Source organism: Eleutherodactylus coqui, chromosome 6 (assembly GCF_035609145.1).
Source record: "Eleutherodactylus coqui strain aEleCoq1 chromosome 6, aEleCoq1.hap1, whole genome shotgun sequence".
NCBI classification, from domain to species: domain Eukaryota; kingdom Metazoa; phylum Chordata; class Amphibia; order Anura; family Eleutherodactylidae; genus Eleutherodactylus; species Eleutherodactylus coqui.
This window is the reverse complement of record NC_089842.1, coordinates 6,073,301-6,217,479: the sequence shown is the minus strand read 5'-3', so window position 1 is coordinate 6,217,479 and position 144,179 is coordinate 6,073,301. Positions and strand designations below refer to the sequence as shown.

The following is a 144,179-nucleotide window of genomic DNA, read 5'->3' as shown; positions in this document are numbered from 1 at the left end:
CCTGTAAATGACTTTCCTAGCTGGTTCGTACTTACCGTTCCAGCGTTTCAGCAACTTATAAAAGTTTCCCCAAGATGGCCGCCGGCTCTTTTCCCGTCGCTCGCTGCAGCCCGACGTGCGCGCTCCCGAGACGCTGCCAGCTGTGTCTCCATGGCAACCAGACGCCCCGCAGCCGCCGACCGGACCCACCGCAGCCGCCGACCAGTCACCCACCGCCAGGCAGCAGGTAACCGGCGCAGCCCCCCCCCCCCCCCCATCACAGCGGCAGCCCCCCCGGCGCAGCGACAGCCCCCCCCGGCCCAGCGCTAGTTCCCCTGGCCTAGCGACAGCCCCCCCCCGGCCCAGCGCTAGTTCCCCCGGCCTAGCGACAGCCCCCCCCGGCCCAGCGCTAGTTCCCCCGGCCTAGCGACAGCCCCCCCCGGCCCAGCGCTAGTTCCCCCAGCGCAGCGACAGCCCCTCCCGGCCCAGCGCTAGTTCCCCCGGCGCAGCGACAGCCCCCCCCCATCGCAGCGGCAGCCCCCCCCGGCCCATCACTTACCAGGACAGCTGGACGGCGGGACAGCTGGGCGGCTTCTCCGGACAGCTCGGCAGCTCTGCACCTTCCTCTAACAGAGGAAGGTACAGAATGGCCGCTCCAGCGCGCTCCCGAGCAGTGACAGCTCGTCTGCGCATGTGCAGAAGAGCTGTAGCGGGGAGCACACTGAAGCGGCTCGTGCTGAAAGGAGAAGACCGGACTGCGCAAGCGCGTCTATAAAAGCAAGCTGCCGGCGAATTTAGACGGAACCATGGAGACGAGGACGCTAGCAACGGAGCAGGTAAGTGGAATAACTTCTGTATGGCTCATAATTAATGCACGATGTATATTACAAAGTGCATTAATATGGCCATACAGAAGTGTATACCCCACTTTGTTTCGCGAGACCACCCCTTTAAGACTTCAAATCACAGTTTGTAAAAGGAAACCAGAGCTCCCAAAGAAAAAAACAAGAGAAAATGTTGTTGTCCTACTAGGATTAAAGCTAAAGATATCTACAAAAGTTGGCATATTGTCACTTAAAGGTGTTCTGCGGGGGCGTGGTTACCTGGCGGACATCTAACTGAGATATTCAGAGGAGTGCCTGGTTACCCCCCATCATCCTGCTAATTCCCAAGGTTTACACTATTCCTACCTACCTTGGCTGAACATTTTGACGGGTGACTCGCCCTGCTTGGAGGTTCTGGATCGGTACGACGGCCCACTCACCAGTGGGAGCCAAAGACTTTCCTGGCTGCCTCCTCCGGTGTGCTCTCCACCTGGGATCTGCTGATTCGAGGTCCCCCAATAAGTGCTGCCTGCCCTCTCCAGCTTTAGCGGATGTCTGCACAAGTGCCTGGAGCCCTTACCCAGGTGTGCAGCTCTTCGCGGAGGTTCTTCGGTGGCTCTGGGGGAGGCCCCAGCCCTCACGGCGGCCAATTTAGATTTGCCACATAAGCAGCAGACGGAGCACTCTATGGCCTATGAGTCCCAGCCTAGGTGGACTATTACCAGAGGCCCCAACCTCCTGCACTAACATACTGCTGTGTTCTTCACGATTTCCTGGAGCATATTTACCTACCACCTCTCAGTTTTTACCTACTACAGGCAGCCACTAGCCAGTGTGCACTGCCCATCATGCTACCTATACAATAGTGGTCCTGGAGCTCTGACTATATGACCCCCTGCTCTGGCTACTTTGGAGTGCCACACACTTACTGGGTGTATCTGTCCTTGGCAGGGACTAGACTACACAGTGGGAATGATACTCCGTTCAGATACTCTTTTTGCTACACCCAGCATATTGGGGGTCTGCCTCCACACTGTTCCTCATCCCCTGGAATATATGAAAAGGGTCACGGTCTCATTTTAATAACTGTTATCAGGGCCCAGCCCTACTTTTTTAGGACCTTTGTCCTCAAGGTCTGCATTATTTTTCTGCAAAGAGGATGATCCTGGTCTCTTCCTGGAATGGTCTGAGCAATTCTGGAAACAGGTTTGATACCAACCAACTCAAGAGACTGATGACCAAAAACGTTATGTAAGAATTGGCTTATATTTCCATTGTACTGATACTTTACGCCTGCAGTGTTACAACAGAGAAGACGTCCTTCCTGCCACTACATGATCACTTTCAGTTAGCTCAACAGCATCTGCTATACATGGAATCCTTATTACGCCTGCATAGCCATAAACTACTACTGCCACTGGGTGGTCCTATCCTTGTTAACCATTTACTGTTCACTCCAACCGGATATGTATGCAGTGAATGTAATGACATAATGCCTTATGTGCATTATGTCTGGGCGCTATGTCTAGGCATTATGCTCCACCCCAACGGTGACATGTGATATTTTGACGAATATCCCTCTCTCCCCTTTTCCCTCCACAATACAATACTAAACACCCTCCAACAATTCCCATACGCAAAGGGATGCCAAAATACAGGAAACATAAAACATGGAACTCTTCCCAGACCATCACAGATCTATTCCATATACAATCCTCCCCGAATATGATAAACTCAGACCCAAGCCCCTCTCCTCCACTCTCCAAACATGGAGATGCACCTCCCGATACACGGCTCCATTCATCTCACCCGCAGAGTATCAACACTATAGAACTCTATGAAAATATCTAACAGCTGTTCAAACAAGAACTTCAGTCGGCTGAGTCCGAGCCGGGCCAAAGAATCAACGAAATGGAAAATCAAACAGATGAAATCGTGAATGTGCGAGATGAAGATAAGACCAGGACTGGGGATCCTGAAGCAAAAAAATCACACAACTTAGAATTAGATTAAAACCCAAAATTAGAAGATCTGGAAAATCGCTCTGAATTGGCTAACTTGTGAATACAAGGCCTACCTGAATGTATTACTGCACTTAAAGATGCAGCTCTGAATATCTTTCAAGCCTTCCTTATTCAGGCCACCCTGGAATCTTTTGTATTGATTGCATTCACCAATCCCTGACTAAGCTGTGCAACACAAACCTCCCCATTGTCCTCAAGCTCCACTACCCTGAGCCTAGGGACATGATCCTAGTACTGCAAGGAACTTCTCATCTCTCCCGGGAACAAAGACAGGCTTTCAACTCATTGTGGTTATAGCCCCTCCACACTAGAACACAGCCGGCCGCCACGACCAGTTACCCTGGCCCTACAGCGAGCTCGGAACTAGTACCGATGGGGCTTCCCCTTCTCGCTCTCTTCAGGTGGAGGCTCGAGAGCACTCTGTCTGCTCCTTATTGAAGGGTCAGGAGATCCTGAGATCTGCCAACATCACCATGGAGCCACCATCTGAGCGCCTCGGCTCCTCTTCAGTAACATCCAGTAAGATTACGAGAGAATTGTCGGCAGGGTTAGCTCTTCTCTGGGTTAGCTCTTCTCTCCCCGTTACCATGTCTCGTGTTTTGGGTCATAATGTAAAAGGATTTAATTCCCCACAAAAGCGAAGGAATATGAAAGATATAAACCTGACATAATTTGTACTCAAGAATCACACGTCACACCCAACCGCCACCCCAAGTCTTCTAACTCACGCCTTCATTCCACCGACTGCTCTATCTTGTTGTTTTTCAAAAAGCAGAGGAGTTTCAATATCGCTCCACAATTCATTTTCCCAACATGTTACGTATCACAGATGATCGAGGCGGCTGCTCAACACTATTAGGAGAACTCTGTGACGATGAGATTGGTTTAGTCACCATGTGTCTCCAAGGAGTCTCCTATTACTTTCTTCCTCACAATATGCGATATTCTCATTACTCAAGATTACCCCCGGCTGGTGAGGAGTCTTTACCTATAATCCCTTAGTTGGCTCTACGGCCGCTACTTCATAACTTAGGGACAAAAAACAGATACAATCACTAAACTATGTCTTACTTCCTCTTTAGCTGACACTTGGAGGGAAGTCAACCCTCTAACAAAGGCACCACTGCGGCTCGGATTCTCACGGTCTCATACTATTATTGACCTATTCCCTTCCTGTGGTTTGTGCCTGGTCAGATCATGTATCCTCAGAAATCATATTCTATCCCCCAGCCAGGATCCGGTACACTTGGGGACTTGGTGAAGGGTCACTCGCTAATCCTGATATTGGCACCACTGTCAGAGAGAAGCTAGGGGAGCATTTTCATATGAATGAATCTCATTCGACATCAGTAGATGTTCGCTGGTTAACGCACAAACCCAACAAAGTAGTGGAATTGGAATCTGCTTATGCGGCACCCATCATTATACCTGTAGAAAACAGTTAGAGATACCACACTAGCACTGAATACTATATTAACGCGTAACGCTGAGAAGGATGCAGAGATTTTCTGTACAACCCTGGACCAGCATCTGAGAAGGGGGCGGAGTGTGGCTAAAGTGTAGTGTCTGCAGTGAGGTCAGCTAAAGTGTAGTGTCTGCAGTGAGGATAGCTAAAGTGGATTGTCTGTAATGAGCTCAGCTAAAGTGTAGTGTCTGCAGTGAGGTCAGCTAAAGTGTAGTGTCTGCAGTGAGGTCAGCTAAAGTGCAGTGTCTGCAGTGAGGATAGCTAAAGTGCAGTGTCTGTAGTGAGCTCAGCTAAAGTGTAGTGTCTGCAGTGAGGATAGCTAAAGTGTAGTGTCTGTAATGAGCTCAGCTAAAGTGTAGTGTCTGCAGTGAGGTCAGCTAAAGTGTAGTGTCTGCAGTGAGGACAGCTAAAGTGTAGTGGCTACAGTGAGGACAGCTAAAGTGTAGTGTCTGCAGTGAGGTCAGATAAAGTTTAGTGTCTGCAGTGAGGACAGCTAAAGGGTAGTGTCTGCAGTGAGGACAGCTAAAGTGTAGTGTCTGCAGTGAGGACAGCTAAAGTGTAGTGTCTGCAGGGAGGACAGCTAAAGTGTAGTGTCTGCAGTGAGAACAGCTAAAGTTTGGTGTCTGCAGTGAGGACAGCTAAAATGTAGTGTCTGCAGTGAGAACAGCTAAAGTTTGGTGTCTGCAGTGAGAACAGCTAAAGTGTAGTGTCTGCAGTGAGGTCAGCTAAAGTGTAGTGTCTGCAGTGAGAACAACCAAAGTGTAGTGTCTGCAGTGAGAACAACTAAAGTGTAGTGTCTGCAGTGAGAACAACTAAAGTGTAGTGTCTGCAGTGAGAACAACTAAAGTGTAGTGTCTGCAGTGAGAACAACTAAAGTGTAGTGTCTGCAGTGAGAACAACAAAAGTGTAGTGTCTGCAGTGAGAACAACAAAAGTGTAGTGTCTGCAGTGAGAACAACGAAAGTGTATTGTCTGCAGTGAGAACAACGAAAGTGTAGTGTCTGCAGTGAGAACAGCTAAAGTGTAGTGTCTGCAGTGAGGTCAGCTAAAGTGTAGTGTCTGCAGTGAGAACAGCTAAAGTGTAGTGTCTGCAGTGAGAACAGCTAAAGTGTAATGTCTGCAGTGAGGTCAGCTAAAGTGTAGTGTCTGTAGTGAGAACAGCTAAAGTGTAGTGTCTGCAGTGAGAACAGCTAAAGTGTAGTGTCTGCAGTGAGGTAGAGATCAGCATGCACTGAGTCCTATGGGTGAGTATGGGATGATTGCAGAGCCCCACAGGCTAATTAATGCAGCATCCACATGATTAGAGATGGCTGCACCCTGTGTCCTCTACAAGCGGATTAACACAGAGTTGTAAAATCCTCTTAAATAAGGTCGGGCTGTGAAGTACTGGTGCGATGATGGACTGTTGCTTATGTTGGCCTACTGGTCCCCAGATAAGGGAGAAAGGACTTTTGGGCTCTTGTACCCGGTGACGGGACTTTACTTTAGTCGGCCTGTATGCAGCCTTGTACCTGTTGTGCTTGTTGCACCGTTACAATAAAGTTGAACTGTTATTCCTGGCATAGAGGCGGTCTGATAACGGTGTCAGTTATTACTGATAGATGGGAACGGCCGCATTGGCCCCGTGTCTATTTCAGAGGTCTGGTCACAGCCCAACCAGATTGATCCTGGCCCCGGCTGAGACACCTCATGATCCCATTACCCACCACAGTCGATCAGAGCATTGTGACATCGTATTGGGTAAACCGGTATGCAAACCAATGCTGTACTCAACCCTCTCCGGCGGCCCCGGGGGACTCCAGCCTGATCCCCGGCACCATGTTACATAACAGCACCTCTGCAGACCAACCGACTGCGACTCTCCTGCTGAATCAGCGGCATTTAGGAGGCACCCTACACTTCATCCAGAATGGAGAAGTACTGCTGTACAGCAATGTGGCCGGTCTCAGGACTGCGTGGCAGATGCTTCCCTTGTGACCCCTGCTGTCAGATGGCCAGAAGTAAACACGTCCGCTGAGATGTCCCTTATCTGTAAAGGTTCATTTCCGGCAGATTTATAGAAATGAAGCGACAATCTCTTTACCCCAATGACATTGGAGAGATCCGCTCTCTGACAGAGGCAGCAAACTTTAACTTGACATTTAACCCATCATGTGCAGATGTGGCCGAGTCTAACTGGGCTGCCTTGAGCCTTTAAAAAGTTCTCTAATTGCAAAGCTACGGATAGCGCAGATAAACCGCGGCGAAGAATGTTATCGGAATGCATTAACCCTTTAATGATGCGGCCCTTTTTTTTCATTTTTGGTTTTTCCTCCTCACTTTCAAAAAATCTTAACATTTTACTTTTCCATCCACACAGCTGTCGGAGGGCTTGTTGTTTTTGTGGGATGAGTTGTTTTTCAGTGACACCAATAATATATCACATAATGTACCGGAAAACCTTTAAAGAGTGAAAAGGTGAAAAAAAACACTAAATATTCTTTTAGAGGTTCTTGTTTGTTTCTGCGGCGCCCACATTGCAGCTGACATCATACCTTACACCGCGGGGCGGTACCATTATGGCGATACCAAATTCATATAGTTTTTTTTGCTGTACTACTTTAACCACCATAAGTTTTTTCGTTTTCCGCCCCTGTGGTCGTCTGAGGGCTGTTTTTTTTGCGAGACTTTCTCAGTTTCTGTTGGCCACTATTTTGGAGTTCATGTGACTTTTTGATTGCTTTTTATGGTGTGACCAAAAATGCGCCACTCTGGTGTTGTTTATTTATTTTTTCTGACAATGTTCATGGCGCGGGGGGAATAACACGTTGCTTCCATAGATCGTTCTTTGACGGATTGCAGCAATACCAAATGTGCTTTTTATTTATTTATGTTTTAATGTGGGGTAAGGTTTTTTTTAACTTTTTAAATTTTTTCCTATAATTAAAAAACAACTTTTTTAACTTATTTTTACTTGTGATAGTTTGATCCCTCATACAGTATACCGTAATACCATAGTCTTATATTATACCGCCGTTCAGTCTATGAAGGTGTGCCACAGGCTGACCTTCATAGGCCTTTATTCATGGCTGTTCTGGGGGCTTTAACAAGGCCCCTGGCTGCCATGGCAACTGAACGGGCATCCTCAACCTGAACGAACTGGGCATTAAGAGGGTTAACAGCCGTGACCAGCATTAGCGCCGATTGCAGCAGCAGCTGCAGGCGGATGTCACAGACGGCCGGCACCCGCCTTGTATGTGTTGTTATTGAACCGCATGTAAAAATAATTTTAAAAAGTAAGGCCAGAGTTGCTATTTTTCTTTTGTTCACTTCCCAAAAAACGCAAACAAATGCCACCAAAAGTCCTGTGTACCTCAAAATTAGACCAAAAAAAAATTACAACTCTTCCCCTGAAAACAAGTTCTCACAGAGCTCCATTGCTGGGAAAAAAAATGTTGTGGGTCTTAGAATGCGGCGATGCACAAAAAAATAAATAAAAAAACAAACAAACAAAGTGGTTGACCGCGCCGATCAGATAAGGACGCTATCAGGCTATTTTTACCAAATGGTGAACGCTGTAAAAACAAACCTCAAAAGAACAAAAGGTGGAATTTCTGTTTTTTTTTAATCTCATGGACCCCGAAGTACAACTCATCCCACCAATAACGAGCCCTCATACGGCTAACGACAAGTTACGGCTCTTACAGTGCGACAGTGAAAATCGCCTGGACCCTAATGGAACAAAATAGGCCGGTCACTGAGGGGTTAATGGTGCAGGAGGAAGGAGAGATATGACACAGGTGCTACAAACGAGAAGATCGCGCCCAATGAGATCAGCGGTCCCGTAAGGGTGCGGGTCTGCGCGATTCCTGCAGCTCTCTACAGTCGATGTCATCCATTCCGCGCCTCCAGACAGAAAGCGTTTCATATAACTGTAGAACGTGGAAATAAAGGAGCTGAAGTGTAACTTAGAGACATTTTGTTCCGGCTGCTCCGCGGCGTCAGTCAGCGGCGTCTCCAGCGCGTTCTGCTGCATTAAACTTCAAAGTTGTGTTTCCAGTTAAAGTTCCAAAAAGAAGAATTAACGAAACCCCGACGTACCGATCAGGTGCGCCATTGTATCCTGGACTGAAGCTGGGAACGGTCAGGAGAAATAGGAACTACAATCGTTTGAATGACGCGATCTACAGATCTGTTACAAGACGGTAATATGACGCTACCTCGTATCCTCTCGCCTGCGCACTGACAGCCGGCTGCTCAAGGACAGAAGTCCAGGGGTTGGGAAACACGGTGAGAGAGTAAGACAAGCCCTGGCACAGAGGGACGGTCAGCGGCTGGCAGGGGTTCTCTGCGGAGACAAAGAGGAAGGAAGTGGTTACCCGAAAAATGCCTCAAAGCTGCAATATAGGACATACACTGAATGGCCTTTTATTAGACCCCTCGGTCCTTTATTAGCCCCCCCCCCCCCCCCCCGCCGTCTCACAATTGGCGCCCCCTGTATGGTAATTATCCCTGTGACCTCGGAGTGCGGCATAAAATCACATGACAAGTTTTCTGTGGATCAGTTTCAGTGTGAATCCACATTAGATGGGAAAATCCAGCGATCGGAGCGACTTCCAACGAGGCCGGTCATCGGTGCTAGACTAGACGGGGGCTCACTGCCAACCGCAGGGGGGTTTCTCATGTAATGGTGTGGAGAGTATACAAAGAATGGCGCGATTGAGGGAAACATCCAGCGGAAGGGGATCCTGTGGAAACAACTCATCACTGAAAGGGGTCGGAGGAGGATGTCAGGAATCGTTCTGACCAACAGGCTGCACAGTCAGCTGAATACAATGCTGGAGCTCCAACTAACGTGTCCGAACGCACAACTCGCCGTTCCTCCACACAGATGGGCTATAACAGCGGGCAACAAGTTCCAGCTCCATTGTCTCTAAGAGAAACAGAAAGACTCCAGCGGGCAAAAGAGCGCAAAACTTGTATCACTGAGCAGCGGAAAAACATCTCCTGGTCAGATGGGTCCAGATTTCTGTTGCTGATGGGAGGGCAGAATTTGGTGCAAGCAGCATGAATCGCTGACTCCTTCCTGTCAGCCGGTCAGAACATGTCAGCACCGCCATCTAATCTGCAGGGACTACAAGAAGTTACCTGTCCGCAGGGGCCGATATTCCTGCAGGAGGATTTCATCACCAAGTGGAATCTACACCACGACAAATTGCTACTGTTCTGAGGGCCACAGAAGTCTACTAGATGGGGGTCTAATAAAACGGTCACTCAGTCTAGATGACACTCAGATTACAGGGTATTAACACTTTTGCAGTCATTATTGCTCAATTAAAAAAAAGCAATTTTAATAATATCCTTATTAAACATTTTGCACCATTTAAGTATATTTTGTGCTGCTATGTAGACATTCGCGTAGACATGGGTCATCTTTGAATGGCTGTGATTGGTTAATCCAGCACCGGCTTTCATTGGCTGACACGGCGCTGGATTAACCAATCAGAGCATTAGCTTGCTGGAGGCGGGGTATTCAAGTCCCACTTCCAGCAAGAACTGCTCTGTTGGTGTGAAGCACTGCAAGCCATGGCGAGGGACCTGAACGCCGGCTGCTAGGTAAGTATTAGACACCTCCTGAGCCAGCCCCCCATAAATAGGACACAGGTTGACTTGTAACCTGAAGAAACAGGCAAAAAAATGCATCTTATACACGGAACAATACGGCGGGTATTAGGAAAAACTTTTTGATAGTGAGGGTGATCAATGAGTGGAACAGGTTACCACGGGAGGAGGAGAGTTCTCCTTCAATGGAAGTCTTCAAACAAAGGACAATTATCTGTCTGGGATGATTTAGTGATCCTGCACTGAGCAGGGGGTTGGACTCGATGACCCCGGAGGTCCCTTCCAACTCTATCATTCTAGCATTCTATGATCACAGCGGAGGAGCATTCAGTCAGCAGAGTAGAGGGGCAGTCAGCAGAGTAGAGGAGGAGTTAGTCAGCAGAGCAAAGGTGCAGCCAGCAGAGTAGAGGAACAGTCAGTCAGCAGAGTAGAGGAGCAGTCAGTAGAGCAGAGGAGCAGACAGTCAGTTGAGTAGAGGACCAGACAGTCAGCAGAGCAGAGGAGCAGTCAGTAGAGCAGAGCAGAGGAGCAGACAGTCAGCAGAGGAGCAGTCAGTCAGCAGAGCAGGAGTAGTCAGTCAGCAGAGTGGAGGAGCAGTCAGTCAGCAGAGCAGAGGAGCAACCAGTCAGCAGAGCAGAGGAGCAATCAGTCAGCAGAGCAGAGCAGCAATCAGTCAGCAGAGCAGAGCAGCAATCAGTCAGCAGAGCAGAGGAGCAATCAGTCAGCAGAGCAGAGGAGCAGTCAGTCAGCAGAGCAGAGGAGCAGTCAGTCAGCAGAGCAGAGGAGCAGTCAGTCAGCAGAGCAGAGGAGCAGTCAGTCAGCAGAGCAGAGGAGCAATCAGTCAGCAGAGCAGAGGAGCAGTCAGTCATCAGAGTAGAGGAACAGTCAGTCAGCGGAGCAGTCAGTCAGCAGAGGAGCAGTCAGTCAGCAGAGTAGAGGAGCAGTCAGTCAGCAGAGCAGAAGAGCAGTCAGCAGAGCAGAGGAGCAATCAGTCAGCAGAGCAGAGATGCAGTCAATCAGCAGAGCAGAGATGCAGTCAGTCAGCAGAGCAGAGGAGCAGTCAGTCAGCAGAGCAGAGGAGCAGTCAGTCAGCAGAGGAAAGGAGCAGTCAGTCAGCAGAGCAGAGGAGCAGTCAGTCAGCAGAATGGAAGAGCAGTCAGTCAGCAGAATGGAAGAGCAGTCAGTCAGCAGAATGGAAGAGCAGTCAGCAGAGCAGAGGAACAGTCAGCAGAACGGAAGAGCAGTCAGCAGAGCAGAGGAGCAGTCAGCAGAGCGGAGAAGCAGTTAGCAGAACGTAAGAGAAGTCCGCAGAGTAGAGGGGCAGTCAGCAGAACAGAAGAGCAGTCAGCAGAGCAGAGGAACAGTCAGCAGAATGGAAGAGCAGTCAGCAGAGCAGAGGAGCAGTCAGCAGAGCGGAGAAGCAGTCAGCAGAACGGAGGAGAAGTCAGCAGAACGGAGGAGAAGTCAGCAGAACGGAAGAGCAGTCAGCAGAACGGAAGAGCAGTCAGCAGAACGGAAGAGCAGTTAGCAGAACGGAAGAGCAGTCAGCAGAACGGAAGAGCAGTCAGCAGAACGGAAGAGCAGTCAGCAGAGCAGAAGAGCAGTCAGCAGAGCAGAGGAGCAGTCAGCAGAGCGGAGAAGCAGTCAGCAGAGCAGAAAAGCAGTCAGCAGAGCAGAAAAGCAGTCAGCAGAACAGAAGAGAAGTCAGCAGAGTGGAGGAGCAGTCAGCAGAACGGAGGAGATGTCAGCAGAGCGGAGAAGCAGTCAGCAGAACGGAGGAGAAGTCAGTAGAACGGAAGAGCAGTCAGCAGAACGGAAGAGCAGTCAGCAGAACAGAAGAGCAGTCAGCAGAGCAGAGGAGCAGTCAGCAGAGCGGAGAAGCAGTCAGCAGAGCAGAAAAGCAGTCAGCAGAGCAGAAAAGCAGTCAGCAGAACGGAAGAGAAGTCAGCAGAGTGGAGGAGCAGTCAGCAGAACGGAAGATAAGTCAGCAGAGTGGAGGAGCAGTCATCAGAGCAGAGGAACACTCAGTGGGGACTAAATACACAGAGGGAAAGAACAAGTATGACGTGCACTTGTGTCTTTCCTTCTTAGCCTCCACATGTTGTTATCAGCAGAGGAAGAGAATGCACCTTGGCTACTAGCACTGGCCACCGAGTTGAACAAAAAGGGACTGAGATTCCCCCGGGTGCTGGAGAAGGTGGCAGCAGCATCAGGCAGTTCATCACTGGGTGCTCCTGTGTGTGATCTCCCCCGATCCCTCTGCTGGGGGTCCTCCACTCCCTGCTACTATCTCTAATACTGAGTGACGAGGACATCAGGAGCCGGTGCTGTCAGTATGTCATTAGCAGCATTGCAAGCTGTGATGTACAATGCAGGTGTTATCATACGGATGGGACATTGCTAATAACTATTATTACCTGGTTCGGGGTCCGGCACCACCAGACAGCCCTCCTCATCTCTTCCATCTACACAGTCCAGCCATCCATCACAGGCCCACTGTAATGGCAGACACTTCCCGTCATCGCACCTCAATTCTGCGGAGCCGCATTCATCTGAGAAAAGAAAACTGATGACACCGAGACAACAGTTGTATGTGAATGGTATTCTACATGACCCCCCCCCCCCCATGAATGAAGGGCCCCGCCACACAATGGGCCACTGATTTACTGCTTGGTTTTTGGGACAGTATTCTGCGCTACATTTCCCAGCATGCAGAGACCTGAGAACAAGTTCATGGTAGAATGGGTTGATTGGTCTTAAAACATAAGTACACCCAACCTGCACCCCAGGACATAAGATGGGCTCATAGCAAAAAATAATCATCATCTTTATCTCTATGGGGCCAACATATTCTGCACGATGAATAGAGAAAATCATTATTATATATAGCATTAAGCTAATAATGGGGGTGAGGGTCCTGCTGACAAGAGCTTACAGTCTATTAAGTGGGGCACAGAGGTAATAATGCTTGTTCTGTGTAATGGCCGGTGTAGCAGGCCAGGTCAACCCTTTGGGCTGGCGAGACAGTGAGGTAGACCTGATGGTATGTTATGAGTGGCTCTACTGCCTCTTGCAGGTGTATCCAAAGCTGCGGCCTACCCAACCTTGCTTGGGGCCCCGTATTAACAACTGTGTCAATCAGTCCGTTACTTGTCACGTGACGCCAGTGCCTCTTCCCAGGTGAGCCTTCACCCGTATCAAATAAAGAGTCCACAGTTAAAGGATAGCTTTAAACCGGAAGTACACGGTTTTCTTTACTCACAATTTCGACTTTGATTTTCCAAGTGCAAAACACTTTGTCAGTCTTTAGGTAAAACCCTCCTGGAACATTATCTCTCCCTTCATTCAGACATCATCAATCTCAGTTATCTCATGAACATTCTCAGCAGGTACACTCCTGACACGAAGAGGAACACCTACAGCTCACTGTTCCATTGCTTGTTCTGTCTTCCCTTTGACTGCTACGGCACTCTCAGTAAACTCTTGCCTTACGCTTAACTTGTCCCTTGACCCAGTAGATTAGCAGCGAACGTGCAATCATGGCCACCAACTCCTCAAGCAGGATCCCAACCCTTAGCTTCAGTCCCCGGAGGGGATGTATCCCATGGCAAATGAGATAGGCCCAGGGCTCTGCCCAGGCAGAAGCCTCACACTCACACGTCCTCCTCCACCGACTACATCTCTACTCTCCTCACTCTCTAGACTCTGCCTCCTAGCTTGTCTACCCCTCCCATCACGCCTAACACAAGAAGTTAGAGGAGACAGACTTACCACCACCAAGATTGTTAGCACCAACACAGAACATAGACTAACAAATATACGTACAAAGTTGCAAAAAACAGACTACATGAGATGGGCACACACCACTCCAAGATACCCCACTCTGAGCCAATACATCGGCCATCTTATATATATATATATATATATATTGGGTAGTATGCATAAAGCTGTACGGCCAGCTCATCATGTACAGATATGGGGTGTGTGAGGGGATACAGAGATCAGGTTCTCAGAGAGAATGTAGAAGAGGGAGAAACAGAGTACAGATAGATTAGGGGATAGATTAGGACTGCAGTAACTGGCACAGGATGGAGACATCAGTATAATGACTGATACAGGAGTAGAGGCATCGGTGTAGTGACTGGCACAGGGTGGAGGCATCAGTGTAGGAACTGACGCAGGGTGGAGACATCAGAGTAGGGACTGGCACAGGGTGGACACATCAAGGTAGAGACATCGGTGTACAGACTGGCACAGGGTGGAGACATCGGTGCAAGGATTAGCACAGGATGGAGGCATCAGTGTAGTGACTGGCATAGCGTAGAGGCATCAGTGCAGAGACTTGTACAGGGTAGATACATAAGTGTAAGGACTGGCACAGAGTGGAGGCATCAGTGTAGGGACTGGCACACGGTGGAGGCATCGGTGTAGGGACTGGCACACGGTGGAGGCATCGGTGTCAAGAATTGATCAAGGCAGCAATAGGAGTTTCCAGAGTAAGAAAAGGTTGGATTCTGGAGATGTTTGAGGAGCAGGTGACATGAGCGAGCAAATGATGGAATTTAGAGAGTGAAGGAACGATGGAAGCGTATGTATCCCAAGATTGCGGGCGTGCTACCTAATCTAACGTAAAGACTCATTGACCCGACACCCCGGCTGTTATATGAGAAGTCACTTACTTTCTGTGGCATTGAAAGCTTTATATGTAGCATAGAATCCAATGTCTGATATTTCTTCATCTGCTACAAACAAAACAGTCATTTGTGCTCCAGAGGAAGTGAGGGGAGGTGGGATGTCAGACCCACAGAACCTAAAAAATATTAGAGTGCAGATTTAAAAGTCAATTGTTACAAAGACCCCCAGTGATCAGCTATAATCTGTGGGAGACGTTAGCAAGTCTTCAGTTTCCCTGCAGCTCCCCCACAGGGGAAACAAAGCATTACACTGGGTCCTCCAGAGTGAGAGATGATTTTTGTAGCTGCTCTTTGAAGTCATTGCTCCTACCCCAAATTTAGTGCAAGGCTAGGGCTGCACTGTGACTTTTGGCCTATTAGGAATTTCGCACCCAAAAATCTCCGTGTAGCCCTGCAACCTCCCACCCACACTGAAGTGAATGGGGTCGACTCAGAGTTTGCCATAAATGCAGATTGCAAAAAGTCTAACCTCGATGGATTTTTTGCGACCTGTGACCTACAGGACACATTGTGAACTGCACTGTGGCCCATTTTACTTCAGTACAAGTTTGAAGTTCCAGTAGTTTTTTGGTTGTGCAACTCCTGTCGCGGCTGAAGTCTCTATGTTCCCCTAGCTTTACAATGTGCTGGAAGGTTCCCCATTGCTGTTCGGCATTTTATTTACCTGCCCATTAAACTGGCAATCCCCAGTCCAGCGCTGTCATGGACCTCCACGTAGTCGTACGTGCATCCCTTTTCCGATTCCAGGCTGAAATTATGGAACTGAATTTGAATGATTAGTCCATCGGGGACAGAGATCAGCCATCGACAGATGGTTTTTCCGGGGTAGCGGTCCGGGTGATTGGGTGAGAAGAGGGATCCCTGCATACTGCTTAGTGAGCCCCCGCAATCTGAAACCATAAACAGTGTTATTCCGTGATCATACTGTCCCCCTGTATACATGTGCATTCATATGTAATGAGGGTGGCGCTACGTGGGGGTTGTTATTTTATATAGTTCCCAATTACATTTGCACATGACCAAATGGATGCTACAATGTATTTTCTCCAACATGTGGGCTGTATTCCCACGGAAAATCATACTAAAAGCCCATTTACACGGAGCGATGATCCCTCAAATTTCGGAGTAAAGCTATCTTTTGCGCAATAATCGTTGCGTCTAAATGCGCTGCCATCGTGCACTTTTCAGGCACTGCTCCTTGATTGTTTAATTGTGGTCTTATCAGGACCGCAGGATGAGTTCTCTGTGGGTTGTGCTGATAGCATTGTTTCAGCTACTTAACCTGCCGGAGAACAATGGAGCTGAAAGCAGATAAGAGCCCTCAGGCTATTAACTGCATTCAGCTAAAGGCTTCATCTGCACGCTAATAAGCTACTAAGTAGCTACTTAATAGTTTATGCAAATTGATCGCTCAAACCCGTCACTCAAACTGTCGTTTGAGCGATTTTTGAGCGATCATCGCTTCGTGTAAATGGGCCATAAGGCTCAGGCTCCAAGGTGACTTTTGATCATCAATGAAAAAAATGAATTAACCCCTTAAGGACCAGGCTGTTCTGTACCTTAAGGACCAAACACTTTTTAGCGATTTTACCCATGTGGCGGTTTTACTGCTCTATTTTTTTTCCTTTAGCTACCAAAATTATTTTTGCTGCGTTTTTTTTTTCTGTGACACATAGGACTATTTTTTTTTTATATCTTTTTCACTGACTTTTTTTCCCGTTTTTTAGTTTTATTGGGGGTAAGAAGCTAAAAAAAATCATTTTTTTTAACATTTATAATTTTTTTTAAAATTATTTTTATATTTACACTAAAATAAAGTTTGGGAGCGGGTTCCTCTATTTGTTTCGGACGTTTTGATATATAGTATGTATGGTTTTGGTTTACAGGGCGCACACGGCGACGGTTTTTGTTGGCGTCTGCTTTGTGTTATTCTCTTTCTTATGTATATATTGTTGTTTTATTGTTATTTTGTCTTATTGATGTATGGAATTGTGTTTTTTACTATCTGTGTCCCCCATGATGTCATACAAGACCTCTGGGGGACATTCACATATTTTTTTTTCTTTATTTGACACTTTCCGACTGTACCTGGGGCATCCATAGGAGCCCTAGTTACAGGGGAAAGCAACCTCTGTGGTGACATTAGTCACCTGCAGAGCTGCCAGGGTCTAGTCTGATCCTCCAGCTCTGCAGTAGCAGGGAATCCCAGGAGGTCACATGACCCCCCGAGGCTCCCATAGTGAAAATACATGTTACTTTCACTTTCCCCATGTGTATCGGGGAAGCAGAAGGCAGGAAGGGTTAAAAACCCCTCCTGCCTTCTGCTCCGGGTTATCAGCTGTCACTAACAGCTGATAACCCGTTCCTTAAAGCACCGCCGTAATTTTACTATCGGTGGTGCTCTAAGCCCAGGACCAGCCGCCGAAAATTTACTGTGGCTGGTCCTAAACGGGTTAAAAGTGATCCAAAAGTTGCATTTGCCCCAAAATGGTACTAATAAAAACTACAGGTCACCCCATAAAAAACAGCCTTCACACAGCTGAATTGACTGAAATCTAAAAGATTCGGGGGGTCAGACGATGGCAACAGAGAGCAAATATTTTTTAAGGTGTTTTTTTAAGTAGTACTACAAATTTGGTATGATTGTAACCACCCGCCCCGCAGAATGAAGAGAACGCCATTCTTACTGCACAGTGAACACCACAAAAACAGAACCCCCTTAAAAAACTCAGAGTGGCATTTTTTTTCCATTTTGCTTCATTCTGAAATGTTTAAACTCTTTCTCATACATTATAAAGTACTTTAAATGGTACCAATGAAAAATACACATCGGAGGGCAAGTAAAGGAGCTATGAGTTATTGGAAGTGGAAAGGAAACATGCAAATGACAAAAACAAAAAGGGGGAAGGGCGTAAACAACATGTAAACTTTACTGGATGTATCGATCATGAGATAATAGAGCCTCTAACAAACTTCAAGCCGCAGTGAGGATGGACACATGTGGAGATCTCTGAGCCGGACTGAAGAGGTTTGAGTGCTCCACATGGAGCCCCTACATTCTGGAAATACATGAGACCGCAGACTGCGCCAATGACGGTTTCCCTTATAGATCTATAATCAACACATCATATTGACTGAATTCTCCCTTCAGCCAGTTCTTGTCCTGACCGCCTCTGACATCCCAGTTCCTGGACACTAGTGAGGAGTGAACTTTTCAAAACTTCTGTTCTGCCGATTCGTGAATTTGGGCAAAATGGTCAGTCTGAATTAGTTTGAACTGAACTCCAGTTTCACCAATACCCCTGAACTGGTGTAGAACACGATCTGGGAGTGTATCAGGTACTTCTGAGCTGTGTTTAAGGCAAAGTTAATGAAAATGAAGAGTAAGAAGAATTGTTCCTTCTTCTTCTTTTCCCTTCTTTTAAAGAAGAAAAAGGCTAGGAAGAAAAAGCAGAGAAAGAAAAAGAAGAAGAAAAAGAGGAGAAAGAAAAAGAAAAAGAGGGGGAAGAAGAAGAAGAGAAAGAGGAAAAAGAAGAAGAAAAAGAGGAGAAAGAAGAAAAGGAGAAAAAGGAGGAAGAGGACGAAGACAAGAGGAGAAAGCAGAAGAAAGAGAAAAAGAAGAGAAAGAAGAAGATGAGGTGGAAAAAGAAGAGAAAGAACAAAAGAAAGAAGTGAAGGAAAGAAGGAGAAGGAGGAGGAGGAGGAGAAAGAGGAGAAAGAGGAGAAGGAGGTTTGGGCAAGAAAACTTGTTCAGGTTTGAGTTAATGCTGAACCAAACTTTGCTAAAGTTTTACCCGAAGATGTTTTTACTGTTTTGGTTCACTCCACACTGGTAGTCCCCGTAGATGTCCCATCACTTACTGACATTGTCATCTCTGGAGCACATTATATTTTCAGACACTTGTCCGTGGTTATCATCACATACTGTATAAGGCCTTCAGATAATTTATGATGGCGTTACGTCCGGCAGACATACCCCAGTGCCTCTGGCTGCAGTTCGCTTCATCTTTCCGGTCAGCACAATCTGGAATTCCATCACACAAGGAAGGAAGCAAGAGACAGCGTCTTCCATCACATAAGAACTCGTCCCAAGAACAGCTCCCTGCCGAAAGAGAAGATCCCTGAAGGTGGACAACCTATAAATCTTTACAAGCAGGACGCAGACTTACCTACCCTGAGTGGCTTCCACCATTCGATATTTAGCCAGAAAGCCCGTGCCACCGGTGTGATCATCAGATACAAACTGAACCTGCAACCAACTGGAGCTGGAAATAAAAGTGGTGGGAGCCACGGAACCGCAGAATCTGCAATCATAGCAGGGGGCATCACCGGTAACATCATCTATAGACCATCATCTCCTGATAAAAGCCGCGCATTGAGAATTCTACCTGCGTGACGTATTTTCATCTCTAAGCTCCAACCAATCAAAGAGGCAAAATCCATAATGTCCCACATCTAAGACCGTGACCTTCAGCTGGACAAGCCGTCCCTCACCTGCCTCCAGCATCCAGGAACAGCGACAATTTGCGGGGTAGCGGAAGGGGTAATTTGGAGAACTCAGTGATCCTTCGGAGTCCCTCAGAAGTCCACCGCATGCTGGAGGAGGACATAAGAGAAGGGCATGAAGACTCAAAATGATGATTACCGTTACATTGTGATGACAAGCAGCGCTGCATAGACATGCCTTACCTCTGTCCGTTACAGATCACTTTTGCAGGAGGTTCCCATTGCAACCACCAATTGACTGACATGTACTGATTCCCCTTTCATTAACCCCTTAGCGACATCCGCCATCTTTGGTGAATATGTGTGGCCATTCTATTAGGAGCCAAGCCTGCTCCATACACAATGGGTGTTGGATGTCTATGACAGCTGGCATCTGACCACAGCAGCCATGAATGTAGATAATGCTGCTTATGGCTGTTAACCCTTTAAGTATTGCTGTCAATTCTGACAGTGACATTTTAATGGCCTAAAGGCCCTCTTAGGATGCCATTTAGGTGTTGTGGCAGCTTGGAGTCTTGTGAAAGTCTCCAGGACTGCCATGTATAACTGCCTAGTAAGACGTACCTGTGGCCTGTGGCACGGCTTAATAGGATCCCTGTGGAAATACAATATACTACAAACTGTCAAACAATCGCAAGTTCAAGTCCTGTGTGGGGGATGAAAAAAATAAGTAAAAAAAGCTTTACTCAAAAAAATTAATAATATTAAAGGTTTAAAAAAAATCCAACATTTTTAAATAAAAAAGGAAAAAAAAAACATCTTTGCTATCACTGCGGTCATCAACATCTGATCTATTACAATGAAACATAATTTATCCTGTAAGGCGAACGCAGTCTGAAAAGGAAAACGTAACGCCAGGTTTGTACTTTTCTTGGACATCCCGTCCCCAAGAAAAAAATGGAATAGAAAGCGATGATTGTATGTGCCCCAAATTGGACCAATAGAAACCACAGGTCATTCTGCAAAAAGCGAGCCACGCGCTGCCACATTGGTGGGAAAAGAAAAAAATCATGATGGTCAGAAGATGGCGGCCAAAAAACTAAAATATTCTATATTTTAAACATATTTTATTCTAAAAAGTAATGCACCCCCCCCCTCCCCGCACCGACCTGCAGAATAACATATTCATGTCATTTTTTTACGCAGTGTATTTGCCATAAATCCCCCCCCCCCTCTGCCTCCCAAAGAAACCGAGCAATTACTTCATTTCACTCCACTTAGAAATCGTAAAAGGTTTTTCAGTACATTATATAGTAGCGCTGAAAAATATAACTTGGCCTGCAAAAAACAACCCTCTGACAACGACGTCACCAGAAGAAATGTGAGGCGGGGGGGGGGGGGGGCACATGGGTGTGAGGGTATATGTATATATTGCCATATGATTTTTATGCTTTTATACCTGTATGCAAGTTCTATTCAAAGCTAAAATGAGAAAAACTTCATCTGTCGCCTTACATCAGATATTCCAAAGGTTTGCAAGGCTGAGAGAGATGTGTCCAGAAATTCAGAGATGATACAGAACCGGACACGAAGGCCGCATGCTTGGCTGTTTTCCCAGAAGCGCCGTATCTAGATAACGACTGTTTAACTACGTATATAACTTTCACTGTCTCAGGCGTAAATGCGGACTTCACATATATGGTTATGCGGTGGATTTGAGCCAATGAGACCATTACCCATTCCTAGTGACGTGACCAAAGGGTATAAGACCCCATGTAATCTGTAATAAAGTGCGCAGTTATGTCCTCGTGTGAGGAACTATACCAGACCTCTGTGTGTGGTGTCTCTTCTTTACCGCCGGCAGCGGGGCATTGGGGTGGGCCTGATTGGTGCTGTCTGCAGAAATTTCCCTGACAGATGGCGCATCCAATGTGGGGCGGTAAAACCGGAGCCGTGCAGCGCAGTCCACCCGGATCCACGCCACAGGGAAGCCGTCCTGCTGCAAACCGAGCCTGATCAACTCACAGAACTCCAGGGAAGACCGGCATATATTTATGTTGTGTTTTACACTGAGAGTCTTGCAGCAGGAGGGACTATCTGTGTTTTGTGACCGGTTGGGTTAAGAGTTTTACACGGTAACTCGTGGGCTTCGGGTTTGCCGTCACGGACCACTGACCGTGATAAGCGCTCCAATCACCCATCCAGGGACTAGTCACTAGTTTATTTGTTGCTGAAGTCCATAGTGTTTTAACGATAGTGGAGATTGTTTGTTGTATCTGCAGAATTTTTTTTCTCTTTCTTTTCATTTAGTCTCATAAGAGAAGGGACCCTCGGTTGTTTTGCTCTATATATGGGGATAACAATTTGATTTCAGAGGGATGTATTCTGTGAGACTGGTTCCATAGGAGAAGGGACCCTTGGTTGTTTTGCCATATATAAGGGGCTGACAATTTGGTTTAAGGAGGATACATTCTATGGAGCGTGTTATTATTATTGTGATTCTAATATGCGTAAGACCTTATTAAAGAAGACGGAGCCCCTCAAGGGCTGTCGTCGAGCGGATGAATTGGTGGAGGAGAGACAAGGGTCCCAATTTGTAAAATGTAAGAAAACTCTTATGAAAATGTGTAACAAGGACCCGTATGGTAGATTACAGCATGGTGACTGGGAGGAGGTCTTTAGGACCAAGAAGGGCGCCTTGAAAGACAAAGGTTTACTAGAAAGTGCTGAATTGAGGAGCAGAGAGACAGTCAGAGAAAGTTATGTATGTACACATTATTTGTTTAAGAAAGTATCCGTAAGTGAAATGTTGGAAAGTACAGTAAGTGATCAAGAGGGTGTCGGGAGAGTGTCTACTGAAGATTACATTGGCAGTTAGGTAGGGAGAGAAATAAAGGGAACAAGCAAAGTCGAGAGGAAAGTTACAAAGCATGTGATTTGTTGGCAGAGAGAGAGAGGAAAAGGTGTATAATACTAGGTGGATAGATATAGATGTATGTGTGTGTGTATATATGTACAAATGGTTAACTGAGCTCGCTTCTAGTGGGAGAAGGATTGTTTACTTGAAGCTGCAGTGTCTTAGTCTGGCTTCTCAAGGCAGAGAGATAACAGTTATTTTGCAAAGGTGGGGGCTTTCAGACTTCACTCTAAGCTCAGGGTCATAGACAGAGAAGGAAAGACAAGGGGGGCTGAAAGATACCCACGCATTCTAAAATATATCAGCGTTTAATATAGCATATAATAGCTTCAGTAAATAAGAAAGATAGAATGTCTCAGTCACTCAGCAAACTTTCTCACATAATTTGTCAAAAATAGCGCTCATTCACAATCTCATCCCAATAGAATCATGTACTTTATAACATTGTAGCACTCACCTCAATGCTTTTCAACTGCTGTATGTTTGTTTGTCAAACTATTTTTTTTTCTCCTGTGCATCTGTATGTACTGGTACACCTTCAAATGAGGGGGGTTGACGGGGCAGACTTGAGCGCATGGATCGATGAGAGTTAATGACCTGTGTTCAGGCTGTCATGAATGTAAAATGTGTGGTGCAGATATTGACTGAGGATAAAAGTCCCCCCCCCCCCATGCATAAGACTTTACTTGTTTGTGATGTGGATGGGCAGACTATAAAGTTTAAATGAAGGTGTGAAGATAGACGCAAGCGGCCAGTATCGAGGGGGTGGAGCTAGATGATGTAAAAGTACATAAGGGATCATCCCTCTCTTGTCAACAAAGGAGGGGGTGAGAATATTGAGCGGCCAGTAAAAGTTTTTTTTCCCCACACATTTGATAAGACATTGCAGGCAGGATCAGATTAATAATGAATTTTCTTAAAGGATATCACATTTCAAATGTTAATAGATGTTTGTAGATTATTCTGCCCTGATGTAACTCATGTCTCTGTTATTGGTGTTGACATCTTACAGGCCTTATCTGCATCCATCAAATTTTTTCCCCCAATGTTGTACTACCTTGAACCCGGCTACTGTTCTTCCAATTGAGTACCCTGGTTCAAAGGGGGGGGGAGGAGAAGGCATAGGTGATCTAGGTATTGCAGATCAGCTATTTTTAAATTTTTTGTAGCAAGATTCTGATCTATTTGAAATAGAATATCAGCATGATTGTCTAGCATTGATGCAACAAGAAAATTTAAGTTTTAAAAGGTTACTGAAGCCCTTGTTAACAATGCATATTTTGAGTTGTTTTTTATAGATGTTACAAAGGTGATGGACGACTCCACACTGGATATGCAGTGGTCACACAACAAGATGTCCTAAAAGCAGAATGCCTCCGCATGTCTCAGCACAAGAAGCAGAACTGAAGGCCCTCACTAAGGCGAGTAGAGTGGCAGAAGGTAAGACGGCAAACATTTACACTGACTCCTGGTATGCATTTGGCATAGCTCATGATTACGGCCCAATGTGGAAGGCCAGACAGTTTTTTACCTCAGCAGGACAGCCAATTAAGAATGGTGCAGTGGTGCAGAGTCTCACGGAGGCCCTACTTCTACCTGAAAAAGTGGAGAGCTCACACCAATTCCTACACCGGAGAAACAAGAGGCAACGCCATCACAGACCACACAGCAAAGGCAGCGGCCCTCAAGCCGTGGAAGAAAAGAAGAATTTAACAATAACTTTGGACATTGATAAAAAACTTTGGACTTTGATAAAAACTTTGGACTTTGATATGCTAAGGACTTTACAGTTACAAGCCAGCAAGGAAGAAAATGAAAAATGGACTAAAAAGGGACGGCGTATGTCAACAGAACTTGCCTACCACGGTCCCTGTGTCCCATGATGGCCCAGCTGATGCACAGAAAGACACACCTAGCAAAGCAGTAATGATGTCGACGCTTGAACGAGGACGGGTGGCTCCTGGGTTTTCTGTAGTTGCTGCATCATTTCTCCAATTTTGCATGATCTTTGCCGTAAAGCAACAGGGCAGAAGTAAAATTTGCCACATAACACTTGCCGGGGCCACTTTACCCATTTCAGGGATTGAACATTGGCTACATTCAGCTCCCACTTGTTGGGAAGTATGACTATGTGCTTGTTGTTGTTGATGTTTTTTCAGGTCGGAGACCTACCCTGTTACCAAAGTAAATAAGCAGGTAACCGCACAGAAGCTCATGAATGAGGTAATCCGCAGATACGGGGTACCGGAAGAGTCAAACAAAGGTACACACTTCACAGGTGAAATAATGCAACACATCATGTCTGCTTTGGGTATATTCCAGGCTTTTCACACATCCTACCATCCGCGGAGTAGTGGGAAAGTAGATACAAAAGGCAATGGAGGAAATGGGCAAATCTTGAATTGAGTGTCTTCCATTAGTTCTTTCCCAGGAGGGTACATGCCACAGTAGCTGAGCTTGGGGAATGATTCTCTTGTTAATTGTGTCATAGGCCTCTCCAAAAAATTGTCAATAACGCATTCTGCAGTCTCTGCTTTTCTCCCAGGTCCTACAGCTGAGTGTCACAATCTGAAACCAGGTGACAGGGTCTATGTGAAAAAGTTTGAGAGAGAAACCCGGTTTGAAGGTCCTTACCAGATGTTGCTCACCACCCCAACTGCAGTCAAGCTCGAAGGAAAGCCCACTTGGATCCACACTTCGCACTGAAAAAACTCATGATCCTGCATATCCTTTACATGCTATGGGCAGGGTGGGGGACCTGGGCGGAAGTGACCGCCACACGTTCAGGGGCAGGAAAGGAGGGAAACTGGAACCCCTGGTCCGGAGAATATGAAGGGGAAGTGATATTGTGGTACAATTCTTCTAACACCCATAGCCACACACACCTTTGACTACTGTACACTAGCCCCCTGTTTCATGGATCAGAACAAATTAATACAATCAAATGTACAATATGAAGACTACACTGAGGGTGAGAATCCAACACTGCATCGTGCTAAGAGAGAAGTTGATGCTCCAGGTGGTAGCTTTGATCCACTTGTATACATAGATGCAATAGGAGTGCCAAGGGGGGTGCCAGATGAATTTAATTCTAGAGATCAGGTTAAAGCAGGTTTTGAGTCCTTATTTGCTATTGTCATTGTTAATAATAATGTAGATTGGATGAATTATATCTATTACAATCAGCAGAGGTTTGTAAACTACACCAGAGATGCTTTACAAGGGTTAGCTGACCAGTTAGAGCCCACTGCATCCATGACGTTCCAAAATAGAGTGGCCCTGGATGTGATTTTAGCAGAAAGAGGTGGGGTATGTAACTTCCTGTATGTGTATTATCCCTTTGATCAAAAAGAGTATGAGTAAGGGACTGGACAATGTGACACCAACATTTCCCTGGTTTGAAAAAGATGAAGAGCCAGTTCCGATAATGCCAACCACCATACGTTACCAGAAGAATGGAGAAATGTACTAGTACTGCGCTGCCCCGATCTTCTAAGATGGATTGTCAGTGGACTTCCCATTTGCCTAGGGAGAGTGCAGAAGACCTTAGGTTCCGGGGAGGGCACACTCTGCAGGGTGTTAACTTGTACAGATAGAGGGTATGGATGCCTGGAAATGAGCCCAGGGAATCCATGGCCTCCTTCTGAGGTGAGGTAGGGATCCCCCCCTCCTAGGAGTAGGGACTTACGGGCAGTGGGGAAACCCTGACGCAAGGGAGAGGCGACCGAGGAAGAGTGCAAGGCCTGGTGCTTGATCTCCATATTAAGTTTTTAGGGGGGTTTGTGAGGGTATATGTATATATTGCCATATGTTTTTTATGCTTTTATACCTATATGCAAGTTCTATTCAAAGCTAAAATGAGAAAAACTTATATGGCGCCTTACATCAGATATTCCAAAAGTTTGCAAGGCTGAGAGAGATGTGCCCAGAGATTCAGAGATGATACAGAACCGGATACGAAGGCCGCGTGCTTGGCTGTTTTCCCAGAGGCGCCGTATCTAGATAACGACTGTTCAACTACGTACATAACTTTCACTGTCTCAGGCAGAAATCCGGACTTTACATATATGGTTATGCGGTGAATTTGAGCCAATGAGATCATTACCCATTCCTAGTGATGTGACCAAAGGGTATAAGACCCCATGCAATCTGTAATAAAGTGCGCAGTCATGTCCCTGTGTGAGGAACTATACCAGACCCCCGTGTGTGGTGTCTCTTTTTTACCGCCGGCAGTGGGGCATTGGGGTGGGCCCGATTGGTGCTGTACGCAGAATTTCTGTGACATGGGGATGGGCGCCCTTAGCTATCTTGTTGGATATCCTGTGGTGAGCAAGAAGCGATGTCTTATTTTGAATGGAGGGACTAATATTCACTTGGAGTTAACAATCTGGCTTCCTATTCAATGACTGCAAGCAGAGATATTGAAGCTGGTGCCGAATTATATTATAACATAATAAAACTTTTTGTTCTACAAAGACAAAGTAAAATGATGTTGCGATTTTCAGCCCATCTGGACGCCCCGTGTTTGTTCACAGCTTTCTGAGCAATTCCTGGAGATTGTTAGATATTGGTGTCAGCGGCGTGCGCTCCGTTGGGTTGCTCCATGATTACATATCACATTTATGGTAGATCAGGCAACGCATGGCATGTTTACAATTATTAAAACCAATCCTGGGTGTAGATATCGCTGTTACACACTTGTTATGGCTCCCCCTGCGCTATATACAGATGACCTTACTGGGGTCAAGACGGTGGAGCCGCCCAGCTGAAGAGTCTTGGTGGCCATGCCGTAGAAATGGCAATAGATGAGGGCATGTCGTATGCGTGAGACATGCCCGTGCTTGGGATGTTCCTGGCTGCACTGTAATGTTCTCCAACAAGGGTTTGCTCGCTCTCCGTGGAGCATGATGCTTTTTCTCTACTACTCGTTTTCCGGGGCTTTACGGGTTCCAAATCATCTAGACATGCTCACAGGTGGAGAGGTGGTTGGAGACTTGACTGACCTCCCCGAGGACAGGGTACATCATTCCAAGCCAGTCTGAAATCTGCGCATGCACCACTCTCCTCTAGGTCTGTGCATGCACCGCTCTCGCCTAGGTCTGCGCATGCACCGCTCTCCTCTAGGTCTGCGCATGCACCGCTCTCCTCTAGGTCTGCGCATGCACCGCTCTCCTCTAGGTCTGCGCATGCACCGCTCTCCTCTAGGTCTGCGCATGCACCGCTCTCCTCTAGGTCTGCGCATGCACCGCTCTCCTCTAGGTCTGCGCATGCACCGCTCTCCTCTAGGTCTGCGCATGCACCGCTCTCCTCTAGGTCTGCGCATGCACCGCTCTCCTCTAGGTCTGCGCATGCACCGCTCTCCTCTAGGTCTGCGCATGCACCACTCTCCTCTAGGTCTGCGCATGCACCACTCGCCTCTAGGTCTGCGCATGCACCACTCGCCTCTAGGTCTGCGCATGCACCACTTTCCTCTAGGTCTGCGCATGCGCAGTGAAGCTGGGTGTACATACTTGCCCTGGCTTCATGCGTGAGAAGTTGCTAGTCTGTCAGTTCTGACAGGTCTTACGATGCAGGAGGCTGAAGCAAGTCCATCACTGCACCCACTGTGGAACTAGAAGGCTTAACATGTTACATTCTGCCCTAGGGGATCTCAATGAAGCTATATTGAATAGATCCACCGTGACTCCTCTGCTGGTAGCTCCGCCTCATTGACTCCTCTGCTGGTAGCTCCGCCTCCTTGACTCCTGCAATGTAATTATACACGGCACATGCAGCCATTCAACAGCTTATTCTGCTAAATCCTGCTGCTGATTTTACTAACAAGAACACATTTAGGAAAGCAGAAGGAGTTAATGGAACAACTACTAGGGGGGAAAGTACGACTAACTGCTTTCCTTTAAAGGGGTATTCTGGGCACAGACTAACCATAAAATCCAATGTACATCATCACAAGAAGCCATTCTGTGATAGGGTCACTATATCCGCTCTGTCATGTGACCCTCTTCCTAAAAGAGAGAAAAAAACTCCACTTTCTCTGTAATCATGTCCACATTTGCTGCTTCCTCTCTTGTCCGTAACCTCTGACATCCTGTGAGCAGTGCATGATGGGAGGACAGGAGCGGCGGCACAGATCAGAGTGCTGGACGGTCCAGCCTGTCTGCTTCTGCAGCGCTCTCTGGCAACTTGCGAGAGGTTGGTGCTGGTAAGTTGTAGGACCTGAAAGCTGTGGGCGGCCTGCTTGAAGTTGTCGGTTGTGTTTACTGAGGAAGTGATGCATGTAAACACAGCGACAGATCGGCGGCTGCACGAGACGAGGGTCCAGAGCGCCAGATACAAGGTGCAGGATAGCTGTACCACCGAGATTTCAGCATTTTCTGAATTTCCATTTTGTGCCCAGAAATCCCCTTTAAATGAAGCAGTTGTAGCGATGCGGCCGGCGACTTACCGGCAGGGGTCTCCGTGAAGCCTCTGATCACGCTGGTCTCCGGCGCAGTCACTGCACTCTGGTTGGACAATAACACAACTGGTTTCAAGTCGTCGACTTTATATCCTCCTGTGTATAAAGCAAATGTAATGAGTGAAACAATGTATCAAACCAAGGACATAACCCATCGCAACCAATCACATCGCCCTTTCCATCTCCCAGATCCCCACTCCAACGCTCGCCTTCTCGCTTGCTCCAGTTTTTAATTCTCCTCCTGCCCTCGTTATTTCCAGCAGCCGGCTGCATTCATCAACCCAAATGGTCCTTTTACATGGAACGATTAGGCCGGCTCACCGAACGGGTCGGATTCTGCATGTGGAAGGCCCTCCGCGGATTCCGCCTGTGAGCCTGACCGGTGACCCTGCGTACGGCGCTATACTGTATTGTGTATGCCAACAGGGACACGCGGGCGGCCAGCACAGTCAATGTTTCTGTTTCTTTGTATTTTCCGCCCCGCCCCTTAGCAGCGCCCGTACCCGCAGCCCGTATGCAGTGTTAATAGGATAGGCTGCGGGTCAGACGCCTCCACTGACAGCAACGCAGGCCGTCCGCATGGATTCCACAGTGAGATAGAGCATGCTACGATTTTTCTTCTGCTCGTTTAATACGCCATTCGTATCGGCAAGTGTGAAGGGAAATTCATAAATCCACGCCTTTCAATGCATTTTACTGCAGGACATTTGCATGGACGCCGATCGGGGAATCTGCAACTCAAATCCAGTCGTGTGACACCGGCCTTACTGCTCAAGAAATCGTTGGATCGCGTGAATTTGAATGATAATCTTCAGTGTAAACGATTGGATGACAAATGATAATTAGTTCGTCATCCATGTTTTGCGCTCACAAGGTTTACGTGTAAACAGCGATCGTTCATTCGCATCCCCTGAACAACTAACAATTCAGTGAACGAGCGAATAACGAAAAGATGCAAACGATTATCTCCGTGTAAACCGAACGCTTCTTCATGCTAATGACTCATTCGCTCGTTCTCTCATACAAACGCGTTTTGTTGCGTGTAGCAGGGCCCTTACAATGTATCGGCCGCTGACATTCCGGAAGTGACTTTGCTCCTCATATAAATGTATTTACTTCTTGCAGCTTCTTATGGACTCCACCGCTGGACGGCGCGGTGATAAGCTGGGAGGGAAGCGGTCATCACGTTTCTACAATACAATCTACACTGTCCCTTTAACCGTGCTGCTAATGAGATTTCCTTACCGCTAATTAGTTCTGTAATCCGTGTCCGGTACCTTTACATTCTGCTATCGATGGTTACCCGCGCTGCATTAAAATGGGTTGAAAAGAATCAGATTCCTCCCTGCGCCGCACCGGCCGCCCCTATTCTTGATTGGCAAGCATGCTGATATCCTGTGCTTGCTATAGTCCCGCGCAGGCGCCGTAGAACATCCTGTCCACGCTGTGTGCCTCGGCTCTCCCTCACTTGCTGAGAACAGGAGAATGGGAGTAGTAGTTGTCACGGGTGACGCCACCGTTCCTACACACCGGTATGATCCTCGGCGGAAAATAATCACAGACAAACAGTCTTTTAGTACCTCGGGTCCCTAGGAACGGTTAGGGCCCGGTATAAACTGTACTTAACAATTACAAGGCAGTTTAAGTACAGTCTATACAGTGCAGGCAAGACAAAAGGTTTGAGGTCAGGGAGTAAGCTCAGGATGACACCAGTCCTGCAGTCTATGTTATCTGTCAGGTACTGCTCCTGGTAGGGAAGCACTCCAGGGAAGGAAAGGGGGGTAGGGGTCACTCCACTCTGACAGCCCTGGTGTCACGTGGGTGTAACAATTAAGGAGCATACTTCTCTGTGGCGATTCTGGCTCTGGACGTCCGCGTAGGGAAATTACTTAGTACTTACGAAGAAGAGGAATTGGTATACATGCCAATCAAGAACAGGGGTGTGCCGCTGCGGAGCCGAGGGAAAATCTGACTCTTTTCAGCTCATTACAATACAGCACAGAAAAACCTCAAGAGCAGAATGTAGAGGAACCGGGACACGGATTACAGGACCAAACAGCGATAAGGAAATCTCATGAGCAGCGCTGTTAGAGGGCTGGATTACATTGTAGAAACTAGATGACCCGCTCCCTTTAAAGGCGGACTCCCATCTCTGGAATCTTATGCTCCGTTCTCCAGACATTGCAGCTATTGATTCCTTTGTCCTCTGATCGTTTACTGCTTGTTGCCAGGATAAAATAGCAATGGAGGCCGATGCTTGTGCACCTCTATCATCTAGATCTTGGGTCGGGGTCTCAGGAGCGCATGCGCACTGGCTTTTGGCGCGGCCACCAGCTACCGCAGTGCTCTGACAACAAGCAGGGGACAGAGGAATCAATAGCTGCAATGTCTGGAGAACGGAGCATTCTGGAAATAAACATCCTTTGGGCGAGCGCATGGTTTTGCGATTTTGAACACATTGAAATAGGATTCCGGAGATGGAAGTCCCCTTTAAAGGCGTTATTCCATCAGAAACACTTATCTATCCAGAAGATTAGTTATAAATGTCTGATTGCTGAGGCCATCAAGAATCCCGGGAACGGCTCGCCCCAACTTCCTGTGATTCATGGAGTGGTGGTGAGCATCGCCGCTGAGCGCTGTGGTTGGCTCTCTGTGAATGGAGTGGTGGTCACGTATGCCCATCACTGCTCCATTTATCGGGGGGACTCGGGGCGCGCCATTCTCATGATCACACAGTCAGCCCCCCCAACAAGCACACATTTATCTCCGATCCTGTGGATGGAAAGCGACTATTTCTCGGGGCTTTCTGCAGATCTTCAGCTTTGTTCTCTGCACTCATTTCAATGCAATTAGAAGCTGAAGAAGAACTTTCTAGAACATTCTCCTTTCAAAACGGTAACCGCTATTTCTGTAAAATCACACGACAAAAACACGTTTCCCGTATGAGGAAGCTCACATGAATGCGGCGGTTTAGTTTAATTACTGATGGGTGCGGCGAGCTTTTATACGTCGACTCGATGGTTAGAGAATCAGCAGCATTGTCACGGCGGACTCCAACAGCGTACGGCGCAATCAGCCGCAGAACATGAAGCTTCTCACAGTAAACAATAGCGCCAGATGATGTCACGCGTCCCACACATGGGTACTTGGCCGCAGACGGCGCCTTCCCATCTGGATTCGCTGATTGTTTACTAACAGTCATCATTTTGGTTCCAAACATTAAAACACGAGATCTGATGTTCTCTTCTGAGCCGTTGGCTGAACATTCGGGAATTGATGAGTTTGCCGCTTACAATCAAGGCCCTCGGAGCGCGGTGGGGGGGGCATTCACGGATGCTGATACACAAGGTGCCTGATATTCCATCGCTCTATGAGGTGGACAAGAAACAATGTAGCCCCTTGGATAGAAATGTATCGAGTCGCATCTGTGGTTTTAGCATTGAGAACCCGACACATGGGAAATAGGAAGGTTGTGCGGCGCTTGTAGTGCAGTTAACCCCTTAATGACGCCGCCCATTTTTTAAAAAACTTTTGTTTTCTGCTCCCTACTAAAATTATAACGCTGCTCTTTTTCCGTGGCCGTCGCTGTCGGAGGGTTAGTATTGTTTGCGAGACGAGTTGTATTTTTCAGTGGTCCTATTTAATGGAAAAATTGGAATGAAATGGGAAAAAAAATACAGTTTCACCATCTTTTGGAGCTTATTGCTTTTACAGTGTTCACACTGCGAGACAAATGAGCCGAAAACTTTATTCCGCGGGTCGGTACAACGATCACCAAATTACAGCGATACCCAAATTTATAGAGTTGGATTTTGCTGTATCTTTAAAATATATATTTTTTCTGCTACTATAAAGCCTCCTTCCCACGAACGGATTTACGCCGCGTAAATTCGCGGCAAAAATCCGCTGCGTTGCACCCTGCTATTAGGTTCTATTGAACCTAATAGCACAATGCTCACGATGCGTAATTCCACCGCGGAATTACGCACCGCGATTTCTCCCGTCCTCACCCGCAGCATGCTCTATTTTCTGCGGGTGAGGACGGGCTGTACACGCTGATGGCTTCCATTGCAGTCAATGGAAGCCGTCCTTTCACGCTATCTCCCGCTGTAACCAGCGGGAGATAGCGTGAAAAAACGCTTTCCCGCCCACCGCCGCGCGTCATATGACGCCATATGACGCGGCCGGCCGCGTCACGTGACACGGCCGGCCGTGCACGTGACAAGCTCGGTGACGCGGCGGTGGTGGGCGGTGACGGGCGGTGACGCGGCGGCGGTGGGCGGGGAAGCGATTTCACGCTATCTCCCGCAGGTAAGTATAGGGGCTCTGGGGGGCGCCGTGACGGGCTTCACTGCGTAATATTACGCGGCGGAGCCCGTCACACTCGTGGGAAGGAGGCCTAAGGGCGCCCACCCACTGGCGTTTGCGATTTTCGTGCGTGATCCGCGGTGTTTTTCCCGGCATTTTCGCGGCTTTTTCCGTTAATTTCCATTGACATTCATGGGTGCATTAAGAGAAAAATAAGGACACATATGCAACTGACAGTTCCTATGTTAAAAATTGCAACGGACTGAAAAAAAAAACGCCAGTGGACAGGAACACATTCAAAACTAATTGCTCTTGAGAAAAAACGCAAAACGCAAAGGAAAAAAAATCGTCAGTGGGTGGGCGCCCTAAAGGTTGACATTTTCCCGCTGACATCGTTGTGTGAGCAGCACCATATTCCAGTGTCTGACAGTTGTGTGACGTCACGTTTTTTGCAGGATGACCTGTAGTTTCAATTGTTGCCATTTTGGAGTTTATGTGGCTTTTTGATCGCTTTTTATTAAACTTTTTCTTTGAGATGCGGTGACAAAAAAAACCCAACACAATTCTGTGCGTTTTGTTTTCTGATGACGTTCACCATGCAGGATGAAAAAAATGCATTATTACGATAGATTGTACGGAAGCGGCGAGAGCGAATATGTTTCTGTCTTTTGATTGTTAAATCCCTAAGGGGACTTGAACCTGCGATCTATCGTGACATGCCACAGGTAGAACTTGATAGGCATTCATTCATGGCTGCCATGACAACCAAATGGCAGCTTGAAATCTTATGAGGGACCCATTCAAGACCCTGAATGCCAATCAAGAGATTTGAATGCCAATGTGAGAATTGAAACTGGCATTTAAAGCATTAAAAGCCATGATCAGCGTGAATGCTGGTCGTGGCTGTTGCCAGCGGGTGTCTGCTGTTAAAGATTGTACGTCTTTTTGGATGAAGGGGTTAAAGGGGTTGTCCCGCGGCAGCAAGTGGGTCTATACACTTCTGTATGGCCATATTAATGCACTTTGTAATATACATCGTGCATTAATTATGAGCCATACAGAAGTTATTCACTTACCTGCTCCGTTGCTAGCGTCCTCGTTTCCATGGAGGCCGTCTAATTTTCGGCGTCTAATGGCCAAATTAGACGCGCTTGCGCAGTCCGGGTCTTCTTCTTTCCTCAATGGGGCCGCTCGTGCTGGATGCCGGCTCCGTGTAGCTCCGCCCCGTCACGTGCCGATTCCAGCCAATCAGGAGGCTGGAATCGGCAATGGACCACACAGAAGCCCTGCGGTCCACCGAGAGAGAAGATCCCGGCGGCCATCTTCAGCAGGTAAGTAAGAAGTCACCGGAGCGCGGGGATTCAGGTAAGCACTCTCCGGTGTTCTTTTTTAACCCCTGCATCGGGGTTGTCTCGCGCCGAACGGGGGGGGGTGGAAAAAAAAACAAAACCCGTTTCGGCGCGGGACAACCCCTTTAAGTTACAGTGCTTAAGAGGAACCCAGTAGGTACCAAGAAAAGTTCATAATTAGAGATGAGCGAACGTACTCGTCCGAGCTTGATACTCGTTCGAGTATTAGCGTGTTCGAGATGCTCGTTACTCGTAACGAGTACCACGCGATGTTCGGGTTACTTTCACTTTCATCTCTGAGACGTTAGCGCGCTTTTCTGGCCAATTGAAAGACAGGGAAGGCATTACAACTTCCCCCTGCGACGTTCAAGCCCTATACCACCCCCCTGCAATGAGTGGCTGGCGAGATCAGGTGTCACCCGAGTATATAAATCGGCCCCTCCCGCGGCTCGCCTCAGATGCACTCTGACAGAGATCAGGGAAAGTGCTGTTGGTGCTGGAGCTGCTATAGGGAGAGTGTTAGGAGTTATTTTAGGCTTCAAGAACCCCAACGGTCCTTCTTAGGGCCACATCTAACCGTGTGCAGTACTGTGGAGGCTGCTTTTTGCAGTGTTGCACTTTTTTTTTTTGGTATATCGGCCGTGCAGAGCATTGCGCCCTGCAGTAATAGTCCAGGGACAGAAGTGTGGAGGCAGGGACAGAAGACATATATTATTGATTGAATATACGCAGTGGTCCTTTTCCAAAAAATATTGGCAAAAAATTTATTTGGCCTGCCTGTCACTGTGCTCAGTGTTCTGGGTCCGTGTCTGCTGGGGGTAGTAGTTCTCCAAATTCATACGCAGCCAGCTAAGTGTTACAGCAGGCGTGCACCAAATTATTTCCTGGGGTTCTGTAAACGAAGTCAGCCTCCAACCACAGGCCAATAAGCGGCACATTTAATTACAGCGTTCTGTTTCTGCACTACTGCTAATACACCATGCTGAGGGGTAGGGGTAGGCCTAGAGGACGTGGACGCGGGCGAGGACGCGGAGGCCCAAGTCAGGGTGTGGGCACAGGCCGAGCCAGTGCGGTGGCCAGGGGTAGAGGCAGGGCCAGACCGAATAATCCACCAACTGGTTCCCAAAGCGCCCCCTCGCGCCATGCCACCCTGCAGGGGTCAAGGTGCTCTGAGGTGTGGCAGTTTTTCACAGAGACGCCTGACGACCGACGAACAGTGGTGTGCAAGCTTTGTCGCGCCAAGATCAGCTGGGGAGGCACCACCACCAGCATGCGCAGGCATATGATGGCCAAGCACCCCACAAGGTGGGACGATGCCCGTTCACCGCCTCCGGTTTGCACCACTGCCTCTCCCCCTGTGCCCCAACCTGCCACTGAGATCCAACCCCCCTCTGAGGACACAGGCAGTACCGTCTCCTGGCCTGCACCCACACCCTCACCTCCGCTGTCCTCGGCCCCATCCAGCAATGTCTCTCAGCGTAGCGTCCAGACGTCGCTAGCGCCACTGTTTGAGCGCAAGAGCAAGTACGACGCCACGCACCCGCACGCTCAAGCGTTAAACGTGCACATTGCAAAATTTATCAGCCTGGAGATGCTGCCGTATAGGGTTGTGGAAACGGAGGCTTTCAAAAGCATGATGGCGGTGGCGGCCCCGCGCTACTCAGTTCCCAGTCGCCACTACTTTTCCCGATGTGCCGTCCCAGCCCTGCACGACCACGTCTCCCACAACATTGTACGCGCCCTCACCAACGCGGTTACTGCCAAGGTCCACTTAACAACGGACACGTGGACAAGCACAGGCGGGCAGGGCCACTATATCTCCCTGACGGCACATTGGGTGAATTTAGTGGAGGCTGGGACAGAGTCAGAGCCTGGGACCGCTCACGTCCTACCCACCCCCCGAATTGCGGGCCCCAGCTCGGTGGTGGTATCTGCGGGGGTGTATGCTTCCTCCACTAAACCACCCTCCTCCTCCTCCTCCTCCTCCTCCGCAACCTCTGTCTCGCAATCAAGATGTGTCAGCAGCAGCACGTTGCCAGCAGTCGGTGTCGCGCGGCACGGCAGCACAGCGGTGGGCAAGCGTCAGCAGGCCGTGCTGAAACTACTCAGCTTAGGAGATAAGAGGCACACGGCCCACGAACTGCTGCAGGGTCTGACAGAGCAGACCGACCACTGGCTTGCGCCGCTGAGCCTCCAACCGGGCATGGTCGTGTGTGACAACGGCCGTAACCTGATGGCGGCTCTGCAGCTCGGCAGCCTCACGCACGTGCCATGCCTGGCCCACGTCTTTAATTTGGTGGTTCAGCGCTTTCTGAAAAGCTACCCACACTTGTCATACCTGCTCGGAAAGGTGCGCCAGCTCTGCGCACATTTCCGCAAATCCCACACGCACGCTGCCACCCTGAGGACACTGCAACATAGGTTTAATCTGCCAGTGCACCGACTGCTGTGCGACGTGCCCACACGGTGGAACTCTACGCTCCACATGTTGGCCAGGCTCTATGAGCAGCGTAGAGCTATAGTGGAATACCAACTCCAACATGGGCGGCGCAGTGGGAGTCAGCCTCCTCAATTATTTACAGAAGAGTGGGCCTGGTTGGCAGACATCTGCCAGGTCCTTGGAAAATTTGAGGAGTCTACCCAGATGGTGAGCGGCGATGCTGCAATCATTAGCGTCACCATTCCTCTGCTATGCATCTTGAGAAATTCCCTGCAAAGCATAAAGGCAGACGCTTTGCACTCTGAAACGGAGCCGGGGGAAGACAGTATGTCGCTGGATAGTCAGAGCAACCTCATGTCTATATCTCAGCGCGTTGAGGAGGAGGAGGAGGAGGGGGAAGAGACAGCTTGGCCCACTGCTGAGGGTACAGATGCAGCTTGCCTGTCATCCTTTCAGCGTGTATGGCCAGAGGAGGAGGAGGAGGAGGAGGATCCTGAAAGTGATCTTCCGAGTGAGGACAGCCATGTGTTGCGTACAGGTACCCTGGCACACATGGCTGACTTCATGTTAGGATGCCTTTCTCGTGACCCTCGCGTTACACGCATTCTGGCTACTACGGATTACTGGGTGTACACACTGCTCGACCCACGGTATAAGGAGAACCTTTCCACTCTCATTCCCGAAGAGGAAAGGGGTTCGAGAGTGTTGCTATACCACAGGGCGCTGGTGGACAAACTGATGGTAAACTTCCCATCCGACAGCGCTAGTGGCCGAAGGCGCATTTCCGCGGCCCAGGTAGCAGGGGAGGCGCAGAGATCAGGCAGCATGTACAGCGCAGGCAGGGGAACACTCTCTAAGGCCTTTGACAGCTTTATGGCTCCCCAGCAAGACTGTGTCACCGCTCCCCAGTCAAGGCTGAGTTGGCGGGAGCACTGTAAAAGGATGGTGAGGGAGTACGTAGCCGATCGCACGACCGTCCTCCGTGACGCCTCTGCCCCCTACAACTACTGGGTGTCGAAGCTGGACATGTGGCCTGAACTCGCGCTGTATGCCCTGGAGGTGCTTGCTTGTCCTGCGGCTAGCGTCTTGTCAGAGAGTGTGTTTAGTGTGGCTGGGGGAATCATCACGGATAAGCGTACCCGCCTGTCAACCGACAGTGCCGACAGGCTAACACTCATCAAGATGAACAAAGGCTGGATTTCCCCAGACTTCTGTTCTCCACCAGCGGACAGCAGCGATACCTAAGCAATACTTAGGCTGCACCCGCGGATGGAAGCATCGTTCTCTATCACCATCCAAAACGGGGACCTTTTTGCTTCATCAATCTGTGTATAATATTCCTCCTCCTCCTCCTGCTCCTCCTCCTGAAACCTCACATAATCACGCCGAATGGGCAATTTTTCTTAGGCCCACAAGGCTCAGTCATATAATTTTTGTAAACAATGTTTATACGTTTCAATGCTCATTAAAGCGTTGAAACTTGCACCTGAACCAATTTTTATTTTTACTGGGCTGCCTCCAGGCCTAGTTACAAATTAAGCCACATTAACCAAAGCGATTAATGGGTTTCACCTGCCCTCTCGGTTGGGCATGGGCAATTTTTCTCAGGTACATTAGTACTGTTGGTACACCAATTTTTAGGGGCCCTCGCCTACAGTGTAATCCAATTAATTTTTTGCCCACCTGCATTACAGCTGACATAACATCAGCTGTGATGGGCACTGCAATGGGATATTTTTATGTACCGCCGGTGGGTTCCAGGGAGCCACCCATGCCGTGGGTCCACAGGGAATTGTAACTGCATGTGTCCACTTCTAAAGAACCCCAGTCTGACTGGGGCATGCAGTGTGGGCCGAAGCCACCTGCATTAAACATGACATTATTACCTCAGCTGTGATGGGCAATGCAATGGGATATTTTTATGTACCGCCGGTGGCTTCCAGGGAGCCACCCATGCTGTGGGTCCACAGGGAGTTGTAAATGCATCTGTGTCCACTTCTAAAGAACCCCAGTCGGACTGGGGCATGCAGTGTGGGCCGAAGCCCACCTGCATTTCATCTGACGTTAGCTCTGCTGTCCAGGGCACTGCAATGGGATACATTTATGTACAGCGGTGGGTTCCAGGGAGCCACCCATGCTGTGGCTGCACACGGAATTCCCATTGCGGAGTTGTACCTGCCTGTGACTATTTATGAAAAACCCCGGTCTGACTGGGACATGCAGACACCTTGACAGAATGAATAGTGTGTGGCACATAGGTTCCCCATTGCTATGCCCACATGTGCAGCTCCTGATGGCGGTGGCACAGGATTATATTTCTCATTGCTTCTGTACAGCATTGTGGGCTATCGCCCCGCCCCTTTTAAAGAGGGTCGCTGCCTAGCCGTGCCAACCCTCTGCAGTGTGTGCCTGCGGTTCCTCTAGCAGACGCACTTATAAAGAGACATGAGTGTGGCGTGGCATGAGGGCAGCTGAAGGCTGGGCAGGGACACTTTGGTGTGCGCTGTGGACACTGCGTCGTGGGGGGGGGGGGGGGTTGGGCAGCATGTAACCCAGGAGAAGTGGCAGTGGAGTGTCATGCAGGCAGTGATTGTGCTTTGTTGGAGGCAGTGTGGTGCTTAGCTAAGGTATGCCTTGCTAATGAGGGCTTTTCAGAAGTAAAAGTTGTTGGGGGGGGGGGGGGGGGGCCCACTCTTGCCGGTATTGTGGCTTAATAGTGGGACCTGTGAACTTGAGATGCAGCCCAACATGTAGCCCCTCGCCTGCCCTATCCGTTGCTGTGTCGTTCCCATCACATTCTTGAATTGCCCCGATTTTCACAAATGAAAACCTTAGCGAGCATCGGCGATATACAAAAATGCTCGGGTCACCCATTGACTTCAATGGGGTTCGTTACTCGAAACGAACCCTCGAGCATCGCGAAAAGTTCGTCTCGAGTAACGAGCACCCGAGCATTTTGGTGCTCGCTCATCTCTATTCATAATGTCACTTGGTGCCAGTTCACACGGCTGTATTTCCACGGACGGCACAAAGCCCCATTACAGCCTATGGGACTATTCACAGGCACAGTTTCCTACACGTTCATGTGACAATAAAGCACTGTGTTTGCTACTCACGTACTGCGATGTGCAAGGTCCATGGAGATAAGACTCAGATTCAGGTGCAATTCCTGTACAGCCATGTGTATCCCTCCTAGAGGCTGGTTTACACGGGCCGATGATCGCTCAAAGATCGCTCAAATGACAGTCTCAGTGACGGCTTTGAGCGATCATTTTGCATAAAGTATTAAGTAGATACTCAGCTAGTTCAGTACCAATTAGATGTGTAAATGAAGCCTTCCATGAATGCAATTAATAGCCCCAGGCTCTTATCTGCGCTCAGATCCTTTGTTCTCCACGAGTAACACTGCTATCAGCACTCCCCGTGGAGAACTACTGATAAAAGTGAAGGATGATTTTTCGGTTGGACTGAATTTAGCGATCAGCTAGCAGTGTACGAAAAGCGGACGATGGGCGCACATTTACACGCATCGATTATCTCTAAAACGAACGCCGATTAGCGATTTTTTAGCGATCATCGGCTGGTATAAATGGGCCTTTACACATTCAAATCTGCACTGGAAGCTCCACTGGCGCAGATCCAACACGCTATTTCATCTAGGAATTTTTTAGCCAGCATGCCAGAAGCTGGACAGACCCCGTTAGAGTCAATGGGGTCCATCTGACTCCGCTCGGCTCTGGCAGGTGCCGGATGTGGGGGCTCCACTAACTTTGTTGTTCAGCTCCAAGGAGTTAAACAACAGAAGTGCAAGCACAGGTGTGAATGCCCATCAATGGTTATGTCTTACAGGTGAACTATTCTCCACATGTATCTATCGCCCAGTAGCCCAAACCCCTGCAGCACACATCAAGGGCAAAGTAATTGTTATGCTGAAAGTCATATACTCTAGGAAGATAGCAGATATATACAAGGCACATCATAGGACAAGAGTGGGGCACAAGTAACGGCAAATCCTCCAAGTCTGAAAACAAATCTAGGGTATAGGTAGGACTTTTTGGCCATCATGCATTTCTCCCACCCTTACCATAAACACGTATCTTTGGATAGGTAGAGAGTACACGTTTAATGAGAAGGAGGAATAAGCCACTGCCTTGCCCATACATGTGGATGTCTTGGCTGATCCCACTACATTCACAGTATTCAGTCAACTATTATTATAAGTAAATAACTAGGTTTGTAGGGTTCGGCTTTGTTGACACTAGCCTGCAAATTAGCCCATGTTGGCCAAACCAGGCTTTCTACCAAAAGTAAGAGCAACCCATCTATAGATAAGAATCCCCTGACAGCAGCTAATTTGCATACTCTTTCCCATGGCGCACTGCCCAAAATTAAGTCTCCATACACCCACTGTGTCTCTTCAAGGAGAACTAGTATCCGACTGAGGTGTATCTATGGCAGCTCATTCGCCCAACCAGTACTCTGCTATGTACCAATAGGGGCCAAGAACCCCCAAACAACTGTGTATTGTTGGGCTGTTCTTCCTTTTCTATGAGTCTCTCGTTTGTCTGACATGAGATCATTTCCATACGTTTTCCCATGGTAGGGCTCTTCAATGAGAACTATTTACCCCCCTTTCGCTGAGCTGCATCTAAGGCACCTCAACCAGCCAACCAGAACCTGCTTTGTACTCGGGAGGGCAAAAACTCTCTAACAGCTTTCTAAAATGGGTTCAACCTCTTTTTACAAGTCTCTTGTTTAGCTGACATAAGCTAATTTGCATACTTTTCCCATGGTGCATTGCCTGAAAATAAGTCTTCATATACCTGCTGGATCTCCTCAATGAGAACTAATGCCCCCACTGTTCACACCAGCATGTCAGCCTCTGCCTGTTGGGCATATTTTAGGTCCCTTGATGATCATGGAGGCCACTAGTCATCTATTTATTCCTTATATGAAAGATGAAAATCAAAGAACTCATAACTCACTGTTCATCAGAATCCCCATTGTCAGGCTGAAGATCAACACAAAGACCAGAATAATGGCGGTAATGATGAGTATGTGGAGGCGATTCGCCTGAAGTCTTCTGCTCTGTAAAGAAACTAAAGAGAGAAAAACTGATATTGCCTTTTTACTAAGGAAACTCAGCTACTCCCACTATACGAATGTAATGTGCCCGGAGGGCGGGACACGAGCGGAGGATATCCCAGGATTGCTACAACATTTGGATAGATTAAATGTTGCTCTAGAGTCAAATACTCAATATCTTATATGTGGGGCGGGGGAAGGATTCACTGGAATGGGAGTGAGCCGCAGTAAGCCTCAATCAGTTGATCATTGGGGATGCCCATTGGTCTGATGCTAAGGACTAGTGCTAAGTGAACCAAAACAATCCAACTCTGTTTCAGGTCTAACTTAGGTAAAAGTTCTGTTGGTGCCAATCTCCGGCGGTTCATCTCATCTGAACCTGCTCAAATTCTTCTTCTTCCTTCTTTTTTTAACAAAGAAAAAAGACAAAAAAGAATAAAAAAAGGAAGAAAAAGAAGAATAAAAAAGAGAAAAAAAGGAAAAAGGAGGAAGAAAAAGAGCTAAAAAAAGAAGGATTGGAAAAGAACAAGAAAGAAGAAGGAAACGGAAAAAGGAAAAAGAAGAAGAATAATTTTCCTTCAGTTTTTTCCCGTCTTTTTCATTATTCTTTCTTCTCCTTTTTCCCCTCATTACTTTGTCCTATAAGCAGCTCTTTGGTACTTTGATGCCCTTCTGACTGACCGGTGAGTCTTATATGGGGCTTTAATGGCTCAGTGTTACACACCAGTTTTATGGCGATCTGTGAACTACTGCTTGGTTCAAACTAATTCGGACCGAATTCAGTGAACCGCCAGAACCGAACTTTTGAAGTTTGCTTATCACTACTGAGGACAAGTCTTCAATTTTAAAGTCCCAGAAACCTCTTTAAAGTCTTTATTTTGTAACTTTTGCTCATTGTATTCTCCCATCAGAAGGACATGTTTTGATCCCCATGAGTCTGCGGCTCTGGCAGCGGAGGGACACGCCGACAGATGGACTCTGTCATACAATAACAATGACGCTTCTGGAACGTTCCGACAGTCTTGGCAGCTCAATGTCAACTCATATTGGAAGGACTTTAGCCTGATGATTATATCAGTCCGCTTCACCCTGAGAGACAAGCTGCAAGATCTGCTTTGTGGATCATCTCAAATAATGGGAAATGCACCTGCTGACCAACCTCCTCCCCCCCCCCCCCCCGCCCCCTTCCCGACCGCTGTCATGTCTTCTGTATCTTCCTTACTGTTTCCCATTTCCGCTCTACAGTTATGGCTTCCCCTTATTATGGCCCTGACTCATTCAGAGTGATTCGTCGGCTGATTCGCTTTAGTAAAAGTTCTCAAACTCTGTGATCAGATTGTACTTTTTGGGTTTTCCTTACCGGTGCGGACCTGACAGGAATGTGGGACCAAATCTCGATCTGCAGATGATCCTGTTGTTAAGAGCTCAGATCCAGGGTCAAAGACGAGGTTGCAGTACTTCACCTGTCGCAGAGGGAGAAACTCATTGACATCAGGACCGAATGACAAGAAGACAATAAACTCCTCAACATTCAAATTGCAACACCAAGAGGGAAAAGTCGTGGAATTATGGAAATCGCAGGATCAGTAGACCTGTTAATGATATGCAAATGTCAAAAAAACGAAACTCAGTATTAGAAACATCTTTACTTAATTAATGGCTGCTATCAATGAGGTTACTAATGGGGAATATTCCGCCAATCTTCAGGATTTTCTCCTCGCAGCTCTTTTTGTAATTGTTGATCGATGCCATCCCAGATGTGCTTGATGGGTCTGGAGACGCTACAGGCCATGGTAGCACATTTAGGCCAGCCAGACCAATGTCCGGCTATCACAGTGTCTAAGACAACAGCGGGGCTCCTCGCTGGAGAGCACGGGCCTCCATTCCAGCCTCCATTGTCATCTTGCTCTGCACCATAACAGCCTTGGAGAGGGAGGTGTGAAGTCAATGGGACACCAGTTGATGGACGTCTGTCTGGTAGCTCAATGTTGTGTCTTCTGATGGTTTGTGTAGACCCTGTTCAACAGGCTCAGGATGTGACGTTCAGCATCGCTCGCAGTACAGAATCCCTTTGCGCCATTCTTCTAATCTGACAATCCGTACATGCAGAGGTTCGCCCCTCTGCACCACTTGCTGCCATTTAAGTTAGTTGTCGTTCACCCAACCACTGGGACGCACAACCTTAAACAGGGCTGACATCCCGGCTTATGGGGGCAGTGACCGGTCGGAGTGATAAACCAAAGTCTCTCCGTTCAAGGATTCTGTCCCTCACACGACTGTATGCGTAAGTCCTGCGTGAGTCACGCAGCGTTATACTGCTGTGGAGCCAGTGGTGGTCTGACCTATCGCCACGTAGGGCAGCCATATAGTTTTGCGCACGCTGTCATGCTCAGATTTCCTGATGGTTTTTTTGTTTAAATTTCCCACCCTGACGCTTCACAACATTGATGACTATGCATCCATAGGGAACAATGGGTCCTTTTTTGCGCTTGCATATTACGCCATGTATACACGCAAATGGGAGCCAAGCAGTGTAAGGCAATTTATTGGACTGCCCGTCAATTACCGTGTGTCATGTGGCGTAATATGCTATAAACTTACACTTGTGTGCTACAGCCCCAGTCTGCATGGAGACGGCTGGACTGTGATCGAGGAGAGCAGCGGCAGAGTCACTCCCCGGACCTCAGACAAGCCCGGGTCAGCAGTAGCAGCAATTCCTGTGCAGTGCAACCGTAAATAAGGCCGACCTCAATTCAGGCACTGAGATAAGTCGATCAGAAGATAAAACAGTTGCTGCGCTCCAGGGGTGCGGTGTGAGAACATCAATTCATGTAGAGTGATATAAAAAAATGGGACTGTCAGTGATGTTTTAGAGGGTTCAGTGTCCAAGAACCCCCAGAAACCCCAGTTGTGCCTTGAGATTATCACAGATGTTGTAGACAGAGTCCTGACTTACTCATCTATATATATAAAATTGAATGTATGCGTGTCTGTCTGTCTGTCTGTTTGTCCTTTATGCGCTACTACACCATTCATCCGATCGCCATGAAACTTTGGGAAGTTGCTGAGTACACTCCTGGGAAGATTATAGGCATAGTACAAATATCCTACGATAGGTGGCGCGCGTGCGAGCGTCGTCGACAGTTACGACCCCCCCACGTAGATCGTTCGATTTCCATCATTGCCACTAATTCTCTCACTTCCCGATGTTGTAGAAACATGAAATTTGGCACGAGCATTGATTATCTCATAAATAGGAAAAGCGAATGGGTCCCAACTCCATTATTCAATTCTATGCGCAAAAGAATCAGCGTCCAAATTTTACGTACGGAATCTAATTTTCTCGCTTCCCAATGTCATAAGCTCCAGAACACAAACTAAACAGGACATAGTGTGTCACTTACTAAGGGTTTATGCACACAGGCTACACAAGTTCCATCAGACTGCAATATGGGCAGAAGCCACGTGGGAAAAGAACCCATTCATTTGAATGGGTTCATGCAGACAAGTGATTTATCACTCGGACCGATGGTTCAAGTTTGAAAATTCACTGCATGTTTTATTCCTAAGCGACTATCGCACAAGAATAAGACTTGTAATGCATGGTGTCTGGCACATTGGACAACATACTGACAAGGTTTCTATGTGCTGTCCAATGCAAGTTGAGAATCTCAGGTGCAACTCGCAGACGTCCGTGTGCATACAACCTCCCTCAGACCAACAGCTCTTCCCACAACACCCTTTGCACTGATGATTCTGTTCAGTCTGCTGCACATGAGGCCTCTAAATAGCCAGGTACCCCATGAGCCTGTTTCTCTCACAGCTCTAAACTGGACCTAGGGGAGGAGGTGAGCTGGGACATCACCAATTGTGAATGGTGGCTCCTGTGTTATCTATATATAGGTGCCATCTCTCAGTGTAATCCTGTCTGTGCAGGGAGGGGAGGAGGTGAGCTGTGACTATTGTGAATGGTGGATCCTGTATTATCTATATATAGGTGTCACCTCTCAGTATAATCCTGTCTGTACAGGGAAGGTAGGAGGTGAGCTGTGACTATTATGAATGGTGGTCCTGTGTTATCTATATATAGGTGTCTCCTCTCAGTATAATCCTGTCTGTACAGGGAGGGGAGGAGGTGAGCTGTGACTATTGTGAATGATGGCTCCTGTGTTATCTATATATAGGTGTCTCCTCTCAGTGTAATCTTGTCTGTACAGGGAGGGGGAAGGTGAGCTGTGACTATTGTGAATGGTGGCTCCTGTGTTATCTATATATAGGTGTCTCCTCTCAGAGTAATCCTGCCTGTACAGGGAGGGGAGGAGGTGAGCTGTGACTATTGTGAATGGTGGATCCTGTATTATCTATATATAGGTGTCACCTCTCAGTATAATCCTGTCTGTACAGGGAAGGTAGGAGGTGAGCTGTGACTATTGTGAATGGTGGTCCTGTGTTATCTATATATAGGTGTCTCCTCTCAGTATAATCCTGTCTGTACAGGGAGGGGAGGAGGTGAGCTGTGACTATTGTGAATGATGGCTCCTGTGTTATCTATATACAGGTGTCTCCTCTCAGTGTAATCCAGTCTGTACAGGGAAGGGACGAGGGGAGCTGTGACTATTGTGAATGATGGCTCCTGTGTTATCTATATATAGGTGTCTCCTCTCAGTGTAATCCAGTCTGTACAGGGAAGGGAGGAGGGGAGCTGTGACTATTGTGAATGGTAGCTCCTCTGTTATCTATATATAGGTGTCTCCTCTCAGTGTAATTCTGTCTGTGCAGGGAGGGGAGGAGGTGAGCTGTGACTATTGTGAATGGTGGTCCTGTGTTATCTATATATAGTTGTCTCCTCTCAGTGTAATCCAGTCTGTACAGGGAGGGGAGGAGGTGAGCTGTGACTATTGTGAATGGTGGCTGCTGTGTTATCTATATATAGTTGTCTCCTCTCAGTATAATCCTGTCTGTACAGGGAGGGGAGGAGGTGAGCTGTGACTATTGTGAATGGTGGGTCCTGTATTATCTATATATAGGTGTCTCATCAGTGTAATCCTGTCTGTAAGGGAAGGGGAGGAGGGGAGCTGTGACTATTGTGAATGGTGGGTCCTGTGTTACCTATATATAGGTGACTCCTCTCAGTGTAATCCTGCCTGTGATGATAATGAGATGACAGCTGAGAGGTTTTCTCTACACAACAAGAAGTAGCAGACTATTATTAGTGGTCAGTGTGAGAACTGCAGGATTTCAGGATTCTTTTTAAATATAGATCCGGACATCGAAAAGTAAAAAAAAATCAAATGTTCTTGAATTTTTAACATAAAACCGTGATTGATGCACAATGTTGTTTCTGTCAGCACTTTCCTTTTAACCCTTTCACACAGCCCAATATATATAAGGAATTGGGCAGCATGGTGGCTTGGTGGTTAGCACTGATGCCTTGTGATGTTGAGATCTGGACAGCATCTGCATGGAACCTGCATGTTTTATCTGTGATTGTGGGTTTACTCCAAAAACATGTTAATAAGTGAATTCAGACAAAACTGTATGATGTGCAGAACATGTATATGCTATGTAAATGAGGAGTGTGAGGGGGTGGGCCGAGGCGGTTCCGGTCACGGCGGGTGTCAGCGGTCTTTAAAAAAAAAAAGGCTATTCATAAAAGGACGCGAGCGCGTCGGGGCACTGGGACGTCCGGATCCTCGGTTACGTGGTAACACTTTACTACATGCATGGCACAGATTGGTTGCGCCTCTCGTAGGATGGTCTTCTTCAGGGACGTCCTATCTGCCGTGTGTTCCTCTTGTATCGATGCTGCATTCATTTCCGTTCTGTTTTGTAAATACTTTTATTATATTCTCTCTAAACCTTTCTTTAATGGCGGACGTTTGCGGTCCGGGCTCAAACATTCATTTTTTGGGTTTGTTATTCATGAAAGGAGTCAATGAATGATGGGAAGTTGAAGTGGCAGCTTTGTACCTTACCTCGTCATCGGGCATCCCGTAGATGGAGATGCGGCCATTGTCACTCATCGGCTGCTCCTGCTGTATCAGTTCTGCATCTCCGGATCCTCCGGCCTCTGGGTTAGAAGGATGCAGAGTGACCCAGCTCTGGATGTGCCTCGCGATGGTCATGAATGGCATAAAAAGATTCTGTAAGACAAGTGGAGGGTCGCATGACGGCTCCGAAGGGAAGCAGAATGGAGCCACTTTTCTCTTGTCTCGTGGCTTCTTGGACGTCTCACCACATTACATGCCGGGACTCTACATGGAAGTTATGAGCTTTGGTTTCTTGGTGTGGGACCCCTGAGCCATCACCGGTATGAGGGTCCGCACACAGCGCAAATCACTGCAGCATTTTTTGCATAAATTCTGCCTCTAAAAACCGCAACAAAATATTCGTCTTTCTGCTGCGGCTTTTACCACGGATTTGCGCACTGATTTAGTCCCGTCAAAGGGCAAAATCCGCATGCACAATTCCATCACATTGCGGCTTCAAAAAGCAACATGTCGCTTCTGGATGCGGAAATGTGATTTTGCCAATTGACAAAGTTAATCCGAGAGTTGGCCCGCGGCAAAAATGGCAGATTTTGCAGTGGTTTTCATAGCCAGAATTCACATGGAGAACTCAGCGAAGTATTCGCCCTCCAACACTAAATGTCCTCAAGATTACCGGTGATTCTTTAAAGGGAACTTGTCATGTTGACCAGCTTGATGGTCACAGAGCAGGAGGAAGGTGTGGCCTCATAAGAAAAGGGGCATGGCCTTAAAGCAACCTCTTGTGCCAAAAAAGTGTGCCAAAATTTTGCCACAAAAAATTGGCTTAAAGGGGTTGTCCAGTTGTAAACTATTGATGGCCTATCCTTAGAAAAAGCCCATCAATAGTGAATTGGTGGAACTGTCTGGGACCCCACTGTTTGCTGGATTGATGTTCTCATGCATTTCTTTAGGAAGTAGACATCTCTGTTCCCTCTGCAGTGGCCAGGCTCAGTATTGTAGGCCATTCACTTCAGTGGAATCTTTGCCTGTAATACTAAGCCGGGCCACTGCAGTGGTAATGGAGCTGTCTGCTTCCTGAAGAAATCATCTCAGTGCTCAAGCCCAGTGAACAGCTGATAGGCAGGGGTCCTCGGCTGCAGATGCTGTTAAACTGCTATTGATGGTCTATCCTGGACAGCAATAGTTTTGCAACTGGACCACCAATAGTTGTTACATTAGTTGAAATGGAAAAAAAAAACATCGCATCCGCATGCGAACTGAATAGCATGTGAGCGCAATGCAATTTTTTTTTCACGCACCCATAGGAAATTCTAAGCGATTCTTGAACAGATTTGCCCCAAAATGGGACACGCTGTGATTTGTTTTTCAATCTCGCATTACCGATGCCAGCATAAAATCCATCCTGTAAATTAACCGATTGAAGACCACGGGTTCGTTTCACACGCGATTTCTGTGAATTCATGAACAGCACTCATTCGCTTTCCTCATCCGTGTAAGTACGGCCTCCGACAGGGTTGGTAAACCCGCCCGTCGTCTGCATTGTGCTTGGCACTGAAATCGCACAACTTGCAATCTGTCAGGAGATTTATGACTTGCCACTTAAGTTTCCTCCTTATCAAACTCCCTCTGACTTCACTGGTGCCTCCATTCTCCCCTCCCATTAAAGGGGTTCTCAGGTTACTAGACAAACCCCTTTTTAATAGGACCCCCTGTATTAAAATAATAAAGGCTACCTAATTACTGTAGTGCAGCGGGGCCGTCTGCTGAGCGGGCGCCCGTCACCCCGTCTTATAGTATCTCTTATTCCGCCATCTCCCAGACTTGCTGCGCTGTGGATGTGATGTTTACCCACAACCTTCCCTTCATCCACATCCCGCCCCTTGACTTTACATACAATGTATCTCTTACAAACTATGTAACTATTACAATGTAACTAAGTGATTGGCAGGAAACTATTAGCAGTAAGTTTTAGATTTCTCCTTCCACTTACTATCAGGTTATGTGAAGAGTTAATTCAGCAGCTGAACACGACCAGACAAGGTAGAGAAGGCTTGTGGTGGAGAATAGCAGTAATATCCGGGTCCGATCAGTCAGTAAAGGGTTTGTAACAGATAACGGTGTGCAACTGGGCCCAGATGAGCCTACGCTCTTCCATGCCTCTCACCCCTTGTATCCGCATCAGACCGGCGCACGCACCACAAAGTACTCACCAGTTTTAGATTCCAAGCAAACTTTGCTGTAGTTGTGAAACTTCCTAAGCCTTCTGCAGAGTGCCAAGGCAGAGCAGGGGGCTGCTAGAAAATGTGCCAGACGGTCTAATCCGAGTCAGGTGAGTAACCCTCCCTCTACTGAGGAGGAAACTACCTCCAATGTTTTCCATCGTGTCGGGATCTTGAATGTTTACTACTATGTTGTTCTTTAGGTTCCTCGCACGCGTCATCCTTTTACTATTGCGCGATTACGGAGAAAGATTTGTTGCGGCAAATCGGAAATGTAAATTGTTCTGTGCGTGAAATCATTTATACATACAGTGGATATAAAAAGTCTGCACACCCCTATTAAAATGTCAGTTTTTGTCATATTCACAAAGATGTAATCCGATATCTGTTTAATTCCACAGACCTTCAATGGGACTCCGGCTGGGCTTCGGCTGGGCATTCTTCTGTTGATTTGTCCGTCTGCTTTGGGTTGTCGTCATGCTGATGATCGAGCATTGCCCATAGCAAGTACCTGCCCGCTCAGAAGAAAAGATTCGGCTGCCAGCGGCGGGTGGGGAGCGGCTGGGGAGAGATCTCTCTCTCCCTCTCTCCCCCCCGCTCCCTGCCGCAACTCACCTGTCACCCGCGCCGGCAGCCGAACCTTTTCTTCCAAGCGAGGAAATACTCACTAAGGACAATGCTCGCTCATGTCTACTCTTCATCTTCAGCTTTTTAGCCTGAAGGTTTTGGGCCAGAATGGACTGATATTTGGAGCGGTTCATAATCCCCTCCCCCTTGACTAAAGCCCCAGTTCCAACAGCAGAACAGCCCCCACATAATGCTGCCCCCACCATCATCACATCAGGTGGTCTTCTGGTCAAGTGTTGGCTTTACACCAAACATACCTTCTGGAATTATGGCCAACAAGTTTCCCCTCAGCCTCTTGACCTCCTGGACCAATTTTCTTCTGGTCTTTTCATCAGTTTTTGAGGAATGTTCAGTTCTTGGTGAGGTCACTGTTGTGCCAAATGTAATCCTCTACTTGCGGACGGTCTCCCCTGTGCCCCATTGTACATGTAATGTATTGGAGATGTTTTGGCCCCCTTCTACTAACTGACACCTTCAAACAATCAGACCCCTGTGATGGGCTGTAAGATCTTTACCAGCCAGCTAAGATAAGGTCAGGAAAATCCTAGAAGAGCCGAACTTTATATGGGGGCCACCATCAGAATCCCTGTAAATAATAACCGCGGAGTGCTGACTACTATTTATCAGTGTTGTTATATTTGAGTTGCGCTCTGCTGGTGGTTTGGTTTTTCTGTGCATTGGTGTCTCTCTGACGCTGATAGAAGTAGTTGTGGGTTGTTACTATTGGGGCACACCTGAGGGCTATCAGGGAGGGTTTTATTTCCTCCTCAGCCATGGTTCTGTGCTTAGTCAATTGTTATTGCAGTCTCAGGGAGTGTAGGAGACTATCGCTGTGTTCAGTGGCTCATCCAAAGTTTGGATTGATCAAATTTGCGGACGACACAAAGCTAGGAGGGATAGCTAACACTAGGGAAGAGAGAAAGAGTATTCAGAAAGATCTAGAAAAGCTTGCACAGTGGTCAGCGACTAACAGAATGGGATTTAACAAGGAGAAATGCAAAGTCCTACATCTGGGCAAGAAAAATGAAGAAAGCACATACAGAATGGGAGGAATTGGGCTAAGCAGCAGCACATGTGAAAAAGACTTGGGTATACTAATAGATCATAGACTGAACATGAGTCAACAATGTGATGCAGCAGCCAAAAAGGCAAACACAATTCTGGGATGTATTAAGAAAAGCATAGAGTCTAGATCATGTGAGGTCATTATCCCCCTCTACTCCTCCTTAGTCAGACCTCATCTGGAATACTGGGTCCAGTTCTGGGCACCCCACTTTATACAAGACATAGACAAACTGGAGCAAGTTCAGAGAAGAGTTACCAAGATGGTGAGCGGTCTGCAAATCATGTCCTATGAGGAGCGGGTAAACAATCTGGGAATGTTCAGCTTGCAGAAGAGAAGGCTGAGAGGAGACTTAATAGCTGTCTACAAATATCTGAAGGGCTGTCACAGTGCAGAGGGATCAGCCCTATTCTCATCTGCACAAGGAAAGACTAGAAGCAATGGGATGAAACTGAAAGGGAGGAGACACAGATTAGATATTAGACAGTGAGGGGGATCAATGAGTGGAACAGGTTACCACGGGGGGAGGGTGAATTCTCCTTCAATGGAAGTGTTCAAGCAAAGGCTGGAGAAACATCTGTCTGGAATGATTTAGTAAATCCTGCACTGAGCAGGGGGTCGGACCCGATGACCTTGAAGGAGCCGATGACCCTGGAGGTCCCTTCCAACTCTACCATTCTAGGATTCTGTGTCCCTTCCAGCAACCTTAAAAAATAAGTTCTGTGTTTAATTTATAGTAGAGTATATACTCCGGTTTTGTGGTTTATTTATCTCTAGGTCAGGGATAGTGAGATGGATGGAACATGTTCCAGCGTGAGTGCGTCCTTATCAGGACGATCCATTCACTATTTAGGTAGGGACTATCACTTGCTAGAGTTCCATAAGGATGGTTCTCTTCTTCTTTGTTTTCTCTTTACCACTTACTGTTTGCTTTCTGGGTTCTGTGGTGTGAACAGTTCCCGACCGTTTATTTACCGCACATTCCCAGCAGACGTGACAGACTGACTAGCCTTACTTTTTTGTGGTATACTGAGTGGTGAATTTATGGATCCTATGGAATTCTTGTCTAACCAGCTCAGGCTGCTGACAATCGAGGTCGCTGAAGTGAAGCGGCAACAACCGATTCTGAGGGAACCGAAGCTCGACCTACCGGAGCGGTTTGCAGGTAACAGGCAAGAGTTTACTACATTGAGGGAGTCATGTAAACTATACTTTAAGTTGTGCCCCATTTCTTTGGATGATGAGAGTCAGAAAGTGGGGATTGTGATATCTAGGTTGCAGGGAGACCCGCAGGCGTGGGCCTTCTCCTTGCCACCCACTTCAGAGGCATTGTCATCCGTAGGTCTGATTTATGATGATCCAGATAGGATTGCCATTGGCAAAGGGGAAAATCAGGGCTTTGCGTCAGGGCGGATTATCCATTGAGGAATTTTGTGCTGAATTTCGTCGCTGGGCGACTGGAACACAATGGAATGATCCGTCACTGCGAGGCCAGTTTTGCTTTGGTCTGAACAATACGTCATGTGCCTCACAGTTTGGATGCCGCCATGTCACTGGAGAGGAGGGAAGGGCCTGGTTTAGTGGCCGTTGTTTTCTCTGTGGCCGAGCAGGATACTTCGTTCAAACATGTCCACGTCGCGGATCTCAGTGAGAGATACTAGGTTGTCGGGAAGGTTCCCTTGGGTCCACAGATCGCCTGGATGTCCTCGTCCAGGCTGGATCTTCCCGCTGAGGTCCTTTCTACTGAGGGAATAACTTTTGTTACAGTGTTTCTGGATTGTGGTGCACGCGTTAACTCGATTCATCGTGAAGTGGTCAAACGCTTGGGTTTAGGGATAAGAGCACTGGAGCATCTGATATTGACTCCCTTATCACAGAAAGTCCTGGAATATGTGGTCCCAGATGTACGTCTGAAGATGGGTTTGTTTCATACTGAGACTATTGCGCTGTATATCATGGAGATCCTTTGTCTTGGTGTATCTGGATGATATTCTTATTGTTTCTTCAGATTATCATTCTCATGTGTCACATGTCTGCCAGGTACTTCAGGCGTTGCGCGAGAATGACTTATTTGCTAAAAAAGAGAAATGTGTTTGAGGTTCAAGAAGTTTCCTTTCTGGGTCATATTATCACGTCGAAGGGTTCCAGGATGGACCTGAAGAAGGTTCAGGCGGTGCAAGACTGGGTGAGACCAGAAAATGTTAAAGCCCTGGAGAGGTTCTTGAGATTTGTTAATTATTATCGGAAGTTTATACAAGGATTTTCTGGAGTGGTGAAACAGACCAGAAGGGGGCGCTGTACATCTACATGGTCTCCTGAAGCTTTACATTTCTTTCAGACACTGAAAAGAAGTTTTGCGACAGCTCCAATTTTGGTGCAGCCGCATCTGTCCAGGCCCTTTGTAGTGGAGGTAGATGCCTAAGAGATTGGGGTTGCGCCGTTCTTTCTCCGGGTAATGACGCTCTGCGGAATCTTTGTCTCTGTGCCTTTTTCTCGCGAAAACTTTCTGCAGCAGAAAATTATGATACAGGGGACAGAGAACTGTTGGCCATCAAGCTGGCCCTTGAGGAGTGGCATCATTTCCTCGAAGGGGCACAACATAGTGACTGTGTTCACTGACCACAAAAACTTGATCTACCTTGACTCAGATAATTGGCTTAATCCGAGCCAAGCGTGGCGGTCATTGTTTTTTTGACGTCTCAACTTTGTGGACACCGTTCCGTCCCGGCAGTAAAAATGTCCAGGAGCGTGGTTCCAGTAGTTTCAGATGGATCTCTTGTGCATATTATAGGGGCCTTGTGTGGCGCAGAGTGTTAAGGCAGTCCTAAGCTCTCACTCATGAACTTAAGGTTGTGAGTTAAATCACCACTTGGTTCAGGTTGCAGCTCAAGGTTGACATTCTTCTCAGATTAATGGCTTGTCTGCCCTCTCTGAGGTTGGTAAAACGAGTACCCCAGCTTGCCTTGGAGGTACGAACTTGTCAGCCTCTGGCGTTGGCTCTGAGGGTAGGCTTTTTTGCTTTTGTTTTAGGTTCATTTGCAAATTCCGTCAGAGGTATACAGTCATCTGGGTCATCCGGGAATCAATAATACTAAGAAACTACTCACTACAAGTGACTTTTCCTAAAAGACTGTTACCTTTGGCGATTCCTGAGAAACCTTGGACTCGTTTGTCTATGGATTTTATTACAGATCTCCCACCTTCTGAGGGGAATGGTCGATTGCTTGAGGAAGATGTGCCATTTAGTGGCATTGCCCGGTCGCCCGAATACAAGACACTGTCAGATTCAGAGCAGCTCCCGCACTGACCCCGTGAGTCTTACACCCCCTGATGAGCTCACGCAGCACCGAGGGGAGCAAAGAACAAAAAGGCACCTGCAGGAGAAAGCAGAGGAGAGACAAGCTGCCTCCCCTGCTGGCTGTGTACTCGAGTCAAGCCTCATCAAAGTGCATTTTTGTTAAGTAGTACAAGTCTAGTGAGTAGTTAGATGGAAGAATGCCTCTACAGCGCCGCTTAGTGGAAGACAGCAATCCTACAAGTTAATGTCAGACCTTTTAAAGAGGCCTTGTGACAATGACTGGGAATATAAGAGTCTTCTGCAGAAGGAAGAGACCACCATGTACAAGCGGGCTGGTTGGGGCGTTCTGCCCCTCCTTACTGTGCAGGAGGTTTCTGACTTGGCCGGTGAGAGGCCAGTGATGTAGGTGAGGAGGAGTATGGCTCCTCCTAAGGGTGAAATCACACAGGCGGGTTTTATACACCAGTCCATCTGACAGCGATGTGTGTTAATAAACAGATTGATTCCAATATATGTATTCACGTGAGCAGGTCTGAAGGATCGCTGCAGGACCTAAATTGAGGAATTATTTCCTTTGGGGTCTTTAAAAAAAAAAAAAAAGAAATTTGCACTCAGAGGCGATGCAGCATTAAAGCAAAAACGCATTGTGCGTGCATGCAGAATCACAATATCGGTCCACGTTGCTCAGACCAACATCGCGCTTGCCCATATGAATGCACCCTTAGGAAGAGCACCTCCTGAGGAGTCTGATGAGGCCATGCTTGCTCAGCTGGGAGTTTCTTGCACCCTGCAGTGATCTCTTCCTTTGGAGAAGACTCCGGCTTTGGCTCATATTCTCAGTCATTGTTACAAGGCTTGTTAAAAGGTCTGACATTGACCTGCAGGAATGCTGCCCTCCAATAGGTGGCGCTGTAGCTGTATCTTTTGCAGACATTTGCCGGAGACACACAGATGGCTTTATAAGTCTCCTCACATTCTCCCTAAGGAAAAGCTATAGCCTTCCTGCCATAAGACGAGTGAGGGCAACCTGCTAGAGCGGCCCCGACAGCGGCCATATTGAGTAGCCAGTGACAGAGGGGCTCAAGTTTAGAACCTGTCAGAACTGGGAGAGGGAGGCCATACAGTTGTCAATTTATTCATCCACATAGAAGATTGATGGCAGACGTACACTATGCAAAGAGTTAAATTGTATGGGCAATATCAGGTGAATATTTAGAATAAGCTGCCATGTGTATGTGAGGTATAATATTACAGCTGACCATTATATGACTTGCATCCCGTTTTCCCATCTCCAAACTCAATCTTCAAATCTCAGTTCTTTCTGATCAAGTGGGTGTAGTCTGCTGATAAGATGTCTCCATACACTGTACACATAGGAGAGCAGGATCTCTTCTGTATGTGTACAGTGTATGGGGACATCCTAGCAGCAGTCTACACCCACCAGCTCAGAGATGGAAGAGATCCTGCTCTCCTATGTGTACAGTGTATGGAGACATCATAGCAGCAGTCTACACCCACCAGCTCAGAGATAGCCAAGAGATCCTGCTCTCCTATGTGTACAGTGTATGGAGACATCATAGCAGCAGTCTACACCCACCAGCTCAGAGATAGAGAAGAGATCCTGCTCTCCTATATGTACAGTGTATGGAGACATCATAGCAGCAGTCTACACCCACCAGCTCAGAGATAGAGAGAGAGAAGAGATGCTCTCCTATGTGTACAGTGTATGGAGACATCATAGCAGCAGTCTACACCCACCAGCTCAGAGATAGAGAAGAGATCCTGCTCTCCTATGTGTACAGTGTATGGAGACATCATAGCAGCAGCCTACACCCAGCAGCTCCGAGATAGAGAAGAGATCCTGCTCTCCTATGTGTACAGTGTATGGAGACATCATAGCAGTCTACACCCACCAGCTCAGAGATAGAGAAGAGATGCTCTCCTATGTGTACAGTGTATGGAGTCATCATAGCAGCAGTCTACACCCACCAGCTCAGACACAGAGAAGAGATCCTGCTCTCCCATGTGTACAGTGTATGGCGACATCATAGCAGCAGTCTACACCCACCAGCTCAGAGATAGAGAAGAGATCCTGCTCTCCTATGTGTACAGTGTATGGAGGCATCATAGCAGCAGTCTACACCCACCAGCTCAGAGCTAGAGAAGAGATCCTGCTCTCCTATGTCTGCAGTGTATGGAGACATCATAGCAGCAGTCTACACCCACCAGCTCAGAGATAGAGAAGAGATCCTGCTCTCCTATGTGTACAGTGTATGGAGACATCATAGCAGCAGCCTACACCCAGCAGCTCCGAGATAGAGAAGAGATCCTGCTCTCCTATGTGTACAGTGTATGGAGACATCATAGCAGTCTACACCCACCAGCTCAGAGATGGAAGAGATCCTGCTCTTTAATGTGTACAGTGTATGGAGACATCAAAGCAGCAGTCTACACTCACCACCTCAGAGATAGAGAAGAGATCCTGCTCTCCTATGTGTACAGTGTATGGAGACATCAAAGCAGCAGTCTACACTCACCACCTCAGAGATAGAGAAGAGATCCTGCTCTCCTATATGTACAGTGTATGGAGACATCATAGCGGCAGTCTACACCCACCAGCTCAGAGATAGAGAAGAGATCCTGCTCTCCTATGTGTACAGTGTATGGAGACATCATAGCAGCAGTCTACACCCACCAGCTCAGAGATGGAAGAGATCCTGCTCTCCTATGTGTACAGTGTATGGAGACATCATAGCAGTCTACACCCACCAGCTCAGAGATGGAAGAGATCCTGCTCTCCCATGTGTACAGTGTATGGCGACATCATAGCAGCAGTCTACACCCACCAGCTCAGAGACAGAGAAGAGATCCTGCTCTCCTATGTGTACAGTGTATGGAGACATCATAGCAGTCTACACCCACCAGGTCAGAGATAGAGAAGAGATCCTGCTCTTTAATGTGTACAGTGTATGGAGACATCAAAGCAGCAGTCTACACTCACCACCTCAGAGATAGAGAAGAGATCCTGCTCTCCTATGTGTACAGTGTATGGAGACATTATAGCAGCAGTCTACACCCACCAGCTCAGAGATAGAGAAGAGATCCTGCTCTCCTATGTGTACAGTGTATGGAGACATCATAGCAGCAGTCTACACCCACCAGCTCAGGGATGGAGAAGAGATCCTGCTCTCCTATGTGTACAGTGTATGGAGACATCATAGCAGCAGTCTACACCCACCAGCTCAGAGATAGAGAAGAGATCCTGCTCTCCTATGTGTACAGTGTATATAAAGCGTCATTGCAGCAGCCTAGACCCACCAGAATAGGGAGAGAAGAGATCCTGCTCTTCTATGTGTGCAGTGTATGGAGACATCATAGCAGCAGTCTACACCCACCAGCTCAGGGATAGAGAAGAGATACTGCTCTCCTATCTCTGAGCTGGTGGGTGTAGACTGCTGCTATGATGTCTCCATACACTGTACACATAGGAGAGCAGGATCTTTTCTCCATCTCGGAGCTGCTGGGTGTAGACTGCTGCTATGATCTCTCCATACACTGTACACATAGGAGAGCAGGATCTCTTCTCCATCCCTGAGCTGGTGGGTGTAGACTGCTATGATGTCTCCATACACTGTACACATAGGAGAGCAGGATCTCTTCTCTATCTCCGAGCTGGTGGGTGTAGACTGCTACTATGATGTCTCCATACACTGTACACATAGGAGAGCAGGATCTCTTCTCTATCTCCGAGCTGGTGGGTGTAGACTGCTACTATGATGTCTCCATACACTGTACACATGGGAGAGCAGGATCTCTTCACTATCTCTGAGCTGGTGGGTGTAGACTGCTGCTATGATGCCTCCATACACTGTACACATAGGAGAGCAGGATCTCTTCTCTATCTCTGAGCTGGTGGATGTAGACTGCTGCTATGATGTCTCCATTCACTGCACACATAGGAGAGCACAATCTCTTCTCCATCCCTAAGCTGGTGCGTGTAGTCTGCAGCTCTGATGTCATGGTGGAGACTTGTATTGCTAGGATTCAGCACAAACCCCTAAACATGTTGGTTTCAGGATAAAATGTTCCAGTTTCATCTGATCGCACTATCCAGAGTGCAATACTAAGAACAGCCAAGATTCTGAGCAGAACCCTCAAAAGGCCCAGTCCTCTGGTAGAGAATCCGAGGATGTGTGAAGAGGCCACAGCCTCTACACTACATACTAGGCACAGAACCATCTTTAGGCCCATAGGTTGCCCTAACAACTCACTGGCACCATGATTGTGTTGACGGGGACCAGTGGGCGGACAGACGCAGCGCCCTCCCTGTGGTCAATAGCTTGGTTCACCATTCACGTAGTCAGAGGTGGCATCTTCTGCAGGGCAAGGCTCTGTAATGCAGCTGCGCTCCTGCGGCAGATCTCCCGGGTGCCCGGAGCCCACCTACGAGTTCACCATAACAGGAGTTACCACCTGACTGCCACATCCATTGTGTTTTTTGCGATTCCTCATTTATAGCAGTGAAGGAGGCGCGGAGCCGGGCGGGTTTTTAAAACAGTATAATTCAGATCTGTGCATTTGCATAGAACACATAGGGTCCTTACGGTTACAGCAGAACGCTTTACAAATTCTACACACTTACATGGTAAGCACCAGCTCAGTGTGGCCTGAGAGGGGGTGTGGGTGACCCCAAAATAGTCGCTGTCCGAGAGATGCGGCAGGTCCAGTTCACTCCATGGTTATACAGTAAATGTTACACACTCACACGGCTCGTCGTCTCACATAGCATACATACAAGGCTCCGCACTACATACGTGTGCTGCTCCAGCATACAGAGACGCTCAGTAGTTCTTTACAGTGCAAATACAATCAAGTTATTGCTAATACTGCCAGATCCAACGGATCCAGCTAAAAATCCAACAGATCCAGCTAAAGATCCAACAGATCCAGCTAAAGATCCAACAGATCCAGCTAAAGATCCAACAGATCCAGCTAAAGATCCGGGTGTGGAGGGAAGGCGCACAGAGCCAGGTCTGTCTAGAAGCAGAGCGAGGTGGAAGCTCGGAAGCCTCAATGTCACCGGCGGAGAGGCAATGCCACAATTAGGGAGATCAAAACTAGTGCAAAAGAAAAATGGAGGCGTTGTCTGTAGTAACAAGTAGGGTCACAACTCCCCCCCTCCCACCCCGGCTGGAAAACAGCAGCTGAATCTAATGGCTGATTTAAGCCCATTGTGGTAGACTCCTTGGTCGATCACCTATCCATAGAATAGATAAAAGTCCGATCGGTGGAGGTCTCTCCACTGAGACCCCCACCCATCCTGAAAACAGGGTTCTCTCCTCACTGCAACCGTCGGAGACTGAATGGAATGCCGGTCACACATGTGCGGTGCCGCGCCATTCATTTTCAATAGGACCGCCTAGATAGCAGCGTACAAGCGCTTGGCTATTTCCGGCAGCCCCACTGAATTGAATCGAGCGGCGCCACGCATGTACGACCGCCGCTCCATTGACTCTCTATGTGACTGCAGGCTGGTGCAGCATGGGAGACACGGGGTCTCCGTTCTCAGGATCAGTAGGGGGTTTCAGTGGTAAATGCCCCATGATCCGACTTTTATCACCCATCTTGTGGTACGACCCCTTGAGGGGTATTCCCATCTCAGACCTTCCTTGCATATCTACAGGATATGCCGTAGAAGTCAACAACTGAGATTACACCTCTATTGAATCAGGGACCCCACCTACCCTGAATGAGGGGGCCAGGAGGACAGAAACAGTCAAGCACCCTGCGGTACACCGTTTTATCGTTGCCCCTGAATTTAACAGCAGTTAACACGCCATGCCAGCACCGCAAGGCTAACTTCACCATGGCGAGCATGATATGGGGTCGTGAGTCCCGGGCCCCACCATATGGGGTCGTGAGTCCCGGGCCCCACCATATGGGGTCGTGAGTCCCGGGCCCCACCATATGGGGTCGTGAGTCCTGGGCCCCACCATATGGGGTTGTGAGTCCCGGGCCCCACCATATGGGGTCGTGAGTCCCGGGCCCCCCATATCGCGCTCCCCACCATGTGATTCCCCTGCGAATGCAAAGCATATTCAGAAGCTGCAAAAACAGCACAACTCCCACTGACTTCTATGGGAGTTACAGTCACAAATGCAGCTCCGCTGTTTCAGTCATCCTGGCCACCTTGTAATCAGCCATACTAGACAAACGTGGAAACTCCCCTTTAATGTGCATTCTAATTCCTTCTGTGTTCATCATCTCATCTTAAGCCCTTGGATACGAATGACTCCCAAGCTGTATTGACTCCTGTGAAAAATTCCAATTTCTACATCATTAAAGGGGTTGTACCAAGACTGCAAGTTACCTCCTATTCTGTGCATAGGGAATAACTTGAAATTCTGGTACAACCCCTTTAAGGACCTACTTGTCTGCACACTCAGCTTAGTGCCCAGACTGGCTGGTCGGACAGCAGACGCCTTCCAATAAACCAAACAGTCCTTCATCCCAATTATCGATGCAATCAGCAATAATGCCTCGTGACGTGTGCTGACCAGTGCACCGCCCCTTTAATAACCTTCTCAAAAAGTCTTCCAAGATGCAAGATGTGGGCGCGTACGGGACGTCCTGATGAGCTGGAATAAGACATCTCCAGTAATGTTCATATCAGCAACTGCAGCTTCTAACTCTTGACTTTCGACCTTTGACCTTGGACACACAACTTGTGATTCGCCTTCAGTGCGGTGCAGAATAAATAGGACTTCACGCCGAGAAATAAAAATATACAAAAAATAGCGGTTTTTGTCTTCAGTCCGCCTATATAACACTGTTGTGGATGCCACACAAGTCTCACGCAGTGCATGGATACATCATGTGGTCCCCACTGGTCACACGGTTGGGTTACAAGTGGTCACGTCTTCCACTCCACACAGTAAGTCATACCACGGATACCTGCGGACGGCTCCAGCTGATAGGAAGCGCATCACTATTTACAATGGTGGCCATCCATACGTCGGACATTCCTCATTACAGCGGCCCCTTCTCTCCACCGGAGGCGCCGCCGTGTAGTAAATGAACAGTCGATGAGATGAAGGTCTGACATTAATGAGACGAAGCTTTCCTGAGATCGGTTTATAGTTCTGATCAGTACTTGGAATCCATGACACTTCCTCTCCCAACACCCCAGATAGATCAGCAGCAACGGCCAGTCTGGGCAGAATGACCCGGGTCCAGCGTTAATAAATATCACATGATCAGGCAGCCGATGCAGCGCCATCTTGTCTGGGCTCGGAGATCCTTCTTGCATGGTCATCTGGCCCAGTTTAAGGCCAACGAGCCGCTCCGTGGCCCTGCAGGTAAGGCACCGGGTGAGTGAATGTAATGCTGGTGTTCCAAGAAGTAACCGTCCTGTTGCTCACTACACTTTAATTGTAGGTTTACGTGGGAGCCGTTTGTAGGTCGCACAGGTGATTGCGAGTGTCCCCACTCATTACCGGGGGTGGAGGCTACATTCTTGAGGACGGCCCCGAGAGCTCATAAAACAGAACATAAGCGTCGCTGCTCCGGACCTGGCTGGAAGACATCGCCGTCACCCTGAGGAGGCAAGGAGACGGTTAATAATCATCTTTACTTATATAGCGCCAACATATTCCGCAGCGCTTAAGGCTACAACCATGTAAAACTCCTCACAAAACCTACCACTAGGGGACGCTGTACTAATGACTAGGGCTAGCCATTGTTACATGATGTGCAGTCTAATTTATTACATAACTGCAAGGAACGGCCCCTTTATTAGACCCCGGCGCTCTCACGATTGGCGCCCCCTGTACGGTAATTCTCCCCGTGACCCCGGAGCATAAAGTCATGTGACCAGTTTTCGTGGATCAGTTTCAGTGTGAATCCACATTAGATGGGAAAGTCAAGTGATTGAAGCGACGTTCAACGAGGCCGGTCATCGGTGCTAGACTAGCCGGGGGCTCACTGCCAACATCATGGGGTTCTCTGATATAATCATGTGGAGAGTATACAGAGAATGGCGCGATCGAGGAAAAACATCCAGCGAAAGGGGATCCTGCGGACGGAAACAACTCCTCACTGAAAGGGGTCGGAGGAGGATGTCAGGAATCGTTCTGACCAACAGGCTGCACAGTCAGCTGAATACAACGCTGGAGCTCCAACTAACATGTCCGAACGCACAACTCGCCGTTCCTCCGCACGGATGGTATAACAGCAGACGACCAGTTCCAGCGCCATTGTGTATTAGAGAAACAGCAAGTCAATGCAAAAAGGGTGTAAAACTGAGCAGCGGAAAACATCTCCTGGTCAGATGCATCCATGCTGATGGGAAAGTCAGAATTTGGCGCAAGCAGCATGAATTAATGGCCCCTTCCTGCTAGGCTAGTGGAAGTGCAGCAATGGTTTGGGGGAAGCTTTTCTTGGCTCACCCCGGATCCTCCGATACCCGTGGATGGACCTCACAAAGAGGGTCCAATGCTCCTAGATGGGGGTCTCTATATAAACTGCGGTCACTTTGCCCTTTCTGGAGCAGCAGTTTGATAATTACCGCGAGTCGTTGAAGGTGTGCCACTCTCCATTGTTGGGGTTCTTGCAGTACGCTGTATAGTGTCCTCCCATGGTGGTACCCGAGTGGTTGGACACCGCGTAGAGATTATAGGTGGCGTGACCTGCGGAGAGACAACGCAAGAAACATCAGCAGGGATATAGCAATCAGTATATAACAGCACCCACAGACGCCGGCAGCCAAGCTGAACCCCAACTTCATTACCACCAAGTCCCCACATCCTAGTGATACATTAACCCCCTGTAGCTGCTTCCTGCTCACACGGTTAGGACATCAAAAGGTCCTTCTGCTACGGCAACCCGTCTGCTTCAGGGTGTCCCTGTGTGCATACAGAAGAGACGCTGCCCCCTGGGGGAGACATGCAAGTGATGCACAGTACGCAAGGAAAAGAACACCTCTAGAACTCATTAGAGCTAAACAGCCAATTAAATTGGGACGGGGTTGTGTCTCATGCGCAAAACCCAAGCCCCGCCAGCGAAAAACGTACTGCCAAATACGCCGATGAGCGCTCAAAAACACCCGTTCATGGTACCAATCCGCTGCGCTGAGTCAGGCATAATTGCTTGCGTGAAGCCGCCCTTCGAGGAGGTCAGATGATGCCCCCTTCTGACCGGATCTACATAATGCTGCACTCGGCATATGTATATATATATATTCCCCAGAAACGCAGTAGCGGCGCCCCCTCCGACAAGTCACTTACTGCTGGGCTCGGAGGAGAATTCACGCAAGTCTAGATCTTTTAGCGGGAAATTCACAAAGGTGGAGAGTTTGCTGCTTCTGATGCGGCCTTCAGAGAACCTCTTCAGATCTAAAGGGGAGGAAAGCTAAGGAACAAAACTTGTGGAAAGGTAGAAACACAGACTTCAGGGAAATGGAGGAAAGGGGGTGCAGAGAGGAGGGGGAGGGGGTGTAGAAGAAATCTTGAAGAGGCTGTGAGGAGCAGCCAGTGGAGCAGCAAAGGAACAGATGAAGATGTAGCAGGTCCGGTCAGACGTCTGGAGGCGGCCGCTGCAGGCAGCCTTCTGGATCGCGGTTAAAGCAGTTTTCCGGGCAAAAACTTTTGATGAGCTATCCTCAGGATAAGTCATCAATAGTTAATCACCATGGGACCTGCCGCACGGGGTCACCGAGAATCACCACATAGCCCGGCTGGCTGTCATTGCAGCAGGGCGGACGGGCATCATAGAAGGTGGCACCAGAAGTGGCCTAACTGGCTTCACTCCCATTGAAATGATTAGGAGCTGAATTCCACTTCCTCCTTTGGGGGTCGACCGCAAAGTTTAATAGGAGACTTCAGCTCCCACTGATTTCACTAGGAAAGCCAGCTAGGCCACTTCCAGTACGGTCTACTATGGCGCACGTCAGGACCGCTGCATAGCTGGTCAGGCAATCGCCAGGGATCCCATGCAGCAGGTCCCCGGCGATTAACCATTGGTGACTCTCTGAGGACAGCTCACCCATAGTGTATACTTGGAAGAACCCTTTAAATACTTCGAAGTTACTTTGCGGGACAGCGGGGCGAGTCGAGGAACGAGGGAAGGGGTGGGGTAAGCTATAGAGTAGATGGATTGAAGCGACAGAGGAGGTTGTTGCAGCGATCTGGGCAAAAGATGAGGGGGCATAAGGTAGTTTGTTAACTCGAGGTTATAAGGCGGCACGTAAAATGTTTTTTTGAGGTGGTAAGAGGTGTTTTTGGATGGGTGATCTGAATCAAAGGTTACCCCAGGGCAGCGGACTTGTGAAGATATGTGAACTATTAACTGTGAGTGGGTGGAATGGGATGAGGAAGCGGCGGTCCACCTGAGAGTCTACAGACAGCGGCTCCAATTCATGTGAAAGGCCTGTAATAGTTTTCCTGGCCACTACTGAACAGATCCGTCCGGCTGCAGCCCAGGGGGAGTCGTAGATCAGGGGGCGTCTAAAGCTGCGGCCACGTAGATCAGCCAATCTGCAGAGCAGACTCACAAGTAGGGCGGCCGGTTCAATATCATCCATAATGCAGTGAAAGGTACGGGCCGGAGAAGGATGGCAACGCCGGGTAGGACAGAAGTCTGAACACTTAGCAGCGTTTATAGCCGAGGAATCGGAAGCAACAAGGTCACATGACACGGGCATCAATGGGAAGGATACGCAGGACAAGGATCCGGGGGAACTTCTGGATGGTGAATTTCTTGGTGCATCGGCGTCGAGCTTTACATCTACAGCAGGTCTGAGGAAGAGAAGAGATCATTATGTACCTCTGTACATTATACAGTCTGCAGGTCCTCATACAGTCTGCAGGTCCTCATACAGTCTGCAGGTCCTCATACACTCTGCAGGTCCTCATACACTCTGCAGGTCCTCATACACTCTGCAGGTCCTCATACACTCTGCAGGTCCTCATACACTCTGCAGGTCCTCATGCAGTCTGCAGGTCCTCATGCAGTCTGCAGGTCCTCATGCAGTCTGCAGGTCCTCATACAGTCTGCAGGTCCTCATACACTTGTGGCCAAAAACAGACTGCAAGATTTAAAGAACACAAACGGCAAAATGTGAAAACCAGAAAGTGTCTTTGGTTACTGAAGTACAAATAGCAGCATTTTATGGGTTTTTAAACTCTTGACAAATACATGAAGTTTAGGCAGACTCCATATTTACAGCGCTGCCCTTACTTTCCAAGACTTCTACAATTCGCCCCGACAGGCTGGAGATCAGCTTCTGCGCCCAGTCCTGCCTGGTGACGGCCGTTCTCCCTAATCACTGTTGGGGTTCAGCACAGTTTATGTTTTTGCCTGTCCTCCTGCTTTTTGAGGATTGACCGCAGGTTCCCAATGGGATGAGATCTGGGGAGTTTCTCGGCCACGGACACAATATATCACTGTTTTGTTCGTTGAGCCACTTAGTTATCCCATCTGCCTTGTGACACGAGGTCCATCATGCTGAGGAAGTCTTGATCACCACCAGATCACTCCTGGACGGCTGGGAGAAGTTGAGGTCTTTCTTGGAGGATTGTCTGGAGAAGAGGCGAGCGCTGCCATGAGTCCGGTGTTGTGCCAGCAGTAACGCCATCCTGAGAGCCTTCATGGGTGGGGAAGAACGGGCGCCATCAGGCAGGATTTGGCGCAGAAGCCGATATCTAACATGTCAGGGCGAAGTGCAGAAGTCTTGGAAAATAGGGGCCAGCGCTGTAAATATGGAGGCTTTGCCTAAACAGTCAATAAAAGTGTAAAGACCTGTGAAATGCTAATAATTGTACTTCAGTAACCATGGAAACATCCGACTAAAAAGAGTGAAGACACAAACTGTGAAAACCAAAAGGTTTCAGGTCCCAAAACTGCAGACCATAAAAACCATTGTGTGCATAAGGGCAACGTCAGACAGCAGAGCGGCGCTGCTTACCCCCGCAGGTCAGGTGATCAGGACTGCACAGTCAGACTGCAGAGCGGCGCTGCTTACCCCCGCAGGTCAGGTGATCAGGACTGCAGAGTCAGACAGCAGACCGGCGCTGCTTACCCCCGCAGGTCAGGTGATCAGGACTGCAGAGTCAGACAGCAGACCAGCGCTGCTTACCCCCGCAGGTCAGGTGATCAGGACTGCACAGTCAGACAGCAGACCAGCGCTGCTTACCCCCGCAGGTCAGGTGATCAGGACTGCACAGTCAGACTGCAGAGCGGCGCTGCTTACCCCCGCAGGTCAGGTGATCAGGACTGCACAGTCAGACTGCAGAGCGGCGCTGCTTACCCCCGCAGGTCAGGTGATCAGGACTGCACAGTCAGACAGCAGACCAGCGCTGCTTACCCCCGCAGGTCAGGTGATCAGGACCGCACAGGCGACGCAGCCTCCGGCATTACTGCGCTCCATCTACAATTCGGAACAACTACTTGTTGGGGGAAGTTGGACTGGCCCTTTGACCACTCAAGGGAAACGGATTGCTTCCCGGGGGTACTATTGGCATACTATGCATCTTGGAGTGGATAACAGGCTGACAGGTAACGTCACGGATGAGAGCGCTGCTCCGGTACGCAGTTGTCCCAGGTAGCCTCCGTTTTGACTTGCTGCAGCATCTGCTGTGCGGACCAGATGAGACTCCCCGTGTGAATGCAGGAAGTGCAGCGTCAGTCCGAGAGACCTGGACCAATATTGCGCTCTTAGGCTCGTCTCACACGGGCAATAGCGATTTTTGCCATGAGAAAAAAAAAGCTAGATTGGGTCCTTGTTGACTGCGATCTTTGAACGTCAGCGGCGCCTCTTCAGGGAATAATCGTGCATCGCGTGTGATTAAAAAACAAAACAAAATTTTTTAATCACAAAAGTCAATGGGACTTTCTAATGTTAATCGCAACGCTGTTTGTTGGGCTGCGATGCGATAAAAGGCAGGCTCCATGGGGATGTATGGGAGATAAAACCACACAAACATCAGACAGATGGGACACGCAGAAGTGAAAACCATCACCGAAGGGAAGGAAACCGCTGGAAATCATTGGTTTCCTAAACGGCTTGTTTACTGAGGAATTAGGCAAAAATTGCGCGATTTCCTCACCCGTAAACCTGCAATTTAAAATCGTGAATGTGATGCGTTTTGCGAGGAAACAAACAGACATCCCGTCTCCGCAGACAGACAGAATAAACAGACCGTTCAGGACCAGAAATAAGACAAGCTGCGGAGTAGAGAGACTGGAGTCCGAGAGGAAGGAAGAGAGCAACGTCCGGGCGGTGGGCCCCCAGGAACGCGATAACGTTACCCCACAGCGGCCCTTTCCAACCAATCACCATGATCAGAGAATATGGACAAGGGTCTAACAAGGAGTCTGCAATAATCCTGAAGGAACCGGAATGTATTCTCCCATACAGACCCGCATGAACTGGAATATGGCGCACAAACGCTTCTGTATGTCCGTCCAAAATGTGCATGAAGGCTGTCAGGACACCAACTGCTACTGCGCCGCGCTGCCCGTGCGCCACCAGACACGTCTCAGCTGGTATGTACTGCATGGTAAGTGCTGCTCCATTCGGCTACCAGTAACTCCTGCGGACTTGTTGCCTTGACCCCTCCTGCAGTCACTGCGGCTCGGTGCGCACCGCCTGCGGGCTGCATCTGACAGTCCAAGTGCCGACTGACCTACATGGACTGCGCATTGACTTGCATTAGTGGGTCCCATGCCACGATTCTCCATGTGTTTAGCCCTATGGTTTATAGTTGGGCCACGTGTGGTTGGTAGACGTACCCAGATAGTACCCTAAAACACTCAAGTGTGCCGGAGGCCGAACAAGAAGCAAGTGCGCCTCGGTACAAATCTCGACATTCGGGACTATGCGGGTCTAGATGCAACATTCAGAGACACTTACTGGCTTCTCATCCCCATCCAACACATCTTCCTTCGTGAAGAGGCGGATGCAGTCCATTAGGGAGACCTCAGGAACGCTCTTCTGGAGAGGAGAGAAGCATATAAGAACATTCTGTAGCATCAGTGGAGCAGCAACACGTCACTGATCAGATTATACAATCTACTGCAAAACGGAAAAGAGAAACATCTAAAGGCCCATTTACACGCAAAAATCTTTCAAATGATTGAAAGATTGACAGTTTTAGCGATCGTTTTGCATAAAGTGTTAATAGACACTAATGTCTATTAACACTTTATCAGCTTCATTTGCGAGTAAAAGGGCCTCCGGGAGCTGTTTGCAGAGTCCAGCATGTGGTCTGAGCTCTGCACACAGCTCCATTGTTCTGGCAAGGGATGTTGGCAGAATACAATGTAATCTCCGACTCCGGTGAAGAACACAGCATGTGGTCCCTCTCATCTCTCTCCGGCTGAATGATGGATTTTAAGCTCACCTTAAAATCATTGTTCAGCCAAAGAGTGAAAGATGGAAGTGTTTACACGCAACGATTATCGCTCATATGCCATCGTTTGAACAAATTTAGATTGATAATCGTTGCGTGTAAATGGGCCCTTAGAGACCACAGAGCTCATTTATCACAATTAAGATACTTTCCTGGCTCTTTGCATTAGGAAGGGCAGCGGGCTGACCTCCAGATTTATCAACCCTCCTGTTTCAGACATTTAGCATTATGCTCACAGGTTGCCCCCTCTCCTACTTCTTGTATCGGGGTATATAGAGTTATCCTCTATGCCGACAGTCCCTGCATGAATGAAGCACAGGACGCACCTCCATTTATATCAACGACCGGGCCAGAGGCGGTTAAGGGCTCGTACTTGGCAATTTCCTATACTGGCATAGAAATGAATGAAGCAGCAGAGTGAATGAATGAAGCAGCAGAGTGAATGAATGAAGCAGCAGAGTGAATGAATGAAGCAGCAGAGTGAATGAATGAAGCAGCAGAGTGAATGTGCATTCTCTGCTCCACTCATTGCTGAACTCTCTGAAACCTGTTTTTGAGATTGTTGGGGGCCAACCGCTGGCTAATCGGCAAGTTACCCCCCATCCTGTGGAAAAGGGGGATTCCCAGAAATAAAAAAAACAAGATTTCCAACACAGAAAAATGGCACCAAACTGGGTCGGCCTTCTATACTGGTGTGCAGCTCAGCGGGCCCCACATACCAGTGAATAAGCCCCGGGGCCCCTGCTGCTCATTATGGCTTCAAAGCAAAAAAAAAAGAAGTACTTTCTGTTAACCACTTCAGGACCCCCAAGTGTATAGAACTGTCCTGCGGCCATGATGCATGTATGCAGCGCGCCATAACTAGTGGCCAGCAGCGGTCAGAGGTAGATGCCGCCGGCCTCAGACTAAAAAGAGAAAAAACAAAAGAAAATAAAGGGACAAATCTCAGGTCCTAAAGTGGCTAAACTACGATGGAGGGGCCTTAAAGGGGCATTCAAGATGGTGGATTCTTATTAAAGAGGTACTCTCATCCAAGATGGAGGGGTCTTAAAGGGGTTTTCTAATCCCAGATGGTGAATTCTTAAAGGGGTTTTCTAATCCCAGATGGTGAATTCTTAAAGGGGTATTCTCATCCAAGATGGTGGATTCTTATTAAAGGGGTATTCTCATCCAAGATGGAGGGGTCTTAAAGGGGTATTCTCATCCAAGATGGTGGATTCTTAAAGGGGTTTTCTCATCCGAGATGGTGACTTCTTAAAGGGGTATTCTCATCTAAGACTTTCCCAGCACACTGGATGCCATTCATACCTTAGCAATCGGTAGGGACAAGTCCCAGAAGGGGTCAAACACAGTTGAGCAATATCCACATTCGGTGCAGGTAAGGGAACTCTTCAGCTGCCCCACAAACAGTTCTGGAAGAAGACGGAAGAACAATTACATTAAGGACAGACCTCAGACATACTTGGTAAAGCCTTCACCCCTTCCCGTTTGTATCAGTGCCGCTTCCTAACAGGCAGTACTAATGTGCCCCTACAGACCGCCCCCCTCCTGACCTCGGGGTCTCTGGGCAGAGGCTCATCTGCTTCAAATATCACCAAATACGGATTGCCAGATAGGAAACCTTTGTTACCACCGGCACCGAACAAGCGGGCGCCCGGCAGATTCTGCATCCTGCCAACACCCAGGCTGGATCGTCGACTACAGCATAAAGGCGACCGTCCGGTCCTGGAGAAACAAGGATGGCCGAGCTGCCTCTCTGATGCACATAGTATGGTCGGCGGTGTGGACAGCACTGGTGTAGTCGTATACTACTGATACATACTAATGCACAGTGTGCACCAGGTAGTCAGGGAAGCGCTGCGGCCATCTTTGTTTCTTCAGGCCCTAATGGGGGGGGGGGGGGGGGGGAATTAGATATATATTAAGTAAAAAAAAAAAAAAAGTCACCAATAGGTGGCGCTGTAGCTATGCAAATCATGCTGCAGATGTTCAATATGTCTCCTTGGCTATCAACAACACTCTGCCTTCCACCTCTGAACAGTCAGATGTATTCCCTACAACATGCCGACTAACGCGGGCCTTCAGATCTGAGGACACCGATGCAGATCTAAGTCAATGTATCATCATCATCATCATCGCAGGCCCGACGGCCGGATACACGATGCACAGCCAAGGAGGAGCCCGGATCCAATCAGTACTGGAAGAACGGCAGCACAGGAGGTGCGATATACATCAGTATCCAGACGGAACATATAATATATACACGGAGGGGGGGAGGGGCTTTAGTTCTGAGTATCGTTAGCTTGACAACGACTTTAAATAAGTAGAAACGTTGCTGCTTTTTGTGGCACGGAGGAACAAGGAGCATCTCTGATGTATGCGGCACCGCCGATGAGCCATTCATCCATCACTGATGCAGATCTGTCATCGTGGGCTTTGTCGGCTGCAGCGCCACCTAATGGCCACTTTTCTACTAGACCTTTTTTCCCCATTAAATGGCAGGAGGATCGTCTGAAGTGTCTGAATTGTAACTTATTTGGAGTCGCTGCGAACTTGATGCAGAATCCGCGCTGTAGATTCGGAACAGTAAAGTTAGGCCTCCCTCACACAGGCGTTTGCAGAAACGTGTTTCAACGCTGCGCTTACTGCAGATTCCGCCCGGTTTTAGCGGCGCTGGCATTCTTTATGCCAGCGTTTTGGTTGTGTTTTCAGCACAGCTGAAGTCGTAGCCAAGGATGCTGAAAAAAAAAAAAAAAAAATTCAATACTCACCTAGCAGCTGCAGTCCGGGTTCCGGCCGCTGACCTCTGCTGCTGCTCCGGACTTCCCCTGCACTGACAGATGATCTATTGCTGTAAGCGACGTTTGAGAATCCCCCAATAGATTGCTGTGATTGGTTCTCGGTGCTGGCTCGATGCCCAATCACAGCCATTCATTTTCTGCCTGAGCCAATTGGAGCCAGCAAGCTCTGATTGGCTGAGACAGTTAATGAATGGCTATGATTGGGCATCGAGAACCAATCACAGCAATCTATTGCTGGAGGCGGGATTCTCAAAGCTCGCTTACAGCAATAGACATGTCAGTGCAGGGTAGGCCCGGAGCAGCGGCAGAGATCAGCGGCCAGTGCCCGGGCAGCAGCTGAGTATTGCTTTTTTTTCCCCCTTTAGTCCTAGCTACACTGGATGGATTTTCAGGTTAGGGCTTATATTGCAAGCCCTGCCCCCGAAAATTGGTGTGCGGTTAACACTGCCAAAACGCGGCACCAAGTCCTGCTGAAACTGCTGCCCATTCATTTCAATGGACGACACACGGCTGAAAACATCCAAATATAGAACATGCAACGCTGTCAAAGTGCGCCATTGAAGACGCTGCGTTTTCAGCCTTGTGTGAGCAGCCCCAATGAAATGAATGGGTGCGCTGTACAGCGTTTAGCGTCTGGGGGGGGGGGGGGGGGGGGGCCTTACTCTTTAATCATCAGCAAAACTTCCTGTAACTTTATCAATTAAGGTTCAAAACTCATCCTTGGCATCTCCAGCTGCCGTCGGTGCAGCAGGCTCTTCCGTCAGAGGCGGTAATCCTGTACATTGCCAGTCCGGCATCATTGTAATTGTATCCAGTTAGGGCAACGCTCTGAAGAAGGTCGGACCGCACACGGATACAATGTAACACCATCAGGGATACCTGAGCAGCCACCGCTCACAGCGCCTCGTCTACACTGGATACTATCTACTCCGCGCAAAACAGGACTGGCTACAATGTTGCCAACTTGGGCTCATGCCCACGGGGTGAATATGCTGCATATTAAGTGCATAACAGAGTGCCGAATCCCCCATAATTTGTATTGGGGGTAGTCAGACCCGCGTATTTACGAGTGTGAAAAAAAAAAAAAAAAAACACATCATGTCCCATCTCGCCCTACATTAAAGGGGTAGTCCCGCGGCAGCAAGTGGGGGTATACACTTCTGTATGGCCATATTAATGCACTTTGTAATGTACATTGTGCATTAAATATGAGCCATACAGAAGTTATTCACTTACCCCTCCGGTGTTGGCGTCCCCGTCTCCATGGCGCCGACCAAAGCTGCCTTCTCCCTGGATTAGACGCGCTTGCGCTGAAGGGGCTGCTCCGGCGTGCTCGCACCCACAGGTCTTCTGCGCATGCGCAGAAGCCCTGTGCGGCGTGAGCACGCCGGAGCGGGACAGAAGAGGGCAGACAGCGCAAGCGCATCTAATCCAGGGAGAAGGCAGCTTTGGTTGGCGCCATGGAGACGTGGACGCCAGCACCGGAGGGGTAAGTGAATAACTTCTGTATGGCTCATATTTAATGCACAATGTACATTACAAAGTGCATTAATATGGCCATACAGAAGTGTATACCCCCACTTGGTGCCGCGGGACAACCCCTTTAACCCTTTAGTGACACGGCCTATTTTGGTCCAAAGAACGCAACGATTTTTTTCAAAAGCCACCACCTTTTTATCCCTCCGTTAAGCTGGCCTGCGTGTTTCTGCATGGGGAGCTGTAGATTGTATTGGCACCGTTGTTTCGGTACTTCGTTATACAGCGTTAAAGGGACAAGGAGCAAAACGGCCCATTGAAGGTAATCGGAATGTATAAATACGCAGGATCCATGCGCTCCGTGTTTATGCATGAGATCAACGGACGGCGCGGTAGATACGCAGGAATACAGGGTTTCAGTCTGTGAAAACGCTGCATATTTATGGACTGAGAACTGCAAACGCTTGTGTGAATGAGCCCCAACTGTCAGGAGGAGGAAGAAACAAGACGGACCGTTAACACCGTGAATTAGATTTAAAACCCGAAATGCCGGATACAAATCCCTTTCGCACGAACAACGGCGGCGACAGCGATTCATACAGTCAAAACTTTCTGATCTGCAGATTTGACCACATTTGCCGTAATTCCCTTACCCACAATCCTGCTGTCTTCCCGCTCCAGGTACCGCTTCCACATCTGCCGGCCCTTCTCTGCATCACTTTGGGATAAAATATAGAAATATGTATAAATATCACACACAAAAGATCAAGAATTTCAAAAGGGACGCATCACCTACATGTCACACGCTAACAGCCCGGGAGTCACATATCTGTTATTAACCGATGTAATGTTTGTACATGGCGAGGGGGCGGCCGGCTGGCCTGGTGGGAACGGCATTTAGGGACGTACTTCACACAATGGAAGAGAGAGAGCCTGTACATTTCTAGAACAGTACTATAGGCATTCTCTGTGACCTGTGCAGAGATGATTGTGCAGGGAGGGGAGGAGGTGGGCTGTGACAAGTGGTATCTACATATAGGCAGCGCCTCTCAGTGCCCATGATGATAATGAGATGACCAATGAGAAGTGTTCAGATAGTCGCCCAAATAAAGCTACCTTTACTGGTCAGTGTCAGAACTTCAAGAGTTTTTTTTAAAGGAAAAAGCTTTTGTTGAAGAAAAGTTTAAAACTACTTGTTTTTATAGGACAGGCGGCCTCCTGATATTTCTCTACACTAGGACCTCCATAGACCTGCGATAAGCAGGCTTCATCCAGATTACTTGTTCACATGTAAAGGCGGCAGTTGGATGTTGAAGGTCTTCTCTTACCATAAAGACACAGAGCAGCTTTCTGTGCCGCTCCTGTAGAGACTCCAGTCACACAAACCCGCTCCGTGTGAATTACACCAGAGGGCGAGTTCACACTTGTTTCCCCTTTGCAGTATATTTTATGTTAGCAAACGATCTCCACGAGACACAATCTACTGCTAGGAGGTGTTGGGACCAGTGGATGGGGGCACACAAGGTGACCGGGCTCAGGACGCCTCCTACAGACCACCAGTAGAGAGGAGCGTCTGACCAGACTGTTAGGGGGTGTTGGGACCAGTGGATGGGGGCACACAAGGTGACCGGGCTCAGGACACCCCCTACAGACCACCAGTAGAGAGGAGCGTCTGACCAGACTGTTAGGGGGTGTTGGGACCAGTGGATGGGGGCACACAAGGTGACCGGGCTCAGGACGCCCCCTACAGACCACCAGTAGAGAGGAGCATCTGACCAGACTGTTAGGAGGTGTTGGGACCAGTGGATGGGGGCACACAAGGTGACCGGGCTCAGGACGCTCCCTACAGACCACCAGTAGAGAGGAGCGTCTGACCAGACTGTTAGGTGGTGTTTGGACCAGTGGATGGGGGCACACAAGGTGACCAGGCTCAGGACGCCCTCGATAGACCACCAGTAGAGATCGTCTGATCGTCGGACGAGCACCAGCACCTCCAACTGTTTCATTGTCCGCCATCCAGAAAAAAGGGGCGCCATCGTTACACCCCTGTGTCTGCCAGAACCATTTCCAGGTGCTTGACTGAAGGACATTTGGAGTGCCACACTGCCCCCTGCTGGTGCAATGTTCTGGGGGGCCATCGCATACAACTTTTGGAGGTCATCGCAGTCGATTACATCTGGTGCCCCCAAAAGTGGAAAAGTTCTAGCAGCAAAAATATTCCCAGGCGCAGAATGTAGTTCAGGAAGATCTTGAACAACAAAAGCTAAAGAAAGTGAAGAAGCGGCCGATACTTGAATAAGAAGAACACTAAGATCAGGATAACAGCCGGTAACCGAACAGGGGGAAAGAAATCGAGGCAGTTCAAGACTTCATCTTCCTCGGATCGTGAATCAACTGCAATGGAGAATCAGAACCCGAAAACTGAAACGATGAATGGCGCCCGGTCGCAGCGCAATGTGAAGAACGGATAAGATCTGGAAAACCAGAGACAAGCATGGCAGCGAGATGCCGGATCGTCAACGCAGTCATCTTCCCCATCACACCTTACGGCTGAGAACGTTGGACACCGAAGGCATCAATCTTCCTGAGATCCATTATCTTCAATCTTTGGTACTGAAGGAGGAAACTCCAACGAATTCCCTGACCCTCCATGATGATGAACAAAACCGTCCTCACTGGAGGGCAAAGTTACAGACGCTCAGACTTCAGCCACGTAATGTGAGTCATTAGAAACAGACAATGCTTGAGTGGTCAGCGGCGAAAGAGATCCGGACGCCAAAGAGCGCGCCGGAGTCATACTGTCATAGCGAACACGAACATGCGAATGATCAATCTGAAAGAAGCCGTAGAAAACAGAAGGGGGGGGGGGGGGGGCGCTGCTCCATGAAGTGTCGCCCCGACTACACGGGTAAAGAGAGATGTAGCTCATATAGCTATCCCTCTATCTATGCACACACACACACACACGCACGCGCACACACGCACGCACACACGCACACTTTCCATCTCGGATCTGTCATGATCTCTGCTTTGTATCATTTTTGTCAAAGATTAATGGACTTGTAACAGTGATGCAAGAAGGCCTGAAGCTTCACTTTGTTGCCATTTCTGTAGCAGCTAAGCCAGGAGGCTTTATGAGAAGGACCCCGGGGAGCCGAGGGCTTGGGGGTATTTGGGAGCTGCCCGGTGACCCAATGCCTCAGGGATTGTCCGTGAGACGGCTGGTAATGCCTCTGATGCAGCAGAGACTTCTTGCCGAGTTGCTCAGCAGCCTGACCCAGCGGAGCGCTGCCATCACCAATTAGAACAGCTAGTAATCACACTTACATAATGAGGAGTAAATCAGCGGTTGATCTTAGCAGGACTAGGACTATCCTGGCAGGACTCCAGGTATTTGTGAAAGCCGACTTTCTGGTTACACTTTGTAGACGACACAGTTTCTTCTGCGCTGGTGTGACCTTGGCAGCGGCGATGCGGAAGGCAGGCCACAAACCAGTGGAAAAATACAAAGCCTAAAAAGCGGTCCCGGTCCGCATAGATACGGCTCATACTTCTGCTGCAGCAGTGTAATACTTGGCAGGAATCGCCGTCACAGAGAACTGCATGGAGGCCGCCTATATGATCTGCAATATTTGGCCCCGAAAGACACCGTAGGGAGGAGCCGGATGTCAAGGTCTGCAGCTGGGGTCAGTTGTGGGAGGTTCTCTTCAAGCTGTGGGTTGGGGTTCAGTCCTCATGTAACTAGCCCCCCCAATATATACACACTTATTCAAGTCAGCTGCTGTGTTTCCCCGAATATAAGCCCTCCTCCAAAAATAAGACCTAGCTACACTACATGAAAACAAAACAAAAAAAAACCAGCAATACTCACCTAGCTGGCGGCGTCCCACGCCCCAGTCTCTGGCGCTGCGGTAGGCTGCCATGTCCTCAGCATTGACACAGCACTCTCTTTAAATACCCCACCTCCAGCAAGCGAGTGCTGTGATTGGATCATGAGCGCCACTGGCTCAGACAATCAGAGCCAGCGCTCGATCGTTCACAGCCATTCAGTGAATGGCATCAGTGAATGATTCTGATTGGATCACGAGCGCCTTTGCTCCACCAACCATAGCACTCACTTGCTGGAGGCGGGCTATTCAAAGCCCAGTCACCAGAAAGAGAATCCTGTGTCACGATACGCTGTCTGTTAAACATGCGTGATTATTCATATGGCTCTATGGTCATGAGCGGGTACTTGCAGGGACGGCGGTCAATCGATTGCCCGACAGTCATCCCGTCTAAATGGGTCTTTATTGTAAAGCATCTATCTATATGCAACTTACGGCAAATGGTCCAAGTCCTGGGTGCAGGGTCGGGGCCGGACCGTTATCCTGTTGACCTCGTTATGCAGCCCGTCTAGTAGAAACCTCAAGAACTCTTGTGCATCTTGTTGGCTGTGAAAGAAGATAAATAGTCAGATATTCATATACCGTCGCAGCAGTGTAGCGTACCGACTAGTACAGGTAATGTAACCCATTAAGCACCCTCAGTCACCCCCGCCCTTCATTTTAGTTTTTTGCTTCCCAACTTCCAAATATATCTTTGGAAAAAAAAAAAGAAAAAACTTATTTCGTCCCGCCATAACTTTAGTGGTGTGGGGGCTCTTTGTCGGACATCCGGTAGTTTCTATTGGTACATTTTGGAGTACATAAGACTATCGTATTGTATTAAAGGGGCAAGCATTTATTGCAATACCCTAATATGGCAGGATTCTGTGTTCTGACAGCTAGTCAAGCCGTTCCACAGGCCATGGCAACTGAACAACACCTTGTAAGATCATCGCGGATGGTGGGGTGTTTGACACCATCCCCTAAATACTGATTGGGGCATTTAAATGCCGCTACTAGAATTGACAGCAGCATTTAAAGGGTTAATAGCCACGATCAGGGTTCACGCTGATAGTGGGTGTTAGCGGACAATGACAGCATGCATCGGCTGTGAATGGAACAGGATAGCAGCCCCCCCTGATACAGCTCTGTGCAATCCCTGCACCCCATGATGTAGATAAATGTCCTGGGGCATGAAGGGTTAAAGCAGCAGGGATGGGGGGGGGGGGGGTCATTCGGGACGGTCTGTATACGGGACATCCTAAGAGGTCAGATGGCAGGCTTTTGTCATTAGGCAAGTTGATCGTTTAGAGATCTATTGGTGTGAGTGATCGGCCTCTAATTGATGGGCCGGTCTGAATGTGACGTAACTTGCTTGGTGTGAAATGCGTTGTCCTCCAGGTCAGCCTGTCATTATGCCGCTCTCAGGACGGGGAATGTGGAGTGTATTTAAGCTTAATTGGCTCCCTGGTCCCGAGTGGTCACCCCTGGAAGTGTGCGCTCGGTCAGGGTGCCCATGCCTGAAGACGAGTCACACTCACAGACCAAGCGCACACTCCTAGGGGTGACTGCAAATGAAAGAAGAGCCAGGTAGGTAGAAGAACTACCTGGACTCCACATTCCTTGTCCTGTAAGCTGCGTACGGTTCTTGTGAGACGGATTCCCTGTGACGATCCTTCACCTCGCCTGACACATCAGCTTGGAGGTCCACGAGAAGCCCCAATCAGTGCTCACACCAGCAGATCATGCAGGACATTGAGGAGGCCTGAAGAAAAGCTGCGGATGACGTCCGCTCACACAGGCGTCTCCTCCGATAAAGACGGCTGATTAAATATGGACTTTGTTTTAGAGATATCCTCTGCTTAACGGATGGTAACGAGTTCCTGATCGGATCTCCTAAACAGATATTTAATTATGTAAGCCTCAACTAACCAAACAGCGTCTGACCCCAGAGGGGTTCTGCCCCGAGACCGACGTCCCCGCAGTGTAAGGCTTAGTAACCAATGCTTTATACATATGTACAGGTCAGGTGACCTCCGCCATCCAGCCTCGTTCTCAATGGGGTTTTTTTGTCTAGGACTATAAATACTTGTTCTTGTTAACAAATAAACGGAATCAGTCGTGATTATACAGATGCTGTCTGACCGTTCAGAGAGTCTCCGAGCGGCTCGTATTTAACCCCTGATGTGGAACACAAGAATATACCTGTAGCGCTCCATTGCACTGACAGGACCACACAGGGTTAATAAGGATACTTTTTGGGGAATACAAGCATTTACTGAACAGAGACATCAGGAGAGCAACGGACCCTCGTTAGCATCAACAGGGCTGCGACGGACCCTCGTTAGCATCAACAGGGCTGCGACGGACCCTCGTTAGCATCAACAGGGCTGCGACGGACCCTCGTTAGCATCAACAGGGCTGCGGCGGACCCTCGTTAGCATCAACAGGGCTGCGGCGGACCCTCGTTAGCATCAACAGGGCTGCAGCGGACCCTCGTTAGCATCAACAGAGCTGCGACGGACCCTCGTTAGCATCAACAGAGCTGCGGCGGACCCTCGTTAGCATCAACAGAGCTGCGGCGGACCCTCGTTAGCATCAACAGGGCTGCGGCGGACCCTCGTTAGCATCAACAGGGCTGCGGCGGACCCTCGTTAGCATCAACAGGGCTGCGGCATCAGAATAGAGAAGGTTCACGTTGGGAGATGGCAGCCACAATCCTGTGTGTTAGTAAATGTTTATTGTGACTACCGTCTGCTCAGCGATGAGCGATGAGTCACATATCGTTATATACACACCCACCCCAATGCATCTCAGGCAGCATTACATAAACCACCATCATTATGCTAATACGCCTTAATTATTCCAAACAAACGTTATGCAACTGTCTAAACTCATCGTCAGGAAAGAGTAATATATACTATATACACAAACACACCGCTTCTAGGGGAGGGAGGCTACTGACAGCGAGTGAGTGAGTGTGTATGTATGTATGTAATTATGTATTATACCCACACAGTAACCTCCTCCCCTAGAAGTTGTCGGATGGATGTAACCTTCTCTGTGATTGTAACGTTGATATAAGTGATTACACTATCAGAGCAAAAGGATCACTTATTGTGAAGAACAGACCCCTCAAAGGGAGGCTCTAGTATCCTGTTGTACCGCCTCTAGCTTGGATACAAGATGTTGTACGGATGGGCATGGAGGCTCTAGTACCCTGTTGTACCGCCTCTAGCTTGGATACAAGATGTGATATGGGGGGCATGGAGGCTCTAGTACCCTGTTGTACCGCATCTAGCTTGGATACAAGATGTGATACGGGCGGCATGGAGGCTCTAGTACCCTGTTGTACCGCCTCTAGCTTGGATACAAGATGTGATACGGGCGGCATGGAGGCTCTAGTACCCTGTTGTACTGCCTCTAGCTTGGATACAAGATGTGATATGGGGGGCATGGAGGCTCTAGTACCCTGTTGTACCGCATCTAGCTTGGATACAAGATGTGATACGGGCGGCATGGAGGCTCTAGTACCCTGTTGTACTGCCTCTAGCTTGGATACAAGATGTGATACGGGCGGCATGGAGGCTCTAGTACCCTGTTGTACCGCCTCTAGCTTGGATACAAGATGTGATACGGGCGGGCATGGAGATATACAAGTTCTGTGTGGTATTCTGTGGCATATCGCTCCACATTTGCTGAATCTGAACCTCTAGATTGGTGTCCCAGATGGTCCCATACATGTTCTACTGGGGATAAACCTGGTGACCGCGCAGCCACAGCAGTGTGACCATGTTATGGGGGCTCCTGTGACCCCCTGTGTGTGCAGCCGAGCATTATCCTGCTGGAAAATGCCTCCGGTAATTCATCGATACAACCATCCAGCTTCTCAAATCCCAATAATGCGCCCCTCTCAGACTCTGATAACGGGGTCTCTTCTACTTGTATACAGCTTGTTGACCAATAGACACCTCTATGACACAGAGAAGACAAGGTCACTTACTAATGTGAAAAATCGCATAAAAAAAAAATTATAAAAATAAAATCGCAAAAGCACGAACTTGTAATATTTTATGCGATGCGATTTTGACATTAGAAAGTCCCATAAAAAAACAAAAAACGCAGCTAGTGGGTAGAAGCCCTTAGGAGGTGCTGGGACCAGTGGATGGGGGCACACAAGATGACCGGACTCAGGACGCCCCCTACAGACCACCAGTAGAGAGGAGCGTCTGACCAGACTGTTAGGAGGTGTTGGGACCAGTGGATGGGGGCACACAAGGTGACCGGACTCAGGACGCCCCCTACAGACCACCAGTAGAGTGGAGCGTCTGACCAGACTGTTAAGAGGTGTTGGGACCAGTGGATGGGGGCACACAAGGTGATCGGGCTCAGGACGCCCCCTACAGACCACCAGTAGAGTGGAGCGTCTGACCAGACTGTTAAGAGGTGTTGGGACCAGTGGATGGGGGCACACAAGGTGACCGGACTCAGGACGCCCCCTACAGACCACCAGTAGAGAGGAATGTCTGACCAGACTGTTAGGAGGTGTTGGGACCAGTGGATGGGGGCACACAAGGTGACCGGGCTCAGGGCGCCCCCTACAGACCACCAGTAGAGAGGAGCGTCTGACCAGACTATTAGGAGGTGTTGGGACCAGTAGATGTGTGAGGCCACACAAGGTGATTGGGCTCAGGACGCCCCCTACAGGCCACCAGTAGAGAGGATCGTCTGACCAAACTGTTAGGGGGTGTTGGGACCAGTGGATGTGTGGGGGCACACAAGGGGATGGGGCTCAGGACGCCCCCTACAGACCACCAGTAGAGGAGCATCTGACCAGACTGTTAGGGGGTGTTGGGACCAGTGGATGGGGGCACACAAGGTGACCGGGCTCAGGACGCCCCCTACAGACCACCAGTAGAGAGGAGCGTCTGACCAGACTGTTAGGAGGTGATGGGACCAGTGGATGGGGGCACACAAGGTGACCAGGCTCAGGATGCCCCCTACAGACCACCAGTAGAGAGGAGTGTCTGATCACCTGACAAGCACCAGCACCGCCAACTATTCTGTTGTCCACCATCCACATTCGGGTGGCGTTTAGGGTCTAGTTTAATACTTGCATTCTGTGACTGTTCTGGAGCGTCTTTTCTCAGAGCTTCACACCGTTTCTGTTATTCCTGTTAATAAATTGGCAGGTTACGGCCAACCACCACTTACTTGTATCCCATGAAGCGTGGAGCGTATCTCTGGATCTGCGTTTTGAATTCAGAAGGACTAACGACTTCATTGCCCGAGCTGGTCCATATGGCCTGCAGCAGCCGAGCGAACTCTGCAGGAGAGAAGAGAAGCAGGTGAGACCCCGGCCCCATCCACAGACTCCCATGTACACAGGTATCCATATGTATCCACGTCCTGCTGCTAGGCGTGCCGCTGACTCAGACCAGTTGGCACAATTAGTTTGCTTAGATACGGCTATTAGCAGGTTGGTGTCTCTGCGGCTATTTCTGTTCATGACTCACATTAATACAACAGAAGAGGCGCTGCAGCATCCAGAACGTCTCGGCGGGTTAATCCCCGGCATGTGCTCCGGCACAAGTGTACACAACGGCTTCCTGTCATCACTTCTACAAATATTGCTTCACAGATAACATCTCTGTGCCATGAATTCTGCATGTGTGACACGTTCTACACGGCAGGCGCTCGTCATACACCAGCGGCGGGCTGTCAGCCCCATGCAAGCATCACTTTACAGTACGCCAGTGTCAATGTGGCCCTCGATGGTGAACGCTCCAACTATGCAGCCGCCCGACATTCCATATTAGTCAATAGGACTTTAAACATTAGGGATCTTCAGCGCCCAGATGGCCGCTCTGCACAGACTCCACTTACTTGTATGAGGAAGACCAAAGCGCCAGCGTACCTAATCCAGAAACATTTAGCAGGAGGCGATTACTGAAGCAGACCCGGACCTCCATGCGGTTCTCATAGTGGGCATTGAAGTGCGGCGGCTGCAGCGTGACCGATATATAGTTACTGTAGAAGGGATTGGGAGCTGCTAATTGTAACACAAAGGAATAGTTTACAGTTCACTACTGAAAGGTAAAGGCCGGTTTAGACAACGATCATCGCTCAAAAGATGAATCGTTGTGTCTAAACCCGCGGCCATTGCGCACGGTTCGTTCATCACTGATTTATAGCAAGCTAAAGGTCAGCGATGAGCCTCATCAGCGCCGCACCAAGTCCTCCGCGGGATACCAGCCGATAGCATTCTTTCAGCTGGTATCCCGCACGGAGCTCTCAGCGATACCTCCGAGAACAAAGCAGCTGTTTTGAGCATACGAAGCAGCTGCTGTTTTCGGAGCCGTCAGCGGTGTCCCGCTCCGCTTGCATTTAACTCTTAAGTACAGCCTGGTACTTGCTCTAACAGCGATGACCGAAGAAACCACAGATCCCTGCTGTTTAACCCTTTTCATACCGCGGCCATACAGCTGAGAAATTCACTCAAGATTTGTGCGCTTTGAGATCTGAACCCGATTCTTTTGAATGGAGTCATAGACATCACTGCTCCTTGGTACGCACCCCCCATTGTCCTCAGTGGGACAGGAAAAACACCTTGCACGGTGTGCACGTGAGGGTGACGTGGTGTCCCACTGAAAACAATGGAAAACATCTAACGATCCTCCAACGCAGCCGAATGCCGCGCCGGAGGATCACTGCTTTAGTAAAGTGATGGGAAATACCACCTCACAGCGGGGTACATCGCACGTTCACGATATCAGGCAGAGTGTGACAGCCCATTATCGTGCTCCGCCATGTGCAGGTAGCCTACGGCCGCTCTCATACTGGACGCTTTTTACGGCAATGCTGTCATTGACTTCAATGGGGCCTCGCAGACCCGCGCTGGAACGTGGCGTCAGAAAGGCTGTGACTTTTGCGCGCGGTTTGTTCTATTTGTGTGCGTTTTGACATTTAATGCGCCTCATCACAATGATGGGGAGTGTTAAAAAACCCGCTGTCAAACGCTAGGAGATGTGTGGAGAAATGCTACAGTTTTACCGCGATTTAGAACGCAGCGTTTTCTGCGCGCACGTGTGAGGGCCGCCTACTCGGGCTCCTTTTGTCTATAGACCAGAAACTCTTTATTCTGACTACCAGCAGAGTAATGTCAAGTTTTTTCTGCTTTACTATTGGAAGATCCCGTGCCTCAGGCGGGTACATTTACACAGGACGATTAGCGCGCAAATTCTCACAACAGCGAATTCGGGCAATGACTGTCCGGTGTACCCGCGGGCGCCAACGGGGCACAGAGTGATAATTTGGTCACTAGTCTTTTGTAAGGCGAGCTGACAGCAGTTGTTAGTTGATCAAACCTCTCCTGGGGTGAAGGGACAATCGTTCGCATTTGATTCCCCGGTGAACGAACTCAGCCAACTATCTCCGCTAAAGCAGCGAACAGTTGTCGTCCGTATGCTTGGACTCTTCGGGCGCTCGTCGCCGTGTCTGACGGGTACCTCTATGTTGTAGGAAACTGCAGCAACCGCAATGTAGTTCTATTATCTGAATTTCCTTTTATAAGGCCCATTTACACGCAATGATCATTGCTCAAAATGCGTTCAAACGACTGAAGTTGAGCAATAACGGTTACATGTAAACGCCGGCGTCGGGCACTTTTCGTTTGAATGATGATTTTAGGGTGAACTTAAAATCCATTGTTCAGCTACCAGAGATAAAGCAGTTTGCTTCCTCTGTCAGTAGACCGCAGGCTGTTATCGCTGCGAGAAGCCGGCAGTTAACATTGTATTCTGCCGGCATCCAGGATGAGAACAATGCCGCTGTGCGCACACGCTGGGCTCTGCAAACAGCTCATGAAGGCTCATCTGTGGCCATTAACACTTTATGCAAAACGATCGCTAAAGCTTCCAATTGTTTGAAAGATGATCTTTGCGTGTAAATGGGCCTCTAGTCTGATAAATATAACTCCACAGCACAAATTGATATAAACAGGAACAGCAAATGAGTGCATGTGGAAACGGCTGCAATTCTCTAAGGGTGACATTTTTTGGCTCATGTCCATCATCACCCACCTTCCATGATTGCTGTACTGCAGCTCTTTGAGTTCAGGTCCCGCTTATAGGAGTTATGCAGACAGTAGTCCCTCAGATCCTTCGTGTTACTCAGACATTGAAGAATGGAGTTCATGAAGCACTGCAGGAAATAAGAACACAAGTCAGAGCGCCTCCAGCAAGTAGTGGACGTTAACCCAACGGGCCTTCCACTCAGCCACCCTGCAGCTTCGGTCCGGTGGTGGCACTCTGTGACCGCTGCCCCCCCACAGGATAAGGCATCAACAGTTGATGGGCTAGAGACCGCCGTTCAGGCCCCCAGCCACAATCTGCTATTCCGGTGCCCGCTGTCACAGAAGGTGGGTCCGGGCCGTGTGGTGGCCAGAGCCGGTGACGGCAGGCGTAGCGCTCAGCGATTCTAACTGGAGCTGCATCGGCAATTACCAGCGCTGACAACTAAACCGGTCGGAGCGGCGTGCTTACCCTCCATACCGTGTGGTGGCGCTGAAAGCAGACGCCGGGACAGATCGGCCGCGGTCCAAGGTGGCGAACCCCAGCCCACCAGCTATTATCACCCATTCTCAGGAGAGGGCATCAACAGTTTTTGCCCAGAAACCCCTTTAGCTGCCGTTCTACTCCGTTAATAAGACGATGGAGACTAACTGAATAAGAAGGGAAAAACTTACCGTGTTCCCAAGATTTCTTAAGCCAACCAGACCTTGGACCACCTTGGCGGGCTGCAAGACAGAATACATACTTCATCAGTTCAAGGACCAAACCAACAGATGTTCACACGGCATTCACAGGGGGCGAGAGTCGCTGATGGGGGGATTGTTGGCCTCCACAACAGGCGGCTGCACCACAAGCCTTCGCTGATTGGGGGATTGTTGGCCTCCACAACAGTCGGCTGCACTACAACAGTCAGCTGCACCACAAGCCTTCGCTGATTTGTTGGTTGATCGTTGTTCCTTTTACACGCCCCAATGATCGGGCGAACGAACATCCGGGCGACATTTGTGGCCAATTATTGGGCCGTGTAAAAGGGCCTCGGGCCGCAGACATCAGATCAGCGATCTGCAATTAGAATGTGGACCACAAAGAAGAAACAAGGGGGCAGAGCTGTGCGAGACGGCCGAGGGACACTGAGAAGCCGAGGGCTGGAAGGGGCCGGAGAAGCGGAACGGGCGGGATAAAAAAAAAAAAATATATATATATATATATATATATATATATAAAAAAATCATAGAGGTGATCGATACGGGGCAATCCCCTGCTCTGCCAGTAGGGGTTGTACTCCTGTATTGTATGGCGCACTTATCCATGGCATCAGTTCACATGTGCGGACCATGTTGTCTGCAGTCACCCCTCCCCCAATCTCGGTTGAGTTGAGTGGCTGCACATCAGTCGGCACTGAACATTTAGCCCCCCCCCCCCCCATTGTAATCCGGTGGTCTGCATGCTGCCGGGCGATGTGGCGATCGGCCGCCCTGCTGTGTCCGGTGGTCTGCATGCTGCCGGGCGATGTGGCGATCGGCCGCCCTGCTGTGTCCGGTGGTCTGCATGCTGCCGGGCGATGTGGCGATCGGCCGCCCTGCTGTGCCCGGTGGTCTGCATGCTGCCGGGCGATGTGGCGATCGGCCGCCCTGCTGTGTCCGGTGGTCTGCATGCTCCCGGGCGATGTGGCGATCGGCCGCCCTGCTGTGTCCGGTGGTCTGCATGCTGCCGGGCGATGTGGCGATCGGCCGCCCTGCTGTGTCCGGTGGTCTGCATGCTACCGGGCGATGTGGCGATCGGCCGCCCTGCTGTGCCCGGTGGGGCATTTGGGGCTCCTTTTTCTGCGAGTTATAAACCCTTTAGGGCTCAGCGGGAACCACAAACTGGGAAGCGGAGGTAACAGACGGTGAAAATAACTTTATTTATAACCAGCAAGCGACACACTGAGGCGATCTGAAGCTTCCTTACATCTAGCAGTATACTCCGGCCCATCGCCGCGCCATTGGTGATCGGAAGGGAAAGATGGCACAGCCGGCAGCTGAAGGATGGCCCTATTGTCAGACGTGATGGTGGTGGGGGGCAATGGAGCCAACCGATGTGTGAAGGGTCCCCGAGGGAGAGTCTTCTGTGTGACCGGCGCCTCTACAACACACAACCGTTTGCTTCTTTCTTCTGCGGTTGTTGATTTAACCCCATCAATGCCTGCAAAATCCTGATGCACAAAAATCACATTTCCGCATCAGCAGGTCACTTCATGGGGCAGAAATGCGCCAGTTTCGCACGTGGATTTCTCTATTGGTGGGGCTCAATTCGCATGCAGATCCGTGGCAACAACTGCAGCAGTAAGACGGGGATTGGTCGCGGTTTTTAGAAGCAGCATTAACACAACATTCTGCAGCGGACATTACTCATTATTCAGAGTAGCCTTCACCGCGTCCCTCGCATGTCCTGTACGTACGATGGTCCGCATGTCCTGCGTGTACGATGGTCTGCCGTGTCCTGTACGTACGATGGTCCGCATGTCCTGCGCGTACGATGGTCCGCATGTCCTGCGCGTACGATGGTCCGCATGTACGATGGACCGCATGTCCTGCGCGTACGATGGTCCGCATGTCCTGCGCGTACGATGGTCCGCAGTGTCCTGCGTGTACGATGGTCCGCATGTACGATGGTCCGCATGTCCTGCGCGTACGATGGTCCGCATGTCCTGCGCGTACGATGGTCCGCATGTCCTGCGCGTACGATGGTCCGCATGTACGATGGACCGCATGTCCTGCGCGTACGATGGTCCGCATGTCCTGCGCGTACGATGGTCCGCATGTCCTGCGCGTACGATGGTCCGCATGTACGATGGTCCGCATGTCCTGCGCGTACGATGGTCCGCATGTCCTGCACGTACGATGGTCCGCATGTCCTGCGTGTACGATGGTCCGCATGTCCTGCATGTACGGGCTAATCTTGAGGAGTTTACAGAAACTTCTGATTGGAGGCCCGCTGCTGATAACGGAGATTTACTGTCTGCAGAACAATCCCCTTCCAGTCCCCGAACCTCCGACAAGAATCCCCATCTTATTTACCTGATCATCAGATACTGACACCTCATCTTCACGGCCGCATTGTTCTAGATCCCGCAGTACTTACTGATCCCAAGAAAAGCCAAGATACCAGAAGACGTCGGGCCCTTGTCCCCCCCGGTGTGTCGTTCAGTGTAAACGCCGCCCCAACGGATCGAAGAACGGTACTTTGTTGGCTTCTCGTTGGTGGTTCAGTTTCTGCTGGATCGGCCGTGTGAACAGGCGGCATCACTTACTAACGACTGCCTGTTCATAGTGCCTGGAGGCGAGCGGCCGGAAGGATCCCCGCAGCGCACCGCCTCCATTCACCCCACAGAAACCATTAGCGCTGCGGCGGCCAGGCGGGCCTCTACGGCGGTCACATCGTTGTGTGTAGAGGAGCCCTTCATTGTTTGACGAAAGCCATACTTTAGTGAATTCGGCCAATGATCTGCGGAGAGGCGATGGAAATGGAGGAAGTGAACTAAGATGATCGAGTGACATAACAACAAACGAGCCTTCAAGCCCACCGATAACCGCCATTGTCTGGAAAGAAGCGGCCGTGATGGAGACTTCAGTCTGATAGTTGGATAAGAGACGGGTCCCCCCTCGCCCGGTATATTATAGAGACGGGTCACCCCTCGCCCAGTATATAAGGGGTCAGACAGCTGTGCCAGCTGAGATGTGGCGGCGCCTTCCAGATTGTCCAATGACCTACGGCCTTCTGAACGGTGGACAACCAGCCGATGCGTAGGGGGGGGGGGGAAATTTACCTCAATTGTAGATGTGGGGAGAACAAGGGTCACGCATGCTCAATTTCAGCAGGCCCGTAAAGGTGGCCACATACCGTCACTAGCTGGCGGCTGCCAGCTACTCCTCCGGACTCGGCTGAGCCGGGCACGCATACACTTTCAAGGGGGGAGAGAGGCGTTCGATGCTAGAAAGACTACATGCCTGATCTTCTCTTCCCATGACATCATGTGTTGGTGGAGAGTTGGAACGCCCCCTACAGGTGAGCGGTGGGTGCATCTGGCTGACTTTGCTAGCATTTCTCCAAATCACTCAAGGCTAATGTGCCAGAAACCCGGGCGCAACTGGCATCAGGCAGCACGCCGACACTAGTCCGCGTCCGATTTACAAGGACATGACCCACTTCTCGTGTGTGAAAAGGATGAGAACGAGGACCTGCCACGAGGACCTGCCACGAGTTGGTTGTCTTTCATGCGAACCAATGAGCGTCAATGTAGAAGTCCTCATAGGCTCATAATCGGCCCGCATGCGGTCTGTGGAATAATGCGGCCAGAACACAGCAGCGGGCACCGAAGGCCGGCATCCCACCAGCGCTAGAGTCACATGAGAGTTGTGCGCTGCGAGTTACACAGAGAATGCGCCAGTCGCGGCGCGGATCCCCTTCGCCCCCTGAAGCTGTTTACATGAATCCTCGGGGCTTTCACATGTATAGTCGCACCTTCACAGACCACATTGGAGGAAGTTCACACTACTGCTATGGCTGCCATCGTCCGGCTCTGTTATTGGAGAAGGAAAACCAAACCATCAAGTAGAACCAGACGGACCCCATCGATTGTAATGGGGCCACCTCATCTCCGGCCGGGCGGCCAGCATGGCGCCTCACGCAGCCCCAGTTCATCCCGTTTACTGGCACTCAGTGAGGAGGTTCTGATGGGACAGACGGATATGCGGCTCAGATGACGGATATTACATAGACACGTGTATGCACCTTGTCTTCTATCTGTATTGGGGCAGCCCGCTTCACCGTAGGTTCTCCAAGATGGCGTCCGGCACAACGTCTCACTCAGATCTGGATACGTTTGACAGTAATATTCATGAAACAGATTTCTAACCCAGGAGCCAAATAGTTAATCTGTGATTGCCCTGAAGGCTTCAGTAGATTTGGGCCTCACGCACACGGGGCAAATCTAATTGTGGATCCCGCACTTGTCACCGGCGCGCGGGGGGGATGATCCGCTGCTCAGTTCGCCCATATATGTGTGGGGATCCCCCTCTCCTCGCACACAAGCGGATGTTATTTGCGGACACAACGTGCTGGGTAATGTCGCCGCATACTGTAGAGCGGGATACGCAGGACGGCGTCCACCGAGCTCACTGGAAGCCGTCCGTCCCGCCGCAATGAGCACCGCAGAAGTATTGCAGGATCCGCGTCATCGGCTAGGGTCAGCGTGGGGAAATCTGTACTGCGCCGGCGGCACGTCCGTACAGAAGATATGACAGGTCAGCGGGGTCGCCGCCAGCGCCCCTCACACAGCCACCCGCCAGGGCTGCCAGCGCCCCTCACACAGATGCCCACCGATGCAACGTGCTGCAGCTAGAGGTTCCGGGGAGAAGAATTCCAGGCATGTTCCCAAGAAATGTACGTGGACTTTGTAAGTTCCAGGAACTCCTTGAACAAAGCGCAGTACGGGAGGAGCGGCAACTGAAGGATTTATGATCTTCTGGCCGTTTAACCCCTTGCAGTGAGATCCTCCGCGGCCCGGAGCCCCGGGACAGGCCGTCATAGAGCCGGTTACTATTTGTTTAGAAGAGATTGACTGCTGGATGAGACCGGAGACGGCCGATTCCATAACGCCGCGCCCATCACAACCCCGTCCGAGGACACGCTGCTCAATGCGCCCGCCACAACCCGTCCGAGGACACGATACTGGACGGACTGTACTACACGTGTGGGAACACGCCGGCATCACGGCTGCTGTTCATGGATGCACTGGCTGAAGCAACAGATGAGGCTACACAGACGAGCGCCGCACCGTACCGCACCGCGCCGCACCGCACCGTACCGCACCGCTCCGCGCCGCCAGCGTGCGAAGAGTTTGGGGATTATAATATATAAAAGCATCATTGTGTGCGACGCCTTTAATGGTCCCACTGAAAACAACGGGCGAAGCGTTCCGAGGAGACGGCCAAAGAGCGTGAAGCGTCGCTCCGGTGGACGAACACACTCAAAAGAATGGACTTTGTATTCGCGCGGGTTTTGTGTGCGTCGCATGAGAGCGTCGCCCGTGTGGTTACAATAAGCCCCAATGTGTGCGGTGACATGAGGGGGCGCTCCAACACCGCCAGCTATCCTCCAATCACCGGGCAGGGAATAACTTACTGATCGCTGAGGTCTCGCCGCTGATCTCCCGCATCCCCCGCTTCTCTCCGCAGTCACGTCAGCATGAAGGGAGCGCCGGTCGGGCAATTAGCGCTCCATTCATATCAGTGGGGCTGACGAAATCCTGCAATGATTCTATTCACATCAGCCAGGAGCGACGGAAATGGAAGCTTTTAAGACCGCAGGGCCGACCGCAACCACTGGCTGGCCAACAGCGAGGGCCGCAGGGCCGACAGCGACCACCGGACGGCCGACTGCGAGGGCCGTAGGGCCGACAGCGACCACCGGACAGCCAGGGCCGACAGCGACCACCGGACGGCCGACAGCGAGGGCCGCAGGGCCGACAGCGACCACCGGACGGCCGACAGCGAGGGCCAACAGCGAGGGCCGGACGGACGACAGCGAGGGCCGCAGGGCCGACAGCGACCACCGGACGGTCTGTTGGATTTCCTGCTATGACAGAAGACGTACGGCGAGTGCGATCAGAGCCCAAAAACCGTGTCACAAAACTCCATGAATTGGGCCGACTACAGCGACAGCCGAGTCTACAGGAGGCTTCACAGAACTGTAAGGGTTAATCCTTCCTGGCGCTGCCAGCGGAGCTGCAATATACTTGGCAGTAACTGAAGGCAGGCAGTTCAGTCACCCAGAAGGACAAGGAGGTGATAAGAAGTCCTGAATAACTGTGCCAACACCTCCATGATGCCGGAGACCACGTCACCGCCCGCGGGGGGGGGGGGCGGAGCGTACGTATGTCACCGCCCGCGGGGGAGGGGGTCGGAGCGTACGTATGTCACCGCCCGCGGGGGAGGGGGTCTTTGGAGCGCATGAAGGGGGGTGGGGGGTTTGGGGGAGAGGGGCGACGGAGCGCACACAAGTCATTGCCCGTGGGAGAGGGGCGACCCACTAGAGCATCTGGCACCTTGCCCACGGCCGCTGTGGTATATCGCCAGTGATGTTCCACCGCGGGATCCGCTGTCAGGCTCACTATGGTTCTCCGTTCGCGGACGCCGCGGCTGCGCTTTCCACAGCAACGCTATAGAGAGGCGCCCGTGGACAGGTAGCCATAATCACGCTGTGCCCGCCGACCGTCCCACGAGGATCGCACGCGCCGGGAGGATCCGATAGATTTTTTTAAGCTCCTGCTTCAGTAAATGTACAAGTTGTTACAATCGTATAACTAGCGGCCGGCGCCGCAGGACGGGCACATCACACGGGGCGCCACGGGGCGGGCACATCACACGGGGCGGGCACATCACACAGGGTGCCGCAGGACGGGCACATCACACGGGGCGCCACGGGGCGGGCACATCACACGGGGCGGGCACATCACACAGGGTGCCGCAGGACGGGCACATCACACGAGGCGCCACAGGACGGGCACATCACACGAGGCGCCACAGGACGGGCACATCACACGGGGCGCCACGGGGCGGGCACATCACACGGGGCGCCACGGGGCGGGCACATCACACGGGGCGCCACGGGCGGGCACATCACACGGGGCGCCACGGACGGGCACATCACACGGGGCGCCACGGACGGGCACATCACACGAGGCGCCACAGGACGGGCACATCACACGGGGCGGGCACATCACACGGGGCGCCACAGGACGGGCACATCACACGAGGCGCCACAGGACGGGCACATCACACGAGGCGCCACAGGAAGGGCACATCACACGAGGCGCCACAGGACGGGCACATCACACGAGGCGCCACAGGACGGGCACATCACACGAGGCGCCACAGGACGGGCACATCACACGAGGCGCCACAGGACGGGCACATCACACGAGGCGCCACAGGACGGGCACATCACACGGGGCGGGCACATCACACGAGGCGCCACAGGACGGGCACATCACACGAGGCGCCACAGGACGGGCACATCACACGGGGCGGGATCTATCCCATCTATCACAGAAAAGAAAAAAAGTGCGACAAACAAAACTAAACAATAACTAAACATCCCGCCCGTGTGATTGGTGGAAGCGGGAAACCGCCGGCGTAAAGGTTACACTCCCACGTGAGATCCAACCGCACCGCAGTCAGATGGAACGCACACGGTACAACGGCTGGTGATCGCTGCAGCGCCGCTCCTCGTTACAGCGGAGAGGGGAGCCAACAATGGCGCTGCTGTCAGACAGAATGATAATCACTCAAACGAGCAGAAGTCGGCGATAATCACTCGTTTTGTGTCGGCATAAAGATCTGGGTTGGCCTCACTTACCGTTCGGTTTACGCAGCGCTCGTACCGTCGCTCTCAATACAGCGAATGTGACAGACTGAGCGAGTCTCCACAATGTATCTGCTGTATAAACAGGCGGCACGAGCAGTGGGGGGCGCCATTCACCTGTGCAAACCATAAATCCGCTGGTCTACAACAGGATGAACAAGCGTCCGTCCAGTATGAATGGCCGCCCCGCACCACTCCGTCCTGCGGCCGCCCCGCACCGCTCCGTCCTGCGGATAGTTCAGCAATAGTTGATGTTTGTCACTTGAGACCGTGGCCAATCAGCTGTTCTCCCAGCGGCTGTCAGTGTGTACAGAGCCAGAAGCAGACAGCTCCACACACACTGCAGTGGCCCAGGTTGGTATTGCATTGCATTCCATGGGAACAGTACCTGTATTACCAGTTTGGGCCACTGCAATGTATATGGCGCTGTTTTCTTCCTGCTCCGCACAAACTAGCAGAACTGATCTTCCAGGATCACCACTGATCCACTATTTAAGACCTGACCCGCTGCTACGCCATCAGGAGTGTAGAGGCGGACGCCGCTCCCCCCACCCCCTCCTTCCCCCATAGTGTAGAGGCGGACGCCGCTCCCCCCACCCCCTCCTTCCCCCATAGTGTAGAGGAAGACGCCCCCCACTCCCCATAGTGTAGAGGAAGACGCCCCCCATAGTGCTGAGGCGAACACAAACCATTGCCGGATCTATCAAGTACCGGACCCGGCGGTGACCACAGACCCCTTGAGGTCTAGTGGTGCCCGGCCGTCGTGGTGCTGCAGTGCCAGTCTTCCGGGTCACCTCCACAGCAGACGCTCCGCTCACGGCCGCCGACACAACAAAATCCGAAGGCGCCATTTCGCCTGGGAAAGCAGCAGTGAGAATGCCAGAAGACGTGCGGACCGCGGTCACCGTCCGTGGGGGCCGATCGGGGCCAGCAGTGCCGGAGCTTCAGTCAGATGACGGAGCCGAATAATGGAAGTGGACCGAGGCGGCAGGCGAGACCGCAGATGAGACCGCACCCTTACCTGCGAGAGCGTGACACCAAAATGGGGAGCAACCCATGAAATCAGACGGACTAGAAGTTACTGGAGATGAGATGTACTGACAGGTCGTCCTCCTGACGGCCGGCGAGCCGATCCCCGGGTGGGACGGAGGCAGGTACTCGCTCCCTGCCACTGAGTGGTGCTGCGCCCGGCGGCATCAGCCAGGGACACACACTGGAGAGACGGGGGAAGCAGCGAGCTGCCGCAGCGCCCTCTCGCTTTCCCTGGGCCAGGGAACAGTTGGTCATTCGCACTCCGGCGCCGTCCACGCTGGCGGTTGTACTTTCACAGCCACGAAAGACGTACACAAAATACCCCGCCACGTTTTATAATCCGCATGAAGGGTCACGTTAGTCAGTTTTGCGCACGCGGTTTTCCGGCGCTCACACACTGCCGGGATTTTGCAGCATTTCAAACGCTGCGCTAAACGCTGTAAAGCGTCTCTATTCATTCCAACGGGCCTCTCAGGCGAGCGTCCCCAACGCCGCGCTCTCTGACCGCTGTGCGCTCTCTGACCGCTGTGCGCTCTCTGACCGCTGTGCGCTCTCTGACCGCTGTGCGCTCTCTGACCGTGCTTGCAGCGCTCTCGCCGCTCGTCACCCGCTGGAGACGCTCACAAGTCTCGTGGTTGACCCCCCTAATCACAACATACGTAGACGCTGCGCGGACGGAACGTAAGGCCGGAGGTTTCTCATTGGCATGCGTGGTGACTGTCGGTAATGGCGCCCGGGTCGTCCTCGCGGTCGGTTCGCACCAAAGACGGTTGTTTTTAAAAAAAAACAAGCAGAAGACGCGGCGCTTGATTGCGGTTTTTGTTCTGCGTTTCTCACACACCTGAGACGTACGTGGAGCGCGGCGTAACGGGACCGCAAACCCCCAGAAGCATCCGCCGCGGAGTACCGCCAAGTGTCTGCGGCGTGTTTGACCCCTTTTAGCCTGCAGATCGGAAAACGGCATGGGGGGGGGGGGGGGGGTAGGAAGGGGGACTCCAAAACATGGCCGGGAGGGGGGCCCCCAAACATGGCAGCGCCCCCTGCAGGTAGGTGCCGCTCGGTGCCCCCACCCGGCTCTCACCTTGGTCCGGTGCAGCATGAAGTCCAGCAGGCTGGAGATCACCACCGCGCCGGGGTGCTGCTGCTGCTGCTGCCGGCTGCGGGAGCCCAAGCCCGGCGTCATCCTGCAGAGTGAGGCGGTGGGTGTCCGGGAGCGGAGGAGGCGGTAGGTGTCCGCGGTGCTGCGCCGGGCGGTAAGTGTCCTCCAGCAGCCGCGGCCGTCCTACTTGTGTCTCCTGGAATGTGGCCGACGTCAGAGGGCGGGAAACCCGGAGAGCGAGGAGGGGAGGCCGGGGAGACACGGCTGCACGACCGCCCCGAGCACGGGGACACATGACACATACATGTACTGTACATACCAGCCGGGGACACATGACACACATGTACTGTACATACCAGCCGGGGACATACATGACCGCCCCGTGTACATACCGACCAGGGGGACACATGACACATACATGTACTGTACATGCCGGCCGGGGACACATGACACATACATGACCGCCCCGTGTACATACCGACCAGGGGGACACATGACACATACATGACCACCCCGAGCACGGGGACACATGACACATACATGACCGCCCCGTGTACATACCGACCAGGGGGACACATGACACATACATGACCGCCCCGAGCACGGGGACACATGGACCGGCCGGGGACACATGACACACATGTACTGTACATACCAGCCGGGGACACATGACACATACATGTACTGTACATACCGACCAGGGGGACACATGACACATACATGTACTGTACATACCAGCCGGGGACATACATAACACATACATGTACCACCCCGAGCACGGGGACACATGACACATACATGACCGCCCTGTGTACATACCGACCAGGGGGACACATGACACATACATGTACTGTACATACTGACCAGGGGCATACATAACACATACATGACCGCCCAAGCACGGGGACACATGACACATACATGACCGCCCCGAGCACGGGGACACATGACACATACATGTACTGTACATACCGACCAGGGGGACACATGACACATACATGTACTGTACATACTGACCAGGGGCATACATAACACATACATGACCGCCCGAGCACGGGGACACATGACACATACATGACCGCCCCGAGCACGGGGACACATGACACATACATGACCGCCCGAGCACGGGGACACATGACACATACATGACCGCCCCGAGCACGGGGACACATGACACATACATGACCGCCCCGAGCACAGGGACACATGACACATACATGACCGCCCCGAGCACGGGGACACATGACACATACATGTACTGTACATACCAGCCGGGGACATACATAACACATACATGACCGCCCCGAGCACGGGGACACATGACACATACATGTACTGTACATACCAGCCGGGGACATACATAACACATACATGACCGCCCGACCACGGGGACACATGACACATACATGTACCGCCCGCTGACCCGCCATCATGAGGTGTCGCTGAGGACGTTTTTCACCTCCGGTTCCGCCCTCCGGGGTGATTTGTGACATTTTTTTACAATTTCCCGCTGCGGTTCTTCCGGCGCTCTAAGCGTGCGTTCACACGGCGTATCCGACACGCATCTTACCACACGGATTCCACCTCTGTAACCGCAGGAGCCGCCCGCCGCTGAGCCGTGTATCCGCACGCAGGCTTTACCCGCGGAGGGTGTTATCACGCATGGCGCAATCACTGCGACTCACCACAGCGCAAAATTACCGTCACACAGAGAATCCATAATGGCGGCTCCACAGCGGGGCGAAAGCTGCGAATCTACATGCTGGGACTTCAGCGCAGTCACGCTACATGGCGGAGAGGCCACGGCGCAGTCACATTACATGGCGGAGAGGCCACGGCGCAGTCACACTACATGGAGAAGCCACGGCGCAGTCACACTACATGGAGAAGCCACGGCGCAGTCACATTACATGGCGGAGAAGCCACGGCGCAGTCACACTACATGGCGGAGAAGCCACGGCGCAGTCACACTACATGACGGAGAAGCCACGGCGCAGTCACACTACATGGAGAAGCCACGGCGCAGTCACACTACATGGAGAAGCCACGGCGCAGTCACACTACATGGAGAAGCCACGGCGCAGTCACGCTACATGGAGAAGCCACGGCGCAGTCACGCTACATGGAGAAGCCACGGCGCAGTCACACTACATGGCGGAGAAGCCACGGCGCAGTCACACTACATGGCGGAGAGGCCACGGCGCAGTCACGCTACATGGCAGAGAAGCCACGGCGCAGTCACACTACATGGAGAAGCCACGGCGCAGTCACACTACATGGAGAAGCCACGGCGCAGTCACACTACATGGCGGAGAGGCCACGGCACAGTCACGCTACATGGCGGAGAGGCCACGGCACAGTCACGCTACATGGCAGAGAAGCCACGGCGCAGTCACACTACATGGAGAAGCCACGGCGCAGTCACACTACATGGCGGAGAGGCCACGGCACAGTCACGCTACATGGCGGAGAGGCCACGGCGCAGTCACGCTACATGGCAGAGAAGCCACGGCGCAGTCACACTACATGGCGGAGAGGCCACGGCGCAGTCACACTACATGGCGGAGAGGCCACGACGCAGTCACGCTACATGGCGGAGAAACCAGGGCGCAGTCACGCTACATGGCGGAGAAGCCACGGCGCAGTCACGCTACATGGCGGAGAGGCCACGACGCAGTCACACTACATGGCGGAGAAACCACGGCGCAGTCACACTACATGGAGAAGCCACGGCGCAGTCACACTACATGGCGGAGAGGCCACGACGCAGTCACACTACATGGCGGCTCAGGACGCCCCCTACAGACCACCAGTAGAGAGGAGAGTCTGGCAATCACTAGCAACTTCAACTGTTTTGTTGTCCGCCATCCCGAGACAGGTGGCGCCATCGTTACACCCCTGTATCTGTTGGAACCATTTCTAGGCGCTTGGCTGAAGGACATTTGGTCTTACAGCACCTGTTACATGTACGGCCTCTGACAACCACCATCACCCTTCTTTGCAGTGGCGTCATGAAACTGGACGCTACAAAGTGGGACCGGATTGTCTTCAGCGATGAATCCAGGTGTAGTTTGGGCACTGACGACATTTTCGTGTCTGGAGACCTCGGGGTGAGCGTCTCAATTCTGTCTTTACTTTGGAGCAGCACACTGCCCCCTGCTGGTGTGATGGTCTGGGGGTCAATCGCATATGACAGTCGGTCTCCCCTAGTGGTGGTACGAGGGACAATGACAGCTCAGCGATATGTTCAGGACATCCTGCAGCCACATGTGTTCCTCTCATAGCGGCTTCCAGCAGGATAATGCCCGGCCGCACACACAAGGAGGTCACAGGAGCCCCCACAACATTGTCAGACTTTCGTGGCTGCCCGGTGGCCAGATTTATCACCAATACAACATGTAGGGGACCATCTGGGATGCCAACTTTGACAGCCTATGAGTTTACACGATCTACAGGCTCAGTTACAGCAAATGCCGCAGGATACCATACAGAACCAGTATGCCTCTATGCCCCCCTGTATCACATCTTGTACCAAAGCTAGAGGCGGTACAACAGGGTACTAGAGCCTCCATGCCCCCCGTATCACATCTTGTATCCAAGCTAGAGGCGGTACAACAGGGTACTAGAGCCTCCATGCCCCCCGTATCACATCTTGTACCAAAGCTAGAGGCGGTACAACAGGGTACTAGAGCCTCCATGCCCGCCCGTATCACATCTTGTATCCAAGCTAGAGGCGGTACAACAGGGTACTAGAGCCTCCATGCCCCCCATATCACATCTTGTATCCAAGCTAGAGGCGGTACAACAGGGTACTAGAGCCTCCATGCCCGCCCGTATCACATCTTGTATCCAAGCTAGAGGCGGTACAACAGGGTACTAGAGCCTCCATGCCCCCCAGTATCACATCTTGTATCCAAGCTAGAGGCGGTACAACAGGGTACTAGAGCCTCCATGCCCCCCTGTATCACATCCTGTATCCCAGCTAGAGGTGGTACAACAGGGTATTAGAGCCTCCATGCCCCCCGTATCACATCTTGTATCCAAGCTAGAGGCGGTACAACAGGGTACTAGAGCCTCCATGCCCACCCGTATCACATCTTGTATCCAAGCTAAAGGCGGTACAACAGGGTACTAGAGCCTCCATGCCCGCCCGTATCACATCTTGTATCCAAGCTAGAGGCGGTACAATAAGGTGCTAGAGCCTCCATGCCGACCTGTATCACATCTTGTATCCAAGCTAGAGGCGGTACAACAGGGTACTAGAGCCTCCATGCCCCCCATATCACATCTTGTATCCAAGCTAGAGGCGGTACAACAGGGTACTAGAGCCTCCATGCCCGCCCGTATGACATCTTGTATCCAAGCTAGAGGCGGTACAACAGGGTACTAGAGCCTCCATGCCCCCCGTATCACATCTTGTATCCAAGCTAGAGGCGGTACAACAGGGTACTAGAACCTCCATGCCCGCCTGTATCACATCTTGTATCCAAGCTAGAGGCGGTACAACAGGGTACTAGAGCCTCCATGCCCCCCGTATCACATCTTGTATCCAAGCTAGAGGCGGTACAACAGGGTAGTAGAGCCTCCCCACAAGGGGTCGGTTCTCCAGAGTAAGGCCTCCTTCCCACGAACGGATTTCCGCCGCGTAATTCGCGGCGAAAATCCGCTGCGTTGCCCGCAGCTATTAGGTTCTATTGAACCTAATAGCACAATGCTCACGATGCGTAATTCCAGCGCGGAATTACGCACTGCGATTTCTCCCGTCCTCACCCGCAGCATGCTCTATTTTCTGCGGGTGAGGACGGGCTGTATGCACTGACGGCTTCCATTGCAGTCAATGGAAGCCGTCCGTTCACGCTATCTCCCGCTGTAACCAGCGGGAGATAGCGTGAAAAAACGCTTTCCCGCCCACCGCCGCGCGTCATATGACGCCATATGACGCTGCCGGCCGCGTCACGTGACACGGCCGGCCGTGCACGTGACACGGCAGGTGACGCGGCGGTGGTGGGCGGTGACGGGCGGTGACGCGGCGGCGGTGGGCGGGGAAGCGATTTCACGCTATCTCCCGCAGGTAAGTATAGGGGCTCTGGGGGGCGCCGTGACGGGCTTCACAGCGTAATATTACGCGGCGGACCCCGTCACGCTCGTGGGAAGGAGGCCTAAATGACCCTTTTGCTCTGATATTGTAATCATGTGCTATAATGTTACAATCACAGAGAAGGTTTAATTCCATCTGACAAGTTTCAAAGGAGGGATGTTACTGACAATGAGTGTATATATATATATAGGAGGGATGTTACTGACAATGAGTATATGTGTGTGTGTATATATATATATAATATATATGGAAGGGATGTTACTGATGAGCGCGTGTGTGTATAGATGGTATAGCCTCAGCTAAAACTGTGCTGATGCATCATGGGACTGATGTGAAAGGCAATAATCTCAGCCCCAGCATGGTGCCTGCTAAGTATCAGACAGGGGGCTGCACTGCATGGAAGTGTCTGCAATACACAGAGGAGAAGTCCAGATTGTGACAGACAATCAGGAGAGGGGGACAGGGATAGATTAAAGTGGCCCCTTTAATCCGGATGGTATTTCAGTTGGTTGTGGACACATTTGTTGCTGAGTTCATCAGGCACGTCACGTTGTTAATCCCGATCCTGGCCACTCTGCCTGTGGATGTGAGGTTATAAGTGGATCTCATGATGGCATCCACCAATGAATATCCACTATTTCCGATATGTCATATTTACATATTGCATCGGCGTAGCTCATATCTTATGTCTTCGCAAGGGGAATCCATGTGGCGAACCTGCTTCTTGTATTCCCCGCCTATCACCGGAACTGACTGCTCCCCCATCTCCTCCTGGATGACGCGCCTGCAGGGAGGATGGCAGGTAATTCGCAGTGGGGGCTCACACAACCCGATACGTTTATATCTTCGGTCAGACGCGCTGTTGAATCGCACGAATGAAGAATTGGCGCTATCGAGTCTCCATCTTTATCCACGTATTTTCTGCCGTTCAGACGGGCGGCTGCTGCATATCGGCAAGAAAATATGCTGCGGCGCGAAAATCTGGTGATCGCCAGACATCCTCGGAATGACTGCGAATGCTTTAATAGAGCCGGCTGCCTTCTTTTCCCAGCGTTGCACGCAGCCAAGCTCCCTCCCCCTCCCTTTTTTTTCAGCTTTCATTGAAGTCTATGGGAGCTTCCTGCATATCGCAACAAAAAATAGGGCAAGATCTATCCTATAAAATCGGCTGAAAGCCGCCACCAAGGCGCTATTTTTCACGGTTTGATTTTTTTTTTTCTACGCAACCAAAAATCGTTCATCTGAATGAATACCTGGAGTCCAGCTTCGCTGCGGAGGGCCCTTCAGAGCGCTGCGGAGGGCCCGGATTTATGATTTTTTTACGCATCTGTACGGTCGTGTGAATGAGGCCCGAAGACGGGATTCCTATTTGGATGTCCTAATGACTGCACTACCCAGGACCTCGGACAGCCGCTTGTATCCTCCGTTTCCGGAAACCTTCTGTTCAGTACAGGCGGAATGTTTAATAGGAGCAATAAAACTGGCGAGCGATATAATTTGGTTGGTTACGAGTCTCGTAAAGCTGCTTTGTACATTCTGTATTACGCAATGAAGATGCAGATAGTGGGACAGAATGTGCTATAGCGGGCCGTTACAGGATGAACCGCGCCGGAGGGCCGCTGAAATCACCAAGGAGCACGTCACTAGTAAAGGGGGCTTCCTGGGCTACGATATTGGGGCTCATATAATAATAGCCTTTACCTACATACAGATGGGTGGGGGCCCTGCTTACTGTAAATGGAGGCTGGCGGTACAGAACGCTCTCCGGCTCGCTCCGAGGGATGAGCGCTCCCATGGAGCAGGCCTGTACTCCTCGTCACATGATGAGACCGTGTGCCGCGCTATCAGGGTGGTATATTTACACGTATTGCTGTATAACGGGTTTTGTTCGTTAGGAGGTAACCTTCTGCGCCCTGCGATCACAATCAAGCTAAACTTTGTCTCATTTGTAGCCCATGCATATTAATACTGGAACAGGCTCTAATTTCTATACTGGGTGGCGCCAATTGTGAAAGAGCCAGGGGCTATAATAAAGGGCTCGTTCCATGTACACGAAGGGTCCTCTGTAATGCTCCTCAGGACAGGTCATAAATATCCAGTAAGGGGGGGGTCGGCCACGCAGAATCCCCGCCGATCATCTGTCCGAAGAGGCCATGGCACTCAGTGGAGTGTTGCAACCTTTTTTTCAGGCCTGCGATGTCACATGGCTTAGAAGGATTTCAGTCCCTTTCAAGTAAATGAGATTGAGCTGCTGTACCAGGCACGGCCACTATAAAATGAGTGGCGCTGTGCAGTGAAGTGGCTACAGCGCTTACCCGAGTGCCTTGGACACCAGTTTATCATGGACTCCCACTGAATGGATATTGATGAGCTGTCCTGCGGGTGGGTAATCGATATCTTAGTTCTGGAAACTCCTTTAATGTTAGACTCTTATATATAAATAAAAAAAATCTTATAAAAACTAACTTACACTTGATGGTAAAGCCACGGACAGCAGACTGCCAGGGCTACGTGCGGCCACGGGGGTTTCTAAATTAAGTGGCTGCGTGATTTTGCTGAAAACTTCATGTTTCATGCTGAACACAACGTGACTGATTGTAACGGCTTCACAGATTTACGGCTGAAACCGCAGTTTTCTGGCAAAATTGTAACAAACCACAGAGGACAAGTGCCGAAGTGGCGTCGGCTGCATCGGTGCCGCTGTGCATGTCTCCACCCTTAGGCTAACCTCACACTGGCGAGCACGATACGGGGCCGTGAATGCCGCCCCCCATATCGCGCTCCGGAGGATGCAAGGCGTTTTCATGTCAGCCTCCCATCACTATGGGGATGAAGCGATCCTCCGCTGCGGCTGTCAGCTGCAGCAGAGGATCGCGGAGTCTCTCCCATTGCTTTCAGGGGGAGACCTCGCGATGCTGCCACCGGCCTCATTGAAGATCATGGGGCTGTGATGCCAGAGAACGCAGAAAGATAAAACATGCTGCGATTTGTTTCCTGCATCGCGGTGCCGCGCAGGAACACGTCGCTCATGTGTATAAACCCATTCAGACGGACGGGGTTCATATCTTAAAGAGGTATTCCGGGACTTAAAAAAAAATGTTTGTATCGATTGATTGATTCCCAGGGCCATTGCCACCGCAGTCAGTGCAAGAAGCAGAAAGTGCTGACCATAGTCAGCGACCTGGGTTGGTATTGTAGGTACAGCTCTGTTGAAATCAATAGGAGCTGCCCCTGGAATACCAACATGGCCCCCTGTGATATGAGCAGCGCCCCCAGGAATCAGCTGATCTACTGGAGCTGAGTGCCGGGTCACTGCCCATCACCTGTTGATGGTTTGTTGCTCACCAAAAGAACAAAATATAACAGAAAGTCCCAGAATACCCTATTAAAGGGGTTGTCTGATTGTAAACTAATGATGATCTGCCCTCAGGATAGGTCATCAACACTACATTAGCATGGCGACCCCGACCAAACAGTTGTTTGTCAAGTTGGCACTATCATGCATTGAACTGATTTCTGCTGGAAGCAGACAGCTCCATTCTGAGTTTAGTGGCCAGACTTGGTATTGCAGGCCAAGATCCCATTCACTTCAATGGGATCTTTGCTTACAATACCAAGCCTGGCCACTGCACTCAGAATGGAGCTGACTGCTTCCTGCAGAAATCTGCTCAATACACGAGCCCACCAACGCTGAGAACCACTGAGCTTTAGCTGTTCCTGGCGATAGCCCCCCGACTATCTATTATTGATGACCTATCTTGAGTATAGGCCATAATTAGTTAACAACTGGACAACCCCTTTAAGTTTGGAAAAATCAAGACTTTAATTTAGGCTATATCACAGCCCTAGTGCAGTTATAGACTCTAGTGACCACTAACGGTTGGTTGTGGAGTCACTTGTCACTGGGACAGGGTATGGGTGGCATTCTAAATCCTGTCCAGCCCCGGGTACATAACCGGCTGAACTAGTGTGGGACCCTGGTGAGATGAACTACCTTCAGAGTACGATGTACTTTGGATGACGCTTCTTTACTCTCTCTTTCTGTCTTCTTTTTCCTGCTGCGCAGTCCTCCTCCTACGGGGGCGCTGTATCTTCCACTGTTGCCACTCTTGACCTTTATGCGCTGCCGCTCAGTGTCTTTTCTCGTCACTGGTATCTTCTTGGTTGCCGCCCCCCTTCTCCTGCTGCGTCTCGCTTCTCTCCCCCCTCTGGCGCTAGGCTTGCCTTTGAATGGGTCCTCCGCCGGTCTAACTGTCATTATGGTTCATGCGCCAGCTTCTATTGCCCAGTGACGGTGTGGCATCAGGTCGTCACCATGCGTACTGGCATGACACGGCACCTTCTGATTGGATGCCTTTCCATCTTACTGTCTCATACACTTCTGGGCTGTCACTCATGTATACAGTTTGTTACTATAGCAACGCTGACCACCTTGCCACCCGACAGTCTCTTCCTTTTAAAATTGTCACTTTTGGCAGCCGGACACAAGAAGAAATGTTACGTATGTAATGGCCAAAAAATAAGCCAAGTATATTGTCACCACATTGCTGGCCTTGTGGGGGTTCTGGTGCGACGGTGCGGTGAATGGCGTGATCAAGGAAAACATCCAGGGAAAGGGGTCCCTTAGATGGAAACATGTCAAAAGGGATCAAAGGGGGATGTCAAGAATCATTCCCCGGCCGTCCCGCAGCACTTCCACTGTGAGCACTGCCGAAGTATCGAAGGATCCGCGTCACTCCAGAGCGGCGACAACTACTGCGCATGCGCGATGGAGTGCCGGACGACACATCCGCAGCGCTGTGCAGAGCCGCCGGACTTGTACGCAGGGGTCACCGAACTCCACTGCGGGAATCCCGCCCCGCCCGCGTGCAGGAGGCCTGAAGCCGGGGTCTTGGAGTATTTGTTACAGTTTGTGTCTGTTCTGCCACCAAGCACGGGGCCATCTGAATGAAGGAGGCTTTAGTAAACTCCATCCATACAAAGCATGAGAAACCCGCAGCAAACTGTAGGACGTCTGCAGATGTTCACATTCGCAGCGTCTCATATCTGCTGCGGAAATGTTGCATGTTTTGATGATACTTTTCCTTCATTGCTCTGCGGGGGTGATGTCGGCTGTCTGCGGCCCGGAAAGGGATTGGCATGCTAGTGGGCACAACCAGCAGTGTGATCTGTCTCCTCTGCACTGTGTGGGTGCGCTAACCCCCAGTGAGGAGGAAAGGGGACACAGTGGGACCCCCTTCCTGGAGGTCGTCAGGAGTCTCAGCAGTGAGACCCCCACAATTAGCGGTTTACCCCCATCCTGTGGCTGTCTTGGGGATAGGGAATGACCTGTAGTTGTTGTACAACTTCTTTAAAGGGATTGTCTGGTTATGAATCAACTTTTTGAAATTCGAACCCAATGGACTAAAACAATAAAATACGTGTAAACGGCCCTGACGATCCAGCTCTGCAGCCCCGCGATTCTCCCGGTCTCTGTTGACAGCGTAAGTCAGGTGACCGCTGCCTGCCAATCAAAGTCCATAGAGTCACCTTTTGGAACTCCTGGCATCATAACACCCAGGATGTGAGCACTGATGCCAGGAAGATGGGCAGTGACACTGCAGCCTCTGATTGGCAGGCAGTGGTCACCTGACCTCTGCAGACAATAGAGACTGAGAGAATCGCCGGACTGCCAAGGCTGAGGAGGGTAAGTACAAATTACTTTATTGTTTTAATCCATGGAAGTCTGGTCTTCAAAAGTCAATTGCACCCGGACCGTCCCTTTAAGAGACCACCGATAATACTGCTGATTCAGCATAAAAGCCTTATATTACCATCTGCAATAAAACCAGAAGGGGCTCTGGATATGTCAGGTATGTCCGCAGCCGCTCCTCACATTGCTGTTTTTGGCTTGGTGACCTAATAAGTCATATGGGGTAGTCAGTCCATGGTAACTTTCCTTTAGGCTCCTTTGATTTCTGCAAACTCCTTGCAATGCGCTGCGACATTCTGAGCAGATAAATGGTAATAATGTTGCAGAGAGGACTGAGCATTGTGGAACAGTTGAGGGAAGACCGATCCCCGCAGCTGGCGGCCGATGCCGCTGTCTTACGGAGTCTTGTATTATTGTGATTGGACTGAGTATAAGGTTAGAATGTGTCAGGATACGTAGATCCACCGTGTCACTGCCAAATCCAGAGGAACCCCAGTCTTCACCCTTTAACCCCACCACCCGGGATGTGGGCTTCGCTGCAGGGTCTCCAGGCTGTGACTCTGGAAGGGGTCCTGTGGCAGCTGAGGCTACTAGAGGCCGAGGTGCGGTACCTGAGGATGTGAACAGGAGCGCAGGGCAAGAAAAGCACAACTTCAGAACCAGAAAAAAGCAGAAGGTCAGGATACACAGAAGAGGTTCACAAGGTACAAACAGGCCAGGAATCGCGGCAGGCAGCAGACAGAAGCGTGGCCAGGAGTGGAGACGGGAACATAGTCGGGAGAAGTCAGGAGCCTCAAGATCAGGACAGACTTGAAGTAGGACTAAAGCACCACAAACTCGGGCACCTTCCATAGGAGGATAGCCAAGGGTACCGGATGATTGGCAGTGAAAGAACTTGCTAGATGCGTGCTGGCCCTTTAAGAGCATGGCTGAGTGAAGAAGCAGCCGCCAGAGCAGGGCATCCGCTAAGGAGGAGTCCAGGACACCAGGAAGGGTAAGCTGTGGTCACAAACTGTAATATGTTGTTTACATACAGTTCTTCAAATACATGAAGGCATTACAGCAGGGGTGAGCAGCCTGGGGGCCATGTGCAGCCCGCAGTGTCATTCTGTGCGGCCCCCCAACCGTCTGGGCACAAACATTGCCTGTGAATGGCTGCTGGCATGTAGGGTCCATGTCAGAAAGAAACAGAGACAGCTAAATATGAGCGGAGCGCCCTGCGGCCCGAGCTCGGACTCCAATGTGTCGGCAGAACGGAGGTCTCCTGACCCTGGGGGGCACTGCGGTGAAGACAGGCGCCCCTCCGTGCCCGCTGGCATCTTCATGGGACTGCTGAAGCATTCAGCAACTCACATAACCTGCAATGCCTGCCGGGTCTCCACTCCAGAGTGTAAAAGGGGGAGAAGAGGATCTGCGGCATACAGACTGCGGTACAAATGACAACTTTACTCTGTGGGTCAGTACGATTATGACGATACCAAATTTATGGATTTTTGCTGTACTACTAAAAAAAGTATCTTCGGAAAAAAAAAACCAACATTTCCTTTTGTGCCGTCAACTTTTTGATATTTTTTTTAGCAGAAGAGAAGGTTGAGAGGAGACTTAATAGCTGTCTACAAATATCTGAAGGTCTGTCACAGTGCAGAGGGATCAGCCCTATTGTTATGTGTACAAGGAAAGACTAGAAGCAATGGGATGAAACTGAAAGGGAGGAGACACAAATTAGATATTAGACAGTGAGGGGGATCAATGAGTGGAACAGGTTGCCACGGGACTTCAATGGAAGTTTTCAGAGGCCGGACAAATATCTGTCTGGGATGATTTAGTGATCCTGCACTGAGCAGGGGGTTGGGCCCGATGACCCCGGAGGACCTGATGACCCCGGAGGACCCTACCAGCTCTACCATTCTAGGATTCTATGAAAAAAGCGCAATTCTGGCGTTGTTTATTTTTTCTCTGATGATGTTCATCGTGCAAGATAGATAAAACGTTACTTTGATCCATCTAATGTTTACGAATGCAGTGATGCAAAATATGTTTTCAGAGTTTTTTATTTAGATTTTTTTATTGTAAATACGGGAAAAGGGGGGGGGGTCATAAACTTATTTTATAACCTCTTTATTTCTACTAATAATAAATAAAACTATTTAAGCTCTTTTTTACATTTGTTTAAGTCCCCATAGGGACTTGCGATCGTTTGATCACTCATACAGTATAATGCAATACCATAGTATTGCCATGCAATGCCATGGTGATCAGTTACCACCTTTGATCTCATCCATGGGGGTTGGGGCCCAGGACATAAATGTATGACCTGGGTTGTGAAGGGGTTAAAGGGTTTTCCGAGGTATCTACACATTGGAAGAGGGCAGAAAACAGTTAAAAACAACTGACCGCTTTGATGCCTGTGCTGCCATCCCACCCTCATTGCTGGCTTCTCTTTATTTGGGCTGTAGGGGTGGCATACCATGTACACAAGGCTGCTGCAGCCCAAACCATCGGCAATGTGGATGGGAGGGTTGGCGCTGCACCAGTGGGCGATGGAAGCGCTGAGTATAATAAGTATTGCTGTTTTTAATAGTTTCCTTTCCTCTCCACAATTTGTAACTAACTTGGAGAGCCCCTTAAGTATTATTGTGGCCCTTGGATTGGTTCAGTCTGACGGTGTGGCCCTCAGGCCTGGAAACATTGGATTTACTCACATATGTAGCCCACAAGCCATAATAAGCACCTACCAGAGCCTCTTTACCGCCGGATCCTTCATTCTTGTCATAGGAGTAGGTAAACCGTGGCGTGGGCTTTGCAAGTGACGCGACACTTTCTGGTGCCGTCGCAGAAGATAGTCCATAGCCATAAGTGGGGCTTCTTTTCTTTCCATAGACATCGCCAAACTCGGTGTGGTTGGAAACCCGGGAAATCCGAGAAGTACTATCCAAATCGTGGCGTGATCGTGTCAATCCGGGGCTGTGGGGGTAATAACTATCTGAGGTACGAAGTTCAGAGAATCCAAGGGACAGGTCCGTGTGACTGGACGACTTCTTCCGAGACAGAGAGGTGATGGGGGATGTATGGAGGGTAGAATAGCTGCTGTTGTAGCCATAGGAATACGTGTTGGGTGTATACTTGGATGAGGAGCGGGCTAAGATGTCCGTCCTTTTAGTGGATGAGTCCAAGGGCGGAAGGCTTCGGTCAAGATCTCCGTAAGAACGCAGAGGACTGCCGCTGTAATAGGAGCTACTCAGGTTGCTCTTATAAGACAGCTTATTGCGATCGCTGAATGAAGAACTGTGGTTGGAAGCGTAGGAGGAACCATATCCAACATAACCTTTGGAATAGTCGCTGTCGGTGTATCTCTTGAGGGTAGAAGAGTAGTGAGACATACTGAAGGTGAATTAGTGAAGATCCCAGCTCGGCCTAAAGGAGGAGAAGTTGGAAGATTAGATGAAGTTCTACATCCACTGACCCACATCACCTACAGGATTCAATTAGCATTCCTCTGGCGCTAACAGATGATTATCCTACATGACCTCGGCTTCAAGCAAACCTGTTCAGCTCCTCAGGAAAACCCATTGACCTCATAGGGTGGCAATGAGTTGGGAAGCTTTGATCTGACCCCTCTCTAATGGGCAGCTAAGCATTCGGTCACTAATACCTGATCAGGTTTACACCACACAAACTGTTATCGCTCACCAGAGGCGTAACTTGAAGCTCCTGGGCCCCAATGCAAAACCTGTAAAAGGTCCCCCAACTATAATGCTTTATTCATAGTACTGGGCTCTCTATATGGAGAAGAGAGGCCTTATGGGCCCCCTAAGGCTCCTGGGCCCGGGTGTAACCGCATCCCCTGCATCCTCTATAGTTACGCCCCTGTCGCTCCCAGTAAGGCTAGGGGAACGCTTGCCTTAAAATATTCTATGTTACATCCCCAAAAAACGGACATTTTTTCATACACTTGCAGCGTTGTCTGGCTTCCATATTCGGTCTTTGTGCCGTATGTCTTTTCTGTATGCTGTGTGTTTATGGCTTCTCTAAAAGGAAGAAGGATGGCGTCCATGCACTGTCTGTTTCTTTCTCTCATTTGATTGGGCGTCTGGTTCATAAACCGGATCAGAATACTGAATCACGACAGTGTTGGGCTGTAGAGTAGTATGGTCCGTGTGGAGTCCGTTTTTTAAATGGACTACACACGGGCGGAAAAAAGCTAATGTGTCGGAGGCCTTAAGACTGGATTCACACTTTATTTTTCTTCAGTCCTGAAAAATTGGACCAATTTTTTAATGCGATTTTTCACATGACGGGTAACAAAATGTGTCTGAAGAAACTATGTATAAATATATCAAAAAATAATGTCAGCGCGCAAAACCTACATGAAAAAGCTTTTCTACATTTCATTCATTACAGTTAAAAAGATGTTACAGTACAAAAGAGATGAGTCTCCAATGTGCAGCAGACGGGCGGAAGGAAGGCATACAACGTATCAAGTTCATAGAATTAAGTAAATGCTCAAAAACTGCATACAAAATCATATTAATTGGATAACATGACACACGGAGCCTACAAAGCATTGAATCTATGCATATGAGCAGCAGTACGTAACGTATAAAGCCCACCTTACCACCGGCACCCTGACACGTGTTTCGCCCCAAGCTTCCTCAGACAATCAGTTTGAGCGATTATCTTTGCGTGTAAAAGGGCCCTTAGTTCTACTAGCTAAGGCCGGGCTCTGTATGTGGATTTCCACAGTGGAAGACAAGCGATCATTCATGAAAAGTAATTGCGGATGATCACAGAAGATGGCGGATGAGAGCGGTTTTCTGCGTGGATGTACGCTCTGTACAGCGTGTCATCCGTGTAGAAGAATGATCTCTCTCCCCTCGAACCTCTCTTTGTTTTCCTTTGTAGTTGTGAACATTTCCGCTGCTCATATGCATTGCTAATTGTGTATGGGCGATGGAACACTCACATCCATTGACTTCAATGGGGACCATTCACACGGAATCTGCGCTAAAATACAGCATGGTGCGATTTTTCTCCCGCTTGTGGAATACACTATTCATACCCGCATGCCTTTCAATGCCCGTGTTTTACCGCGGATCTTTCACACGGACGGCAATCGCGGATTCCGCAATTAAAATCTGTTTGTGTGAGACCCCCCATAGGCCTCGTCTACGGGCGGGTTGGACTCCACCCGCAGGAGCCCGCAGCGGGATCCTACCCTGCCCGCGTCCATGGGCATTTCTCACCTGTCGGGATGCAGTGTGGATCTTCAATGGAAGCCGTCAGTGCAGGATCAGCAGAACACTGCCGCATGCTGGGATTTGTTTTCCAGACCGAAAGGTCCGCACATCAAATCCGCACGCTCTAATTAATCTGCGGATGCCCATGCATCCCTATGAGCAGCTTCATTTGTGGATCTCCCTGTGCGAATTCTGCAAATCAAGTCCTCTTGTGGATACACAGTACCAGAGCTTTTTCGAAGGTTGCCTTTACACAGAACGACCGTCACAATAATAGTCACTTGATAGAGCGAATGTGCGGGCTTTATAAACATGGCCACAAGGGGGACAAGCGAAAATTCATTAACTAGTCATTTAGTTTCAGCTCACCAAAAAATAGTCACTGGTTGAATAATTATCATCAGCTGTAAACAGGCAATTGTCTATCAACGACTGTCAACATGACCAACAATCGCTCTGCGTACAAGGCCTTATGCACACGGCCGTGATGGGCTCCGCCAGCGGAATACTGCAGAGGAGTCTGTCACGGTGCCCCCCCAAGGACCCCATACTTACCTCCGGATCCGCTGCCCGAAGTCCCGCATGATGCGCCGGCGGTGTCACATGACCCGCCGGCAGCGCCATGTGACACAGCCGGCAGTGGGTGCGTCGCAAATTCACGGTATTCTTCCACTGTGCTACAATGGACGTATAGCGTGACGAGCGGCTTCCATTGACTACAATGGCAGCCGCCCGCGTGTATACCCGCAGCAAATAGGACATGTTGCGGGTAATTTCATGCTGCGGAATTCCGCTGCGTGTACGTTGGGCTATTAGGTTTAGTAGCCGGCCGTGTGCCTTAGGCCTAAAAGCTCATAAACATCAGTTGTCTGTATGCTGACGGTCACTGGAATCCCCACCGACTACTCAAACGGTATCTGTCCTGTTTGTCCCACCCTTAGGCTACCGACACACTTGCCTTGTGCCTGATCCGGCGCAGCTCGCCTTGGACACCGGTCCGTGTGCTGATCGATATAATGATGGCCGCCACGTTGGTGCGCATCTGTATGTCCTGATTCTGGGCTGCGATACGGACGGCGTGAAACAAGCCCGGAGGGATTTGTGCCTCGTTGAATAATATGGCCACGTGCGACACACTGATAATACGCCCACTACTGTGTCGGAGGCCGGATGCTCACATTCGTATCTGCAGACTGATTAAGGATCTTCTCTCCGGATCGTCCCGTTGGCGTTCACACAACCGAACTCACTGGGGGAAATGTTGCCTTTAAATCCGTGAGTTCTCGCAGACACTTGTTGACGCGCGAACGCGAAGCAACTCCATTTTCCACGTGTGAATTCTGCACTGACATCCTACCTATCGACGAGGTGAATTCTGCATACGGATCCGCGCCAAAAAACGCATCAGAAAGATCCGACTTTTGATGCGGATTTTGGAGGCAGAATTCTGTTGGTTCTCTGCTCTCTTGTCTGCGATCTAAGTGTTTCTTCACATATTTTGATGTATCAGCCTAGTAAAGACGCCTAAGTAGCCTGGAACGCCCGCGCCATTATCATCTATCATCATTTCTTGTTAGCCATTAAGCCCGCCTGCACACGGCCAGTTCAGAATCTGCATGCGGAATCCGACCCTGTGCCCGGCCGGTGACCCTAATGACCTTCTTCATATCTGTGCTGCGGTTGTGCCGTCCAGCGCACCGGCACACATGCGCAGTACAGATTATGCCGCACCCTCACTAGGCGATGACTCGGATCTTATGACCTTTCCGCAATGATGATTACAGGAGGGTCCTGCGGCGGACTGCTCTCATTTACTTGAATGGAAGCCACACAGAATTGCAATCGATTTCCAATCGTTTAGAGGAAATTGCGTTTTGCCATACCATGTTATTGGCAGCCTTGGCTGCAGAATCCGAGGGTGGACATCCACTTCAGATTCCGCAATGCAAATCTGCCCGTGTGCAGACGGCCTAAAAGAGCGCAAAACTGTTTGGTTTTCCTTACTGAGATTGGTAACATTTGGTTCTACTGGTGAACCTGGCCTCTGACTGTTTCCTTTTCACATACATAGTCAGTGATATGAGTCAGAGGACCCTGAGCGAGTCGGAGGACCCTGAGCGAGTTAGAGGACCCTGAGCAACTAAGGAGCCCTAGTTAGAGGGAAAACATCCCTCTATAGTGATAATAGCCACTAACAGAGCTGATCTGGGTCTGCTAGGACCCTGCAGCTCTGCTGTGACAGAGGGCACCCTGCAGTCACCTGATCGCTGAATCGCATAGTGGAAGTAATACTTCCACTTTCACTCTTTAATACATTGAGCTCTATGTAGCTTGGAAAGGAGAAGGCAGAAGCCGTAAAAAAGGCTTCTCCCATCTCCTTTGAGTCCTCGGCTGTCTAACAGCTGAGGATCTGACCTGCTCCTGCTTGATTCCAGGAGGAGAGGCTTTAATCCCATGTCGTACATCTGCTTTCGGATGGGATTAAAGCCCAGGACCAAATGCCATATATTTATCGCGCTTGGTGCTTAAGGGGTTAAAAAGCATTAAGGCCACGATCACACGTAGCAAATTTTATTGCAGTGGGAAATCCCCTCTGGATCTTGGTGTCTGCGTGATAATCGGCACGTAACGCGCAAATTTTGAATGAAAAAAAACATTTTAAATGACAAAGACATTTGACCTTCGTGGCCCTTTAAAGCCCCTTCAGTGTCGGCCGTCCGTACGTGGAGACAGCGCGGCCGCGGTTTACAATGGGTGTGGCTGAAACGCCTGAACGCAGTAATTAGCAGCGGTGTCTGCATACCTTCAGCCTAATAGTATGGCTTGTGCTGCCAGAATGCCAGAGTGTAAATATGGGTTACAGAGTCCTGATGAATGTCTGCCGGCGAGCCGTGATCCGTGCAGAGACACGAGAGCCCAACGTACTGCTTTTATATCGAGGCTCCACATTCATGCAGTTATTTCAGTGAGATTAATCTGCAGCCTTCTTCATTCATCTAAGGCTTCATTCACACGGGCAAAGCTGCCAGCATCACGGCCAAAACAGGTCTCATTCATACCCATAAAGGTGTCATTCATCGTCATACAGGTGTCATTCATCGTCATACAGGTGTCATTCATCCCCATGCAGGTCTCATTCATCCCTATACAGGTGTCATTTATCCCCATACAGGTGTCATTCATCCCCATGCAGGTGTCATTCATCCTCATGCAGGTCTCATTCATCCCTATACAGGTGTCATTCATCCCCATGCAGGTGTCATTCATCCACATACAAATCTCATTCATCCCCATACAGGTGTCATTCATCCTCATACAGGTGTCATTCATCCCCATGCAGGTGTCATTCCCCTCATGCAGGTCTCATTCATCCCTATACAGGTGTCATTCATCCTGCAGCAAAACAGCTTGAAGTGGGACAACCTCTTTAAAACCAGATCCCAACTGGAAAGGTTAAAGGGTGAAAACCAAGGGTCCCCAGGTGCTGCCACCAGGAATAACCCAAAGCCAAATTGGTCAGTGGAACGGCTGCTCCGCACCCCTGTTTGTCACATAATAGTAGATGGTCTGCTGTTCTCGGCCTTCTATTCTACAATTATAAAAAAGTCGGGTAAAGTTTAACTTAAAGAAAAAAAGGATGTGATGATTCAGAAATCTCATCTAACCCGAAATCATTCCCAGTAGGACCCCGAACCCGTACTGTGGGGAGGAGATGAACTCATTTAGAAATTGATGGCAGCAACACATCTCACAAAGTGGGGGCGGGGCCGTGGCGTGGGGGCGGAGCTGAGGCTACCGCTGTGTGGCATCCCCGATTCTGGGAAGTGAGGAAAGTTTTGGGAGAGGAATGTTGTCCCGTTCTGTTACACTTTATTGGAATTGGGCTGTACTCCCCACTGTGAATGTTGCAGAGTCGTCGCTTCTCTCCATGTGGGGACGGTTCTTCACCGTATTGATCAGAGGTTATTATATTATGCCTTATTGTCGCATTGCATGCAAAAGACTTAGGTGACAAACCAGGTCACAGTGCAGGCGGAGACGCTGCGGCAAGTGAGGGAAAGGCTCACCGAAATGCTGTATGCATCGCATAAGAAGTCCTCCATCACCCCGAGCAGCCGAGCTGCCATAATGACTGTAGGGATGAGAGGAGTCACATTGAAGGGGATCTGGAGGGGTTAGGAGCCCCATTACCGCAGCACAAGGCAGGCTTCACTTATGCCAAGAAGACTTGGTTCATTTGTCTCACCCTCCGGGAGAAAACAAGAAGGGTTATGTCATTTATCCTTTTTTGCTATTTCTTACCCCATTTTCTATAGACACTGTGGGGGGACTTTATTAAGAGCGGCATTAATATGACCCCTGCTGGAGTGAGATGTGCCTAATGTGTTCAGAGGCTCGTTAGCGATCTACACTAGCTATTACCAGGCATTGATTTCGGGTTAATATATGCTAGTCTCTGGCACAAATTAAGGGGGTTGTACCAAGAGTTACTTTTATCAGCTATCCACAAGACCCCCGGCGATCCGAAGAATGGTGGTCTTGTCTCCTCTCTGTGGGCTCGCACATATGCCGTGTCGCTCCATTGACTTAAGTAGGGCTGAGGAGAATAGCCGTACAAGCACTCAGCTGCTCCAGCAATCCTGAACGGAGCAACGCCGCACCAGCATGACTGCCGCTCCATTCAATCTCTTCTTTACTGGGCGGTGCCGAGAGCCTGCAATGCGGAGGAGAGGGGGATACGGGACCCCTGTTCCCGGTGTAATAGGCCAAATTAACCCCCTGTCCAGGATATACCCGGGGTTAAAAGGGCCTAGGCTAGATTATACCCCGGGTATATTATGGCCTAAACCAAACTATCCCCGGGGGTGTAATATAGCCTAGGCCAGAAATCTCTGTGTAGTGGCCAGAAGTCTATGTGCAGTGGCCAGAAGTCTATGTGTAGTGGCCAGAAGTCTATGTGCAGTGGCCAGAAGTCTATGTGTAGTGGCCAGAAGTCTATGTGTAGTGGCCAGAAGTCTATGTGTAGTGGCCAGAAGTCTCTGTGTAGTGGCCAGAAGTCTATGTGCAGTGGCCAGAAGTCTATGTGCAGTGGCCAGAAGTCTATGTGCAGTGGCCAGAAGTCTATGTGTAGTGGCCAGAAGTCTCTGTGTAGTGGCCAGAAGTCTCTGTGTAGTGGCTAGAAGTCTATGTGCAATGGCCAGACGTCTATGTGCAGTGGCCAGACGTCTATGTGCAGTGGCCAGAAGTCTCTGTGTAGTGGCCAGAAGTCTCTGTGTAGTGGCCAGAAGTCTCTGTATAGTGGCCAGAAGTCTATGTGCAGTGCCCAGAAGTCTCTGTGTAGTGGCCAGAAGTCTATGTGCAGTGCCCAGAAGTCTCTGTGTAGTGGCCAGAAGTCTATGTGCAGTGCCCAGAAGTCTATGTGCAGTGCCCAGAAGTTTACAGTTTTAAGTCATTTCACTTTCTCACTTAAAGGGGTTGTCTCACGCCGAAACGGTTTTTTTTTTTCAATAGGCCCCCCGTTCGGCGCGAGACAAACCCAAGGGATGGGTTAAAAAAAAAAAGTTTATTACTTACCCCAATCCCCGCGCTGCAGCGACTTCTTTCTTCCTTTACCAAGATGGCCGCCGGGATCTTCACCCACGATGCACCGCGGGTCTTCTCCCATGGTGCACCGTGGGCTCTGTGCGGTCCATTGCCGATTCCAGCCTCCTGATTGGCTGGAATCGGCACACGTGACGGGGCGGAGCTACGAGGACCAGCTCTCCGGCATGAGCGGCCCCATTCACCAGGGAGAAGACCGGACTGCGCAAGCGCGTCTAAAAACGCCAGAAGACAGCGAATTTAGACGGATCCATGGCGACGGGGACGCTAGCAACGGAGCAGGTAAGTGAATAACTTCTGTATGGCTCATATTTAATGCACGATGTACATTACAAAGTGCATTAATATGGCCATACAGAAGGGTATAACCTCACTTGATTTCACGAGACAACCCCTTTAACTTTTCTGACAAAGCGGAACCCCCAATAAAATGGTAAAACATTAAGTACTTCTTGTGTATATCACTCCACTACTGTTATCATGGGGGTATAATCCGGCCGGAGGGCGTATGAATTGGCCTAGGCCATAATATACCCGGGTATAATGTAGCCTAGGCCCTTTAAACCCCGGGTATATTCCGGACTGGGGGTATACTCTGGTCTGTTACATCGGGATCATGGGGGTCTCAGCGATGAGTGCCTCCCTCCCAGAATCTCCCCTAGAAACAAATGAAGAGGTGGTCATGTTTATGCTGCACCCTCCATTCACATAGGGGCATTCGGAGTTCACAGTTCCTGGGTTTGCTGAGAGACCCCAACAATTTGGCATTCAATCCTTACCCTGTAGATGGAGAAAAAATATCTTTGATGCGAAAACCCCTTTTAGGTTTGTATTCATACGCTGTTAAGGATTGCATGGCGTGCTTGGGAAAAAAAACTGTTTTTCGATGCAGTTACTATAAGGGCTGCATTTTTTTTAAAGCGAATGTCAATAGGACTTTCTAATGTTAAAAACGCTCAAAAATCGCAAAGCACTTTTAACATTAGAAAGTCCTATTGACTTTAACGTTAAAAAAAAGTCAGCAAAATCTCGTGCAAAAAAACGCGCGAGAAAAACGCCAGTGTACAAAAACGCTTAAAACTGCAACCGCATCAAAACCAGCAGCCAATCAAAGGTACAATCATTAAGGGGAATCAGCTGACGTTCACCTGAACTGGACAGACCGTTTAGAATGATACGTTAGCAGTGTTGACTTTGCTCTTTGGCAACATTGTCTCAGTTTGCGTTCTTTGCAGGAACACGTCTTAGTAGTCTTTAGCACAAGTAGCGGACCGCTGTAAATTAACCAGGTTCTCCAATATGCGCAGTCACCTAGTTACGCTGCAGGCCAGTTTAGTTACTGTCTCTTAATATTCGCCGACCTTTTTGGTTATTCAGTCTCTTAGCTACATTCTGACCTCTTGTGGCTCTGTGGACACTCAACACGTTCAGTGTTTTAGCACTCACAGTTCTCATTTCAGCAACATGGCGGAATATGACTGGTGCTATCACAGCTTCTATGGTTGACTGTCCCTGCATTTACTTCTCCGGACAGGAAGCTCCAGAAAATTAATGCACAGCTGACATGACTCGGCTGCTCCCAAATTCTTCGAACATAGAACCAGGGTTCTCTAGAGGCACCTGACCATATCAGACTTTCACTGCTCGCTCCCAATCGTGACTATACAACAATTATTTGCCTGCCATATTATACATTTTACACCTCAATCGGCAACACTCTGTGGGGTACAACATGTTCTCTCATTCTTCCACCAATGCACAAGTCCCATCCAACTCAGTGACCGGGTGCTTCACGCCTTCCATTTGATCACAGGGTCTGAATTCAAGGCTACACACACACATCTACACGGGCCATGACAGAGACTGTTGCAAGTGCTCAATTACACAACGAAGCATAAACAGTATAAACTATACTTTAACGGGCTTTCTGGGAAAAGTCATCCATATCTGATGGGTGTGGGTCCACCGCTCAGAATCCCTGCCGATCACCTGTTTGAAGTGACCGTGGTGCTCAGGTGAGCTCTGTAGTCACTTTGCTGCATACCAGGCACAGTGCCGTCTATTTCATAGCAATTATGCATTGCATTGTAATGGAACTAAGCTGCTATCAGGCCATATGATAGATGAACATGGCATCACACAGTCTTGAGAAGAAACTTAGGTGCTCACCTGAGTGCTGTGACCTCTTCAATCAGCTGATTGTCGGGTGTCCCAAGTGATAGATCCCACCAATCAACTATTGATGATCTGTCCTAAGAACATGTCATCAATATTTTAGTCATGGAAAGCCCCAAGCGACAGACCCCACCAATTGGATATTGATGACCTATCCTGAGGATGTTAGTCCTGGATTATCCCTTTAGTAACACTGGATCTATAACACCTTCCTAGGATTTTAGAGGTGAACAACTGGCTACGTTGATGGTGCAGTCAGCAAAAATTTGGATTGCTAGACCATGGAGTGAATTACTTATATGATGGACTCCTTGCTAGAGATGGTTTGCATCTGACAAAGACGGGTAAGCATGTATTTGGTGGGCGCCTTACTTCACTCATTAGGAGAGCTTTAAACTAGAACAATATGGGAGGAAAGTGAAAGGTAAAAATATACAGCTAATTAATACATTTGAGAACCTCGCTATTAGAAGTGGAAAGAAAGAACAAGACAAGAAATTCAGAAGGAAAGTAGAGGAGCAAGAGACCCCGATCACAAACTAACATGTTTCTACACAAATGCCCAGAGCATGGGAAACAAACAAGGAGAATTGGAGCTCTGAACACAGGAAGAGAAATATGACGTCATAGGCATCACAGGAACTTGGTGAGATGATACACATGATTGGATACAAGGCTTGAAGGATGCAATGCATTTATAAGAAACAGACCTAATACAAGGGGAGGAGGTGTTGTGTTGTATGTTAGGAGAACATTCATCTCCACAGAGATTCAAGCTTCAGAGCATGGGAGTTCTGTAGAAACTGTTTGGGTAAGAATACAAGGAGAGAACAACAGAAAGGACACCATTGTAGGCATTTACTATAGGCCGCCTGGACAAGCAGAAGATATGGAGGAACTCTGTCTACATCAGATGGCCAAGCTCTCTAAGAAGCCCAACATAGTGATCATTGGAAATTTTAACTGTACAGACATTTGTTGGGAATCTCTCTCAGGTAAAAGTAATGGATCCAACAAATTCTTATCCGCTCTTGCTGACAACTTTATCTTCCAGAAGGTAGAAGAGTAAACAAGGGGATCTGCTATCTGGGACCTAATTCTTACCAACATGAAGGGAATGGTTGAGGAAGTAAGGGTGGCTGGGACCTTAGGAGGCAGTGATCATGATATCCTTGGATGTTGGATAACAAGGGGAGGAAGACCTGAGAAGACTTGGATCTCAAGGTTGGATTTCAGAAAGGCAGATTTTAATGAACTCAGAAAAAAGGTGGGAAGAATCCAATGGCCGGATGTTCTTAAGGACAGAAATGTCCAAGAAGGGAAATATTGTGAAATGAGATTCTCAGAGCACAATCGTTACCAATCCCTAAAAGAAGGAAGAATGGGAAGTATTTAAAGAGACCGGATGGATGAACACAGAACTTGTACACATGTTAAAGAGGAGGAAAAAGATGTTTATCAAATGGAAAAAGGGGGAAAATATCTAAAAAAGAATATAATGGGGTCTGCAGAAACTGTAGGGCAAGTGTCAGAAAAGGTAAAGTTAATAATAGAATGATGATTGCAACAAAGGCCAAAGTCAATAAAAAAAGGATTTGGGGGTATGTCAAAAGCAAAAGAAAAGTCAAAGATGCTAATGGATGCTTACAAGATGAAAATGGTTAATTGGTTAAAAATAAGGTGACCAGACATCCCGATTTAGGCGGGACAAGCCCATTTTGGGACCCTGTCTCCCACTTTTCCCTGGTACCCTGGCAGGGCAGGCAATAGTCCCACTTTTGGGGCGTCTGGTCACCATTAAAGTGATTACTAGCCGTTTGCCGCAGCTACCTGGCTGGTAATTGCTCTGTGTATGGCACCACGGCAGATGCACAAACTGACAGCAGTGTGTGCATCTGGGATCTTCCTCTTCCCCTGACCTCTCCTCCTTAGTTTCACAAGAGGAGAAGGGAGGAGGCACTGCTGCAGGCACACACACATCCACTCGCAGCAGCTCTGAGAAGTCAAGGAGCAGCAGCGATCAGAAGATGAGAAGAAGGTAAGTATATGGGTTTCAGGGGGCTCTATTACTACTGGGGCTACTGTGGGGAGTCACTATTACTTCTGAGGCTACTGTGGGGGTCACTATTATTACTGAAGCCACTTCTACAATTCGCTCTCCATGCTGGATATCAGTTTCTGGCCCAAATAATGACTGATGACCACACATTCTTCCGAATCCGTGCTGGAGTTTATTGCAATCTCTGTTTTTGTTTGTCCAGCCGCTTTTTGAGGATTGACCACAGGTTTTCAATGGGATTGAGATCTGGGGAGTTTCCTGGCCACAAACCCAAAATGTCACTTTTTTTGTTCACCGAGCCACTTAGTTATCACTTCTGGCTTGTGACATGGTGCTCTATCATTGCTGGAAACAGCCTTGTTCATCACCAAATTACTCCTGACTGGATGGAAGAAGTTGCTCCTGGAGGACTTGCAAGAAGTTGCTTTTGCATGGTTGGGAGAAGTGGCTCCTGGGCGGTTGGAAGAAGTTTCTCCTGGATGGTTGAAAGAAGTTTCTCCTGGATGGTTGAAAGAAGTTTCTCCTGGATGGTTGTAAGAAGTTTCTCCTGGATGGTTGGAAGAAGTTTCTCCTGGATGGTTAGAAGAAGTTGCTTCTAGATGGTTGGGAGAAGTTGCTCCTGGGTGGTTGGGAAAAGTGGCTCCCGGATAGTTGGGAGAAGTTGCTCATGGAAGAGGTTTAGATCCCATTCTTTATTCATGGCCATGTTCTTGGGCTATGAGTGAGCTGCTGCCTGGGATGAGAAGCAACTCCACACATGAAGGGTCTCAAAATGCTTTACTGTTGGCATGACACAGGACTCGTGGTAGCGCTCACCTTCTCTTCTCTGAACAATCATTCTTCCAGATGTCCCAAACAGTCTGCAGGGGCTTCATCAGAGAAAATACCTTTCCCCCGTCCTCTGCAGTGCAATCTCCGTACTTCCTGCAGAATGCCAGTCTGTTCTGGGTGTTTTTCTGGGAGAGAAGTTGCTTCTTTGCTCCCCTTTCTTGACACCAGGCCGGCCGCCAGAAGCCTTCACCTCCCTGTGTGTGTAGATGCACTGACACCTGTCTGCTGCTGCTCCTGAGGCTTCATGAACAAAACATTGACATTTTAGGCAAGAATGTGCTGCCATCAGAAGCTGATATCCAACATGCCAGAGCGAATTGTAGAAGTCTTAAAAAATAAAGGTCAGCACTGTAAATATGGCGTCTTTGCCTAAGCATGATGTATTTGTCAATAGTTGTAAAAAAAATGTATGAAATGCATATAATTGTATTTCAGTAACCATAGAAACATTCGACTAAAACATCTAAAAACACTGAAGCAGCAAACTTTGTGAAAAACAAAATTTGTGTCCGTCTCAAAACGTTTGGCCACGACTGCAAGTAACTCTGGGTAATTTATGCAAATAAGGAAGATGGAAAACTACCTCTGCAGCACCACCTATTGGATGGCAGCATTCCTGCAAATCAAAGTGACTTTATAACGAGTCTTAACAATGATTGGAAATAGGAAACCAAGCCACAAGACCATGCACAGACAGCTGTTTCGGGGTGATTGCCCCACATCAGTGTGCAGCAGGCTTCTGGCTTAGTCTGTGAGAGGCCTATGGTGTGGGTCAGAAGCGGTGTAGTGTCTCCTTAAGGAGAACACCCAAAAAGTGTGTGGAGACACTTGGGGGGGTACGTGGGTCAGGGGATGGTGTAGTCTCTCCCTCTAACACACCTAGAACAGTTTCCCGGGTAAACAGTCAGCATTTCTAGCATTAGGCCTGCTAATTAGCAGCATTACTGGCTTTTACACTAATAAACACTGGAATTCTAGCATTTTCCTATGAGGCGTTAACATTCCTGGCAGTCTTGCTAAATTAACCCTAATAACCATGACATTTTCCCCAAGATGAGGTGTTAACGCTTTCATCCCCTTTACAAGCCTGCACAGACGTCCTGCACCATTACTGGGACATGTGAATGTGCCCTTACCCCTATCTTCACACCATCCACATCGAGACTCTTGTTACATACAGCTCTGTCCAGACTCACATCGTCACGGGAGAGACAAACCTCTCCGAAGATCGACACCCGCACCTCCGAAAGCATTTATATAACTACTAGAGCCGCAGAGATGTGAAACCGAAATATTTTTAGATGCAAATCTCTCTTAGGCTTTTTTTATGCAACTAACAAGTAACAGAAGAGAACAGCGAAGTATCGTGAGGCCTTCTGTGAGTCTGAACTAAATACATGATCCTACTGTGCCTCCTATTTTATTTGTAGGCCCTCAAGCTGGAGAATATTTTTAGTTTTGTTTACCAGTACAATATGAGAAATACCTTAAAGGGGCAGTAACCTTTCAGACAACTTCTGCTTGTGTTACTCTCATCATTTCTGTAACATACGTACTGTAAACATGTTGTTGCTTTATCACTGTAAATCACATTGAAGTGGGTGCCACTAGGGGTCTCCCAGCTTCTCTGCAATCTACTCTGCCTCGTTAGGTACAGAGCTCTGTAGTAACAAGGACATTTCCATAACAACAGGGGGAGGATCTATTTTTCCAGGCATCTCTCATGCACTTAGTCAGAGGCTGCAGGCTGACAGATCTGCAGACACTGTGATAAGGATCTCCATAATCTTTGCCTCTTCTGCTGTTGCAGTCTGGGTGTATGTACGCACATTATAGTGGGATTACTAACCATTTGGCCTGAATGTCTCTAAATGCCTGAAACATTCTAGGAAATTAGAGGGACGGACATTCAAATACTGCCTTCCTGCTGATTGGACCAGAAAAAGTGTAATGCATCATGGGAAGTAGGGCAAGGAAATCCGTACAGTGAACTAGTGCACAGTGCTAGGCTTGCTGCACACCTCCTATCTGATAATAGATAGCAAACAATAGAGAAACAGAAAAAGGGGGAAGACAATCTGAAAATCAGAATTTAAGAGCATGAAACTGGGTACAAACAGCAGCAAATGAGGGTAAGGAGGACCTGGGGTATTTTAGAAGGCTTGTTGAAAACTCCGGTATGCTTTAAGGAGTGGCTTTTCAGGACTAAAATATTGATAACCTGTTCTCAGGGCGGATCATCAGTGGTTGATCAGTGGGGGTCTAGCATTTGGGATACCTGCCAATCAGCTGGTTGAAGAGGCTGTGACGTTCAGGTGAGCACTGGGGCTTCTTCTCAGACCGGTGATATCACATTCATCGGTCACATGGCTTGCAAGCAGTTCAGTCACATTCAGTTGAACGGGACTGAGCTGCAGTACCAGACACAGCCAGTATGTCATTATACACAGCCACTATATCATTATTCCATGGGAGTCTTGATCTGGAGTACCACTTTCAGAGCCACATGCAGGTTGTCGGCCTTTTTTGAACAACTCACAACTTCCTATCCAAAATGTATTGGATATACGTTGAAATTTACTCTTAGGGCGCCTACCCACTGGCGTTGCCGATTTTCGCGCGTGAAAAACGCGGCGTTTTTGCGCGTTTTTCGCGGCGTTTTTTGCAGCCCTCCATTGACAATCATGGGTGCATTAAGAGAAAAATAAGGACACATATGCAACTGACAGTTCCTATGTGAAAAAACCCCACGAAACGGAAAAAAAACCCAGATGGACAAGAACACATTCTATACTAATTGCTCTTGAGAAAAAACGCAACACATCGCAGGAAAAAAAATCGCCAGTGGGTAGGCGCCCTTATTGTAATTATAACATGCAGCACATATTAGGTGATCCGATCAGCGAACAGGGATTTACCGGCATTTTGATAACATCGGTGGCAGATCTTCAATAGAAGTCATTCACATCGTTAAAATTATTTAATTGATGGACTTTCAATTTTCTAACAGCTGTGTATAAAAGGTCTGCACATCCCTGGTGAAGCCCATTTCCTTGTCATGTTAAAAAAATCTGACAAAGATGTATTACCACCTCCAGCGGCAGAGAATGGGATGGGACAGCGGGAGGTTTCGGGGCACCAGATACAGGTGAGTATACCTTTAAAACAAATATCACCTGCCCAGCCAGTAACATTTTTTTTTCTTTCCTACAACCCCTTTAAAACCTCATTTACATACAAGCCACACCTCCGATATACACAGCCGTCCTGCCATACTCTGTTTCTTTGCCATTACATTTTGCCAAGTCCTATTTAGAATATTGACAGCATCAGGAACACTTTGTATAAAACTTGATACATTTGCAGCAACTATAAACAAGCCCCATAGTATCAGGTGATTAGTGAAGGCTGGACACTGCTGAGGACTTGATCTGCCTGTGCAGACCCCACCACCTCTTTACAAAACATCCGGACTTTCCTAAATTCACCTTTTCCAAATAACAAAATGTGTATCTTTCTTCATCCACTTGTACAACGCTGGTATCATTACAAGTCATTCCAATCTGCAACTATGTTGCAAAGTGGATATAGTGGCTATAGATTACAGCTCCTGGCGTACTTTCAAGCAGCCCTCCCTGCCTGTCCTGGATGCTTGTGTAACCCCACATTCAGAACAAATAAGCTCACAAAGCTACAAATAGCATAAAGTACAGAAACTCATAAATATACTGAGAGTGGGCGCGCCATATTTATGAGCCACGGAAACTAAGGCCGTGTCAGATGATCCTCCATGGCAGTATAAACGATCGTAATCTAGCGAAGACCAGAAAGAACATCGAGGGGGATATTTGCTGCACATAACTTTATATGTGAGAAAGTTTTCCAGTTATTATAAGACTAATCGCTGATGTTCTGCGGTTACCAATACAGAGGGGAGAGGCTTCATCCCCGGTACAAAGACCCTCACCCCTTCCTTTATGCACTTGTAGGCCTTGTTTTCAGTACTATAGCTGAACTCTTTGTCCCACACATGGACATCTCTCGCTTTCCCCTCTTCGCTCCCCGGTTCCCAGGCTCTGATCTTATGTCTGATGAACTTTTCATCTTTGTTCTTAAGTCTTTTCAGACGTCTGATCTTAAGCCCAAGTGCTGCATCCTATTGTAGTTCTGCTCTGTAAAAGCCTGGCTAGAGCCCCAACCGATAACTTCAGCTTCCCACCCTAGCTGTGCTATTAGTGCTCATACAGTTCTTTACCTCAGCACGGATGTCTTCTGCCTCATCAGTATAGATCTTCAAGTTTCTCTCCAGATCTTAATTCTCCCAGCATCCATCAGATTTCAGATGAAGTGTTTTTGGATGGATTCTCGTAGTATCTTTTCGTCTAAAACCTCCTGTATGTTGTGCGTATTTAGTCTCGCTGCCTGTTTTCCTCCTCGCTCCTGTAAGAGGAGCCGCTGTGTCTCACATGGCTGCTGAGTCCCCGTTACCTTGGGAATGACCCTGATTACAAACACTTTTCATGCTGCTCATTGAAAGAGCTGAAAGCTTGCACTGACTTACCAAAGTCTACCTAGTGTTTACCAAGTCAAACAAGTACAGACCTGTCCTACAAATAAACGGGATCCGGTACACAGAGCGGATCTGCGGCGCTGGAGATGCCCTAGAATCTGCTCTGGAAATTGATGGTAGAACATGTTTTTCCACCAGAGCGCAGAATTCCTGAATCTTCCCATCGCTTCATTTACAGAACCTTCCAACCTGCGGGAGCAATTTGGGAATTTACAAATGTGTCCCCCCTTAACTTTCCTCTTGGCTCAATGTATCCCAAGATGAGTGCTGCGAGATACATAGACGTCCCTGTTAACCACTTTAACTTTAAATTTAGTTTTTCCCAGTGACGTGGCCGTATGAGGGCTTGCTTTGTGCCGGACGAGTTGCATTTTTTAATGTTACCATTTAATGTTCTGTACACCGGGCACAAAAAACATTTATACATTTTTAAAGGCGGGGAAATGAAAAAAAAAATTGCAGTGGTGCTATTTCTAGTAGGTTTAGTTCTTCCAGCGTTCACAGTGCAGTAAAAGGGACATGAACCTTGTTCTATGGGTCCGTCTGACTACCCGGATACCAAATGTATCTATTTGTTTTTAAATACTTTTCTATTTTTAAAAAGTAAATTAGATTTTTTTCCTAAACAAACATTGCTTTCCATCACCGTATTCTGAGACTCAGAAGTTGTTTTATTGTTTATTGGGCTGTGTGACGGCTCACTTTTTGTGGCGTGGGCTGTAGTTTCTAATACTACCATCTTGGGAAACCTATGTCTTTTTGATCACTTTTAATCAAATTGTTTGGGAACTGGGATGCCCCCCCCCCCCCCAAAAAAAATAAATAAAAATCACAGTTGTGGCATTCAGTCGGTTTTTACAGCCCTCACTGTGCAGGATAAATATTGTGATATTTTATAGTTTGAGCTTCTATGTACGCAGTAATACCAAATATGTGGGCTTTTTAATTGTTTAGTTTTTTTACTGGAAAAAATGGAAAAAGTTTTTTTTTTCACTTTTAATTTTGTTTTTCTCATTTAACTGTTTAAAAAGCTTTATTACATTCGTTTTTTATACTTCTATTTAGTCCCCACAGGGGACTTGAACTTGCGATCATTTAAATGTGTCTACTATATACTGCAATACTAAGGTTTTGCGGTATACAGTAATTTTTGATGTTGCCTACCAAGTCGGATGTGGCAAACGGTTTTGTTTGGTCTGAATTAGTTCAAATTGAATTCGAACTTCACCAATACCCCTAAAACTGATGTATAACACAGAAGAAGAAGGAATAAGATATTTTAATGGGTTCAGCCGAGATGAACTGCTTGAGGTTCAAGTTTGTGCCAAACCGAGCCAAAATGAACTTTTAGAAAGTTCAACACAAAGTGGGGTTCTACCGTTTTGTTTCGCTTAGCACGACTCCTGAGAAATGAGTACTTAAAGGGGTTGTCCAGGAGTGCAACAAAATAGCCACCATATGTGGAAACCTGCCACATGGTAGGAAAATGCATCTGTAGACTGGAGGGGCAAGGGGTCAGGCCCATGGCCAGGGCCAGACACCGTACTGTTGGGTCTTGATAGGCATGACAGGAACAAACAGTGTGGTATTAGGCTTTCTTCTGCACCCTCTTCAAGTCTACAGATGCATTCTCCCATTCTAGGATGCCGTCCCACAGGCTGCATGGGTGGTGGTCATTTTGTTGCAGCCCTGGACAATCCACTCATATATATATATTTATATAGAACACCAAAGGTAGACATGAGCAAACAAACATCTAGACCAGATCCCATACCGGATACATGCACATTTAAGGGAAAACCTGCAGGGTGCTCGACGGGGTTCCCCGGAGCTCCAGATATTGCAGATATCCTGATGTGTTCATTTGAAGAGAAGTTCATTGTGAATTTTTCTTTTAAAGAGTCCATTAATGATGGGTTACATATGTAGATGGGTTCAGAGCAGAAGCTGACCGTTTGTATCCTATTTAAATAACAGTCATGATAAATTGTGTTGCTGGTGAAGCATCAGGGTGTTGTATATCTTCGGGATGTGGAAGTTGGTACAGACGGCTCTGGTCATGTGACCGCGTTGTTTTCTGAACCCATTGATACAAATAATTTGTTGCACTATGGCAGCCACCACCCTTCTGTCTTTATGGATCCCTGAGGGATAATCTATAAGGGAAGGATGTCTTTGTAGTAATGAAATGGATCATTTTGCACATATGGAAAGATTAGCGCAGAAATTTATGTCTAGAAGGTATTCAGAAGTAGAAGTTAGAAAGGTGGAACATGAGATCGGGAAGTGTTCTAGAGCTGAAATGAAAAGGCAAGTGAAGAAAAGGGGAAATCTGCCGGACCAGTATTCATTTCCACGTAAGGCCAACATTCAGGACTGATTCATGGAAATATTGGGATGTACGGAAAATAGACAAGAAACTGACTTTTTGTTTAACCCCTTGGGGACACGGCCCCTTTTTTAAATCTTCATTTTCTGTTTTCCCTCCCCGCTTTCCAAAAAATCATAACTTTTTTATTTATCCATCAGCGTAGCTGTATGAGGACTTGTTTTGTTCACAGTGCAGCTTTTATTTTACCTCCGCTGTGTAAGAAATGATTTCCTTTTGATAATCGTATTTCCTATCTATTGTTTGGTTTTCTTTTAATATGCTGCGCATTTAGATCCAGCACATCGTTCTAGCAGAACTCAAGCTGCAAAAATTACAAGAACCCAAGAATCTGATGGCCACGCTGAGGCAGGAAGGCATCAACAAGCTGGAGGACAAGCTGCTCTTAGAGCAGTAGAGGCCCCGAGGACGAAGGCGCGGTAAAAAGCTAGTATTTAATAATTCCTGAAAGAAGGAAGAATGGGAAGCATTTAAAGAGACCAGGATGGATGAACACAGAACTTGTAGACGTGGTAAAAACAAAGAAAAATATGTTTATCAAATGGAAAGAGGGGGAATATCTAAAGAAGAATATAATGAGGTCTGCAGAAACAGTAGGGAAAGTGACAGAAAAGCTAAAGCTGATAATGAATTGAGATTTGTATGAGAGGCCAAAAGCAATAGAAAATGATTCGGGGGGTCAAAGGCGAAAGAAAAGTCCAAGATGCTGTAAGATATTTAATTGATGAAAATGGGGAATTGGTGAGATGCTGAGAAGACCGAAATTTTAAATTCCTATTTTGTATCTGTTTTCTATGCAGGCTATCTGTAAGCAGAGAGATGGCGAGGGAACACTTAGCTAACTTACATGAATCCAAGTCTCAAGGTCCAGATGAATTACATCCTAGGATACTAAAGGAAGCAGCAGAGGTAATTGCTGAGCCACTCACCATAATCTTTGAAAATTCCTGGAGAACAGAAGTCCCAGAAGATTGGAAAAGAGCAAATGTTGTCCCTATCTTCAAAAAAGGGAAGAAGGTGGATTCAGGAAACTACAGGCCTGTGAGCCTGACTTCTATATCGGGAAAGATCTTGGAACAAATTATTAAACAGCATGTATGCAAGTACTTGGATGAAAATGGAGTAATTAACCAGAGCCAGCATGGGTTTGTAATAGAGATGAGCAAGCATGCTCGGTAAGGGCAGTTATTCGAGAGAGCAATGCTATTTTTGAGTAACTGCATACTCGTCGGAGAAAATTCGGGGGAGCTGTGGGGGTGAGTGGGCGGTTGAGGGGGGGGAGAGAGACAGCACTTTCACCAGCAGCCCGGCTTGGTATTGCGGGTACAGAGGCCATTCAATTCAATACTATCTATGCCAGCAGTACCAAACCGATCAACTACTGATGACCCATCCTGAGGATTCAGTTTTGGAAAACACTGCATATGCTTGCACCACATGAGACGTGAGTGTCTGCAGCTCCATTAATTTCGTTGGGGCAATGGAAATAGCCGATTATAGCGCTGCTATCTGTCTGCGACATTGAAATGAATGGAGCCTCAGCCGCAACTACATTACAGGAATAGGAGAAGGGAAGGATCCTGCAATGTGAAATAAAGGGACACAAGCCCCTCGTTCTTGGGATTGGTTGGGTCCCAGCTTTCAGACCTCCATCGATCAATCAGTTTTCACCCATCCAGTGGATGAGTGAAAAGATGTAATTTCAGCCACTAACTGGACATCCCCTTTAAGCGCATGACCAGAATGACGTACAGAAACACATCAGCAACACACAGTGCAAGATAATAGCAATGAGACAGCAATGAGACATGACAGCAAAACTATCCTATACTGTCATCTGATATATAAAACAACAACTTGTAGTGAGAAGTTATACCCAGCTGTTGATATGAGGCCTGTACGCAACGAGAACGGAAACACATCCTGAGAACCCGAGCCGGCTGGGCAAACGTCCAATGGTGCAACATGCCAACAACATCACCATAAAGATGAATGAGCAGCCCGTACCTCATACTCCTGTGTAACGACTCTACCTGAGCCCTTCTGCCGGTCACTTCACATGATGTATGTCGGGCTGTATGGTATCCACATGATGTAATATGCCCCATGTATTCATATACCGAGGAGGCTCTGCTCAGCTTATTATATCTTTGTTCATTTAGCTTGTTGGTCTTCCTACTTTGTCCTGCCTATGTATTTGCTGGGAGGGGGGGAAATTGACATTGGGGCCCTGTTGCAATTTCGACCCTATGTAACATATTCGGGGTATTTTCTGATGTGAATACCACAAACATAGGCAAAGATAAAATGCTTCAGGATAGGTCATCAATAGTTAATTGGCAGGAGTCTGTCGCTCGGGACCCCTGCCAATCAGCTGATATCAGGTCTGCTGTCATTGCAGGCACAGCAGAAACAGGCAGCTCTGTCCATAGTACAGCGGGCCCGGTTTGGTACTGCAGGCATAGCTGCCATTGAATTCAATGCAATACCAACCCCAGCTGCTGCATAATAGACACAGCTACCTGCTTCCAGCTCTGTCTGCAATGGCAGTGGGCCTGAAGTCAGTTGATTTTCGGGGATCCTGAGCAGTGGACCCCCATCGATGTGTTGATGACTTATCCTGAGGATAGATCATCAATAGTAAAGTTCCAGAAAACCCCTTTGACCCCGTAATAGTATAGGAGGGGCTGAGTTCTTTCTGAAAGGGCATTCCAGTTTTGAACAAACAAAGCTCATTTTAATTCAAACACATATAGCTCAGGTTCTATCAGCGCTATCGTCACCAGAAGCATCTCAGTAACACTTAAGGAACCGGAGCTATAGCCGTTTGAAGTGGGGTCGGGAATACAGAACTTTTAGCTGCCACTTTGCAATGTGCAGAGCAGAGAGGGGATTGGAGAGGGATCTGCTGCAGCCGAGTAACTTTATGATTTACTGTCTCTTCTCTTGTCCCAGGAAAAGGCTGACAGGAAGTTTTGTTCATGTTATCACCCACATAAATTAGAGAGCTTATTTGCTATCTGTTTGCCATACATATATGGGTTTCCCAGAAAATGAGTGAAAAAATGAGGACTTGCTAATCTAATCACTTCTCTACAGCATTTAAGCCTGCAGATACCATTGCTGACCATGGAATCAATGTTTTTACAGAAAACTTTTTAAAGTTTTACCGCTTATACAAGGCTTTACATATTGAAAAAAAAAACCCACCCTACATGTGATTGATAGTGCCACGTTCTTATATTTATCCAGAATGGTAAATTCCATAACATTAAATAACAATAAAATCGCCATTTTGTAGCCCTCACAATGGTATCAATAAAAAGTACAAATGGTCCCACATAAAGCAAGCCGTCGCACTGCCTGTTCTGGTCCTGCGGTGCCACACAAAACGTGTTCTTGTAGAATACAAGTGTTGATATTGTGTAAAAGTAAAGCTAAGTTTGGTGTTGTCATAGTCACAATGACACATAGAATAGGGCTAACATAGTATTTGTGCCTCACTGTGAACGCTGTAAAAATAAATCTAAAAAAACAATGGCGAAATAACTTTTTTCAGTGAAAAATTGAAGTTACTTAAAACATCAAATATGCTCAAATCTGGTTCCTATAAAAACTAGAACTCGTGCCGCACAATACAAGATGTCAGACAGCTACACTGGTGAAGGAATAAAAAGCCATGACTGCTGGGACACAAAAGGGGGCAACGATTAACTGGTTCTTTACACTAAAATTAGTTAGGGGTTAAATGACTAAGGGGTTAAAAATGTACTTTATGTTACTGTTCTGCACCAAATTACATAGAATCAGGAGTCAGCCAGCACCCATACTGCTCGGGAACCAGTACTATGTTCTCATGCAGGGGGGCCTGCTACTTGTTCCTGAGCAAAAGGAGAAAAGGGGGCAGCAAGAAATGATTCTACCCACAAAGAACAAAGGAGAGGAGAAAGAGGTACAGCAAGAAATGACTCTACCCACAAAGAACAGAGGAGAGGAGAAAGAGGTACAGCAAGAAATGACTCTACCCACAAAGAACAGAGGAGAAAGAGGTACAGCAAGAAATGACTCTACCCACAAAGAACAGAGAAGAAAGAGGTACAGCAAGAAATGACTCTACCCACAAAGAGCAGAGCAGAGGAGAAAGTGGTACAACAAGAAATGACTCTACCCACAAAGAACAAAGGAGAGGAGAAAGAGGTACAGCGAGAAATGACTCTACCCACAAAGAACAGAGGAGAGGAGAAAGAGGTACAGCAAGAAATGACTCTACCCACAAAGAACAGAGGAGAAAGAGGTACAGCAAGAAATGACTCTACCCACAAAGAACAGAGAAGAAAGAGGTACAGCAAGAAATGACTCTACCCACAAAGAGCAGAGCAGAGGAGAAAGTGGTACAACAAGAAATGACTCTACCCACAAAGAACAAAGGAGAGGAGAAAGAGGTACAGCGAGAAATGACTCTACCCACAAAGAACAGAGGAGAGGAGAAAGAGGTACAGCAAGAAATGACTCTACCCACAAAGAACAGAGAAGAAAGAGGTACAGCAAGAAATGACTCTACCCACAAAGAGCAGAGCAGAGGAGAAAGTGGTACAGCAAGAAATGACTCTACCCACAAAGAGCAGAGCAGAGGAGAAAGAGGTACAGCAAGAAATGACTCTACCCACAAAGAGCAGAGCAGAGGAGAAAGTGGTACAACAAGAAATGACTCTACCCACAAAGAGCAGAGCAGAGGAGCAAGAGGTACAGCAAGAAATGACTCTACCCACAAAGAGCAGAGCAGAGGAGAAAGAGGTACAGCAAGAAATGACTCTACCCACAAAGAGCAGAGGAGAAAGAGGTACAGCAAGAAATGACACTACCAACAAAGAACAGAGGAGAAAGAGGTACAGCAAGAAATGACTCTACCCACAAAGAACTGTGTAAGAAGTGTACAGAGTCCTGTTGAATAGAGAAAAGGAAGTGCTGTTGTGAAGAAGAAGAGGAGAGTGGTGGTTGTGGGGGATTCCCTATTGATAGGAACAGAGGCTGCTGTCCGTAGACCTGACATAACCTCACGAGAGGTGTGCTGTCTTCCAGGTGCACAAATCAAAGATGTGTCTGATAGGCTGTCAAGACTCTTCAGTCCTACAGAACACCACCCATTCCTACTAATACATGTAGGGACAAATGACACTGCAAAAAAGGACCTCGCAACTATCTGCAGAGACTTTGAAGACCTCGGAAAGAAGGTGAAGGAACTAGGAGCACAGGTGGTCTTATCATCCATCATCCCAGTGGATGGCCATGGAATAAGAAGATGGAACAGGGTTCTAGAGGTGAACAACTGGCTACGCTGATGGTGCAGTCAGCAAAGATTTGGATTCCTAGACCATGGAGGGAATTACATATATTATGGACTGCTTGCTAGAGATTGGCTGCACCTTACAAAAACAGGTAAGCATATATTTGGTGGACGCCTTGCTTCACTCATTAGGAGAGCTTTAAACTAGAACTATATGGGAAGGGAAGTGAAAGGTAAACATATACAGCTAATTAATACATTTGAGACCCTTGCTATTAGAAGTGGAAAGAAAAAACAAGACAAGAAATTCTGAAGGAAAGTAGAGGAGCAAGAGACCCCGATCACAAACTAACATGTTTCTACACAAATGCACAGAGCGTGGGAAACAAACAAGGAGAATTGGAGCTCCTAACACAGAAAGAGAAATATGAAGTCATAGGCATCACGGAAACTTGGTGGGATGATACACATGATTGGAACACAAGGCTTGAAGGATACAATGTATTTATAAGAAACAGACCTAATAAAAGGGGAGGAGGTGTTGTGTTGTATGTTAGGAGAACATTCATCTCCACAGAGATTCAAGCTTTAGAGCTGGGAGTTCTGTAGAAACTGTTTGGGTAAGAATACAAGGAGAGAACAACAGAAAGGACACCATTGTAGGCATTTACTATAGGCCGCCTGGACAAGCAGAAGATATGGAGGAATTCTTTCTACATCAGATGGCCAAGCTCTCAAAGAAGCCCAACATAGTGATCATGGGAGATTTTACCCATCAGACATTTGTTGGGAATCTCTCAGGTAAAAGTAATGGATCCAACAAATTCTTATCCGCTCTTGCTGACAACTTTATCTTCCAGAAGGTAGAAGAGAAAACAAGGGGATCTGCTATCTTGGACTTAATTCTTACCAACAGGAAGGGAATGGTTGGGGAAGTAAGGGTGGCTGGGACCTTAGGAGGCAGTGATCATAATATCCTTGGATGTGGGGTAACAAGGGGAGAAAGACCTAAGAAGACTCAGACCTCAAGGTTGGATTTCAGAAAGACAGATTTTAATGAACTCAGAAAGAGGAGAGGAAGAATCCAATGGCGGGATGTTGGGAAATATTGTGAAATGAGATTCTCAAAGCACAATCATTAACCCTTTCCAATCCACTGTCTGACCTCTGAAGATATTATGATTTAAGGCTGTACAGCTCCGATGTTAGAAGACATCCATCGGGGTTCTCTTACTGTATATTGCCAGCCTCGCTGCTGTCGGAGCCTATCTAACGTGTCACCTCATGCAGTACTGGCTTTAGCCAGCACATAGCGCCATTGTATAAACGGCAGAAAAAGAGTAAACCCCCTAGGAAATTCAGGATACAAATTGGATTGGAAATGGTTACCAATCCCTAAAAGAAGGCAGAATGGGAAGCATTTAAAGAAACCAGAATGAATGAACACAGAACTTGTACACATGTTAAAGAGGAAGAAAAATATGTTTATCAAATAGAAAGAGGGGGGAATATCTAAAGAAAAATATAATGGGTTCTGCAGAAACTGTAGGGCAAGTGTCAGAAAAGCTAAAGCTGATAATGAATTGGGGCTTGTATGAGAGGCCAAAAGCAATAAAAAAAAGATGCTATTTGGTTCTTACAGGATGAAAATGGGGAATTGGTTAAGAATGATGTTGAGAAGGACGAACTTTAAAATTTCTATTTTGTATCTGTTTTCTCTCAGAAAGTAGATGGAACATCAGCTGATCTCCCTGTGCTATTGTGGGTATAAAAGAATGCAGGCTATCTATAAGCAAAGGGATGGTGGGGGAACACTTAACTAACTTAAATGAATTCAAGTCTTAAGGTCCAGATGAATTACATCCTAGGATACTAAAGGAAGCAGCAGAGCTAAATGCTGAACCACTCGCCATAATCTTTGAAAGTTTGTGGAGAACAGGAGAAGTCATAGAAGATTGGAAAACGGCAAATATCCCTATCTTCAAAAAAAAAGGGAAGAAGGTGGATCCAGGAAACTACAGGCCTGTGAGCCTGACTTCTATACAGGGAAAGATCTTTGAACAAATTATTAAACAGCATGTATGCAAGTACTTGGATAAAAATGGAGTAATTAACCAGAGCCAGCATGGGTTTGTAACAAACAAGTCATGCCCAATGAATCTAATTTCCTTCTATGACAGAATCACCAACTGGGTTGATCAGGGAAATGCAGTGGATATAGTATATCTTGATTTTAGTAAAGAATTTTACAAAGTATCTCATAGGTACCTATAGAAAAATTGACCAAACATAGCATTGACAAGGCAACTGTTAGGTGGATTCACAACTAGCTGAGTGATCGTACTCAAAGAGTGGTCATAAATGGCTGCACATCCAAGTGGAAGAATGTATCAAGTGGAGACCACAAGGCTCTGTCCTAGGCCCTGTGTTGGTCAACATTGTTATAAATGATCTGGAGGAGGGAATTAATGGGAAACTGATCTAATTTGCGAACAACACAAAGCTAGGAGGGATAGATAACACTAGGAAAGAGAGAGGATTCAAAAAGATCTAGAAAAGCTTGAACAGTGGGCAGCGACTAACAGAATGGTATTCAACAAGGAGAAATGCAAAGTCTTACATCTGGGCAAGAAAAATGAAAAAAGCACATACAGAATGGGAGGAATTGGGCAAAGCAGCAGCACATGTGAAAAAGACTTGGGTATACTAATAGATCACAGACTGAACATGAGTCAACAATGTGATGCAGCAGCCAAAAAGGCAAACACAATTCTGGGATGTATTAAGAGAAGCATGGAGTCTAGATCACATGAGGTCATTATCCCCCTCTACTCTTCCTTAGTCAGACCTCATCTTGAATACTGGGTCCAGTTCTGGACACCCCACTTTAAAAAAGACACAGACAAACTGGAGCAAATTCAGAGAAGAGTTACTTAATAGCGGTCTACAAATATCTGAAGGGCTGTAACAGTGCAGAGGGATCAGCCCTATTCTCATCTGCACAAGGAAAGACTAGAAGCAATGGGATGAAACTGAAAGGGAGGAGACACAGATTAGATATTAGACAGTGAGGGGAATCAATGAATGGAACAGGTTACCACGGGAGGTGGGGAGTTCTTCAATGGAAGTCTTCAGAGGCTGGCATACGCCAGTCTGGGATGATTTAGTAAATCCTGCACTGAGCAGGGGGTTGGGCCCGATGACCCCGTAGGTCCCTCCAACTCTACTATTCTATGATTCTTAATGGTACCATTGAAAAGTACAACTTGTCCCACAAAAACATGTCCTCATGTAACTATGTCACTGGAAAAATAACACTAGTGGTTTTTGGGAAAATGGGTAGGAAAAATGAAAACAAAAAATAAAATAAAAAACATGCCTGCAGCGGGGTCGGGGTTAAATATGCTTATATGCGGATTTTTCATGATTGTTATTTGAGTCATTTCTTGACCCCATGGTGTTTGTTCATTGAGCATGGTTTGGATGACTTTTGGGTGGTTTTGTAGAGCTCCTCCATGTAAGTGTTAGACTTTTTACAGTGAAAACTTGCATCTGGGTGTTCATCTCAGAGACTTCACTGCATGGCCTACTTATTGCCTGACCACTAAGAGATCACCCGGAACCTATGGCACCGGCTCTATCACTAATGCAGTAACAGTGTTGCTTCTCCCCATATGACAGGGTATTGGTCCTCCTTAGGGAGAGCACCTAGAAGGTGTGAGGAGACTTATAAGACCATGTATGCACCTCTGGGAAATTCATGCAAATTGCATGGTGGAACAATGCCTCTACAGCGCCACCTATTGGAAGGGCAGCATTTCTACAAGTCAATGTTGGACCTTTTAACAGTGATTGGGAATATGAGCCAAAGCCAGCATCTTCTCCAGAAGGAAGAGACCACCATGTACAGACAGACTGTTACGGGTTTTGGCAGTAGGTTGCTGACTTGGCTGGTGAGAGGCCTGCGATGCGGGTTGGGAAGGGCATCGTTTGTGCATAATTCTCTTTTCCTTCTGGATTAGACTCCGGCTTTGGCTCATGTTCCCAGTCATTGTTACAAGGCTTGTTAGAAGGTCTGACATTGGTTTGCAGGAGTGCTGCCTTACGATAGGTGGCGCTGTAGAGGCATTGTTCCATCTTGCCATTTGCGCAGCATTGAGGATTCTATGGTGTGTTCAGCCGAGGCAAATATAGATATTACAATATCCTATCAAACCTCAGGATTGAAGGAGACACCGGAGCCTCCCGCAGGCTCAGCTTCCTAGAAATGGGCTGACGTGGAGTGTGAATGGGGACAGAAAGTGACCGCTGACAGATCTGAGAGAGTCCGGCTGGGATCACATGAAAACGCCTCGCATCCAAGGGGCTTTCACATGGTGGGGGGCGCGATATGGGGGCGGGATTCATGGAATCCAGTGAAGGCAGCCTAAGGGCTCATTTACGCAGGTGTATGCAGTTTCAGTGCATGAAAGTCGCACCATTTTCACGAAACTCTGCGCATTTACTGCTTATTTTGTTCTTGCAGTTTTTTGCGCATGTTCACTGCGCTTGATTTGATAGAAAAGAAAATTAAAATGCGAGAAGGTTCCTTCGTTGTCTCCGGCCTTCATGTGTAAATGCGCAGTGCGTATGCAGGTATCGTGTATTCTCTGCGTTTTTACGCCATACCATAGACTTCAATGGGCTAGTCAGTGTATAATACGGACCAGAGCGGGACACGCTGCGATTCTTTTTGCACGTCTGAATGCCTCAGATCCGGGGGGCTTCAGCTGTCTGTGGTGGGGATGGAAAAACACAGACCTCAAATCCGCCCGGTGAACGAGCCTCAGGCCTCCTTCACATGACCGAATGCAGTTTTTATGTTCGCCTGTGCGCACCGTATAATCACTTCAACGAAGATTTGATGCGATCGAGTCCCGTGGGGTTGTTGTTTGCGTATTAAAAGCCACTCACACCGGGCGCTGCTGTGTGTAAGTAAAAAAACACGCAGCACCGATGGCTATGAAATGCTCGGAATGACCAACAATGCCCAATTAGGGCCGTCTGTCTCCCAGCGTTGTCCGCAGAGTAACTCCCTTCCCCTCCCTTTTTTCCAGCTGCCATGGACGTCTATTGGAGCTTGCTGCATATCAGGGCATAAATAGTGCAAGACCGATCTTTTCACGCAATGTATAAAAAATACGAATGAAAACGGTCACACGGGTCCTATTTTTTCTCACGTGATTATTTTACATGCCGAAAAAATCGTTTGTCTGAATGAAACAATTTAAGTCCACGGCAGGGAGTCGGGAAGGAATTTTTCCCCCAAAAGGGCTAATTGGTTTCTGGCCTTGGGGTTTTTTGCCTTCCTCTGGATCAACAAAGTAGGATAGAAGGCTGGACTAGATGGACAATGTCTTTATTCAGCCTTACATACTATGTTACTATGGCATCGCCTGGGCGCAGTTTATGGGCGATTTTCTTACGCGCCGAAATACCTGTGTAAATACGGTCGCTAACTAAGCCCTTAAGTGTAATTACAGGGGCAATATTAACACACAATTTTCATTCGAATGTGAAGCGTTTTTTTATTTTAACTGTTAGAACAAAATGCAATTTTTTTTCATGTGCACAAAAATCTAAAAAATATAAAATTTAAAAAATAAAAATGATTAAACATTAAAAATAGAAAAATAGTAAAACAAAAAAAAAACTTTTTGCGCACTTTCCTTTTTTTGTTTAAAAGTCATTAAAAAACCTGCACATTTTGTATCCTCGTACCCATAATGACCCGAAGAATGAACTGAACAGCAATAAAAGTGATCAAAAAATGATATCGCTTAAACTTACAACTCGTCAAACAAAAACAAGTCATCGTAGATCTGCGGCGATGGAACGGTAAATAAAGTTACAAGACTTTCAACACAGTGAGGCAAAAAAGAATATATATATATTTTTTAAAGAGTTATTGTACAAAAGAGGGAAAACCTAAAAAGTATCTAATTTCCGTATTGTCGTATGATTGTATCAACCTGCAGCCAACATGTATCATGTGACGTATGCTGTATGATTAACACTGGAAAAAATAATGGCAAAATTGATGTTTTTTTTAATAATAAAAAGCTAATAATACATTATATGTACCCAAAAAATGGTCCCAATAAAAACTACAGCCCGTCACATAAAATACATCCCTCATGCCGCCGTGTGGACAGAACATTAATAAAGTTAAGGCTTTTGAAAAGTAGAGACAAAAATCCTCCAAAAATCGTCACGTCCTTAGGACCAAAATAGGGTCATAAAGATGGAGACTTTAACGGAGGTGCGATGAGAGGCGGGCCCTTATATATATATAGCCGGCCGCACAATGAAGCCGGTGAGCAGAGGGGGGTAAGCGCTGTAAGTAGTATCTCACCTGCCTTGTGGGAGCAGCTGCTGGTGGTTAGACCTCCCGTAACGCCATTCACCTCCTCTCTAGCAGCAATGCGAAGGATCTCCGCAGATACGTAACCCCAGTGCTGTCCAGCCAGGGTCTGACTTGGTAACTCAGATCTGCTCTTCCCCCTGGAATCTTTGACTCAGGTTACAGTGAGGATATATATAGCCGCTGACTCTCCGCACACTATCTCAGATTCCAGCCTTTCACGGTAATTAACCACTCATCTTCCAGCGGTCCTCACATATTTACCCTCCCATAATTACAGCACACACCTGTGACTTTAAGAGAGTTGGCATCAGTGTGGGTTATTTAGACTTTACCTACTTTATCCTATGTACACTATGTTGGCAGAAGTATTGGACGCTCATAGAAAAGTAAATGTCATTTTATTCCCATTTTTCAGTCGGGTGTTGGACCACCTTTGGCCCCAATGACTGCAGTAACCCTCCACCAAATTCCCATAGATTTGCCTCCATTCCTCAGGAGATTCAGATAGTGATGCGGGGAATGATGGGTGTGTTGGGCGTGCACAGATACAGTGTTCTAGTTCGTCCCAAAGATGCTCGATGGGACTGAGATCTGGACTTTGGGTCGGCCAATGAAGTTCACAGACGTTCTGCCCCCCAAACCAAGCCTCAACACTGCATGCTATATGTGTGCTCAGTCATGTTGGCAGAGACACAGAGCTGTACCAGGTAATACCAAATAGTCTAGAACATCTCAGACGGCAAACGTTTACACTGACTCCTGGTATGCATTTGGCATAGCTCATGATTACGGCCCAATATGGAAGGCCAGACAGTTTCTTACCTCAGCAGGACAGCCAATTAAGAATGGTGCAGCAGTGCAGAGTCTCATGGAGACCCTACTCCTACCTGACAAAGTGGAAAGCTCACACCAATTCCTACACTTGAGAAGCAAGAGGCAATGCCCTCGCAGAAAGCACAGCAAAGGCAGCGGCCCTCATGCCAAGGAAGAAAGAAGATACTGACGGCACAAGTCATTGACTAAAACTTGGACATTGATAAAAATGTAATATGCTAAGGACTTTACAGTTACAAGCCAGCAAGGAAGAAAAGGTAAAATAGACTAAAAATGGGAGCAACAGAACTTGCCTACCACGGTCCCTGTACCCCATGATGGCCCAGCTAATGCATAGAACAACGCACCTATCAAAAGCAGCAATGATGTCGACGTTTGAACAAGCACGGGTGGCTCCTGGGTTCTCTACAGCTGCTGGATCATTCGTCCAATCTTGCATGATCTTTGCCATAGGCAACTCAGGGCAGAAGTAAATTGGCCACATAACACTTGCCGGGGCCACTCTACCCATTTCAGGGATTGCAATTTGACTACATTCAGCTCCTACCTGTTGGGAAGTATGAATATGTGCTTGTTGTTGTTGATGTTTTTTCAGGTTGGAGGCCGACCCTGTTACCAAGGTAAATGAGCAGGTAACCGCAAAGAAGCTCATGAATGAGGTAATCCGCAGATATGGGGTACCGGAAGTGATTGGGTTAGACAGAGCTACACACTTCACAGGTGAAATAATGCAACACATTATGTCTGCTTTGGGTATATCCTAGGCCTTTCACACACCCTACCATCCGCGGAGTAGTGGGAAAATAGAAAGGATGAACAGTACCCTGAAATTAAAAAATACAAAAGCCAATGGAAGGAAACGGGCAAACCATGGACTGAGTGCCTTCCATAAGCCCTTTTCTCAGTAAGGTACAGAGCTAACAGCAGAAAAGAAAAGAAAAAATAATAATAAAAGGTTCTGAGATAGCTATCAATTTACATATTATAGTATTTAGAGCCCTGTCATAGGTCTTCGCTCAGACTTTGTCTCCTAGAATGTCACTTTTACCTACAATGCACCCTGCTCATGCCACTCAAAGTTCCACGGTTGCCATGCCCCCAGTCCAGCTACCTTGCTACATCTGGAAAAGGAGGGAAGTGGTTATAATCCCGATAGTTTTGCCTTTCAGCTTGATACACATGACTATGCACTAGATAATGGTCCAGGAGACAGGGGATTCAATCATGTTGATCAGTCATTAGATAACCCCGATTTTGCACCCTTTGTGGATGGATTGAGGTATGGTCAAGTAGGCAGGTTCTATACAGGTTTTGTTGCGCTCTCCTTACCCATCTGGAGAGCAAGGTCATTCTTGAAAGCAAATGAAAAAACAATTAAAAAAAAAGAAAAGGTGTACAACCACTGATGTCAGCTCTCTTGCTGCCCGAGAGAGTGGCCTGAAAACGCAACAAAAGGTCACTTCAAGGATGGCACAAAAGAGGCAACCGTAAATCACCTGGCTGATCAGGGTAGCCAATCTGGCATACCCACTCACAAACACCACCACCAAAAACTGATCTCTGGGGTGGTATACAGTTACAGAGTACCAGAGACAACTGAGAGCAGTGGTAGAGCAGAAAGTTTAAATGGTACCTTAGAAACCACGATCCAGAAGGCCATGGCAGAGCTCAATAGACCATGGACCGAGTGCCTATCCTGGGTACTCTTCTCCGAAAGGTACTCAGCTGACAGAATAGGCCTCAGCCCATATGAGGTACTTTTTGGGTCGGACCCAAGGTTATGATTGTATTTACCGTGATAACTCCGGATGCAGCCTGGTAGGTTGACAAACTGTGTTATTGCTCTCACAAAACGCTTAACTAATGTATATTCTCGAGTGTTTGCTTCCCTGCTAGAGCCTGACAGCTTAGGAGGAACTCCTGTGAAACTAGGAGATTGGGTGGTTACTAAAAGACACGTTTGTAAAGCTCTAGAAGCCATACTTGACGGTCCATAACAAGTGTTGCTGACAACCACTACAGATGTTCAGCTGGAAGGACAAATCCAATTGGATTCAC

General features: G+C 48.7%; 2 protein-coding genes across 5 annotated transcripts in view; both read right to left on the bottom strand.

Annotated features, from left to right (window-relative positions):
- Positions 1-49,691, bottom strand: part of MFRP (membrane frizzled-related protein) — a 51,771-nt gene extending 2,080 nt beyond the window's left edge. The window contains exons 1-12 of one of the 2 annotated variants that reach the window (XM_066606097.1): positions 49,569-49,691; positions 47,564-47,731; positions 42,949-43,051; positions 41,489-41,602; positions 28,395-28,502; positions 18,975-19,182; positions 18,760-18,890; positions 18,563-18,688; positions 15,251-15,476; positions 14,572-14,702; positions 12,310-12,444; positions 8,491-8,618 (exon numbers count right to left, since the gene is read on the bottom strand). In XM_066606097.1, the coding sequence (XP_066462194.1) occupies positions 8,491-8,618; positions 12,310-12,444; positions 14,572-14,702; positions 15,251-15,476; positions 18,563-18,688; positions 18,760-18,890; positions 18,975-19,182; positions 28,395-28,502; positions 41,489-41,602; positions 42,949-43,051; positions 47,564-47,722 (1,569 nt within the window). In that variant the 5' untranslated portion in view covers positions 47,723-47,731; positions 49,569-49,691. Of the gene's footprint in view, positions 1-8,490; positions 8,619-12,309; positions 12,445-14,571; positions 14,703-15,250; positions 15,477-18,562; positions 18,689-18,759; positions 18,891-18,974; positions 19,183-28,394; positions 28,503-41,488; positions 41,603-42,948; positions 43,052-47,563; positions 47,732-48,958; positions 49,067-49,568 lie in introns of those variants that run through there. The other variant, XM_066606096.1, reaches the window with a different exon arrangement.
- An 11,602-nt stretch (positions 49,692-61,293) lies between these two features.
- On the bottom strand, positions 61,294-141,386 carry USP2 (ubiquitin specific peptidase 2). Of its 3 annotated transcripts, none has more exons than XM_066606093.1 (13): positions 141,276-141,386; positions 109,471-110,149; positions 86,083-86,133; positions 85,418-85,538; positions 82,551-82,662; positions 77,793-77,903; positions 74,124-74,188; positions 70,502-70,605; positions 68,695-68,775; positions 65,500-65,578; positions 64,070-64,177; positions 63,352-63,472; positions 61,294-62,381 (listed from the first exon to the last, which is right to left on the bottom strand). In XM_066606093.1, exons 2-13 carry the CDS (start codon positions 110,113-110,115, stop codon positions 62,294-62,296), a joined length of 1,686 nt encoding a protein of 561 aa, XP_066462190.1. In that variant the 5' UTR covers positions 110,116-110,149; positions 141,276-141,386; the 3' UTR covers positions 61,294-62,293. The 3 variants fall into 3 exon arrangements, with proteins under 3 accessions (XP_066462190.1, XP_066462189.1, XP_066462192.1); XM_066606092.1 differs by lacking the exon at positions 141,276-141,386 and adding an exon at positions 126,894-127,095; XM_066606095.1 differs by lacking the exons at positions 109,471-110,149; positions 141,276-141,386 and adding an exon at positions 95,928-96,142.
- Positions 141,387-144,179: the final 2,793 nt, after the last annotated feature.

Coding starts and splice junctions, on each gene's coding strand:
- USP2 (XM_066606093.1), bottom strand. CDS start 110,115: ATGTCTCACTACTCTTCTACCCTCAAGAGATACACCGACAGCGACTAT. Junction 86,134..109,470: donor CCGGCGGTAAAGAGGCTCTG/GTAGGTGCTTAT, acceptor TCTGTCTTGCAG/CCCGCCAAGGTGGTCCAAGG. Junction 74,189..77,792: donor CAGGACTTGGACCATTTGCC/GTAAGTTGCATA, acceptor TTTATCCCAAAG/TGATGCAGAGAAGGGCCGGC.